This window comes from Nycticebus coucang, chromosome 1 (genome assembly GCF_027406575.1).
Source record: "Nycticebus coucang isolate mNycCou1 chromosome 1, mNycCou1.pri, whole genome shotgun sequence".
Classification (NCBI taxonomy): domain Eukaryota; kingdom Metazoa; phylum Chordata; class Mammalia; order Primates; family Lorisidae; genus Nycticebus; species Nycticebus coucang.
This window is the reverse complement of record NC_069780.1, coordinates 83,371,607-83,515,785: the sequence shown is the minus strand read 5'-3', so window position 1 is coordinate 83,515,785 and position 144,179 is coordinate 83,371,607. Positions and strand designations below refer to the sequence as shown.

The following is a 144,179-nucleotide window of genomic DNA, read 5'->3' as shown; positions in this document are numbered from 1 at the left end:
ATGGAGTCATTAGTTACATACACATTTTTATATGATCACCATAATCAAGCTGATTTACATATACATTACTTCACATAGTTAATAGTTTCCTTCTTTTCTTTCTTTTTTAGTGATGGGAATGCAAAAGATCTACACTTTAGCAAATTTCAAATTCTGGAAGTCTTGGTGACTGATGGAATTTTATTTATTTATTTATTTTTTTGTAGAGACAGAGTCTCACTTTATGGCCCTCGGTAGAGTGCCGTGGCCTTACACAGCTCACAGCAACCTCCAACTCCTGGGCTTAAGCGATTCTCTTGCCTCAGCCTCCTGAGCAGCTGGGACTACAGGTGCCCGCCACAACGCCCTGCTGTTTTTTTGTTGCAGTTTGGCTGGGGCTGAGTTTGAATTTTTAAATCATCATGAAACAGTGAAAGCTTTAAGGAAAATTGACAATTTTTTATATAGCCCATGGTTTAGGTTTCAAAAGTATCTAAGAAAATTTAAAATAATATAAGTTAAATACAATAAAACTTCTGACATTTTGTATTTTAATGAAGAATTCTGATTTACTCAAATGGTGAAATCAGTAATAATTATTTGTTTGATTTTCAAGGAGTTAATGGAAAAATAACTGACTTCATCTGATGTGATAAAGCTAAAATCGCTTCCTAATTCCAGAGCCGACCGTGTATAGAACTATTCATTTACTTATGTATTTTTTTTGATATGTAATAGCTGTATATAATATGGAGGTATGTGTGATTTTCTGATACCTGTATACAATGGCCATTGATCAAACCAGGGAAATTGGAATAGCCATCACTTCAAACATTTATCTTGTTTCTATTTTAGACCATTACAAATTTTCTAGCTATTTTCAAATATATAAAAATTATCATTAACTATCTTATTCCTTCTATCTAGCTGTTTTTTTTTCTTGTATGTATATGTATGTATGTGTGTTCTCCTTAACCAACCTCTCTTCATCCCTACAGACCCTTTTCCTTCCTGGCTTCTGGTAACCATCCTTCAACTCTCTACATCTATGAGGTCCATACTTTTATAACAGCTCCCACCTACGAGCGAGAACATGTGGTATTTGTCTTTTTGTGCCTGGCTTATTTCACTTAACACAATGAACTTTGGTTCCATCTAAGTTGCTGAAAATGATGGAATTTTGATCTTTTTTACTGCTTAATAACATTCCATTGTGTGTTTGTGAGTGTGCATATCTAGGTGTATATGTTGGTAACATTTTTCAAATCTATTTTGATAAACACTTAGGTTGATTCCATATCCTGGCTTTTGTAAATAGTGCTAAAATAAACATAGGAATGAAGATATTTCTCCCTTATATCATGATTTCCTTTTTTTTTTTTTGGATAAATACCTTGCAGAGGGATTGCTGAGTCATATGATAGTTCTATTTTTAGTTTCTATGAAGAACCTCCATACTGTTTTCTATAATAGCTGTTATTACTTTACATTCCCTCCAAAACTTTATTTTTTTTTAGAGCACATGGATTTCTTTCTGTCCAAATCAAATTTTTTTCCTGTATATTTTCCACTTTGTTATTAAGTTAAGAAGGCCTAAAATGTGGACTTTTCAGTCAATGATTCCTGCAACAAGTATTTCAAAATCTTTGAGAATTAAGGGGGTGAAATATTCATCCACTTTTCTCTACTTACATCTATTTTGAAAAGAAATCTACCTAGCTGATAAATATTTTAAAATACTCTGGATTTACCAGTTATCATTATTTGTAGCCTTTACTGAATTGGAAAACACGATAAACATAAGGTCTCTACAAATTATCAATTAATCTTCACTCACACACATGCACACACATAAAGACTGAAACTACATAATCTTTAGGGCAGCCACAATTTCTTTGATATTTACCCTAACAAAATATTGTTTAAATTTTTTAAAAATTCTGAATGCTTTCAAAGATAATTTTTATTCATTGTTCCAAATATCTTGAAAGAAGTACATCTTAAAATTAATACACTTGGAGTTTTACAAGCACGGGATTGTGAAACAAAGACATTTTAATCTTTACGTGCTCCCATAAATGTATCTTCAGACTTTTAAAGCTTTAAATGAATAAAGAACATTTTCCTGTAGCAAATTTTGGTCTGAAATCACTTAAACAACCACCCATGTTAAAATACTGACTCTCTTTTACAAATATTGTAACTGAAGCATTTCCTGGCTGACCATGGACTAGAGGTGAGCTTTTTATTGGGCTATTCAAGGTTCTTCCTCTAGGAAGATCCACCTGGCTGCCAGTTCTGTGTCTTTTCTGATTAGCAGCTCTGTCCTCACTTTGTCTTTTTCCTGTGTCCAAAACCCTCCCAAGCCTCCTTGTTTCCCTCATAAAACACTAAAGTTATACCCCCACATGAATATGAAAATTTAAGAAAACAAAATAACACTGAAGTTCTTACTTGTTTTAAATATATTTTCATAGCAAATTGGCCATTTGAAGAGTAATTTTTTGTTTTTCTTATATATCTATGTGTGTATCTATAGCCTATTAGTTTTACAGTGTGTTTTGAAACAGTATAGTCTGCTCTGTGGAGAAACAAGAATAGCCTGATCTTCTGAAACAGAGATTTTTCAACCTGTTGCAATTTCTAGATAATAAGCTGATAACCCCAATGTGTGAAGATATAAGATTTTTTTCCTATTTGTTAGATATTTTAAACCTTGGAGATTTTATAATTAGGTTTAGAGACATGGTAAATCAACATTTTGATATTTATATTTTTATATTAAGTTTAGTAGTCATTTTCATATTTAGGTATTATAAATGGTTATGATGCAAATTAGAGTGTCTTTCATCCATTTATGTAATTTAAAAATGAATTTAGATTTATGAGTTTACCACAACTAATCTTAAACATTTAAGAGAGCTTGAGAGCCACCAAATTGATTAATTCATTTATTTGATTCATAAAACTTCTTTTGTTTTTTTTTTGTTTGTTTTTTGCAGTTTTTGGCTGAGGCTGGGCTTGAACCCACCACCTCCAGCATATGGGCCCAGTGCCCTACTCCTTTGAGCCACAGGCGCCGCCCCATAACACTTCTTGACTGTGTGGAAGAGTGTTGATTCTGGTAGATAACTGCAAAATTTGAAATAAAATAAAATGTATTAATTTTATAAATGCATGTTGAAATAAGGCATCTAATTGATCAAAAGTTTAATATCTCTGTATAAAGCAATAACATTTACAAGTTGAACTTAAAACTTCCAGACAACATTCTTAAATTCTTTGTAAGTCAATAAATTAAATATTAATTTAAAACACAGAATAATTTTTGCCTATCTTTTCTACATTAAAAGAAAGCTAACCTCAAGAATATCATAAAAGCTCATATTGACCGTTTAAAGGGTAATGTGAATAGTTCAGCTAAGGGATTATGATAAATGTGATGACAGCAGGAATAGTAGAACGTTGTAGAATTATTTAAGGGACAATTTTCAGTGGCTTAAAAAGGGAACAATTTGATTCCCATTCACCCAACATTCTATGAATATTTATTCAATATTTAGTGGAACTGGGAAGAAACCAATTTTATATACAAAGAAATTATATTCATGAGCAGTTTAGCACACATTAGCAATCTACTTCCCCTGAAGAAGGCAGGATTGATATTTTATGTATACATACATATTTTCTGTCATAGTATTTTCGTGGGTTCACTTGTTTCATTTGTAAACTGGTTGGGTGGTGTTTTTGTATCTGTGCTCTTTAGAAAACTTTGGGGGAAGCATTTTAAAGGGTTTACAATTTCGAGTAAACATTTAAATCTAATTTCTTGCACACAAAAGAATGTTCCTGACTTGCAGAGTTTCGCCTTATTACTGCCAGTTGCACGTGCGTATTGTTAAAACACACCATGTTCATTTCCTCCCCATCTTGCTGGCTGCTCTGAACGAGCAAGACAAATTTACACTCTCAGTCACATCGAGGGTTACTTGTGGTAGTGTTCTTTAACTTCTTGACCATTTAAAATCATCACATTAGACATAGAAGATATAAGGGAGGAGTTGAAGATGTCCCACAATTTTCCTACCTAAGTGATGTGAGGAGTGACAAGATTCTGAAGGGAGACCAGCAATGCTAAGGAGTTGGAGAGATGATTATTAGTTTATTTGGAACATACTCAATTTGAAATTCCAACTAGTTACTGGTAGGAAATGTAGGACTAAAACACAGAACCCAAACTAGGATAAAACAGGAAGATTTAAATGTTAATTTTCTGGAGATAACATTGAAGCCTTGGGATTGCTAAGACAGAGGGCACAGAAAAGAGATCCCTGGCAACACTGGTTCAGGGGACTGTAGGCTGAAGGAAAGCTCGGAATGGCGATGTGTGCAAGGGACCTGGGGGCTAGATTGTGCTGATTAGAGTCATGGTTTTCACAGTGGGGTGTGTATGTTTGTGTATTGCATATGAACCTATGTTTAGTGAAGTGTGATTACAAATAAAAATCTAGATTTTCACATCATCCTGAAAAATTTCCTTTATGGCATCAATTTCTTAGCTCTGAGCAGGAGCTCCCTCGTTGGATTGGGCATGGATACTGTTTTCCTGCTTCCTTCCATCTACATCACTCAGACAATCTGTGTTTACACACGCTCACTCCCTAGCTCCGTGCCTGTCTCTACCCACCTTTATGATTCTGAGTTTGTGATCTATGACCCATTGAATCAAACTGAGAAAAGGTTCATGGTGCGAAATTTTAGGCTGTACTACTTAGAGTAGACTTTGTTTTTGTATTCATTTTCTTTGCTTTGGAAGGGTTAACTTGAATCACCCATAACACATGTTGAGTTACAGCCTCCAGTATCTCAGAGGTCAATTGGAAATAGGACCGTTGCAGCAGTAGTTAGTAAAGATGAGGTTATAATAGAATTGGGTAGGCCCCTTATCTCATAAAAAGGCATAAAAAGGGGGAAATTTGGGCACAGACATGCATCCAGGGAGAATTCTACATAAAGATGAAGGTGGAGGCTGACAAGCCAAGGATTGTCAAAGATTGCCAGCAAACTACCAGAGTGGTATGGTAGGAGATTGGTATGGGAGATTCTCCTTCTTGGCTCTCAGAAGAAATCAATATTTCTGACATATTGATCTTGGACTTTCAGCCTCCAGAGCTGTAAGATAATTTCTACTGTTTATGATACCAGCTTTGAGGAACATCATTTGGGAAAGAATATTATTCCCAAAGACATATTGTTTCCCTAATGATGTAGAGCTCAGGAAACCGTTTTTGTTTTCCCCAGTGACTATGAATTACCAAACGTGACAAAGAAAGCACAGCTAAGAATAACATTTGGCACATTTCGAAAAGAATAATCATCAGTTAACTACGTGAGCAAATCTCTGATCTCAGAGACAGAGATGTGTAGGTTTGTATGCTATTCCTCACGGGAGTGCTGTGGAATTGGGGGCGTATTTCTATTAGCTTTGGCTCATTTCTATGTATGAATGGCAACCGTATCCATCACATAGCAGGGTTTCAAAGACTAAGTGACAAAAGGCCTATAGAGGGACTGGAGTACTACTAAGAGAAGAAGCACTTAACAAACTACCGCTTATAGTATTGTTATCAGCTATGATCATTCTGACTGTTTCATTTTAAGAATCCAACATCAGGACATGAAAGGTGTGCATCCAAACTCTTAGGACTGTAAGAACTGTGACTTTGCTTTTGGAGGGTCACATTGTGTTCTTACGACCCGCTTCTAAAAAAGCTGGAGCTTGCTAGTGCACAAGTGTGAGTGTAAGGAAATATATAGACGAATCCAAGTATATAGATGAATCCATAATCTCAATAACTCTGAGGGTGTTATTGCCCCACTCAAGGGTCCTTGCTTTAAAACTAGTGTGGAGATTCAGTCTGCAGAATCTGTATGTGCTGTTTGCTCCTAGCACTTTACTGGTGTCTTAGGACATCCAACATCATAACTGGTTTATGAGTTAATTTCTACCCCTGAAATTAAACTCCTTGAAGGTACAAACTTTGTTTATCTTTTATTTCCTTCTATCCTCAACACACAGTGGCTTAACGAGTGCATGCTGAAAAATAGAGAGCGACTCTCAGACAACACAGGGAAGGGGCAATACCAATTAGAAGATGATGTTATTATAGCTCCCCAGTTAAATGGAAATAAAACTGTTCTACATAAAGTGAACTCTGATTTTGTTTCTCATTTTTAAATGAAAGTATTTATACTTCATTAAAATTAAAAGAACATTTTTGAATGGTATATGTCTGGGTTATTTTCCAAACTTTTCCCACAATTGCTGCAGTTACAATTTTGAAATGGTTGGCTACAGTTAACGCCTGGTTAAATCTATTACTCAGGCTCTAAAACCTGCAGTACACATTCATCCACGTCTTAAAGTTAAAAATTAACTTTTAACATACAATTTTTTCTCTCTTATTCACTTTACAAATCACATTTTTCTAATATTGTTTACAGGCAAGCTTTCCTGCAAAGAGGCATGTGCAAAACAAACAGAATGGACCAATCAATTGAAAATAAGGTATCTTAAAGACAGAATGTTGCTTTTTTGCTTAGATCAAACCAAATTCACTATTATTTTGTTTCACATGTTACTCTTTAAAGTACCAACCAGGAATTATAAAGCCCAACTAGAATATAAAGTCAAGAACCAGAAAATACGTTAGCCCAAACTTCACAGAAAAACATGTGCATTTTATAATCTGATAAATGTAAAAATGAATACCTGTATATACTATAGTAAAATAATTCAAAAGTTTATTTTTAGTTTGTAAAAGTATTTATAGAAAGATATAAATGGAGAAAAACCAGTATTTTGTTTGACGCTATGGCAGCTTACATCATTTTAATATGTTTTAAATTCATAATGTGAAAATTTGTAGCTATTGGTATTTTTGCTATCTGACCTGGAACGAAATTACCTTGATTCTGTCCTAAAGAACAGCTGACTACATTGCAAAAATGCTTAATACATGTAGCATTTCATTGATAAGCAAAGCAATGAAGAAGCATAAAAACTTGTCTTTACTTCTATCACTATAGTGTTTCTGTTGACCTAGGAACAGGTGGTATATGTGTGTGTGGGGTTATAATTTAAAGTTTCAAAATTGGTCTAAGACAGTGTAACACAAAGAGAGAGAGAGAGTGTGTGTGTGTATGTGTGAGAGAGAGAGAGAAAGAAAGAGAGGGAGAAAATAGATTTTCCTGGGATGAATAAAAATCAACTTTGATAAGAAAACCCTTTGAATCAAAAGCCAACCAAGCCCAGTTGGGAGAGGCAACCTTTCATGAACCTCGCGTGTCCTCGTACATACTTCCTGGGTATGGCAAGAATGCAAGACCACCCTTAACCCATACCATTTCTTAGGAGTGAGTGTGTCCCTCCGGCTTGCTTTGTGCTTACTAAAAATGCAGTGGCTTCCTTGAGCTCAGCCTTCCTCGGTTGTGAGGCAAACCCTCTGCAGGCTTGGCACTGTCTGGCCTCAGCATCCCCACTGTGGGCCTGGGTGGATGGCAGCACAGACTTGATGTTCGTGCTGCCTGCTGTGTGGCTTTCACCCAAGTGTCTTGAGTCTTCTGCCAGCCTCTGTGAAACACTGACAGATTATCTTACTAGCTACTACTTACTAGGGCAAAACCCCAGACCCAACAGTATCTCAGAACTCAAATTAGAAATGGCATGTAGAAAAAAGGCATCAACGAAGGAGCATAGAAAATGATTATATGGTACCCAGAACTTAGGAGGCCGAGGTGGGTGGATTACCTGAGCTCACAGGTTCGAGACCAGCCTGAGACAGAGCGAGACCTCATCTTTAAAAATAGCCGGGCATTGTAGTGGGTACCTGTAATCCCAGCTACTTGAGAAGCTGAAGCAAGAGGATCACTTGAACCCAAGAGTTTGAGGTTGCTGTGAGCTAAGACGCCACAGCACTCTATGGAGGGTGAGCAAGTGAGAGTCTGTCTCAAAAAAAAAAAAAAAAGATTTTATGTTAAGAATATTATTTCTAGCAATCTAAAATGCAGCCAAAACAAAGTTAGTTTTCTTTTTTTAATCCACCTTCTGTTTTGTTTTGGTATGTAAAACTTCAGTGGAACCAAAATTAGTGACAGACTATATTCAATATAATTAATTGTAACAAAAACAAATCCTGTATACTAAAGTTTTATTAAATGCTAGTCTCAGTTCAGAAACTACTTTAGAACTACCTCGATGGTAGTGCAAAAGAAAGAACACACTTGGAAAGTCCTTTAAATGAATTAAATAATAGCATATTTTGAGTTATCCAACATCAAAATGATGAAAAAATTTTATGATTTGTGGTACTGATTTGAGGTTCAGACTTTCTCCATATTGAATATGGTGTGGGATAAAAAAACACCTATAATAGAATTTTACCAATCCAGTCTTTTTTTTCTTTTTGAACATTTTTGGAGACAGCAAGCTTAGGTTACAGGTACTCAGCATGGAACCCAAAGTACCTTCAAGAACTGCAATTAAAATATGTTTATATTTGGAGATAGGAGACTCTGATTCCTTTAGGGCCTCTTAAATTAGGTGCAAAATGATACGTTCATGTTTGAGTTTTCAAAAACGTGCTATTAGAGCTGCTTAACATCTGGCAAAACAATCTTTTAGTTTAGAACAAAGCCCACTGTACATTGATTGCTATCCCCAAGATCGTGCCACCAAAACCCATGTTACTTCATGAATAGGGAAAGCAAATAGGCTTTACAAAAAGGAAAGTATAGCCCCTATATCTGTAAATAATACTTTAATAAACAAAACGAGAAGAATCATTCTTAATTTTACTTTTTGCATCTCTTTATTTGTGATATTTTTGGCTGAGAACTCTGATTTCATCATGGCATTCAGTAATAATGAGCCTCCTTCCCCTTATGTCTTTTCCTTCATTTTACTATGTGCATTAATGCATGCTGCTTATGGTTAAATTGACTTACTTTCTTTTCTTTTTTTTTTTTTTTTTGTTGTTCCTGTGGCTTTCTTAACCCATGTGTTTGCAAAAAATAAATTCAGGGGGCATCTTTATCCTACAGGTTGGGCAAAGAGAGGAGTAGGGACAAGAGAAGAAAATGCTTCTTTGTTAAAATGTGCAGATGATCAGCATCCTTGGGATGGAACAATTTGTCTTTTCTGAGGAAAAGAGCTTCAGATTGTGTATGCTCTTATGAAAGGCTTCTTGACATCTAGCTCATTAAGCAAACCCACATTGTTGAGACTGAATGATAGCACTTTAATTCTCAGTAGTCTGAATCCAGTTAGTCTAGCTTCATCTCTGTAGCTTTAATACTTTGAATATATTTTGAGTATTTAAAAAATTATTTTATTGGTTCTTAAGTTTGTAGAAAGGACCTTTTCATTAAAAACAAAGACATATACCTCTGTGGAATATTCAAAGTGCCGCCTCTGTTCTTCTGAGAGGACTATTGAGGTATTAGGGAGAACAGTGCCTGAGATAGTATCTGCCTCTGCTCCTGTTTGTTTCAGGCTAAAGGGGCTGTTTTCATGTGCAGGGCCTGCTCACTGCTCCTGGAGTGACCATTTTCTCTGGACTGCAGTCACCTTTCCGCTCACCTTTCTTGAGTCCTTGGTCTCAGCTCGGCCCTCCCCACCAGCCTCCCTGTTGGTCCTTTCTGTCGGCTCCTCACCGCATTCCACATCTGCTTGCTAATTTTCTGTCTCAGCCCTTAGCCAATGTGCCCTGTGAGGACAGTGGGTCAGTTTTTCTCTAGTCTGTCCCCCAGTGTCCTCATGGGTGCCTGGCACACCGTGCGAGCACTCAGAAAGTACTGTTTGAATGAATAATTCCATGTTACTCCATGATTTGAGGAAAAATGACAACCGCTGTAATTTTCTTCAAAGTACAAACTTGGATTCAGTAGACCACAACAGCGTGGTTTGTTTTTGCTTTTTAAAGCTTGAAGATGTGGTCCTACAGGAACAGGTTTTCTTTCACTTTTCTTTCTTTCTTTTTTTTTTTTAATTTCAATCTCAGGAACCCTTGTGTGCCCTCATTTCCTCAAAGGATTATGGAGTTGAGGCCCTTATTCCACAGCTGTGGAGGCTGCCAGAAGTATGAATGGGAAGGTCGTTGGGAGACCCTTGATTTCTGCCACTGAGGCTGCACCTCTGGAAGGGCCTCTTTCTTAGAATCAATCTTGCCCCAGAAAAATCAATAAAAATGCTTTTGCATCTGCTAAAATGTGTATTTCTTTGCATATATAAATTTTTTTGAAAGATAGAGTAGTTGGCTTCTGCCTTTTCTCACCATAGCATTGCTAAAAGTAAACACATATTTCTTCTTATCTTCCATTGCATAAATCTTTCCATGCATAAGTCCACTAACTTAAATATAGATAATAATCTTTTTCTTGTTAAAGAAAAATCACAAAACAGAAAGGCAGTGAACCAATCATTTAATTCACACATAAAGTAACATGAAGATGTATCATTTGAAGTCTACAGGAGGACAACTTGCCTACCAGGTCTTGCTCTGCCAAGTCTACCAAAGCAAATGGGATCACTTCCATCAAATTATGCAGAGAACTACCCTGGGGATGACAAAGAAACACTTAAATAGGATATGTGAAAGCATTTCTAATTATTTCTTTCAAATATAAAACCTGATAATGCACGTATTAAGGCTTATCACCTCTTGCAGGATAACAGGTAAGCCAATGACTCAAAGTTATGACTACAAAGTACGGCACTAAAAATGTCTTTTTCTGAAAATCTGTCATGGGCATTTTCCTGGTATTTTTGGGATGGTCTTAAGGAGAAATGTAAAATTAAAATATGTTTGTCAAAAAAAAAGTTTGTCAAAATTTCTGAAGTATGTTTGTGAATACCAACACTTTTTTAAAATGTCACTTACTGTTAAATTCAGTAGTATAGGAGGTTAAAAACAAAAGTAGCAAATTCCTTGTTCTATATAACGTCAGACTGATGTGCTTTTTATTTCTTATGAGCCTTAATATGCAGTTTCCCCAAGAGTGGAAGTGAATTAGTGTCTGTGTCCCCTAGAGCTTGTTGTATGTGACACCGTGATACTTGCCTTCATTAGCTTCACACTTGCTACACACACCTCCACGCACACGACTGCTAATGTCCACACTGCCGTATATTGTGGTGAACATCTACACTACCACCAGCTTTACCCTCGCTACCAGCTATAACCCTACAGTTAACATCTACACTATAGTTGTGACACACGTAACTTTTCTTCTAGGGGAAATATTGAAATTGGATGGAATTTTACACTTTCTAGCGTTAAAATTTGAAAACAATGAAACCTAATATGTTTCCCATTCTTTGCCATCTTGGTCAAAATCTCATAGCCAAATTTACTGCCTGAGTGTGGTAAACAACTCAAGGCAGATAGCTGTCTTAGAGCAGTTATTCCGATTTTCTTGAAGAGAATTTGTTGTACTTGTTTCTCAGTGATTTTTATCAGGCTGCACTTCAGTTTGTAGTGTGCCTCACAGTCCTTCAGAATGTCAGGTAATCAGATGTGAGCACTCCGAGTAAGTCTGAATTGCCGTTATGAATAATGGCAACGTGGTACTTACATCTAACTCCAGCAACAAGTAAAATGTCGATTACATTGGTTAGCATGGTAGAACAGTCTGAGTGTGTGTCTTGTGGAAATATATTTTTATTTCATTTATTCATTTATGTTTCTTGGTGGCTAAGTATTCAGAATGACTTTCCATCTCTGAGCTCCTCATTAAGGAGTTTTTGATATTCAGGGTCTGTTAGCCTAACATGTGAAGGACTTCATATGTTTCCACAGGACCCCTATCTTTTTTGTAAATAAACTTAGTAAAAATAACAATGGCACATAGGCAGCACAATCTGTTTGGCGATAGTCGAGCATAAACCTGCATCTTTGCTGGGTTTGCTAACACAGTCCTTGTTTCGCCATGTCAACCTCTAACTCTGGTTTGACATGTTATGAAATCATCAGCATGAAGTTTCATTTTTGTTCCTCGCCAAAATGGATTTCTTTGTCAACTCCAGGATTTTCCATGAATGCATGAATTTTGAAACTACTGAGCGCAGTCTACTCTAAGGATTAATGGGGAAATATTTGGGGTTTTCTAGCTCTGACCGAAGGCTGGGTGAAATCAATTATTTAAGAACTATAAAGCGAGGGCTTGGGTCTCAGACAGCACTTACAAAGCAGACTCACTTTAACACCCAGAACCACCATCTGGATCTTGTTGACTCCTTTACCATGGCAAAAGGGTGAATGAAATATAATTCCTGTCTGCTGATGCTATGGAGATTCCTTCAATCTAAGAGCAGCTGGAGCTCCCATTACACATACCCATACATGCATGCACAGGCACACACACATGCATGCTTCTCTTTAGCTGTACAGATGTTAGATATAAAGAATTGCTACAGCTTTTATTAAAGCAATAAGAAGAGCAATTGATTCTTTTTCTACTGTATCTGAAGTGGTCTTCTGGATCTCAGGCATATCAATTTGTACAAAGTAATGAATGTCAGTGCTTTAAAAAGGAAAATATTATGCTTACGGTGCTCTAGAAATAGTCAAATGCAATGGAAAAATGTATTGAAGACTTGATGTGGCTTTTATAGACGTCTGATTTTAAAATGTTTAGAAGAGATGAGCTTTCCAATGCCTGCATGCTTAGCAGTTGAAGTACGGAATGTTTCACATTTTTGCTTATGTGAATTGTTTCAAATTAATGGGCATTAGGCTGCTGAAAACCTCTGGAACAAAGAAAATCAGTGCATGCTTTTTAGAAGGTATTAGAGAGAATGAGAGGTGGGGGGTGGGAGGAAACCTTAGAGGAAAAGGGAAGTTTTCATAAACAATCCTGTTTAGATCTCTTACGTGGAAGATTAGGGCAAGCTTAGTGGCTTTGAAATCTAATAATCACATAAAGCCCCCCTCAAAGCAGTTGCAGCCTTTGGTGCCAGTTTTTCCTGTATAGATCAACCTGAAGTAATATATCAAGATCAAGGTACATTTCAAAGAGAAATTCTTTAAAAACAAATCTTGGTCACTGGTGATTAATCATTCAAAATCATAAATCTTGTGTGGTGAGTTAACAGTGAGCAGACATAGTCACTGAAGTGAAAATGTTTTTTTTTTCCCTCCTTGTACAGTAGGCAGTGATCAACATGAGGTTTTAAAATCAGCCTGGTCCCCATGGAGCGCCTTCTGATGTCTGTGGTTTAGACTACAGCACTGAACTTCAAGCTTTTATTCACTTACCCAAAGGAATTTGGGAAAACTATGGATTATTCACACATTTAGCCGATTGTTTTAAAGGTTCATCGTAAATTTAAGTGTTGCAACTTTTAAAAAATGTGAGCATATTATAAATGATCACAACTGCATTAGAACCTTTACTTGTCTTTTAAAGCCTATCTTATGGAATTTAAATGGTATAGTAACATGATCTGTATCATCATTTATTTAAAAAAATGTATTTATGTTTAAAGCTCTTCAGATCATCATATCATTCTTCTATGCAGCAAAAATCACATACTTACATATGTAAAATTGAAATGCAATACTTAAAAATTTCCCGTGAGTGCACATTTCTGATCAAAGTTCTTCTCTAAATTGAGTTTTCATTAAAGTTAAAATAGTACAATTTTGAAAAAACTATTTAAATATTTTAAAATTCTGACAAATAGGCAAATTTAAGGGTAAAAATGTTGCTAGGACAACTACTAATGAGAAGGATGAGTTTTGCAATGTCTATGTACTTGAATACGACTTATTGTGAGATGTACATGGTGTTGAAACAACACAATTCTAATTGCATTATTTTGTCTTTCCTTAGATATACATATTCAGAAACTTCGCAACATAAATAAGCAGACAGGAATAGAAGATGTTTTCTTATTAGCATTTGGCAGAATTCTTGAGGGCATTCTTAGTTACAGCGCCAAATTATATAGATTATGAAATAATAATTTCGTACTTGATCACTACCAGTTAGGTCTTTCAATTCTATTTAAAACAAAGACTTGAAAACTACCCAACTTACTAAAAAAGTTACCAATTATTGTTCTTTTTTTATTTTTCTCAACACCAATGTTAATATTTTTATATCTCTTTTTAGCTTCCCAGAAGTTTTCCACACTGGATTAATGCAGCATAGTAACTTTGTGATAGGTGTAGACCTATTTTGAAAGTAAGATGGAACAGAAGCCCTTGTATTTCAATCCAAAGTGTATTCCCCTGAGTATCAGTGTAAGATAGTGTGCGCATGTCAGTTTAAGAATATAAAATTTTGCTTGGCGCTCATAGTCCAGTGGTTACGGTGCCGGCCACATGCACTGAGGGTAGCAGGTTAGAACCCGCCCTGGGCCTGCTGAAACAACAATGACAACTGCAACAAAAAAACAGGCAGGCATTGTGGTGGGTGCCTATAGTCCCAGCTACTTGGGAGGCTGAGGCAAGAGAATTGCTTAAGCCCAAGAGTTGGAAGTTGCTGTGAGCTGTGACGCCACGCACTCTACTGAGGGCAACATAGTGAGACTCTGTCTCAAAAAAAAAAGAGAGAAAGAATATGAAAGTTGAAAATCTAAAAATTTGTCTTTGCCTAGACTAGGTGTATGCTTATGAAAATTTGAACACAGCTGATTCAGAGCATTTTAACTCATCATAAAGAATTTCTCTCTTTTTTTTTTTTTTTTTGTAGAGACAGAGTCTCACTTTGTCACCCTCAGTAGAGTGCCGTGGCGTCACACAGCTCACAGCAACCTCCAACTCCTGGGCTTAGGAGATTCTCCTGCCTCAGCCTCCCGAGCAGCTGGGTTTGAACCGGCCACCCTTGGTATATGGGGCCAGCGCCCTGCTCACTGAGTCACAGGCAATTTTAGTTGGGTAATTTTGGGTCAGAATCAGAGTTTGGGTGGTTTCTATTTCTGTCATCAGTATGCAGAATGCATACTGTTCTCAAGGAGGTAAGAGGAATCGGGGTGACATCAACGTCTCCTGTCAGGATATTGCAGTGTGGTTGGCTAAAGGAATAGGGCACTGGCCCTCTCCATATACCAGAGGTGGCAGGTTCGAACCCAGCCCCGGCCAAAAACTGCAAAAAAATAAAAAAAATTAGATCCTGATCAGGACATTGCAGTGCAATGTGAAAGTGACACATCTCCCTAAGCTCCCACAAAACATGTCTAAAATTTTTCACTGTCAGAAGAGCATTATGTAAGAAATCTAAAACAATGAATTAATTTGTAAAGGAAGGAAGATTTATTCAAAGATTTATGTGTTGTTCCAAGTATAAATAGAGGAGATACTAAAAAAAAAAAAATAACTTCAAATATGCCAGTTGAATAGTATAAATATCTGTGTGAAAAACACTAGTAAACGAAACCCACTTATTTTCCTATGCTCTTTATTTTGGCTATATCTCTGTTTAATATGCACATTTCTAAATTAAATAACATTTTTTAACCTTTATTTCCACTCAGAAATCTGTCTATGTCTTTGTATTTGGTTGCTAAACATTTTCCATCTCTTTGAAGTTCTGTTGTAACAAAACTCCTGAGTCTTTTCATAATGAGAAGCATGTTCTTTTTTACTATGATTGACTATTTCCATTTCCAATGAAAATGTACTTTCCGGTGATGTTTAATGTTTGTTTTTTTTTCCTTTTGCATTTCTTTTGGCTGCCATGACATATGGCAATACTTTCTTCTCGAAATTGTGACAATAGCTACTTTTTTTTTTTAACAGTGTTATAATCAAAATAAATGATCTTTCATCACTAAATTAATTACTGACATAATCATTCATATTACCTCTTTATACACATAATATTATATCAAATTCTCCTAATCTCTCCATCAAGAAAAACATTCTTCTATTTTAAGAGTGAGGAAACTGGAATGTAGAGAAGTCACATATTTTGTTCAAGATTATACTTCTAGATGATGGTAGAGGTAGGATTCAAATCTATTAAAAAAAAAAAAATGTCCAAGATGTCCTCTTGATGATAAAGCTGGAGTTTGAATTGTTACTATTACTGCCTTGGAACCATTCTTCAATATTTCTTAATTTGTATGTTCTGTCAGTAGCATGCAAGTTTATTGACAGACAGACTTACATAGTACGAACAAAATGTCCAGTATGTCTAAAGCCCTATCTTCACTAAAATAAAAATTGTATATTCATTACTTATATATTGTTATAGAATGGCAACTAAAGGGTGGCACCTGTGGCTCAGTGAGTAGGGCACTGGACCCATATTGCAGATTCGAACCTGACCCCGGCCAATCTGCAACAACAAAATAGCCGGGCATTATGGTGGGTGCCTGTTGTCCCAGCTACTCAGGAGGCTGAGGCAAGAGAATCACTTAAGTCCAAGAGTTGGAGGTTGGTGTGAGCTGTGACTCCACAACCCTCTAACGGGGGAGACAAAGTAAGACTCTGTCTGTCTCTCTTTTTTTTTTTTTTTATTGTTGGGGATTCATTGAGGGTACAATAAGCCAGGTGACACTGATTGCAATTGTTAGGTAAAGTCCCTCTTGCAATCATGTCTTGCCCCCATAAAGTGTGACACACACCAAGGCCCCACCCCCCTCCCTCCGTCCCTTTTTCTGCTTCCCCCCCATAACCTTAATTGTCATTAATTGTCCTCATATCAAAATTGAGTACATAGGATTCATGCTTCTCCATTCTTGTGATGCTTTACTAAGAATAATGTCTTCCACTTCCATCCAGGTTAATACGAAGGATGTAAAGTCTCCATTTTTTTTAATGGCTGAATAGTATTCCATGGTATACATATACCACAGCTTGTTAATCCATTCCTGGGTTGGTGGGCATTTAGGCTGTTTCCACATTTTGGCGATTGTAAATTGAGCTGCAATAAACAGTCTAGTACAAGTGTCCTTATGAAAAAAGGATTTTTTTCCTTCTGGGTAGATGCCCAGTAACGGGATTGCAGGATCAAATGGGAGGTCTAGCTTGAGTGCTTTGAGGTTTCTCCATACTTCCTTCCAGAAAGTTTTAACAAATGGAAGAACATACCATGCTCATGGACGGGAAGAATCAACATTATTAAAATGTCTATACTTCCCAAAGCAATCTACCTATTCAATGCCATTCCTATCAAAATGCCAAGATCGTACTTTCAAGATTTGGAAAAAATGATTCTGCGTTTTGTATGGAACCGGAAAAAAACCCGTATACCTAAGGCAGTTCTTAGTAAGAAAAATAAAGCTGGGGGCATCAGCATACCAGATTTTAGTCTGTACTACAAAGACACAGTGGTCAAGACAGCATGGTACTAGCACAAAAACAGAGACATAGACACTTGGAATCGAATTGAAAACCAAGAAATGAAACTAACATCTTACAACCACCTAATCTTCGATAAACCAAACAAGAACATACCTTGGGGGAAAGACTCCCTATTCAATAAATGGTGTTGGGAGAACTGGATGTCTACATGTAAAAGACTGAAACTGGACCCACACCTTTCCCCACTCACAAAAATTGATTCAAGATGGATAAAGGACTTAAATTTAAGGCATGAAACAATAAAAATCCTCAAAGAAAGCATAGGAAAAACACTGGAAGATATTGGCCTGGGGGAAGACTTCATGAAGAAGACTGCCATGGCAATTGCAACAACAACAAAAATAAACAAATAGGACTTCATTAAACTGAAAAGCTTCTGTACAGCTAAGGAGACAATAACCAAAGCAAAGAGACAACCTACACAATGGGAAAGGATATTTGCATATTTTCAATCAGACAAAAGCTTGATAACTAGGATCTATAGAGAACTCAAATTAATCCACATGAAAAAAGCCAACAATCCCATATATCAATGGGCAAGAGACATGAATAGAACTTTCTCTAAAGATGACAGATGAATGGCTAACAAACACATGAAAAAATGTTCATCATCTCTAAATATTAGAGAAATGCAAATCAAAACAACCCTGAGATATCATCTAACCCCAGTGAGAATGGCCCACATCACAAAATCTCAAAACTGCAGATGCTGGCATGGATGTGGAGAGAAGGGAACACTTTTACACTGCTGATGGGACTGTCTCTTAAAAAAAAAAAAATGGAAGAATTGTAACTGAAATCTTGTTTTATTTCCTTGCTCCTGGGTTCCTAACTTCATAGATGGTTCATAGGCAAATCTTAAGATTGTGAACTTCACTGTTCATTTTTTATTTCTCTCTTAGGACTCAAGTCTTACCCCTGAGGGCCTGATGAGTTAAAAAGCTCTTACAGTTTTTAGATGTTTGCTATTTTTACTTTCATTTAGCTAAACTGTACTTTCTCCCAGGTACTCTTTGCTTTCTGTCATGTACCAGTGTATCCATTTCCTCACTATTTCCTTACAGCAGCTTCCTGTGTGTTCTTGCATTTGCCTGTTCCTCTTGTCCATGTTCCCATTAAGTGCTCACAGATTTCTCAGTGCCTGCTTTACCCAATTATCATATATTATTTCTGTTTGTACTTAGTCAGATAGGTAATGTCTCAGAATTATGAAAAGAATAGGAAGCAAAATACATAAAGACATGCACAAAAGCTTTCAATTTAGAAACAGCAGAGTGTAGAGCTAGGTCTTCTGAAAGGGCCACATAAAAAGAACTCCAGAGACTACAAACACAAGTGGCATCTGGTTGACCATTAGATTAGATTGTCTATGCTTTTACCCTGAAATACTTCAGCAAAGAGAGTGTTGTGGTATCTTTTCCTTATTTAGAGTATGTTAGAGCTCAGTTACTGTACTCTGAATTCTAACAGAGAATTGAAACTCCAGCTGAGTTAACTAGATTTCCAACCAGAAAGCCCATGTTCCGGTTACAACTTAACTCTTGTCTCTATCTTCATCAACACCACACCAGGCTTCTCTCAAATGTCAGAAATGGTTTTCATTTTTGAGTTAGGTGTTTCCTGATTACTATAGTAAATGTTAAAAGGAGCTCTCTTTGGTGAAATAGAGGTATTTAAACTATGTGCGTGAGTTTGAGTGTTTCCAAAATACGCTCGCTCTTTTGAGAACAGCATGTTAGAATCCAGCAAGGTTTAGAGACATTATCCTTAGATAGGATGACCTGGCTTAGTGGTTGATGATCTTTACACTCAGAACCCATTTATGCTATACAAATTTATTAACCCCCCTAAAAGAACATATATTGTGAAATTGAAAGTAAGTTGTTAATGAAATATTTACTAGGTAATTCAAAAATAGTGAGAAGAAACTTATTAATAAATTTATGAAAGATAATTTCATTTTTAAATAAGGGGAAGAATGGCATTATTTCATATTTTTGAAAATCTCTCTAGTGATTTGGAGGCAATTGCTCTGTAGTGTCTTCCATCTTTAGTGTCTGGATTATTTGAAGACAGCGGTGCTTCTGCTTGACATCTTTTGAAATACGGTGTTTTGGGTGAAGCATATGAAGAAGATCCAAACTCATACCTCACCTGACTTACGCAGCTGGAGGTTGAAACACTGAAAGAAGGCAAATCTTAGTATTCTACACCTTAATGGTTTTGACCTTACAGATGGCCCCAAAGAGCCTGAGGGGTCACATTCTAAGAGATTTTATACTGGCTAAAATTCTTAGTTATTTATTTAAATTTTTTATTTCAGATTAACATGAGGGTACAACAATTAGGGTACATGGTTTGCATTTCTTAGGGGAAGTCCCTGCTGCAGTTATGCCCCTCAGCCAGGAGGTGTGCCACATACCCTGACATTGTGCCCGTTAGGCGGGAGCACATCAATCACCCTCTCTCCTCACTCCTCCTCCTCCTTCCCTCAACTTCAATTTAATTGAGTTTTTCTCGCCTGTGCACATCTGTTTTTTTATCTACTGCCTTCATGTTAGTATTGAGTATAGTATAGACTTTCTTTTCCATTCTTGTGATAGTTTACTAAGAACAGTGTTCTCCAACTCCATTCAGGTCAATACAAAAGATCTAATGTCTCCATCATTTTTATGACTGAACAGCATCCCATGGTATACATATACCACAGTTTATTAATCCATTCATGGGTTGATGGGCATTTGGGTTGATTCCACATTTTAGCGATTGTAAATTGAGCTGTGATAAACAATCTAGTGCACATGTCTTTATGATAAAATTATTTATTTCTTTTGGGTAGATGCCTATTAATGGGACGGTGGGATCAAATAGAAGATCTACCTATAGCTCTTTGATGATTCTCCATACTTCTTTCCAAAGAGGATATATTAGTTTGCAATCTCACCAACAATGCAAAAGTGTTCCCTTCTCTCCACACCCATGTGAGCATCTGCATCTAGCTAATTGTAAAACATCATTGTGTCTAACCAACAACAGAGAAAATTCAGGTTGTTCTTTGTTGGCATTAAGGTAAATACAATTTTGCTTTTGCAATCCTTCACTGGTTGAAGTGAAAGCTTTCTTGCCTAGTGGTGACTGAATCTCCAAGAAGATAGAAAATTGGACTTCACTGAGCTTTTAGAATTGTGAATGGCTTTTCATTTGCTAAAAATCATTGGTGACTGCCAATTCCTCCAAAAACAGCCTAAGAGTTCTGCCCGACAAATCTGGATAAGGTCAATTTATAACATTTGAGAAATGAGAAAAGGCACACGAAAAAGAAAGTGTTTGCCATCTGGATTCTTCCACTTGTATAGATCTCAGTTTCTCATTAACAACAGAACCTATTACCTAGGTTTTGTCAAGAAGAAGAAAAGAACTATTTCAGGTGGAAAGTGCTTATTTCAATGCTTGGCGTGTGCTGAGCTTTCCCTAGCACTGGGTGGCTACTACTATCATTATCACCCCTTAGTATTATCACTATTATTAGGTGTACTTGGAGGGAATTGGGATTGGTCAATGGTATTTTTTTGGATGGCATAAGTGCCACGTAAGAAAGGGCATATGAAGAGTTTGAGGAAGTGAAAATAATTCAGTTATGTGGAACCTAGACATGTCAAAAGGGAGAGTGATAAAAGGTAAAGATGGAGAAGTTGGCTAACGAGAACTTTGCAAGTCAAAAAAAGGCTTTAGAATCTAGTTTTGCAGATGCGAGCAATTGGGAAGCAGTAAAAGATTTTGATTGATAACGACTGGCTTCTGCTTTATTAGATGAATGTGGTAGCAAGATGCATCTTGGATTTCTCCGAGGTAACTGCAGATACAGCACCTGGACCAAGGAATGTACCTTGCCATTTTTACACAATTGTGTATCAGTTTTAAAAACATACAGTGAGTCAATGTTTTGAAACAGGAAGCCTCACATTAAGGAATGTTACCACTGAAAAATGAATAATGTGGTTGGAACTTCTTTGGGTCACAGTTTTGAGCCAAAAACAAGTGGAAGGAAAATGTTGCGAAATTGTTTCTTATATTTAGTGCCTACGTAAGCTTTTTTAAGTTCTATGTTATTATAATGAAAAAGCTGTAGTATTTGGTCACAAAATTATTTTTTAAGCTTAATAGACATAAAAGTAGGCAAGAAATTCCTTTTGTCTCCTGGTACCCATATAGTTTTCTGCTATCTCAAACAAAGAGGTAGACCGTAGAAAAGTAGAATGATAAATTTGCTTTTCTCCCCCTCCTATTCCTTACAGGAATTTAGTTTCTAGTTTCTAACCCCTTATTGTCTAGACCCCAAGAACATAGTAATAGTGAAATTTTAATGTATTGTTATGGAGATGTAGTAAAGTCATGATATAAAAATAGCCCTGTAGCCTTAGTCAATCTTAGTAGGTGAAAAAAGAAATCAAAACCAAAGAATAAACCCCAAACTCATTAATTCACTGCGGTGATCCCCAGAGTCTCCCTCTCTAGATAATGTCGCTCAGCGAGGAAGAGCAGGGGAGATGTTCACGTGGCACATTCATTTACTTCCTATCCATAGAGGAATAGACCACATAATTACATCTACCTGGTTTTCTTTCTCTAACATTTATATTTAAATATGAGTTTGTGCTCATGGTATGCAGCTGAAAGCACTGCTATCTTCCAGTTTAAATAGGGCTAACATGTGTAGTATAGGCATGAGTACTAAAAATGATTCAGTAATCAGTTTGGTTTTCTAATGTGGAAAAAGAATGTACTTCCCAGGGGGCCCTATGTGTTGGCACCACCCAGCTGTTTGAAGAATCTGCTTGATGAAAGCGAAAAACAGGGGAGAGTAAGGAAAAACAGGTGGTGTGTCAGCAGCAAAGTTTCGGTGTGACATCTGCAGTTTGCTTTGTGGGTCCGGGTTCAGACCAATTCATTCCACAAAAGCCCTCCTTAGGATGCAAAGTCTTCTAAAGCTAAATGAGAATGGAAAGAATGAAAAGAACCTTAAAAATAATAAAGAAGGAAAGAAGGAAATCATCCAAAAACTTTAGAAATGATTTGATACTGTCCACATACATGGGTTTTATACTTATCTATTAAATACACATATTTGCTACTCTTTTGGGGCATAATATTAAAATTTCAAAACACTGTATGTTTCATTATGTCCATAATAATAAAACTTCCAAACATCCGCTGCCCCGCCCAAAGAAAAATACCTTTGAGACTTTCTATTGTCTTTTATTGTCATCTCACACCAAACCAGTAGGGTGTGCTCATAACTCAACATTCTGCTTAAGACAGCCCACCCTGCCCTTGTGTCGTTTTTTACTAAAAGTAAACAAAAATACCATACATTTGTAAGAGACAAGATGCCCAGTTTGTACTCTGTTCTTGCAGTAGGTTTCATGGCTCATTAAGATGACATGTTATGATATACTTCACTTGCTTGGGTTCCTCTGCTGAAATGTTGATCAATGTCTTCTCCTGCTGAGTAATCCCTCAGTCTAGGTTCCAGTTACCAAAACTCTCTGTCTCGTCTCTTGAATCTCTCTTTTGGACAGGTGGAATTCTTCAGGATTGGATGCGGGAATCTTTCTGGTAAATAAGTAGTTACACAAAATGACGAGAAAGTAAATTATGCTGCTAAATCATGTCTACAGATACATCCCATAGTACCTAAATGAATAATGTGGAATTCATCTAGTAATTCACTTCATTGTCTTCAGCTTCTTAGCTGCAGAGCTCACTTCTCTTTCTGGAAAGTGAAAAAAAGACAGTTTGGCAAAAATTGTCTCAGAGAACTAAGAGACAAAAATTAAGTGTGAATACAAACAGTTCTTTCCAGGATAAAAATAGACAGCAGAACATGGCACTCGCTTTCCCTTTGACTTTCTTTGTAATTTGTGGAGGTAGAACACACTAAATGTCCTTTATTGGCTGTGCATGTGAAACTTGGCTGAAGGATGCAGACAAAATGGATAGTATGAGCTCATTTGTCTCCAAACAGTGTTTGGTTAATGACTATGTAGACTACAATTGTTTAATTGTACGTGGAACAGCTGAAAGTGACTAAGCTTAAAAATCTCAAAGCATATCCAAATTCAGATTGACCAAATAGTATATATTTAGTATCTACGTCGCTATCCAATGTCAAAATGTGTTATTTGACATTTAGGACATTTCTACACCTTTCCCTTCCTAGTAATTTGGAGTAACCTGCTGATAAGTACAACTCTCTTAATTTAGCAGTGGAAAGTGTCTGGTTACCGTTTTTTTTTTCAAAAAAAAAAAATAAAGAAAGATTTCAGGCAGATTAGAGCAATATTATATATGTATGTATATATATTTTGTTGTTGTTGAAAGTTCTTGGAAACTGATTAAAGTACAGTAAAAATATAGTCTTCCAGCTTTTTCTGGGTCTGATTTACAAATCTCATTGGATATTTTAGACACTAAAATGTGAGAAAGTCTTTGAGAGGAACAGATAATTTTGAATAACAGTACTACCTATGAACAAGCTATTTTCAAAATAAGATTTTAATTCTAAAAAAGGGAAACTGGAAGAAACATTTTTTCTTCATAGTTTCTATCAAATTTAGAAGGTCTTTTAGGATATTGCCCTGAAGAGCTTGAGTATAAAATTTTCAATTTTTAAAATTAAAGTTACTCTGAATGAGCTTTAAGTCCGACAGTAGTCTTATTTTCTTTGTAAACAGTCCATTAGTCATTCCTTATTTAATAATAAATTGGTATAATTAACATCGATGGTGAGATATTTAGACGAGGCTGGGTGGGGCTCTCCCTCTGATCTTGAGTGGGCCTGTGTGGGTCTGGTGCCTACCGGCTGCCAGTTAAGACAGTGGCCACAGCTGAACCACAGGTATCCCATCCTCCAGCAGGCTGGCCTGGATGTATTTTCATGGTGGTGTCTAAGAGAAAGAATGAGGACAAATCCAGGTGGGCAAGTGCTTTCCCAAAATTTGAGTGGCTAAAGCAAAGCACAAGGCTGTTCTCTGTGAAGGTAGAGAGGGAGGCTGGGAGGCTGCAGAACTCCTGACCGAGATAAATGAAGAACGGGGTCCTTCATGCAATCAACTGACTGCAGGGAGAAATAACAATATGCTATGGGAAGAGATGTCAATTAATCACTAATTAAGAATGATTAATACTTGATGCCAAAATGATATAGAAGTGAAAAAAAGAAGGAAAGAATCACGGACAGGGAGGAGAGAAGGATTTTTTCCCTTTTTTGTGTGGGGAGGGAGCAGGGATGAGAAAGAAACCTGTGAGGACCGTGGAATGAAAACCAAGGGCACTTCAATGGGCGTTTTTAAAGACTTTTATTTGCAGTCACTTTAATGTCATACAAGAGGTCATAGAAAGAAATTCCTTTTTCATCATTTTTGCCTTTGAACTGTAATTTGTATGCGTCATAGCGGCATTACTAAACTGCATTGATCTCTGGAGTCATAAGCATTTATTACAGGCATTGTAGCTTGTAAGCTAATGGTTAGATTATTCTTCTTTTGCATTTTTAGCAGATACTTATTTTTGTCCATAACTGCAATGTCATCTGGAAGACGAATGGCTCTTTGAGCATGTTCATTATTAAGTGTCATCTTTAAGCTTCACACACAGCCTTTTATACCTTTGTGAAACTGGGGCTGAAATTTTGCAAGCCATAGTTTCCTTTGGCACTTGAGTCCCTGCCAGGTTCTTCCGATGGGGGGCACTAAAGGGAGTCTGAAGGAGGAAGGGACGTGCACCTTTCTAATCGCTCGCTCTACTAGTGGCTCTTCCTCACAGCATTTGGTTTGAGTAACAGCGTTTGGCACCAGTTTCCAGGTTTTTCCATACTGCAAGAACAAGCCGGCTGATGATCCCTCCACGGAAGTCTGAGTCTCAGCTCCGTAGGGTCCTGTTCCTTTGTGCTCCTGGGGCGTTAGCACTGGCAGTGAACTTGCCTTTTATGTTTGAAGCACTGTCTGACCTAAAGCAATTTAATTAACCTCAAGAGGATTTTAAGAAATTCCAACGTTTCTGTCACTTCTAGTATTGTCACAATATATTTGTCTGTGCAATGCACCCAATTCCACTCACATAATTTACTGACCAGTGAAACAAATCCAGGAACTATTTCCTTTGTATGCATTATTCTAGACGACGCGGCGAATAGACTTCTTAAGATTAGCTCAATTATCAGGTTGCTAATATGAGAAACTCTTTAATAGGAGGTGAGTATAAAAGCAAGATAGCCAGTCGAAGTGGAACAAAGCACATTTGTTTGTATTAAAGAGAGCGTGCCTACGTGAGAATACATTGGAAAATTAAGAAGAACACTTGACGGCCACACATTTGATGAACACCAAAGCTGACTACGCCTCACAACTTTAAAGACTTTTCTGTTTCCGATTCAAACGTTTCCAAAAGTTTACTTTTAACTTTGTAAGGTTTTAGATTTGTATTTCCCTAGTTAACCATAAGTCTTCTTATTGTCTTCCTTTTTGTATAATCCCCTGAGAATGTGTACTTATAATTGCAAGTATTTACAGTAACGTATCTTGATGGCTTATGATCCTGATTAAAGTGGCTACGGCTAAATTTGGTATATGTATCAAACCATGAATTGTTTTCCTAGTTCTTATGCATAGGCTCTTTCCCTACAATTAACATAAAAGTCTGAGGAATAAAAGAACTTACAGAAATGGGAAAAGCAAAATGTATATTTGACGATCTTTCTAGAATGGCATGAGGATGTGGCGGGAAAGGAATGTGACTTTGCTTTTTCTTTGACTTTTTAATGATTTTGTGTTGTCTATGTGCCTGGAGACTTGAATAGCAGACACATTTTCATAAGCAAAATAGCATACTTTATATTGACAATGATATCATGCATCTCACGGGCTTTCTGCTGTATTTTTCATTACAGAGTTTCCGTAGAGATTTTGTTTAAAAATCAGGGATAGATTATCGTATCAGTTTTCAAATATGAAAAAATAAAACAATGTAATTATAAGAAAAATAATATTTTTAGGACAAGGATAACCTTGATAATTAAAGTAATTTTTGAAGTAATACATTGAATCTCAAGAAACAATATAAGGAAATATATAGAATTTGCTTCTGAGTTGTTAAATATAGCAATCTGTGCAATTTATATAAAATGTCTCACATGTAAAAAAAGAGAAGTTGAGTGATTAATAATCCTATATCACTTATAATCATCAACTTCAGGAAATGTAACGAAATCACTGAAACACTTAAATCACAAAGGACTTGGAAAAGTGTAATGAATGCATTGCTATGCTCTTGATTTGTTTCCCTTTCCCAGAAAATCTCCTGCCTTTCCACCCTTCTCTAAATCAGTCAATGTCTCCATCTATCACCTAATTTCTTTGATATTTATTGGCTGAAGGAAAAATTACTATAGTTATTGCCAAGTCATGATTATCTAGTTTCATAATTATTTCAATAATTATTATATGGGATTCTGCTTTAAGTGGAAACCTTCTTATCTCATCTACTTAAAAAAGTTAATTGATTGATTAATGAAATTTGGACACGAGAATTACTATTTTATTCAGTGGATTGTGCTCTATACCATCATTATTTTAATATAATCGCACAAGAGTATGGAGGAGAGGAATGCAGCTTGTCTTTCCTTTGACATATTAATGACATCAGTTGTTTATGTTCTTGTAAATACACTTAACTGCAGACACATTATTATAAGTAAAATAATTGACAAATTCATAAAAAATAGTGTAGAGAATAAAGAATTTCACAAGATGATTTGGGTTATAAGATTTCAATAGAAATTATGTAACTAAAAATTGCATTAACTGATATTAAGCTTTTAAGGAGTTTTTTTTTTTTTAATTATTTCAAGATACTTTATTCTTAAAACAGGTCACAACACTAAGGTTTTGGCCCATTCTGCCACTGTACAAGCTACAAATGCTTGCTGAGCAGCGGAGGGGCGCTTTTTCATAGCATGTCTGAAAAGTGAATAAAAATCCATATAAAACAAATATTTTGTAGCCAAAAATGTGAGGAGAACTAGATAATTAGGAGAAAGGTACATAGGGAATACTCAGAAGGAGTAGAATGAGTAGTTAAGAATTTAAAGACTGGGTTTTACCAAAACAAACAAACAAACGAACAAAAAGAGCCCCCCAAAACAGAGAGCTGAAGGAAAAACTAATGAACTGGAAGATACTTTAAAATAAAATGTATAAAATATATAAACTAAAGGACAAATAGGCAGAAGGAAAAATTCAGAAAATAGCATGTAAGACGTGGGACATGATGAAAAGTTTATGCATCTATATACCTGCATATGTGAGATCTGACAATTAAGTTCATAAACTTCCCACTATGAGCTTATGTTGGCAGCCCTGTATGAAAACTCAGTAAAGTTTCATAACCTTGTTGTATCAGTGTCTCACAGTTGTGTTCGTGTCAACATGTGGTGGTGTCTTGCTGAGTGGTGTTCTTTATTGTCACATGTTTTCGTGTGCTGTTGTGAGAATGTCGGAACTTGAATTAAAGAAACAAACAAACATTTGTAATTTTCTTATTAAACTTGGCAAGAGTGGAAGTGAAATCAGGGACATGTTAGTCCAAGTTTATGGGGATAAGGCCATGACGAAAAGAGCAGTGTGTGATGGATTAAATGTTTTTCTGAGGAGATGGAATCACTGATGAAGAGAGGTCAGGACAGCCAGTAATGAGCAGAATGGATGAAAACATCACAAAACTTGTCAAATTGTGCTTCAAAATCATCTGTTGATTGTGAGAAGCGCAGCAGACCAAGTAAGCATTGATACAGAAACAGGGAAATCATAACTGAAAATCTTGGCCAACAACTCATGGTTCTTGCATCACAACAAGGCTTAAACTCACACTGGACTGTCTGTGAGGGAATGTTTAATGTAGTAAACAATCATGTGATCTGGCCCCAATGACATTTTTCTTTATTTAAAGATAAAAGAAATATTGAAAGGGAGACATTTTATTTTGATGACATTTAGTGTATCAGGATGACAACCTCTGATGGCCATTCCAGAAAAATTATTCCAAAATTTTGTTTTGAAAGTTGGAGCATGTCTGGCATTGGTGCATAGCTTCCTAAGGGAAGTACTTCAAAGGTTACTGTAGTGATATTCAGCAATGAGATATGTAACACTATTTCTAGGAGTTTGCCAAGTTAATTGTCAGATGTTCATACTCATGTATGCATATATACATATAGATAGATAGATTTCCATCTCTATCTCTCTAGCTCCATGAAACTGAAATATAAGAAAGTGGTAAGGGATACAAGTAGCATCTAAAGAAACATTGGTCAAGAAATTTTCAACTTTGAGAGAAAACATATTCAAGCTGCACTTCAAAATCTAAGCTAAGTAAATACAGAAAAAAAATCAGACTAAGGCCTAGTCAAACTGATGAAATCCAAAAGACAAATAGAAAATTTTAAAAGTATACAGAGAAAAAAGACATTAATTTTACTGCAAAGAAGTAACAATAAAATTGGCAGCTTACTTTTCCACAAAGTAATAAAATCTAGAAGACAAATGATATACACACATTTAATTTGCTTAAATGAGGGGAAAATGGCCTCTACAATTTTCTCATCAGTGGTAAAATTATTAAAAATGAAAGGCAACTTTTAATTCATACCATATATCCAATAGAATAATATTCAGCCATAGAAAGAACACAATCCTGCCATTTGCAAGAAGGGATAGAACTGGAGAACATTATGTTAAATGGAGTAAGTCAGGCACAACAAGAATAATATCACGTGTTCCCACTAATATGTTAGCCAATAAAAAAAAATGAACTAATTAAAATGGAGAGCACAATGGTGCTTACCTGTCTGGAGAGGACAATAGTGGGGGAGGATAAAATGGGAATGGCTCAGGGGTACAAAAATGGAGTTAGATGGAGGAATAAGATGTATTGTTCAGTAGCACAATAGGGTGATTGTAGTTAATAATGATTTATTGTATACTTCAATGTTCTTAACAAATTAATATGGTAAATGCTTAAGGCAATGGGTGCCACAATTGCTCTAAATACACATTATATGCTTGTATCATAATTTCTCATAACTCCATAAATTTGTACAACTATTATACATAAATGATTATTAAAAATAAAATATTAAGAAAAGAAATTTAATGAATCAATTATGCTACATTTTGAACAACAATAATAACTTTGAACAACAATAATAACTGTTCTTATTGCTTGTGTTAACCACCTATCCTCTACAAAAGGTAAGATTAATGTATTTTTAGTGACCCCACACTTTTTTGCTAGCATGTATTCATTAAAAGAATTCTAAAGGGATTTTTAAGGCAACATAAAAATAAGGCAGATGAAAAGCTTGGATGAATTGTAAGAAAGAATAAAGAAAAGGATAAATACACAGAAATAAGTTGAAATCATCTATTAACAATAAATACTAGTGTCACATGGCGATCACGACATGTGGGAGTAAAACATATGAAAAATTAGCACAAATTAGAGAAGGGATAATTGCAGATAAAATCTTAAATAGTCTGTTATGTATTATATTGTGGCCTCTCTCTCTCTCTCCTTGCAAATTGATATCCTGAATGCTCTAAACCCCAGTGTAACTGAATTTGGAAATAAAATCTTGAAGGGGGGATGGAGAAAGATGGCAGACCAGAAATATTTTCAGCTGAGCTCTCCTAGATCAGGAAAAGGGAGAACCCAGCCATACCTGGTGCAGGGACAATACCCAGACTCACAGCTCAGGAAGCACAGCAAGGAGTTGGTGAGCTAGATGCAGTGTATGATCTGGAGTGGTGGAAATCTGATGTGTGCACCCTAGGTGTGGACACACCACTCACCTTCCCTCCGCCCTTCCTCCCACTCCCTTCCCCTCCCTTGCCTCCTTCCCCATATTTTTGTACTGAGATTGGGTTGTAGCCTTCGTATGAAAGCTATAAATTAGTTTCATAGTAGGGCTGAGCACATTGGACGCTTTTTCTTCCATTATTTGGATACCTTGCTAAGAAGAATATTTTCCAGCTCCATTCATGTAAACATGAAGGAGGTATAGTCTCCATCTTTCTTTATGGCTGCATACCACAATTTATTAATCCATTCATGAATCGATGGGCACTTGGGTTTTTTCCATGACTTAGCAATTATGAATTGGGCTGCAATAAACATTCTGGTACAAATATCTTTGTGATAGTGTGATTTTTGGTTTTCTGCATATATACCTAGTAGAGGAATTATAGGATTGAATGGATCTATTTTTAGATCTCTAAGTATTCTCCAAACATCTTTCCAAAAGGACCGTATTAGTTTGCATTCCAAGCAGCAGTGCAGAAGTGTTCCCTTTACTCCACATCCACACCAACATCTCTGGTTTTGGGATTTTGTGATTTGGGCTAATCTTACTGGAGTTAGACGATATCTCAAAGTAGTTTTGATTTGCATTTCTCTGATGGTTAAGAATAATGAGCATTTTTTCATGTGTCTGTAGGATGTGTGCCTGTCTTCTTCAGAGAAGTTTCTCTTCAAGTCCCTTGCCCAGCCTGAGATAGGATCACTTGTTCTTTTCTTGCTAATATGTTTGAGTTCACTGTAGATTCTGGTTATTTAACCTTTGTCGGAGAAATATCCTGCAAATATCTTCCCCCATTCTGAGGGCTGTCTGCTTGCTCTACTTACTGTGTTCTTGGCTGTGCAGAAACTTTTTAGTTTCATCAGGTCCCAGTAGTGTATTTTTAATGCAGCTTCAATTGCCCAGGGGGTCCTTCTCAAAAAAATATTTGCCCAGGCCAATTCCTTCAAGAGTTTTCCCTGTGCTTTCTTCTAGTATTTTTATAGTTTCATGTTTTAAGTTTAAATCTTTAATCCAGTGAGAGTCTATCTTAGTTAAAGGTGAAAGGTGTGGGTCTAGTTTCAGTCTTCTATAGGTCACCAGCCAGTTTACCCAGCACCATTTGTTAAATAGAGACTTCTTTCCCCATTGAATGTTTTTAATTGGCTTGTCAAATATCAAATAACAGTAAGTAGTTTGGTTCATTTCTTGGTTCTCTATTCTGTTCCATATATCTACCTCTCTGTTTTTGTGCCAGTACCATGCTGTTTTGATCAATATTGTTTTATAGTATAGTCTGAGGTCTGGTAGCTCGTAATTCCTTCTGTTGTGTTTTAATTTCGGAGTAATGTCTTGGCTATTCGAGGTTTTTTTCTGATTCCATATAAAACAATGTATTTTTTTCCAAGATCTTTAAAGTATGACAATGGAGCCTTAATAGGGATTGCATTAAAATTGTATATTGCTTTGGGTAGTATAGACATTTTGACAATGTTGATTCTTTCCAGCCATGAGCATGGTATGTTTTTCCGTTTGTTAACATCTTCAGCTATTTCTTTTCTTAGAGTTTCATAGTTCCCTTTATAGAGATCTTTCATGTTCTTTGTCAGATAAATTCCCAAATATTTCATCTTCTTTGGCGCTACTGTAAATGGAATAGCATCCTTGAGTGTTTTTTCAGCTTGGCTATTGTTGGTATATATAAAGGCTACAGATTTATGGATGTTGATTTTTGTATCCTGAGACATTGCTGTATTCCTTGATCACTTCTTAGAGTTTTGTAGTAGAATCCCTGGTGTTTTCCAGGTATAAAATCATACCATCTGCGAAGAGTGAAAGTTTGATCTCTTCTAACCCCATATGGATACCTTTAATTGCCTTTTCTTCCCTAATTCTTCCCACCTCATTCTGGCTATATCTTGGGAGGTGGCGTGCTTCCAAGCATTCAGTGATATTCTTCAGGTTTTTGTGTTTCTGAGAATAAATTTTCTTGTAATATTCATTAAGGACATTTTTAATTTCTGAGGAGTCTGTTGTTATTTCGTCTTTACCATTTCTGACTGATGAAATTAGAGATTTTACTCTTTTTTTCCTGGTTAGGTTAGCTAAAGGTTTATCTACTTTATTGACCTTTTCAAAAAACCAACCTTTTGATTTATTGATCTGTTGTATAATTCTTTTGTTTTCAATTTCATTTAATTATGCTCTAATTTTGGTTATTTCTTTTCTTCTGCTGGGTTTTGGATTGGATTGTTCTTCCTTTTCCAATTGCTTGAGATGTCCCATTAAGTTGTTAACTTCCTCTCTTTCCTTCTCTTGAGGAAGACTTGCAGTGCTATAAATTTCTGTCTTAGGACTGCCTTTGTGGTATCCCAGAGGTTCTGATAATTCGTGTCTTCATTGTCATTTTGTTCCAAAAATTTGTTTATTTCCTTCTTAATCTCATCTATGAGTCAGCTATTATTCAGCATGTGGTTATTCAGTTTCCATGTTTTTGTATGAGTATGCAGGTTCTTGTTGCTACTGAGTTCCACTTTTATTCCATGATAAAAGAATATTTCTATTCTATCTATTCTTCCATGATAAAAGAATATTCCATGATAAAAGATTATTTCTAATCTTTTAAAATATCTGAGGTTAGATTTGTGACCTAAGATGTTATCAATTTTGGAGTATGTTGCATGAGCTGATAAGAATGTGTATCAGTTTTGTTAGGATATAATGTTCTGTAAATATCTGTTAAATCCAGTTGTTGGATGGTTAAGTTTAAATCTAAAATTTCTTTGCTTAGCTTCTTTTTGGAGGATCTATCCAACACTGCTAAAGGGGTGTTAAAATCTCTGACTACTATGGACCTGGAGGAAATCAAGTTGCTCATGTCTGTTAGAGTTTCTCTTATAAATTGAGGTGCATTTTGGTTGGGTGCATAAAAATTAATAATTGAAATCTCATCATATTGAGTCTTGCCCTTAACAGATATGTAGTGACCCTCCTTATCTTTCCTTACTTTTGTTGGTTTAAAGCCTATTGTATTTGCAAATAAAATTGCAACACCTGCTTGTTTCTGTGTTCCATTTGCCTGGAATATAGATGAACATCCCTTCACCCTGTGTCTATATTTATATTTTAAGGTAAGATGAGATTCTTGTATGCAGCAAATATCTGGCCTGAGTTTTTGTATCCAGTCAGCCAGTCTGTGCCTCTTTAGAGGACAATTTAATCCATTCACATTAATTGAGAATATTGATAGGCCTGGTATAATTTTGGGTATCGAGATTTTTGAAAGACCCATGGATATTTTAAATCCTTTCGCCACTGTGGAATTTAAGTTTCAGAGTGAGTTTACTTTTGTGGTGGAGAGTTGCACTGGTCATTATGGAGAATAGGTCTGAGGATATCCTGGAGAGCTGTTTTAGTTATGGCAAATTTCTTCAACATATGAATGGCATTAAAGTATTTAATTTCTCCATCATGACTGAAACTCAGTTTAGCTGGATACAGGATCTGGGGTTGAAAGTTATTTTGTTTTAGGAGATTAAACGTTGATGACCGCCCTCTTCTGGCTTGAAAGGTTTCAGCAGAAAGATGAGCAGTCATTCTAATATTCTTCCCCTCGTAGGTTATGGTTTTTTTACGTCTGGCTGCTTTCAGGATTTTCTCCTTCATATTAAGTTTAGTAAAGTTAATTATGATTTGCCTGGGGGACATTTTATTCAGGTTGAGTCATGCTGGCGTTCTGAAACTATCTGCTATCTGGATTTCAGGATCTCTTGGCATGTCTGGAAAGTTCTCTTTCATAATCTCATGAAGAAGGGCCTCTGTGCCTTGTGAAGCTACTTCATCACCTTCAGGAATCCCTATAAGGTGAATATTATTTTTCTTCGAGTTATCCCAGAGCTCTCTGAGAGAATGATCTGTTTTTGCTCTCCATTTCTCTACCTCTTTAAACGTTTGGGATCTTTCAAAAGCTTTGTCTTTGAAGTCGGAAATCCCTTCTGCCTGTTCCATTCTGTTACTGGGGGATTCTATTGTATTTCTCATATCATGTAAGGCTGCAACTTCTTTTCTCAAAGTGTCTAAATCTTTGGTGATTTTGTCTTTGAATTCATTGAATTCTTGAGACATCTTCTGAATTAATCCCACAATTTATACCTCCATCTTTACTTCCATTCTGTTGATCTTGTTTTCAATCCAAATTCTAAATTCGATTTCAGACATCTCAGCTATCTGTTTGTAAATGGGATCCTTTGTATTGGCTGTTTCTTCATTCCTTGGGGGAGTTGAACTGTTCTGTTTATTCATGTTGCCAGAGTTTTTCCGCTGATTCTGCCCCATGATTGTTTTTCAGTGTGTAGCTATATGAGCAGGTAAGGTGAAATTGGACTGGAAACTTCTACGGTTGTGGTTGACAAGCCCTTCACCTAGGAACTGGAACTGGTGACTGTAGCCTTTCCTGTACAATTTTGCAAAGGACCAGTGCAGTACTACAGTCTGTGACTCTAGATGCCTGCTTGGTGTAGTGGGGATAGGTGGCTCTGCATTGTATTCAGCTGATCTTTGTCCAATCCTGGTGAATCAGTAACTCTAGGTTGCAGTCTCAGCTTTGGTGTAATACAAGCAACTAGGACATCCCTTCCCCCACTGGTAATTTCTGGAAGAGGACAATCAAACCTTCCCACTAGAGTAAAACCAGGGTCCCACCTTGGAGGGTCCTCGGGTAATTTGTCCAGTTCAAGAGTTCCAGAGCAATTGTCCCAGAAAGCCCCCACTCTCTAGCTGGAGAGTTCAAGAGCACTCCAACAACTAGATTTGAGGGGTCTATAGGCAGCTCAAGTGTGATTTGAATGCCTCTGGTGCTCTGAGAGGTTAGAGAGATCGTCCAGTAGGAGGTTTAGAGCCAGGGGGTTGATGCCTCTTTCCCCACCTTGGTCGTCCTTCATCACCAGACTTTGGTCACCCCAGTCTCTAGTATTCCCACCAGCAGTCTCTGTTAACCTAGTCTCTGTGGCCCTGTTCTGTCCAATAAGGAAATGTGCCAGGGCTATGTGCCTGCCAGAGTCAAAGTGAGGTCGTTGCCTCCTCCTCGTGGTTACCACAATTTATCACCATCCAGCAGGGGAAGTTGAGGTCTAACTGCCTCAGGTGCTTGGTGTGTGTCACACTTTATGGGGGCAAGACATGATTGCAAGAGGGACTTTGCCTAACAATTGCAATCAGTGTAACCTGGCTTATTGTACCCTCAATGAATCCCCAACAATAAAAAAAAGAAAAGAAAGAAAGAAAGAAAGTTTCACCTGAGCTCAGTCCAAGCCTGAGGATATCCAGACAGCAAAAGAATTTCTCCCTCAGCCACTGCACCTTTGTTGCCCCCGTTCTGGAGCTCTGAAATCCCTATAGGGTGAGGTCTGGTTCCCTCTGGCAGGCCATAGAGTTGGGGAGATGACTGTCCAGAGTTAGACCCCAGCAAGATCACTCTACTAATGCTGAAGTTGGGTGGGAGGTGCCTCCTCTTGGGTTCATGCACCTCAACAGTTTCCGAGCCTCCACCTACAGTGGAAGTACCCAAGCCTCCATCTACTGCTAAGATACTCTTTTTTTGGGCCATGTCAGTCAACTTTCCCTCTGTGTTTTTCTGTGCAGTTATTGGATTCACAGGTACAGCACAGCTGTACTGCCACTGTCTATGCAATGACTGATCCTAGCCAAGAAATGCAGACATTCTGGATTCTGGAGGAGTTGGACTTCTAGACTGCTAGGCTGGGGGTGGTGGTGGTGGGTAGACTGAAAGATCAAGGTGGCAAGGGAATTTCTGGACTCAGCGCAGGGGCTCTCTTGAGAAGGAGTCCCAACTTCCAGCAATTCCCTTCAGTGAGGTGAGGAAGGAGAGCCTCAGTTTATTTCTCATCAGTAGAGATCCCACAGTAAGCAAGCAACTCTTTTAGGGAAGGGGACGGCCACACAACCTCTTTGGGATGAGATCTGTACCTGAAAATAGTTTATTTGGAGTCCAAGCTTGCCTCAGCAGGGAAGACAAGCAATTATCTATCGCATCTCTCAGCTCAGCTGCCCTCCTTCAGCTTTGTTAGGTTCTTTCTAGTTGTTATCTCTCCCTCCAGACTGGAGCTTCTATTGAGAGCTGGCTCCAATCAGCTGTCATCCCCCATTCACCCTTGTTCTTGTTGAATGTGAAAATTGGAGTTAGGGAAAATAGCCAACCCGAGGATTTAGCAAAACACCAAACACATTGAGACCAAATGAGCAAATAAACAGATAAAAAGGATACCAGATACACAAGCCCACAGATGCATGAGCAATCAGAAACACAAAGACATACAGACAATAAAAAAAAACTGTAATAAAAGTAATGATATTTGTAAAAATTGAAAAAAAGGTAAAAAACAAACAAAACAAACAAACAAAAAAACCTCCAAAAATCTGATGTAAGCACTCTCAGAAACCATAAGGAGGGAAGAAGAGGAAGTGAGAAGGGAAAAAAAAGTGGTGTTCATAAAAAAGTTAAAAAAGAAGAAAGAAAAAATTCAAAATAGAAAAAAATAAAAATTAAAGAATAAAAAATTAACAATAGCTCCTCCAGAAAATGATGAGAAAAAAAGAGAGAAAAAAAGGCACCAACCACAAAAATATTATTCTTGTATATATATAGAAATATACATCTATATGTATGATGTAGGGATAAACTTTTGTAGGAATATATTTATAATGCAATATACTTTCTGAACACCAGGTGGCACTGTGGGTGGTTCCCAGGCTTATACAGGATTCACAGTTTACATTGTTACCACGGTAACCACCGTACCTGGCTGATCACCATTTTGAAGTTTCTATAAAAGTTTATATCCTAATTGTTGTCCAACCTCAGCTGCTCTATTCCAGACAGCACTCCTATCTGACCTCCCAACTCAGTGCAGGAGTGCACGCTTCACAAATCTTTCCACTCTGTTCCCATGTTCTCCCGCTAACTGGCAACTGCAATTGGCTGTGGGGGAGGGGCTGGCTGCCACTGCTGCTGTCTCCCACTGCTGTGGCGCACGGAGACCTCAGTTTTTGTGGCTCAGAGTCTCACTTTTGAATCTGGACTTTTGAGTCCAGCCACCCACCAGTTTGCTGCACAGCCTGAACTGCCAGCCCACACCTATATTCCCCACCAGGAATGGTCCGGTCTATTTAATCAATCATGTTGTTCTGTGGGAAGGTGTCTGCCATTTTGGATAATTCAAAATTTCTGTTTCCTGGCTGGGATCCCTTCCCTTTAATTTTCCATTGGGCTGCTTAGCCCCTTCTGGCTCTGAGCGGCCCTCCTTTCTGGTTGCCAAACTCAGCTCAGGAATAAATTTTCATCAATTGGGTTTTGCCAGGAATTGCGAACTGCTGTCCTCCATGAGGGAGGGGCTGGCTGCCAGCCAGTGTGGCCAGCAGGGAAAATTTCTACAACAGAGTCCATGGTTTTAAATTATACCTCATATACAGCAATTTTCCAGTTTGCTGCGTGTCTCCAGCTGTCTGTCCACACCAATAATCCATGCAGGAAAAAGATCCAGATATCCCTCCCTCTCACCTGATGACTTGGGAGAGGTGGGCTACACGTCTGTCCTGTCCGCCATCATGCTCCATCTCAAGATATTTCAATTTTAAATATTTATACACTCAACTGAAATGCTCCTGGATTTATGAAACAGACCTTGATAGGTCTCAGTAATATGATACCCCATAACAGCATTATAGCTGAGGACTTTAACAGCCCTCTGACAGAACTGGACAGCTCCTCTAAAGAGAAACTAAAGGAAGATTCAAAGGACTTAAATGTGACACTGGAACAAATTGGATTAATAAGCATACACAAAACACACCATCCCAAAGTTAAGGAATATACATTTTTCTTGTCAGCCCATGGGATGTACTCCAAAATCGACCACATCCTAGTATACAAATCAAACCTCAGCAAAATTAAAAGAATAGAAATTATACCTTGTATCTTCTCAGACCACAGGGAAATAAAGGTGGAACTCAACTCCAACAAAAACATTCATCCTCACACAAAGACTTGAAAAATTAAACAACTTTATGCTGAATGATAGTTGGTTTCAGGAAGAGATAAATGTGCAAATTGTTAAATTCCTCAAACATAACAACAATGAAGACGTGAGTTACCAAATCCTGTGGAACATAGCAAAAGCAATCTTAAGAGGGAAATTTATTGCATTAGATGCCTAAATTTGATAAGACATCTATCCAGAAGAAAAAAATCCTTTTATCATAAGAACATTTGCACTAGACTGTTTATTGCAGCTCAATTGACATCACCAAAATGTGGCAACAGCCTAAATGCCCATCAACCCAGGAATGGATTAACAAGCTTTGGTATATGTATACCATGGAATGCTATTCAGCCACTAAAAAAGGTGGAGACTTTACATCTTTTTAAACCTGGATGGAAGTGAAACACATTCTTCTTAGTAGAGCATCACAAGAATGGAGAAGCAAGAATCCAATGTACCCTATTCTAATGTGAAGGCAGTAGATGAACCAATACAAAGGATGAGGGTAGGGGAATGAGTGAGCGGGGAGAGAGAAGGTGGGAGGGGTGGGGTCAAAATATATGGTACACCTCTTGGGGGTGGGAAACAATTATAAGAGACTTTAATAAATGCAGTCAGTGTAACCTAATTCTTTGTACCCTCAATGAATTCCAAACAATAAAAAAGAAAGAAAGAAAGATAGGAAGGAAGGAAGGAAGGAAGGAAGGAAGGAAGGAAGGAAGGAAGAAAGAAAGAAAGAAAGAAAAAAAGCCCTTGAAGGATGAAGACTTTAAGTGAAGTTATAGCCATGAAGCCCTAATACCAGAGGACTGGTGTGCTTATAAGAAGAGGGAGAGATACCAGAGCTTTCACTCTGTAGCCACAGAGGAAATGGCATGTGAGGACATTCCATGAAAGTGGCCATCCACAATAGAAGGAAAGGGATGCCGACAGACACCAATCCTGCTGGCATCTTGGTCTTGACTTCCAGTCTTTAGGACTATAAGAAAATGTATTTCCACTATGTTTGCCACCCCATCCTTGGCAGTCTTAGGTAGCAGCCTGAGCAGACAACAGAGCCCTGGTGTTATATGGGAATGGATACAAGTACCAATCAAAATAGTCATTAATTGATTAATGCTACATGTTAGACTATATAGCCTAACAACTAGAGTGAATAAATAAACATGAAAACAAAAAATACATAAATAAGAATGTAATTATAACAGTATAGAATAAAAGTTTTGAATACTTTCAAAGAAGACAAGCAAGTGAAAAAATGAACAAAAGAACAGATAGAACAATTTGAAGATACTGAGATAATCATTTAGTCTCAAATATGTCAATACTTAACAGTTAAAATAAACAATTTGAATATGTTGATTAGAAAAATTATTGGATTATTTTTTTTTAAGTTACCTATTTTAGCTATAAGAACATAGAAAAGTTGAAACTCAAGTGATAGAACAAGATGCCTCATAGAAATACCAAGCAGTAGATAGAAAACTTTTTGGCCAGATTGCAAATATTTTCAGCTGTGGGGAACATGGGGTCTTGTTGCACACTATTCCTTTGTTGTTGATGTTGGATCCCTTTAAAAATATAAAATCCATTCTGGGCGGCGCCTGTGGCTCAGTCAGTAAGGCACCGGCCCCATATACTGAGGGTGGCGGGTTCAAACCCGGCCCCGGCTGAACTGCAACCAAAAAATGGCCGGGCATTGTGGTGGGCACCTGTAGTCTCAGCTACTCGGGAGGCTGAGGCAAGAGAATCACTTAAGCCCAGGAGTTGGAGGTTGCTGTGAGCTGTGTGAGGCCACATCACTCTACCGAGGGCCATAAAATGAGACCCTGTCCCTACAAAATATATATATATATCTATATAAAATCCATTCTAGAATCACAGGCTGTACAGAACCAAGTTGTACATCATAACAGGTGTCATGGATTGAATATCTATGTCACCCTCAAATTCATAGGTTGAAATCCACTTCTCAATGTGGTGGAATCTGGAGGTAGGGCCTTTGGAAGGTAATTAGGTTATGAAGATGGAGTCCTCACAAATGGAACTGGTGATCTTACAAGAAGAAGCCAGAGAGGTAGCCCACTGTCTTTCCACTAAGTGAGAATGCAGCAAGAATTGGGCAGTCTGCAATCTAGACGAAGGCTCTCACCAGCCCCTGACCATGCTGGCATCCTGATCTCCCACTACTCAGCCTTCAGAAGTGTGAGAAAAAAAGGTCTATTGTTTATAAATCACCAAGTTTTTGGTGTGTTGTTACAGCAGCCTGGACTAAGACATAGTCCTTTGCCATTCCTGAGCTATAAGAAATTCAATGCAGCTATGCTAGTATAAAAGCAATACAAAATATTACTAGGTAACATTTTATAACAAATATTGGGTTAATTTAGTAGAAGATATAGCAGTATTAACACTGTATATGTCTATTATACCTTTTATGATTCCTTTTATACTTTGCCCTGTTTTACCTCATAATGACATTTTGCAAAACTATAGTATTACGTCACAACTAAAATATTCAAATTTATACAATTTACTGATCTTATTTAGATTTCTCTAGTTTTTGTACTCAGTTGCGTGTATTTTGTTCTGCCCTATTTATTCATAAGTGTGGCTTTGTGTACTTTCCCCTAGAGTCAAGATTCCTAATGTCCTTTTGTAATCACATTCACTTCCTCTCTCCTGTCCCTAATCCCTGTAATTACATTATCTTACCTCTATTTCTATAGTTTTACTTTTCAAAAATGTTATATAAATGGAACCATATGGTATATAACCTTTTGGAAGGTTATTAGATTTTTTTTTTTCATTCAAAATACTTCCTTAGAGATTTTCTGAATTGTTGCCTATATCAATAGTTCTGGGTATATGTGTGTGTATACTTTTTAAATTTATTTGTTTATTTTTGGGATTCAAAACACACTACATGAAGTACACCTTCTTGGAAAATTTTTAATTATATTGTACATACTGTTACCTATAGGCATCTTGTTGTCCAGCAGCTCCCTGGACGTTTTTTGTCTTGTATGACTGAAACTCTATACACATCAAACAACTCCCCATTTCCTCCTAAATCCTGAAAACCAACACTTTACTTTCTTCTTCTATGAGTTTGACTATTATAGATACCTCATTTAATTAAAATCATGAAGTATTTGTCCTTCTGTGCCTGGCTAATCTCACTCAGCATAATATCCACATTGCCACAATATGGCAGAATTTCCTACTTTGTTATTGCTGAATAATATCCCATTCATTTATGTACTATATTTACCTTATCCATTCTTCAGGGAATGGGTATTTGGGTTGTTTTTACCTCTAGGCTATGGTAAATAGTGTTGCAATTAACAAGGACATGAAACAGCAGAATGCCAAACACATGGACCTCAAGTCCTCTGGGACAGTTGCAAGCTAATCAGCTCTCCTGGGTTTTCAGTGCTCTCCAGGAACCCAGAGCAAGCTGCTTCCCAGCAGTGCTCTGAGACAGGAGAGGTGGAAACTAGCTTCCCAGGGAGAAGCAGGAAAAATCTGAAATTTGGACGGATGTTTCACTCTTATCTCTCCCTCCCAGGAAGAAGCAAGGAACTAAGCATTTTCTCCTGACTGGGCCACACTGAGCCAGGGGAAGATGCTATAGCAAGTGAACGCTGTGTGTTTTCCTACTGCCTTTTAATGTGGGTGGTTTCTTGCTCTTCTGGGGTACCAGCACCTCTTAACTGTTTTTCAATTTCTCAGAAAGAAAGTTGGCTCAAATATTGTTGTTGAGTCAGTGCCTCCATGGCAGGAAGATGGGTCTGGGGCTTTCTTTCTGAAAGTTTTCTGACATTAACACCAATTTTACTCTATGTTTATCCTAAAAATTTAGTTTGCTATTATTTAATAGATACTGCCAGAAGACCTGAAACTCCTGAAGCAGAGGTAATGAACTTTATTACCCACATTAAAGCAAGCTGCACAGACATCAGTTCTGCAAGCAGCAATTCCAATAAGATGCTTAAAGAGGGCCAGGTAATATGAGCACATGCAGTGAGCTATGTTACAGAAGAAAAATATGACTTACAACACTTTATGGTAAGGATACTTGCCTGCTCCTCTAGAAGGAGACCAACTTTTAGAAGCAGGTTTGTAAGAAAACCTGCTTTTTGTTCATGAGGGAGACACTGTCTCTATTTTATTTTCCAAGGCTGTTTGCTCCACAAACATACTTGAAAATACAGTCCATCATAACAAGAGTCAATGCCCATGCTAACAAGATATGAATAAACACAAGAGGCCTAGGGAGAATTGTCTCCTAATGATATAAGCCAAAATAGACCATGTACTATAGCAAAAAGCAAATCATGATACAATAAAAATGTGTGAAAATGTTCAGATGTTCTCTGGCCACAAAAGAAAAAACATAGAAGTCAGTGACAAAAGTACAAATAGATAATTTTCAAAATGTTTGAAAATTAAAATGTACTCTCCTAAATTATACATAAGTCAAAGAGAAAGTCACAATAATGGTTAGAAACATCTTATTTTCATGTAGTCAAAAATATTAAAAAAAAAAAAACTTGAAGAATGCAACCAAAGAATTGGTTAGTGACGAATTTCAGCATTAAATATATATTAATAATAAGAACAGCTAAACACAATTGCATAAACTTTATTCTGTAGGTCCAACCAAAACTATGATAAATTAAGCCAAAAATCATCAGAGAAAAGAGATGATAAAGAAAAGAATCCAATAAAAAAGGAAACAAATGAATAGCTAAAACAAACAAACAAATAGACAAACAAAAACCCCAAATTTTATTATTTGAAAAAACAAAGAAAACTTAAAAACTCCCTGGTGATGCAAATCACAAAAAATGTAGGAGAAGAACCCACAAATTACAAACATAAGGAATGCAAAGGTGATGTCACTTTATATTTACATTTTGAAAATATAATAAACAAATATCATTATATTTACATGAACAAATTGAAAAACACAGCTTTCAAAAATAGATAAAAAAGTAGAATATCTCAATATTCCTGTATCTATTAAATCTATTAAATATTAACTAGAAGCAAAAGAAAAAGAACACTAATAAGCCAAATCAGAAATGAAAAAGGGGAAATCACAGGTGATATCTCAGAAATACAAAATATCACCTATAAATCCTCTATGTACAAAAACTCAAAAATGTGAAGGAAATGGACAAATTCCTAAAAACACGCAGCCACCTGAGCCTCAAACAGGAAGAAATAGAATCCCTGAACAGACCAATATCAAGTACCAAAATTAACACATCAATAAATATATTTACCAAGATAAAAAGGTCCAAACAGATGGTTTCATGCCCTAATCTTACCAGACCTAGAAAGAAGAACTGATACCTATCCTGAAGAAATTATTGTATAACATTGAGAAGGAAGGAGTACTCTCAACATATTTTATGAAGCCAATATCACCTTTATACAAAAGTCCCTGAAAGACTCAACAACAACAACAACAACAACAACAAAACTATAGACCAATATCCCTGATAAGTATAGATACAAAATTCTCAATAAAATTCTAGCAAACCAAATTCAGCTTCACATTAAAAAAAAAAAAGTCACAACCAAGTGAGTTTCATCCCAGAGAGGCAAGGATTATTCAACATATCCAAATCTATAAAATGTAAGTCTAGGTGATCCTCTCAATAGATTCAGAAAAAGTATATGGACAAAGTCAGCACCCCTTTATGATAAGACTGCTTAACAAAATAGGCATAGATGGGACTTACCTTTAAATTATAAAAGGTCATATATGATAAACCCAAGCCAACATCAGACTGAATGGGGAAAAATGCAAGCATTCCTGTTTAGAACTGGAACTATACAAGGCTTCCTGTTATTGCCACTACAATTCAACATAGTGCTGGAAGTCCTAGCCAGAGCAATCAAACAAGAGAAGGAAATTAAGGGTATCTAAATGGGGAAAGAAAAGGTAAACTATCATTTTTTGGCTGATGATATAATATTATATCTAGAAAACACTGAAGATTCTGCTTTGAAACTCTTGGAATTGATAAATAAATCCAGCAAAGTCTGAGGTTAATAAATCAATGTATAGTAACCAGCAGCATTTAAATATGCTTATAATAGTCGAGCTGAGAACCAAATCAAAGACTCAAAACACTTCACAGTAACAGCAACTGAAATAAAATACCTGGGGATATATTTAACTAAGGAGGTGAAAGATTTCTTCTGGGACAACTATGAAACACTGAAGAAATAAACAGCAGAAGATGTAATAAACAGATAGAAAAACATACTATGATCATGGATTGGCAGAATCAACATTGTTAAAATATCTATAATACCCAAAGTGAGTTACAGATTCAATGCAATCCTCATTTAAATACCAGTGTCATTTTTTTTTTTTTTGCAATTCTAGGAAAAATAATTCTGTGCTTCCTTTTGAAAAGACTCCCAGTATAACCAAAGACCCTTAAGCAAAAAAATAACAATTTGGGAGGCATCAATTTACCAGCGTTTAAGCCAAAGTACAAATCTATAGTAACCATAACAGATGGTACTAACACAAAAACAGAAGCATAGACCATTAGATCAGAGCAGAGAACCCAGGTATAAAACCCTTCTCATACCAACATCTTATAGTTTAAAAGTCAGACAAAAAACAAAACATACATGGATGTAAGGAACACTTATTCAATAAATGGTTCTGGGCAAATTAGGTAGCCACACGTAGAAGACTGAAACAGTGTACACACCTCTCACTATTCACAAAAACTAACTCACAATGGATAACAGACCTAAGCCTAAGGCATGAAACTGTAAGAATTCTAGAAGAAAAAGTTGGAAAATCTATTATAGACATCAGCCTACGCAATGAATTTATGAAGAAGACCCCTAAAGCAATCCAACACCGACAAAAATAAGTAAATGAAACTTGATCTGCATAGCCAATGAAACAATCATTAGAGTAAATAGACGACCTACAGAATGAGAGAAAGTACTTGCTTGATATACATCTAATAAAGGGCTGATCACCAGAATCTACAAATAACTTAGCAAATCAACCTTAAAAATTTAACCCAATTTAAACATGGGCAAGACATGAACAGAAACTTTTCAAAGGAAGATAGACTAATGGCCCACAAACATGAAAAAAGTTTCAACATTTCTATTTATCAGGGAAATGTCAATCAAAACCACTATAAGGTATTACTTAACCCCAATGAGAATATTTTTTTATCAAAAAGTCTCAAAACAACAAATGCTAGTGTGGATACAGAGAGATAACAATACTCATACACTGTTGGTGGGAATGAAAACTAGTATGATCTCTATGGACAGTAGGACTGAGATACCTCAGAGGACTAAAAGTAGACCTACCATTCAATCCAGCAATCCCACTTGGTATTTAACAAAGGAGAAAATAAAAGGCATTTTATAAAAAAGATACCTGTACTTGAATGGTAATAGCAGCACAATGCACAATTGCAAAGGTGTGAAAACAACCCAAGTGCCCATCTATACATTAATACATGAGTGGACTAATAAAATGCGGTATATGTATACCATGGAGTACTACTCAGATATAAAAATAAAATGGTGCACTCATAACTCTTGCATTAACCTGGATAAAACTGTAGACCATTCTTCAAGGTGAGACATCATAAGAATAGAAAGTTAAACAACACATATACTCAATATTAAATTGGAATTAATCAATACTACATACACATATGGAAATAACATTCATCAAAAATCAAGTATGTGAGAGGAGAAACAAGGGATGGGCAAACTCACACCCAGTGGGTACAATGACACTATCAGGGTGATAGGAACATTTATAACTTTGACCCACATGGTACAAAAACAATTATGTAACCCAAACATTTGTACCCCAATAATATTTTGAAATAAAATTTAAAAAAGAACAATAAAAAAGAAATTGAATCCATACTTAAGACCACTCATGTAATGCAATATGATACAGCAATAAAAGAGAATGAACTAGCTCTGACACAATAATATGGACACACCTCACTGACACAATGACGTGTAATGAAAAGCTAAATACACAAGAGTAAAAAAATACATGGCACCATTCACCTAAGTTCAAAAACAGACAAAACTAATCTATGGCGACAAATGTAAATAGGATGGTTACTTTGGTGCCCATGGTATACAGGAGGGTATAGGGAAGGCTTCTGTGGAGCTGGTAATGTTCCCTATTTTAGTCTCAATCTTGGGTCTATGTCTGATAACCTTGTAAAAATTCATTAAATTATAACTTTATGATTTACATTGTCTGCTGTGTATATACTATATTTCAATAAACATTACAGTCAAAATAAGAACTATAAACAATTGTAGAGAGAAAAAAACCTAATTGTTTGATGTTAATGTCTGAAGGTGCCAAAACATTGCTCTGCTTCCTCCCTTTGTACTGTACACTGCACTCGTCTTTTGGGGAAGATTGTAAAGTAGATAATCGTTATTAATTCTAGGTACAAGATTGGATTACATCAGCAAGGAATTAAAATCTAAGTATATTTTTAGTATTTAGGCCATCTGAATTTACCTAACTGACATCACAAGAAAAAATACTATCAGGGTTTATGGGGAGTCTCAGCAGGAAGCGTTTCTATTAGACACTCAGCGTTGTAGGATGCTGTGAGTTGGAAAACATAGGATGATCCAATTAAAAGAATCTGCACTATGGAAATTGAACCGTATTAGGCTTTTGGATGGCTGTATGTGTGAATGTGAGAACATACTCTTAAGAAATATTACTGTTTCATACCATATAACTTCATGAGAATTTTTCTATAGCCTAGGGATTTGCATTAAAAATAGAAATATGTTGGCTTCCCTCATTTGTGGAATTTTCTAATAAAATTCCTTGGGAATCACAATTTAAAGGACTAATACTGGTTTTTCTTCTCTGATTTTGAAGGATGAGTAACAACATATCTGCCCATATGGGGCAAAGGAACATGTTCTTTCACCATCCCTGTCCCTGTTCTGATGTTTTGACCCCACCACACAATCCAGTGACCAAACATTCCTCAAAAATGTTTGAATGTTTGAAATATTTTCATTCATCAAATCTGATGAAATGTCTGGCCCCTCACTTGACTTTTCTCAATAATCCATTGGGTTTGAAAAAAGACTCATTCATAATGGCAGACTGTAGATTAACTCTAAAATGTGCGTTTTTCCAGAGAAAGTATAGTCTACCCATAAGCGCCAGTGTCAAAATTTAACCAAAGTTCTCTTCAGATTTGTGGAATTTGGATGAGAAACCTTATTTCCAGCCAGTTATCTTGATATTTCTGACTTTATTCTTTTTATGCAATGTTTAGAAACAATGATTCTTAAATTGGTATTTGTAGATCTCTAGGGAATCAAATTCCAAAATGATTACACAAGCTAGTGCTATGGGAACCTCAAAAACTGTGTGGTGGCCTGGCCCTCAGGTCTATTATCAAACCCTCCTACCATTACATTTGGTAGATTTTTTCTTTTGGCTAACATGTGCAATGATTTTTGCTAATGCATGACTTTGATTGAAGCATAACACTCTCTCATTTTTTTGTTTTATATATCTCTACCTTTTCAAAAGGTTATCAATCAGGAAATCAAGGACTCTGTGTGTGTGTGTGTGTGTGTATATAAGTGTATAAATGTATACATACATATATACACATGCATGTGTGCATGTTTATATTTCTTCTAACTTTTGCTTTATGAATGAATTGAGAATAAAATGAGGGCAAAAGCAAATTAAAAAAAAAATTAAGAAAAGTTGGAAAAAACAGATTTTGTAGTATATAAACTCAAAGAACCGTTTTTTTTTTTTTTCCGGAGCTGTCATCCTTAGTAAATGCACCTTATGAAAATTCAAAATGTCAGGGCTTATGCAACTGAATAAAACCTTGATTATTATTTCTAGATAAACTGTCATATTTAGAGGAAAGACTCCTATGGAAATTCAGTGTGCATTCAGCAGTCATATCTTCTTTTGTTCTCATGTAAATCTGCAGAAAAGAACCTGTATTTAAATTACACATAAAAATAAAACAAAAATTATGAATCAGGCATTTAAAACAATTATAAAATGAAATAATTTCTAGAGGGTAGTTTTTGAAGTTGAATGTAGAGATCAGGTTTCCTAAGCATTTACTTTGTTTGAGAGAGGCTAATTTTTCCAGCAGAAAGTAGTTTAAATTTTATTTTGCAGAACCACTAGTGATTTCTGGAGTGGGCATAATAGGGTGAGTGATTAAACAAGAGAAGAAGAAAAATGTGGTGGAGATATGCATCTTTTTAGTTTTTGTTTCTGAAAAAATGTCAGGATTTCTGTACACTTAACTGAAACACACACACATTTTCAAAGTAATATTGTTTCAGAGTCTTTGTGATTTAAGTATCCAAAGAGGAAAGTTGTATTTTGCAAGGAATCCCACCTCCCACAAAAACAAACAAACAAACAAAACAACAAATTCTGTCAGTTAATCTTTCTCTTGTCTGTTATTTATTTTAAAACAGGGCTTTGAGCCAATTAAAAGTGTAAAGAGCTATCAAATCTGCTATATCCCAAACACCTCAGATTCAACCAGAAAGTATTTTCTTCTTAGAGAGAAAAATAGTAGGAAAAATATTTCATAAGCTACTGCATGGTTTTCATGGGTTTAACGTGTAAATTTCCTTAGACTTTTTGGAACAAAAAGTTAGTATTTTTTTTTTTAAAGCATGAGGCCTTTGTTTGCCAGGTGAATATTTCAGAGCTTTCTCAGCTTTGATTGAAAATAGCTTTTGATTTAGATAGGTGCAGTGTGTGTGAAAAGTTATGATGCAATCTGAGAGAGGCTTTCTGTGGCAGCATTAATTTGCACGTAACATTAGGGATGATTATCCAATCTGTTGTTAACAATTGATTCTGCAATTCTCAACTCAGCAATTGTTAAGGAAGAGGGATGATGACTTGATAAGTCTTCCAATTGTGAATAGTAAATATTTCTGAATAATACTAGCAAAGGAATTTCTATCTTAACAAATGCCATTTACAAGAAAAAAAAGAATTTTAATAATCCTTAATCCCTCTGAGGATCTCATATCAAATCTTTTTTTTTTTGACACAGAGTCTCACTTTATCGCCCTCAGTAGAGTGCTGTGGCATCACAGCTCACAGCAACCTCCAGCTCTTGGGCTTAGCCGATTCTCTTGCCTCAGCCTCCCAAGTAGTTGGGACTACAGGCACTTGCAACAAGTGCTCTTTTTGTTGTTGTTGTTGTTGCAGTTTGGTCAGGGCCAGGTTTGAACCCATCACCCTTGGTATATGGGGTTGGCTCCCTACTCACTGAGCCACAGGTGCTGCCCATGTCAAATCTTACCATCCAGGCTCACCCTGATTACCTTACAGATACAACTCACCACCCAACCACCCAACCACCCAGCCACCCACTCTGAGGCATTCTTATTGTCCTTTACTATTTTTTTCTTTTTCTTTGAGCTATTCACATTCTAATACTCTCCATAGTTAATTTCTTATATTCATTGTTTGCTGTCTTCCTCCATTAGGAGAGGGCAGAGATCTTTGTCTGCTGTGTTCCTTGTGGATGGTTGGCATCTATAATGCAAATGACACTTAGTAAATAGGAGAGTGAAAAATAACAGGTAACATTATTATGGAACCAATCCTGGGTGCTACATAGTATATGCTTTAACCAGGTATATGTGAAATCTCTTCATTAGGCCCATTTTCTCATTTAATCCTCACAAATCACCTCATGAAGGAGGCATTGAATTAAAGATGGGGAGACGGAGGCTCAGTGAGTTTAAATCAAGATCAGATGTTCAATGTGAAGCAGAATCAGGCATTAAATTCACACTGGCCCAGCCCCAAAGCTTCTGTTCTTACCTACAGAAAGTATTTCTTCGGGTCAGATTTCATTCTTTTCAATGCTTGAATTTAAACATGTCCATGTCAATTCTATTTTTTTATTATTATTAAATCATACCTGTGTACATTAATGCGACCATGGGGTGCCATAAACTGGTTTTATAGACCATTGACACATTTTCATCACACTGGTTAAGATAGACTTCCTGGCATTTTCTTAGTTATTATGTTAAGACATTTATATTCTACATTTACTAAGTTTCACACGTACCCTTGTATGATGCACCGCAGGTGTAATCCCACCAATCACCCTCCCTCCGCCCATCCTCCCCCCTCCCTCCTCTCCTTCACCCCCTTCCCCCTATTATTAGGTTATAACTGGATTATAGCTTTCATGTGAAAGCCATAAATTAGTTTCATAGTAGGGCTGAGTACATTGGATACTTTTTCTTCCATTCTTGAGATACTTTACTAAGAAGAATATGTTCCAGCTCCATCCATGTAAACATGAAAGAGGTAAAGTCTCCATCTTTCTTTAAGGCTGCATAATATTCCATGGTGTACATGTACCACAATTTGCTAGTCCATTCGTGGGTCAATGGGCGCTTGGGCTTTCTCCATGACTTAGCAATTATGAATTGGGCTGCAATAAACATTCTGGTACAAATATCTTTGTTATGATGTGATTTTTGGTCTTCTGGGTATATACCTAGTAGAAGAATGATAGGATTGAATGGCAGATCTATTTTTAGATCTCTAAGTGTTTTCCAAACATCTTTCCAAAAGGAATGTATTAATTTGCATTCCCACCAGCAGTGTAGAAGTGTTCACTTTTCTCCACATCGACACCAACATCTCTGGTCTTGGAATTTTGTGATATGGGCTAATCTTACTGGACTTAGACGATATCTCAAAGTAGTTTTGATTTGCATTTCTCTGATGATTAAAAATGATGAGCATTTTTTCATATGTCTGTAGGCCATGCACCTGTCTTCTTCAGAGAAGTTTCTCTTCAAGTCCCTTGCCCAGCCTGCGATGGGATCACTTGTTCTTTTCTCGCTTATACATTTGAGTTCTCTGTGGATTCTGGTTATTAAAACTTTGTCGGAGACATAACCTGCAAATATCTTCTCCCATTCTGAGGGCTGTTTGTTTCCTTTACTTACTGTGCTCTTAGCTGTGCAGAAGTTTTTTAGTTTGATCAGGTCCCAGTAGTGTATTTTTGAGCTGCTTCAATTGCCCGGGTGGGTCCTCCTCATAAAATACTCAGACTGATTTCTTCAAGGGTATTCCCTGCACTCTCTTCTAGTATTTTTATATTTTCATGTCTTAAGTTTAAATCTTTAATCCAATGAGAGTCTATCTTAGCTAATGGTGAAAGGTGTGGGTCCAGTTTCAGTCTTCTACAGGTTGCCAGCAAGTTCACCCAGCACCATTTGTTAAATAGGGAATATATTCCCCACTGAATATTTTTAATTACATGTCAAAGATCAAATAACAGTAAGTAGCTGGATTCCTTTCTTGGTTCTCTATTCTATTTCAGACATCTACTTCTCTGTTTTGTGCCAGTACCATGCTGTTTTGATCACTATCAATTTGTAGTATAGTCTGAGGTCTGGTAGGGTGATTCTTCCTGCTATGTTTTTATTTCTGAGTAATGTCTTGGCTATTCAAGGTTTTTTCTGATTCCATATGAAACGAAGTATTATTTTTCAAGATCTTTAAAGTATGACAGTGGAGCTTTAATAGGGATTTCACTAAAATTGTATGTTGCTTTGGGTTGTATGGACATTTTAACAATGTTGATTCTTCCCAGCCATGAGCATGGTATGTTTTTCCATTTGTTAACATTTTCAGCTATTTCTTTTCTTAGAGTTTTATAGTTCTCTTTATAGAGATCTTTCACGTTTTTTGTTAGATAAACTCCCAAATATTTCATCTTCTTTGGCCCTACTGTGAATGGAATAGAGTCCTTAACTGTTTTTTCAGCTTGAATATTGTTGGAATGTATAAAGGCTACCAATTTACGAATGTTGATTTTGTAACCTGAGACACTGCTGTATTCCTTGATCACTTCTAAGAGTTTTGTAGTAGAATCCCTATTGTTTTCCAGATATACAATCATATCATCTGCAAAGAGCGAAAATTTGATCTCTTCTGACCCTATATGGATACCCTTGATTGCCTTTTCTTCCCTAATTGCGATGGCTAAAACTTCCATTATAATGTTAAAGCGCAGTGGAGACAATGGGCAGCCTTGTCTGATTTCTGATCTGAGTGGAAATGATTTCAATTTAACTCCATTCAATACGATATTGGCTGTGGGTTTGCTGTAGATGGCCTCTATCAGTTTGAGAAATGTCTCTTCTATACCAATTTTCTTAAGTATTCTGAACATGAAGGGATGCTGGATATTATCAAAATCTTTTTCTGCATCAATTGAGAGAATCATATGGTCTTTGTTTTTTAATTTGTCTATGTGCTAAATTGTACTTATAGATTTACGGATATTGACAGTTTTGAGACCCTGGGATAAAACCAACTTGGTCATGATGTATAGTTTGCTTGGTATGTTGCTGGATTCTGTTTGTTAGGATCTTGTTGAATATTTTTGCATCTATATTCATTAGTGATATTGGTCTATAATTTTCTTTTCTTGTTGGGTCTTTTCTTGGTTTGCGGATTAGGGTGATGTTTGCTTCATAGAACGTGTTGGGTAGTCTTCCTTATTCTTCTACCTTTTGGAACAGATTGAGTGATATAGGTACTAGTTCCTCATTAAAGGTTTGATAGAATTCTGACGTGAAGCCATCTCATCCCAGCGTTTTCTTTTTAGGGAGATTTCGTATGGTTGATCTATTTCAGAACTTGATATAGGCCCGTTCAACATTTCCACTTGATTCTGGCTAAGTCTTGGAAGGTGACGTGCTTCCAAGTATTGGTCAATTTCCTTCATATTTTCATATTTCTGACAATAAAGTTTCTTGTAATATTCATTAAGGATTTTTTGAATTCCTGAGGAGTCTGTTGTTATTTTGTTTTTGTCATTTCTGATTGATGAGATTAGAGATTTTACTCTTTTCTTCCTGATTAGGTTGGCTGAAGGTTTATCTATTTTATTGACCTTTTCAAAAAACCAACTTTTTGATTTATTGATCTGTGGTATAATCCTTTTGTTTTCAATTTCATTTAATTCTGCTCTAATTTTGGTTATTTCTTTTCTTCTACTAGGTTTAGGGTTGGAATTTTCTTCCTTTTCTAGTTGCTTGGGATGTCCCATTAAGTTGTTAACTTCCTCTCTTTTTATTGTCTTGAGGAAGCCTTGCAGAGGTATAAATTTCCCTTTTAGGACTGCCTTTGTGGTATCTCAGAGCGTTTGATAATTTGTGTGTTCATTGTCATTTTGTTCCAAAATTTTGGCAATTTCCTTCTTAATTTCATCTCTGACCCAGCTATCATTCAGCATAAGGTTATTTAACTTCCATGTTTTGTAGGAGTATGCAGATTCCTGTTGTTATTGAGCTCATCTTTCATTCCATGGTGGTCCAAGAAGATGCATTTAATAATTTCTATTCCTTTAAATTTAGTGAGGTTAGACTTGTGACCTAAGATGTGATCAATTTTGGAGTATGTTCCGTGGGCTGATGAGAAGTATGTGTATACAGTTTTGTTGGGATGAAATGTCCTGTAGATGTCTGCTAAATCCAAATGTTGGATGGTTAGGTTTAAATCTAAAATTTCTTTGCTCAGGTTCTTATTGGAAGATCTATCCAGCACCGTCAAAGGAGTGTTGAAGTCTCCGACTATTATGGACCTGGAGGAAATCAAGTTGCTCATGTCTGTTAGAGTTTCTCTTATAAATTGAGGCACATTCTGGTTGGGTGCATAAATATTAATAATTGAAATCTCATCATATTGAGTATTACCCTTATCACGTATGCAGTGAGCATTCTTATCTTTCTTTACTTTTGTTGATTTAAAGCCTATTGTGTCAGCAAATAGAATTGTAACACCTGCTTTTTTCTGATTACCATTTTCCTGAAATATGGATGACTATCTTTTCACTCTGAGTCCATATTTATCTTTTAAGGTAAGTTGTGACTCTTGTATGCAGCAAATTTCTAGCCTTAGTTTTTGTATGCAGTCAGCTAACCTGTGCCTCTTTAGCGGACAGTTTAAGCCGTTCACATTAATGGAGAATATTGGTAGGTCTGGTAAAATTTGGGGTATCGAGTTTTTCGAAAGTCCAGTGGACAATTTTAATGTTTTCACCACTGTGGAAGTTGGAGTTTGATCAAAAGTTTCTTTTTGAGTTTATTTTTGTGGTAGAGGATTGGGGTGGTCATTATGGACCATAGGTCTGAGAATATCCTGGAGAACTGGTTAGGTTATGGCAAATTTTTTCAACATATAAATGTCTTTAAAGTATTTAATTTCTCCATCATAAATTAAACTCAGTTTAGCTTGATACAAGATCCAGGGTTGAAAGTTATTTTCCTTTATGAGATTAAAGTTCAATGACCACCCTCTTCTGGCTTGAAAGTTTTCAGCAGGGAGATCTGCAGTCATTCTAATATTCCCTTTGTAGGTAATAGATTTCTTGCATTTCAGCAGGGAGATCTGCAGTGATTCTAATATACCCTTTGTAGGTAATAGATTTCTTGCATCTAGCTGCTTTCAGAAGTTTCTCCTTCATATTGATGCTAGTGAAGTTAATTATGATATGCCTGGGGGATCTCTTATTCATATTGAGTCATGCTGGGGTTCTGAAACTGTCTGCTAACTGGATTTCAGAACCTCTTGACATATCTGGAAATTTTTTTTTTCATAATTTCATGGAGAAGGCCTCTGTGCCTTTCAAGGCCACTTCATCTGTTTCTGGGATTCCAATGAGGCGGATATTAGCCTTCTTCAAATTATCCCAGAGGTCTCTGAGTGAATGATCTGTGTTTGCTGTCCATTTCTCTTCTTCTTTGAGAGTTTGGGTGCGTTCAAACGCCTTGTCTTCAATATCAGAAATCCTTTCTTCTGCTTGCTCCACTCTGTTACTGAGGGATTCTACTGTGTTTTTCAGATCTTTTAGGGCTGCAAATTGCTTCAGTGCATCAAAATCTTTGGTGGTTTTGTCTTTCAATTCATTAAATTCTTGAGACAATTTTTGAATTTCCCCTCGAATTTCTAATTCTGACTTTGAAATTGCCCTTTCGATTTCTAATTCCAAATTTTCCTCCATTCTGTTAATCTTGTTTGCAATCCAAATTCTGAATTTGGTTTCTGACATCTCGGCCAGCTGTTTATGAATGGGATCTTCAGTTACATCTGCCACATCTTTCTTTGGGGGGGGGTTGATCTATCTGGTTATTCATGTTACCAGAGTTTTTCTGCTGATTGTGTCCCTTGATTACATTACACCGTTTGATTTTTCCCCAGGAGACTTCTCGATGACCCGTTCAGTGGTACGTCCTGAGATGTTGGCGACCTATTTGATGTGGCAGGGCTAAGTGGTTCTGTCTTGTTTTCAGCTGGTCTCTGTTCGACCCTAGTGAAACAGTTACTCTAGGTTGAAGTCTCAGCTATGGAGAAATACCAGCAATTAAGTCACCCTGCCCCCCCACAGGCAACAAATGAAAAAGGAAAATCAAACCTTCCTACAACCGCACATCCAGGGCACCACTTGAATAGTCCTCAGGCGATTGGCTTAGTTCAAAAGGTCCAAATCTGGCAACTGGAATGCTGGGGTCTGGTGACAACTCAAATATAACTTGCTCCAGTGCTCCGTGAATGCCAGAGGAACCACCCAGCAAATAGATTAGTCTGGGACGATTGATGCCTCCTTCCCCACCTTGCACCTCTGTCACACCCAGTCACTGCTAGCCCCGCAGGGCTGTGACCCAGTCAGTTGCCTCCAGTGTGCAGACACTCAAGTGTTTTGCACTTGCCTATATCAGAAGGAAGTCTGTATCTGCTCAGCCAGGCTGCTGCTCTCTGCCTCTATCCAGCAGGGGGCGGTGAGGCCTGTCAACTTTGAGTGCTTGATGGAGGCTGGGGGGTGTTCACTCAGTTCCAGCCCTGCCCTTGATTGATGTTACTGGCAGAACAGAACAACCCTGTGGGAGTTTGTTTCTGTCCCTGCTAAATTCCTCTGCAGAAAAGGAGCTAAGTGAATGATCTGTGTTTGCTCTCCATTTCTCTTCTTCTTTGAGAGTTTGGGAGTTCAAACTCAAACACTTCTTTGAGAGTTTGAGTTCCCAGAACCTGTGCCTCAGGCCCTGCTTTACTCTTGCAGGTTTGTATTCGCAGCACGGTTAGCTGTCAGCTCTAGCCTCCTGTCCTCCTTTGTCTATAGGCTGATGATCCCCTGATGGCTGGGTGCATCTTAGGCTCAGTAAGGTGGTCCTCTGGTTCAGCCCCACCCTGGGAGTTTCCCAGCGCTGTGCGTGTGTTTTCTAGTTCCCGCATTCCACCCTGGCCAGTACCGCCTCAGGCAAATCCTTTACTCACAAGCCTGTGTTTCAGTTCCAGATCTGTTTCATGATGGTTGCCATCTGAGAAGATGCCCGGCTTCCTCTGATTGCCCAGGGAGGAGTGGTTTTGGAATATCCGAGGGTGGGCCTTGTTATTGCTAAAGACGGCTGTTGGTCTGCACCTCAGGGCACTGCTGCTCCAGTGTGATTCCCTCTCAGCCGAGCGTTGTCTTCTTACTTCCATGCTGCAGAATCAGCACTGTCCAGCTGCAGTCCAGGTCCTGTCTACACCTCTTGAGAAATCACCCAAGAATATGGACTCCTGGGGGACAGGCCTCCAGACCTCAGAGTGAGAGTGGAGGGGAGTGCTGGGAGCTAAGAATTGCATGTTGTAACACCAAGCTCATTGAGACCAAATGAGCAAATAAACATATACAAAGGCTACCAGACACACAAGCCCATAGATACACAAACAGACGGAGACACATAGACATACAGACAATACCCATGACAACAAAAAAACAACTACAATAAAAATAGTGATAATTGTGAATAATTGAAAAAAAAAGAAAAAGTGGTGTTCCTAAAAAAGTTAAAAAAGAAGAAAGAGAAATTCAAAATGGGAAAAATAGAAATAAAAAATATACCTATTAAAAAAAATAAAAAATGAACAATAGCTCCTCCAAGAAAATTGTGAGGAAAAAACAGAAGAAAAAAAAAAGGCAGCAACCACAAAAATATTATTCTTGTATATATGTAGAAATATATATCTATATGTATGATGTAGGGATAAACTTTCTTAAGAATATATTTATCATGCAATATACTTTGTGGACACCAAGTGGCGCTGTGAGTGCTTCCCAGGCTTATACCTGATTCACAGTTTATACTGTTACCACGGTAACCACCCTACTTTGCCGATCACCATTTTGGAGTTTCTGTAAAATTTTGTCACCTAACTATTGTGCAACCTCAGCTGCTCTGTTCTAGGTGGCACTCTTATCCAACCTCCCCACTCAGTGCAGGAGTCCACGCTTCACAAATCTTTCCACTCTGCTCCCACGTTCTTCTGCAGACTGGTGACTGCAATCGGCTGTCGGGGAGGGTGCTGCTGGCAGCTCCCAGGGTTCCTGGCGGGTCCCACGGCTACATTTCCACGGCTGGAGCATTAGGGGACCTTATTCTCAGTTTGGTGGTTCAGAGTTTCCCTTTTGAATTGGGACCCGCCAGATTGCCGTGCAGCCTGAACTGCCAGCCCCCTCCAACATTCCCCACCAGGAATGCTACAGTCTATTTAATCACTCCTGTTGTTCTGGGTGAGGGCATCCGCCATTTTGGATAGTTCAAAATTTCTGTTCCCCGGGCGGGATCCTTCCCTTCAATTTTGCATTGGGTGGCCCATCTCCCATGATTTTGAGTGGCTCTCCTTTCGGGTGCCACCCTCAGCTCAGGAATAAACTTTTGTCAGTTGGGTTTTGCCAGTATTTGCAAGCTGCTGTCCTCTGTAAGGGAGGGGCCTGCTGGCCAGCATGGCCAAGCAAGGAAAAATCTCTACAACAGAGTCTGTGGTTTTTAATTTTAATCCACCAATTTGTTGAGCATCTCCAGCTGTCCATCAACACAAATAATCCACACACGGGAAAGGACCAGACCCCACTTCCTCGCACCTGATGACTTGGGAGAGGTGGGCTACAAGTCTGTCCCATCCACCATCATGCTTCGCCTCTGCAATAGCTATTCTAAGAGAAGATAAATCTCACAAAGAAAGAATGTGACCGAAGAAGTTTAAAATGCTCTCCTCAAATTTCTTATTTCAACTTTTGAATTGCTCCTCAAATTTCTAATTCCAAATTTCCCTCCATTCTATTAATCTTGTTTGCAATCCAAATTCTGAATTCAATTTCTGACATCTCGGCCAGCTGTTTATGAAGGAGATCTTCAGTTATATCTGCCATATCTTTTCTTGGGGGAGTTGATCTATTCTGGTTATTCATGTTACCAGAGTTTTTCCACGGATTCCACCCCATGATTATTTTACACCATTTAATTTTTCCCCTGGAGCTTTGTTGAGGACCTATACAGTACTATGGCTTGAGAATCTGGGGACCTGTTTGGTGTGGTGGGGTTAAGTGGTTCTGTCTTGTTTCCAGCTGGTCTCTGTTCGACCCTAGTGAAACAGTTACTCTGGGTTGAAGTCTCAGCTGTGGAGAAATACCAGCAATTAAGTCACCCTACCCCCCACAGGTAACAATTGGAAAAGGAAAATCAAACCTTCCTACAACCACACACCTAGGGCACCACTTGGATAGTCCTTGGGCGATTTGCTCAGTTCAAAAGGTCCAAATCAAATGTCTCAGTCAGCACCTGTCTCAGGTGGTATTGTTGAAAAGGTCTCTGGCAACTGGATCACAGGGGTCTGGTGACAACTCACATATGACTTGCTCTGGTGCTCTGTGAAGTCTGGCGGAGACACCCAGCAAATAGATTAGTCTGGGAAGGTTGATGCCTCCTTCTCCACCTTGCACCTCTGTCACACCCAGTCACTGAAAGCCCCGCAGGGCTGTGACCCAGTTGCCTCTAGTGAACAGATACTCCAGGGGTTTGCACCTGCCTGAATCACAAGGAAATCTATATCTGCTCAGCCAGGCTGCTGCACTCTGCCTCTATCCAGCAGGGGGAGGTGAGGCCTGACAACTTTGGGTGCTTGATGGAGGCTGGGGTGTGTTCACTCAGTTCCAGCCACACCCCTGATTGATGTTACTGACAGAACAGAATAGAACAGAACAAAACAACTTTTTGGGAATTTTTTTCTGTCCCTGCTAAATTCCCCTGCAGAAGAGAAGCTGTTTTTAGTTCCCAGAGCCTGTGCCTTAGGCCCTGTCTTTGCTCCTGCAGGTTTGTATTCAGTTAGCTGTCAGTTCTAGCCCCCTGCCTTCCTTTGTTTATAGGCTGACGATCCCCTGAGGGCCAGGTGTATCTTAGGCTCAGTAAAGGGGTCCTCTGGGTCAGCCCTACCCTGGGAACTTCCCGGCTCTGTGCATCCGTTTTCTCGTCCCCGCACTCCACCTAGGCTGGTACCACCTCAGGCAAACCCTTTACTCACAGGGCCTGCGTTTCCATCCCAGATCTGTTCCATGGTGGTTGCCACCTGAGAGGATGCCCAGCTTCCTCTGGTTGCCCAGGGAGACTGGGGGTGTGGCTTTGGAATATCTGGGAGTGAGCCCTATTGTTGTAAAAAAATGGCTGCCACTCCGGTGTGATTCCCTTTCAGCTGACTATCCTCTCCTCACTACCCTGCTGCAGAATCAGCACTGAACAGTTGCAGTCCAGGCCCTGTCCACACCCCTCGAGAAATCATCCAAGAATCTGGACTCCTGGGGGACAGGCCTCTAGACCTCACAGTGAGAGTGGAGGGGAGTGGTGGGAGCTCATAATTGCAAGTAGCAAATATATACAGTTTTATACAGTTTTATGCCTGGCAGGAGAACACCATGGCACCCTAGTAGGGGAGGTAGGTCCAGTTTTTGGAGGATCTCTCCCATGGAGTGTAGTGGGAGGATCTTTGGACTCTGCTCGTTTGTCTGTGGGGCACTCTGGGCCATTCTCATGGGGGAGGGGACTCCCGTCTGCTTGGTGATGGATTTTGTACCTTTTGTTTGTATCCTTGGGGTTGTAGCTCGCCTCAGTGGGGTTGATGTGCGTTCTTTAACTTTCTCTCTTGGTGCAGCTCTAATCCACCACGTTGCTTGCTAAATTTCTGTCCTGTAACTCTCTTTCTTGATGGGAGCCTCTGTGGAAAGCTGGCTTCAGTCAGCCATCTTGTCTCCTGAAAGGGCTCCATGTCAATTATAATTGGACTTCAAGGACTTCCAAATCGTAACAAACAATTCTAGCAGCAACTGACAAATTTGTCTTTGGAAAATCGGCATTCCATGATAATTGAATTGTACCATTGGCTTTTGTTTGCTAGTTTTCAGAGTGTGGAATTTTGGCAATTCTATTTGGTGAGCACACACAGAGCCAAGAGGTTGTCACCAACTGTTTTGTTTTGGCCAGAACTAACTCTTCCAAAGACAAAGCTCCAGATAATTGCAGACCTATAATTGGTACTAGAGTCACAGTTCTTTTCCTAGGACAAAATGTTTAGTCTGTTTGTGTGGATGACATTAAATTCTCTCCACTAATTGGCGGAGTGATCTTCTTTTCACTTTCACAGTTATGTTGAGTAGGTAATAAAGAAAGGCAAAGATTAATGATTCAGACTTGCTTGGAATCTAGGAAAAGCTCTGAGTGCCAATATTTGTTCATTTAATGTGACAGGCAGGGTGGCATTAAGGGAAAATAAAAACTGGGGGAAAAAAACATCAGTTTCATTATGGATTCAACCATCAAATGTCGTTGTGTCTAGATTTTGCCTATCTTTATATTAAAAAATGAGACATATATTTGTGAATAACTTATCAATTTGATCAGTGCCCAAATCATAAACCAAGTAATTAAAACACCAGTTATTATAAAACAAGCAGATTCCAGGTAGAATTCTGAATCAACTGGTTTTAAATCTTTATCGAAAGTAACTCAAAGACACTGACTTTCATTTCTATCATGCACTCTGCTTTTTATTTTAACAATTTGATTTATTTAATGGATAATAATATGTCTATTAAACTTATTGCTGAAATTTCTTTCTGTGCTGAGACCTTGGTCTCAGGGTTGGCAGAATGGAACGAGAAACTTGAATAAAAGACAGGATAAATTCTTTTGCATGATAAGCAAAATAAAGGGAGCAGAACCTCTGGCAGCAGAGTGGGGAGAACCCATGTGAGAAGCCCACCTGAGTCTTCAGTCTAGGGAGTTTAAATACTAGGGTGGCGCCTGTGGCTCAAAGAAGTAGGGCGCTGGCCCCATATACCAGAGGTGGCGAGTTCTAACCCAGTCCAGGCCAAAAACTGAAAACAAAGAAAGAAAAATCCTATCCTACAAGGGGGCCTTGGGGAAGTATGCCACAGTTTGCTAGAGGTCTGCAGGCAGAAAATAATCCAAAAATTAGTACAGCAAGTCAGTCCTTGCAGTCCTTGACTCAGGCAAGGAATTAGGATGTATGTTCCCTGTTCATGGAGGAACTGCCCAGAGAAGGCCTGTTTGTGCCTGGGGGGGGGGGGGGTCTGTGTGATGAGGCTGATTTCTGGGCTCACCTAGGCCTCAAAAATGGGGGGATTCCTATTCAGCCCTGAGCAGGGTAACCCTGTATTATGCTGATGTGTTTGAATGCTGATTGATGTGTAATTGTAAAAATATTACGTGCATGGTAATATGGCATGATTTGGCACCATAACATTGGGGGATGAAACATACAAGAGAATGTTTTGCCCTTTGTGAAGAAAAGATAATCATATGTTTATAATATCAATGGTAATATGTCAAATTAAATTGGCAGACCATTGGCCTGAGGCTGCCTCAGTACGTTCAGTTCCTACATAACCACCACCTAATTTAGTATGCGAACAAATCGAAACCTAAGTAGGACTATTTTTTTTTTTATAACACATAGAAGGTTTCAGTCAATCACAGTTCAACTTCTCACAATCACAGACAACGGACTGATCAAACCACACCTGCCCGATTTAGACAAAGGCCTAGCTGGTGCCCAATCAGATAACTTATTTCCTTTGCTTTCCTTTTCTGCCTATCAGAGATTTCTGCTCACACCCATGGGTGCAGCTTTCTGCACCACTTCTACTTCTGAGAGCTGTCCAATTGTTCTTTACTCAATTAACTCTGCTAAAATTAGTTTACCTCAAGTTTTTCTGTTAACAAACATAACAGCTATTTTTCACAGGAAGATTTTTGTAAATACCATAGAGTAATTATGAATGACTAATAAGTGTCTTCCTTTATTAAATGGAGATTTAAAAAATTCTTTTTTTCATTATTTCAGATTAATATGAGAGTACATATAAAAAAAATTCTTAATGACCTGGCTAACAATTAAGACATTTGCCCCTGCCTGTGGAAGAGATGCATCTATGGTTGATCTTTAAATAATTTTAAAGATTTTATAAGATAATTTATTTTCACTTTTTAATTATTGACAATAAAATACTAAACGTTTTCTAGAACAGTATCAATCAATCTCATTTATGTTTACATTTACTTTTTGGAGTAGGAAAACGTATGTTTTAGGGAGAACATAGGAAATGGCCTAAAATCCTTAGAATGCTCAGGGGATTTGTCACTACTCATGAAAGTTAAATAATGATCAGAATCCTGGTGTAAACTGCTCACAGTGTAACTGTTCTCTTTGTGACTTTCCTCTTGGCTCTCTGACTCAAACACATCCAAGTTTGTTCCAGAACATACAATGAGATGCTGTAAAGTGTTATCTGCCCCACCTAAACTAAAACACATCCAGAGTTTAATACATTGGTGGTGTGTTTAAGGCAGTAGAAGTGGGGAGGGCTGTGGATGCGGTCAGACCTGGGTTTCTTTTTTTTACCTACTTACTGGCAATGTGACTGTGAGCAAGTAACCTCTCCAAGCCTCAGTTTCCTCTTGTGTAAGAATGAGGATTATAGCACTTACTGCCTCATGCCGTAGAGGTTGAATGAAATAGTGTCTTCATTTATTTTATGCAGTGCAATTTACTGAGGGCCTGCCTCGTGCCTAATGATGTTCTAGGTTCTTGTGATGACTGTAACTTGCTCTCGTGGAGATTCGGGTTTAATTTATTACATAACCTATTACTGTAGCTCATAGGTTACCATTATAAGTTAGACATGGTTAGTACTTTGTGTCCTTAGAGGAATAGTGTTTGCATATCTGAGTGCTCAGTGCTGTAATTTGTCTGCTTCTCTGAGAATGCAAACAAAATTAAGCTTCAATAGATACTTAGGAGAATAAAATCACTCACCTGTTTAGCGGGATTAAAAATAAAACAACAAAAAGCCCACCTGATTTGAACTTGGTGTTCTGCATTTGACACGGATAGTATATAAGTTACATACTATGTGATATCACTAATTGTTAAGAAATAGGAGAAATTAGAAGGGCAAGAAGTGCACAGTAGTTAAATGCAAGCAGTAGATTACCTAGTGACCCTCTTTCCTCTCCCTCCAAGCTCCCTGTCCCACAAAGTCTTCACTGACAAGAGTTATACTGTTTGTGGTGGTTTCGTCGTGGCTATTATGGTAGCCTTAAATTAGTTGAAATAATCATTTTGAAACAAATCTGATGAACATCTTTACTTATAAGATCAATTACCGTCAAATCATAACCAGATGGTATTTTAAAATTTGACCAACTTGATACATTGGCAGCAGGAGTGCAGTGAAATATATCTGAGTGCTGGAGCCATCACAAAAGATTTAGGGTGTCACTCTGACTAAAAACGAGAGATGCCAAATGATACGAAACTCCAAGGAGAAATTTCAGAGAAAGGGTGAGATAGGGAGGTGTTGGAAGTAAAGGCATGCAGAGGCTCACCTTGGCCATTTCCCACAAAACAACACCAAAAAAGAAGCCACAAACCAATGTATGAGTTCAAGGCAGATGTAGGTGTTGGAAACCGCCCCCCCCAGGAATTTGAGAAGAAAAAACCAGAGATGATTTCTTGTTACTTGGGAAAAGAAACATATTTCCAAGAAACAGGAAGAAAAGAAAGAATTCCAGGACAAGCCAATGAAGGAATAAAACATTAAACTACATTCTTTGGCTTGTATTTCTTTCTTTAGTGTTTGAACTAATAGAGACTGATTTTAAGTGAAGGCACAAATGCAGGAAAAGTAAGTAGGGTAGATTTAAAGTATAATTATTATATTGGATATTGCTCTTTGCGGTTTTGCTTGCCATTATATTTTACTATCATTCTACGCACAGTCATGCTTCTATGTAGATTAGCATGTAGAAGAATCGGGAAATTTTGATGCTAAAAGAACCACAGCCATCATCAATTTCACAGCTCTCATTTCATGGTGGAGAAGGGATGTTCAGTGAAGTGAGTTTATTTGTTCCAAGGTCACCCAGCAGAAAGTGGCAGGTCGGGAGTGTGAATTTCTTGACACGTACTCTTGGGTTCTGTTGGCAAAATTATTTTGCTTCACGTTGTTTATCCTGTGGTTCAACTGCCGGAAACGTCAAACATCTAGAAATTTATATTTTCTTAGAAAAACATGTTCCATTAAGAATTTCAAAGGAGGCTGTAATTCTAGCACTCTGGGAGGCTGAGGCAGGTGGATTGCTTGAGCTCAAGAGTTCGAGGCCAGCCTGAGCAAGCGTGAAAGCCCCATCTCTACTAAAAACAGAAAAACTAGTGGGGTGGGGAGCATGGTGGCACAGACCTGTAGTTCCAGCTAGGATTGCTCCAGCCCAAGGGTTTGAGGTTACTGTGAGCTATGAGGTCACCACACTTTACCCAGGGCAACAGAGTGAGACTCAATCTGAAAAAAAAAAAAAAAAAGAATTTCAAAGGAATTAAAAGAGAACTGCACATCTCAGCGTTTTAAGTACATCTATTGCGAATGAAGCCATTTTACTTTTTGCGTATATTTTCCGTACTTTCTTTTGATTTATTTGGTTCTTGGATTTTTAAATCAGCTTTCATAATTTATTTTAACAACCTCAACTTTCTTTTCACTTTCTCCATCTTTACCACTTTATTTTGTATAATCTAGTGCTCTTTCTTAATTTAAATATTTAATTTTTAAAAAATCTTTTGTGGGAGGTTAGATTGAGAAAGCAGTTAAGGGTATACAATTGCCACTACGATGTTGGCCACATCCCCCATATATTTTAATAAGTATATCTTCATTGTTACTTTCTAAATAATCTATATTGGAAATTTTGGTTACCTCCAACTCAGTCATTCCACAAGGTAAGAATCAAAGAGAAACAAAAGCAGTTAATGGTTAGAAATGTAGGTATAACTTAATTCTTTAAACAATTTTTTAAGATACTCTTTTTTTTTTTTTTTTTAGAGACAGAGTCTCACTTTATCACCCTTGGTAGAGTGCTATGACATCGCAGCTCACAGCAACTCCAACTCCTGGGTTTAGGCGATTCTCTTGCCTCAGCCTCCCCAGTAGCTGGGACTACAGGCACCTGTCACAACGCCCGGCTATTTTTTTTTGTTGCAGTTTGGCTGGGGCTGGCTTTGAACCCACCACCATTGGTATATGGGGCCGGCGCCCTGCTCACTGAGCCACAGGCGCCGCCCTTTTTTAAGATATTCTTTATGGACTAGTGTTTAGTCAGACATTGGTATCTGTACAGACATTTTAAAAAGTTAAACTTACTCACAAAATGTGTATCTTTATAAATTTTTCCTTTTATTGATATTTACTTTATATTTACAATCTTATGATTTTCTATATTTAAAGATCATATTTCAGAATGAAATGAACATGTTTTGCTCAATTTGCTACATTTTTACCTTGTAGCTTTACTTAGTTTTATAATAATTTTGCCCTCTCCTGTTTTCTTTTTAGTAGTATTTATGTAATAATTCACTACCATTTTATTTTTAACACTTTAGAGTCTTTTTGAATTTTGCAAACAACAGACATCTGCATAGCAAGATATTCCTATCCACCAATGCTTGGTTTGCTTTGTCTTAACTAATAACTTAAAAGTTGAAAATGTTGCTACTATATTTTTACTTTAAATACTTATAATCCATATATTTCTAATTTTTAAAATTTTTTTCTAATTTTCTAATACAATCTTTTGAGCGGCCATTTTATCCCCCCAAATATAAAGCCTTTCTACCCACCGTACAAAGAATGTCTTTGTAATTCTAAAACTGAAAAGTCTATCTGAAAAGATAAATTTGTTTTGAGTGTCGTGGTTAAAACCTGGTTAGCAATGGCTCAAATCACAAACATTTGTTTTATTTGGCACCCTCCAGTACATTTTGTAATGGTTAGATTGCCTGTGCAAATTTAAAAATTACAATGCTATAAATTAACATATGGATTTCTGGCTTCTCTTGAAATTTGTTGATTGCTCCCATATAAGTGTGGGGGGCCGATAGCTTTTGCTCTTTGGATGGTATACCCGCTCATGTGTTATGTAATTACAGGCACGCATTTGGAAAAATTCGTCACTAGGCAACTCTGCCATTGTGCAGACGTCACAGAGTGCACTTTCTATGCAAACCTACATGTTATAACCTACTGCACACCTATGCTGTGTGATACAGTCTATTGCTCCTCAAACCAGTGCAGCATGTTACTGTGCTGAATAGTGTAGGCAATCATAACATGATGATGAGCATTTACGTATCCATTCATGATTACATATAGACAAGCTACAGAAAAAAATAAATACAGTATTAGAGTCTTATGGGACAATTGCTGTATTGATGACCAAAACAACCTTAAGTGTCTTTGCTATTAATCAAGGCAGGTCCTGTTCACCCAGCCGCCTCATTCCTCATGCTCTGTGGTCACTTGAAATTGTATCTATTAATCCAGAGACTTCCGCATAAATTATCATTAAATTAATATTTTTATTAAATTAAGTTCAAATAATTATTTTATTAAATTAAATAATTAAAAAGATTATTTTTTCCACGTATGTTGTTTAAAGAAAAAGCTTAAGCATTTACCTTAAATTTACGCGTGTATTATTGAACTCTACTTAAGATTTACTATCAGTCTTTTTACATAGCAACCTGTCTATCTTAAAATTATGTTTGATTCATCTCTACCTGTTGAAATACTATTTTCTATTAAGTTGTTCAAGCTCCATATGTTAGCACTACATGTCCTGAGCTCTTGCACATAACTTTCCTGAGAACATCTTTCTTTTTTGTGGTTGGTAGACATAAGCACAACTTGGGAACATGTGTAATTTGGGGGATTTTTGGGTTTTGCCTCAAACATAAGAAGTTTATCTTTTGTTGTCATTTACCATTCCATTTGACATAAGTAAGGGCTCCTGTTTCTATTAAAGCATTAACTTGAGAAATGCCTACGTGTTTTAGCGTATTTCCTTTTTTATCATTGTAACTCTATTTTTTTATGGACATACCGAGATAAGAATCTGCATGATTTTTATGCTGAAAGATTACAGCGCCTCTATAGGTTGGAGATTAGTGTAGCACACAAACATTTTTTATTCCTCTAAACGCAGGGTGGCCATAAAGTCCATGTGCAGTCGCGAGCCTGTATTTCAATTTTGCTTCTGTTTTAGACCTTGTGATTTCTAGTATTATATGCTTATATTCCTGTTCTATGCTTTTTAAAATTATAAACTCTTATGTTTTCCTTTCCTTATGCCATTGTCCTCTGAATTATTGGAAAATTAATCTATCTTATTCTCCAAATTAGGATTTCTTTTACATTTTCTGTCAATTTTACTTTTTATTACCTTTAATAGGTATTTTATTATTGCTGTCTGAGCTTTCCTCATGTAATCCATCTCATTTTTTCCTCTAGATTTACTGAGGTGTAATTGGTACACAAAAAACTGCACCTGATTAATGTTTAAAATTTGGTGAATTTGGACATACGTGTATACTTCTGAAACTATCAGCACAATCAAAATAATAAAGATATCCATCCACTTTGGAAGTTTCCTCCTATTGCGTTTTTGTGCTAAAAACGCTTAACATGAGATCCACCTTCCTAACAAAATTTTAAGCAGTCAATGCCCTATTGTTAATGATGGGTACTATGTTGTACAGCAGATCTCTGAAACTCATTCACCTTGTAGATCTATAACATTATGTGTTCTTACTCCCATTGCCCATCCCCTGGGTAATCATTATTCTATTCTCCATTTGTATATACTTGACTACTTTAGATGTAGCATATAAGAAGAATTAGGCAGTATATGTCCTATTACTATTCACTTATGTCTTACAGGTCCAACCATGTTGTCAAAAATGGCAGGATTTCCTTTTTTTTCAAGGCTGATAATATTCCATTTTATGCATATAGTACATTTTCTTCATCTCATTTTGTTAATAGGCATTTGTGTTGTTTTCATACCTTGGCTATTCTGAATAATGCTGCACTAAATATCAGTGTGTAGATTATTTCAAGATTCTGATTTCCATTTGTTTTGGATATAGACCCCAAAGTGAAATTACTGGATCATATTATAATTCCATTTTTAACTTTTTGCTGTGCCCCATTATGTTTTCTACAGTGATGGCACCATTTTACGTTTCCAACAACAGTTTACAAGGGTTCCTCTTTCTCCTCATCCTTACCAATTCTTGTTCTGTTTTTTTTTTTTTTTTTTTGTTAAGACAGAGTCTCACTTTGTTGCCTTTGGTAGAGTGTGTGGCGTCACAGCTCATAGCAACTTCCAACTCCTGGGCTTAGGTGATTCTCTTGCCTCAGCCTCCCAAGTAGCTGGGACTACAGGCACCCGCCACAACGCCTTACCAATTCTTGTTAACTCTGTGTGTGTGTTTGTGTAATCATTATCCTAACAGGTATAAGGTACTTATCTAATGTGGTTTTGATTTTCATTTCTCTGATGATTAGCAATGCTGAGTATCATTTCATATTTTTAGCCATTTATATGTCTTATTAATAACATTAGAGAAATAATTCTTTAAGTGCTTTTCCATTTTTTATTAAGGTGAATTTGATTTTTTTGCTAATGAGTTGTAGGAGTTCCTCATATATTTGGGATATTAATTCCTTATAGGATATGTAGTTTCTGAATACTTTCTCCTATTTTGCAAGCTTTCTTTTCACATTGGTCTGTCTGTCAGTTTGCATGCTAGTACCATTCTGTTTTGAGTACAGTAGCTTTGTAATATGTTTTTTAATCAGTGATGCTTCCAGCTAAACTATCTCACTATTCATAGTTTTGGATCTTTTAAAACATAGTATCTTTAAAAACATCAGCCTCTAAAAGGCTTTTATGCCTATTTCATATGGACCTCTATGTATTTTTTTTGTGTTTTCTGAGAATGCCAAACTTTTCTGAGCAATGGTCTTGGCTACTCAGTGACGTGCTCAGGTACTTACTTTTTAGTGTGAGATTTTATTTCTCTTGCTCTGTAATATTTGCAAGACTCTGGCTTCCTTTTCCTAATTGCTGTTGGAAAGAGTCAAGGTCTCTCCAGACCTGGTGATTTCTACAGGAAGCTGTGCTGACTACTCCTGTCCTTATTTCACTGATGTCATATTTATTTTTTTCTAGTGCTGGTCATTTGCCTGTGCAGAATTACTGTGAACAGCTCCTAGCCAAATTCTCGGAGTTTGAAAATCTTATCTGAACTATAAATATTAGAGTGCAAGGCAAAGAAATATATATTAATATCATAACTATTTTTTGATGTATTAAAACTTTTTTCTGCCATCTATAAATCTATAGAGTGATAGATTTTCCAAAATGTTGTAAACCACTCTGATTTCTTTTTCCAACCCATTTTACTCTATTCCTGCCTACTTGTTTTCTTTAAGTTTTAATTTCTACAAGGATGAAGAAGTATTTATGAATGTATGTGTGTGCATACATGAGTGTGTGTATGTGTGTTGAGGTATTGGGGTGGACAGAAGGGTTGGAGTTAGTTTCAGCAAGAAAGGTACACTGGATCAACCACATGTGCCCCCTATTTAATAGTGGGGCACCTGCTTTGTTTTCTTGTTGGACTGTACATTGTGTAGCTCATCCAGTGGGCAGAGCTTAAAAGGAAGCTAGCAGTTCTTCCACCTCCCCTTAAGTGGGGATGCTCTTCACCCTGGGACCATCAGTTGAATTTTTCAGTTTAACATAATCTGTCATGTGGCAGATGGAATATTTTCTAAATAAACTGTCCTAATTTTTGTTGTGAATTTTATATTTTTCTTGGCTTTCATAAAAGGTATGTTGGGAAGTTGGATGAAGCTGCCTTAGGGATGACTAGTCTGGTATTCTTTTTTTTTTTATTTGAGTATTTTTATTCTTAAAATGACACTTTGAACTAGCTTAATAACCTTATTAGTCATCTCAGACAGTAATAGGAAGGGTAAATGGAAGGAGGTAGGGAGTATGACCAAAAGTAGGCCCAGTAATAGTAGTGAAAATGTTGGTGTTACAGTGACATAAATAATTCTGTGTGCTGATAGAAAATTCAAAAGTACATTAAAAACTATTTCTAGGTATCTATGGATTTTAAAACCAATTTGTCAGTAAGAATATTTTAAAATATTAAAAAAATTCTTTTAAATGTGAGGAGATAATAATATGTTAGTCATAAAAAGGTGAACTTATTTAAAAAATTCCTTATGCTTGATGGGACTTAATAGTATTATCTAAAATATTCACAAAAGTAGAATATCAGTCCCTCAATATTTATTAGAGATCTTATATACATTTATATACCTGCATTATGTATTCATGCACACATCTACACATATTTGCTGTTGACTGTTTTTTTCTTGCACCTTGGCTTAGAAATAAATAGAAGCTGTAATTAAGATCCATGCATATAGTTAAAAATATGACACCATCAACCCATGATAAAATGGGAGAACGCATAATACACTCTTTATTTAGCATTTCCCCCTACCATCTGAAAAGTATACTTAAGCTTTTCCTTTTAGGACTTCCAGACAGCCTGAAATCTGCTCAAAATGCTCAAAATGATTAACAAGTTCCTTAAAGCTACATACAGATGTCCTGGCAGTTGCTGTGGTTTCCAACCACCCATTTTTAGGCCTCTTTGTTTGAATCTATGTCCCAACGACTTTTTAAAAGTTATAATCTGCCTCATTTCTACTTGCTTTGTAATAGCTGCCAGGGCATCTTGCTTCATACCGTGCATATGGTCAAAATTTTTTATGGATAATCCTGGGCTGAACACTGCCATGGCATTCTTGTACCGAGGCACTTTGACAACTATGTAGAGAATGAATACAAAAGGGTGACAGAATTTTGGAAAGCTTCACAAAGAGTTTTGAACCAAAGTAATATCAAGATCCAGGCCTAATTCAAGGCACTCAAGGAATTGTGTCTTAAGTCCTGTGTGGTGTCAAGAGATTTTCAACTGAATACAATGGAAATTCATTAGAGGAAGAACACATTTTTTTTTGCATTTGCACACATGCACATGTGTGTGTGTGTGTGTGTGTGTGTGTTATATGCATATATGTGAGGGTGTGAAGTGAGAGAGGGAGAGAGAGAGAGAAATAGAGAAACCCTGAAAGAGGGATGTTTCTGGATGAATTGGGATGTTTCAACACTACTCTGAGAAAAAGATTATTTTTTGAAATAATAAATGGATAATTTAGCCCTGGGTAAAATTTGAAAAATGTTGAGAACTTTTAGAATTTGATATTAATTCAAGTTACAAATGCAATATTCTATTCTGTTGAGATGTTATAACCGTGTCACCACAGAGAAGCTATTAATACTAGATTCCAGTGCCATGTAATGGAAGCACATCATTCCCAGCCTCACTCTGATATTCCAGCTTTAAATTATCCTAGCTACCCACAATAGTCTTAACCTGGCTCAACATCTGTGCTTAACGTACAAATTTATTGTTGAGGTAGTATTTACTTTTTAAAAATTTCTCAGATTCTGCACAGTTCTATACCCCATTTCATAGTTGTTCAGGAAAACACTGGGCAAGATTTTACCTGATGTCGAATGTCTGAAAGCTAAGATCCCTTGTCAGGAATTCATTATCTTTAGCAAAGAGGTAAATTTCCAAATAAATAAAAACAACATAAATTATATCAAGTTCAAAGAGTCCTTGAGGGTAGTTTTGTGTGAGGTCATTCCAAGATTCTGTCTAATTTATAACAAAGTAAGTAAAGATAGTCTTTCATCAAAGTAGGAGAGTTGAGGTTGAAGAATCTCATCTTTGGAAAAAATCTGTAGCCTCTATATTTCTTTTTCTTTTTGCTTGACTTACTTCCATAACAATGAGATTCTACATCTACTGAGAAGGATTCTGTTTATAGCAATGTTATAGAAAGGAACTGGAGACCAGTTTCTCTGTAAATTTGTATGAATTGCATTGGAGATTAGAGATATGTTTGTGTTTGGTTCTTTGTTGATTTACTTCTCAAGTGTCTTTTGGAAAGGGGTAAATGCACATATATTTTCAGAGAGCAGCAAACCATGGGAATTAGATCTTCTTAGAGATAAAATAAAAAGTAAGAAGAAAGATGAGCTATCCTCAAGGGGGTTCTGGAAAGCACCTTTAATAAAATAATTTTTTTCAATATCCCAGCCTAATTACAGTGATCCCACCATTAGAAAGAATTTTAGTATCAAGCATTCTTAAGGAATGGAAACATGTCCAATATGTCATTCAATCCACAGGTGGTCATAGTAAAATGCTCTTCTTTTCTTTCCTTTCCTGTTATCCAAACCACAGGTTACCGATCACAGCTCTTGCTTCCCTGCCACAGGAGTTCAGAACCGGTCTTTGCTGACTAATCACTTGCCCCATCTCCCTGGACTTCGCCATTGTCCTGCTTGGCCAATCTAATACAGCTGATCAAGTCCCTTTCCAGGGCAGGAGGAAGGCACGGAGGACACCGAGAGAGAAATGATCTCTCTGGCTCTGAGAGTGCAGTTACTAAATACCGTATGAAGCTACGGCATTCCAGAATTCATTTATGTTGTTCATGAGCAAAACCTGACTAAAAGTAAATGATACAAATGAAAAACAGAGGGACTTTTGCTTTCCCAGAATTTCAAATGTCATTATCATTTGAAATGATAATGCTGGCTCAGATCTAAAGGAGTATTGATAATTGGAAAGATGAGAAGAGTTGGAGGGAGAGGTTATTTTGGAGGATGCCTTATTGACAGGCAGGGTATTTCTGAGAGGTGACTGAATTGAAGTCGTTGAGGAAACCAGGGTGGAACATAATGACACTCATTGGATTGGGGGTTCCAGAAGGTAGCAGACACATGTAGAAGGAGGGAATCAAACAGCTACTATGGAAACGTTGCTAGTAGGAGTCCTGGAAAAATGGTGAGTGTTCTGTTCTCACTACCTTTTAGATGCTTATCAAATAGTAAATAAGGAGCCCTTAGGGTTAGTGCATTTAGAGTTCTATACTTTGAATTTTGGAAATAAAAAACTAGGAAGGAAAAGTACCTAACTACAGAATTTTTGTTGTTTTAACTTCTCTTTTAAACAATCTTTAGAAAGTAATTGGGTAAATTGTTGGTTTTATTTATTTATTGTTTTTAATATCAGACTGATATGAGGGTATAAATGATTAGGTTAAAAGGAGAGGAATTGGCGTGCTCTCACCTAAGGTGCACAGTATAAGGGTACACAGCACAGCCCCCGGCTGAAGGGCTCAACTATAGTTTGAACTTTGCCTAAGAAAAAACAATGTAACATTCTATTGGCTTTCTTGTTTAATAAAATAGAAGCTTTAAAATTCCAGTCAAGCCTTTCTGATAGTTTTCTTACATCAGAAGATATATTTCAACTGATACAGACCTTCTGCACAGTTCAGGTCTGACCTAATCACAGCAATAAAGGAATTTAATATTGCCCTCATATAAATTGTCAGCTTTATCATATATTGTAAGTATTCTGAAGCCAATTTTCAATTGGCGGTGTCTGCTAAGGAAAAAAACTACTTGTAAATTTCTTTCTCCCAAAGTAATTTGGTGAAATTCGTTAATTTGTCTATAGAATGGTGCAGCCATGCAAATTTCTCCTCTGTTCCTCTGCCCTATAGAGTGGTGCCTCTCATTGGTTAGGGGTGGAGCAGGATACATTACTTCCTAAAGCTCTGACAAATGGTCAGACTGAAGCAAGGGGTGAGAGTTCATTGAGAATATTAACATTTGTGGGAAAACTAATTGCGAGGGAGGGGAAGATAATTAAACCAGGGCTAACAGCAACAGATTTGAATTTCACAGGGCCACCTGAATATCCTGCTCTCAGTCACTCTCTCTCATTTCATTTTCCTCATTGGAACAGGTCAATAGTCACTAAAATTTTTCATCCACGCCAAGTCACTGTGTTCATTTACTTGTAGGTTTTAAACATTCACATATTTTATTTGTAGTGTGCAAAACATTTAGTTTTCCCCATTTTTTCTTTTCTTTGCTTGATTTTTTTTTTTTAAGTTGAAATAGTCTGGGAATCATTAAGTGCCAAATGCTTTCATCAGGCCCATAAACAATGGAGGATTCCATAGTAAATGCAGTTACTTCTTGGGAAATTTCAACAAAACACATTTGCACTCATTTAAGGCAAGGGGGAATAAATCTTGAGGTCTTTTAAGAAAGCACACTTTAGGCCCTAGGAAACTGACACAGTACTAGATTTCACAGAAGAAAATCACAAAAGCTATCCTCCAGGCTCAGTAAATTCTGGAGGTTCTCGGAAGATTTGGCAGGCATCTCAGAATTTGAGCCATTACTCTTTGTCTCACTATTTATCTCTTGACCTAGCAACTTGGATAAAATATAAAAACAGAGAGAACAGAGAATAAGCTTTCAAGAAATTACCTAGTTTGAATCAAAGAGAAAAAGAGGTTAGGTTATTATCTAAGAGAAAGGCCAAATTATTATATCATTTTTTTTGACATTGTCTTGTGACTTTAGACTTATTTTTCTTCCTAGCAAATATACTTCTACCACATATTTATGTTGATTCCTCATTCTATAATGTGATAATTCTTTGTGCTTTAACGTGCAAGCGAACGCTTTTTAAAAAGTGTACCTGATAGTTATAACTCAATTATTTGCCTGATTAAGCAGAAATTGCAAAATTATTAAGCAAGTATCATTAACAAGGTATAGTATAGATGCTGATATGACTGGTAGCAGAGAAACAAGCCTTACAAATGGGTTTTCCTTGATGTTCCTTTCTGGTTACTTGAGAAAGAAAACTCTACTGAATCTCTGCTGGCAAGCTCTATGGAGTCACAGGAATAATAAAGTGAAACTAATAGAAACATAATGGCCTGTGTCATAGATGGAAGGCCAGTCATTTTCTCAGTATTATAGTGCAAAGACAACCCATCTCAAAATAACATGGGAGCACTTGTTAAAAATTTAGATCTCTTGCCATCATTTCAAATGTCTTTGATAGTGGGTGCAAAGCATCTGCTTTGACAAGTTGCCCTATGTCATTCTGATTATCTTTAAAGTTTAAAAGTTACTAGTACGAGTTGGGATAGAGTTGTCAAGTTTGGTTGGGACTTTTCATTCTTTAAGCTGAGGAAGGAGTGGATCAGAGAGCAGCTGATCTTATAGCTCCATGACTTAATCAAATGTGTCTTGCCTAGTGGCCCTGGAGCCACTTTGTGGTAGCAAGGTGAACCCATGAAGTACCATGCCCATCGTCACCTCTCAGAAGTGTTCTTGACTTCTCTTTCCTCCCAGGAAGAAGCTGGAGAAAGGCATAATACAGGTTGATCTATGATCAGCAAGCCCAGATTACAGAGATACTAAGAGTTTTAGAAAAATGGTTGCTTATAATTATTCCTCAAGGAGTTCTACCAGAAGATAAAGACATCATACGTCCATATAATCAAGATTAATGATACCCTCCAAATTTTCAGAGGTTGGTTGATAACAAAAATAAATTTATCATTTACTACTTCACTAGCAGACCAGACCATTGAAACTAGAAGTCCTCAAGGAAGTCATAGGGCATTGAACTAATGCTTAAATTTAATTCAGCCTGTAACGATTTGTAAAAAAAGGTTTACTTTCTCTCAGGCAAAAAACATATGTGTTGAGGGCAATGAAGTGAAAGTCAGTTAATTAAAAATGCAGGAGAAGAAATTTCACCCAATGTAAATGAGAATGTGTGTGGGGCGGGCAGGGGATGGGGAGGGAATAGAAGGTCAAGGTGTCAGGAAAACTCATGTGTGTGGAGGGGAAGAGGTGGGAAAAAAAGGGGAAAAAAGGGTCCCTAACTTGTGAGATAAGTTCCTTCCAAGAATTTGCTAGAAATTGAAACTCTATACCTTCATACTTGAGAATCCATTGAAGTTAATCTGGTTATTGCTTGATTTTTATTTTTTTTTAATGATATATATCTACTTCACTGGTTGCTGATTCCATTCTTGGCTATAAGGTTTTGGTTCTGCTTTTCTAATGTGTTGACCAAAGGCAGAATGCTTGCCAAATATTTAATAATGGGTTATAAAGTCATTTGTATTGACGAGTATTACTATCACAACCTAGGAAATGGAAATTCAGTGAAATACAAATCACTTTATTGCCCTAATGCCATGTCAGACTGAATGAAAGAATTTATGAACAAGAAAGTGACCCTATCAAAAAGCACTATTAGCTGGAAATACTACCACACAGTAGCTGACATATGCTTTGCAATATCAGTAAGAAGAATTTTTTCCATTAAATGAAATTTGTAACTGAATCTGCCTCTCCAGTTTTTTATTTTATGAAAAGAAAGTTCTCCCTCCCTCTTTCCTTCTTTCCTCCCTCTCTCCTTCCCACCCACTGAGAGTCTGGATGGCTGTTGCCCCTGCCCAGTCTGGATGACTGTTACCCTTCCTCCCTCCCTCCTTCCCTCCCTTCCTTTCTTCTCTCCTCTTCCCCTCTGTTTCTTTCCCCCTCCCTCCCTCTCCACTTATTCCCTTCCTTCTCTCCTTACCTCCCTCCCTTCTTTCCCTCCCTCCCTCCTTCCCTCCTTCCTTCCTTCCTTCCTTCCTTTTCCCCTTTCCTCCCTCCCTCCCTGCTGCCCACTGAGAGTCTGGATGGCGGTTGTCCTGGCCCAGTCTGGATGGCTATTATCCCTCCCTCTTCCCTCCTTTCCTTCCTTCCCTCCCTCCCTTCCTCCCTCCCTCCTTCCTCCATTTTTTTCCTTCCCTCCCTCCCTCTGTCTCTTTCCTCCTTCCTTCTTTCCTTCTTCCTTCCTTCTTTCCTTCCTTCCTTCCATCTTTTTCCTTTTCTCCCTTCCTTTCTTTCTTCCTGAATCCTAGTGTTCTTGTATCTGACTCTTGTATGTTTCTAAATGTGGTGAGTGTTATGAAGCACTAAAATCAGAGTCAGTGACGTGAATCTCCCCTGCTAAAAATCACCTCTATGACTGTAGTCTAATAATCTAATCTCTTCAGGTTTGAGTTGACTTACTCATAAGAGGAGGAAAATTTGAATGACTCTGTTTCATGAAATTAAATAAGAGCTTGCTGAGTAGAAGGCTGCTAAACTGAAAAGGCAGAGAACTTCCTTCAGGGAAGCTTAATCTGTTAGAAGAGATAAATGTGAAAATAGATGGAGCCCACATGACTCTTGACATCACCCTATCTTTTGGAAATAAATGAATTCAAGTGCCTTGTATCCTATCCCACGAGAAGCCTATTGCCTCTCATATTTCTGAAAATTCCTAGGCAATATATGTTAATGTGGTCAGTCCTGGCTTTAAATTAGGGTTCTTAGTTTCTATTCCTACTGAACACTTGATTTAACTAAATCTAATCTCCCGTGTCTAAGGTCTTTTGTCTGCTCTGGGGCCAGATATAGAATTCGACTCCTTCCCTCTGACAGAGGCAGCAGAGCGCACATGTGGTATGGTGACAGTCTTTATTCACGACTGAATTCTGGCTCTGACCTACCCACAGAAGTTGGGCAAGTAGTTTAACCTTAGTTTTCGCACTTGTAAAATGAGATAAAAATTGTTTTAATTTATAGCATTTTGTTAAAAGGAAATAGGATTATTTAGCTAAATACTTACCCTAAAGTGAGGTATATTGCAAACATTCAATGTACTGTTTGCTATCATTTTTAAGTCGCTTGGGCTGGCACTTGGGTGTATTACACATACTCTGGAGGCCTGAGAGTGTTGCGAAGAGTTTAGTACAGTGAAGGAACGTAAACTACTGACTATTAGATATTCTTGTTTGCTAAAAGCATAGCTGTTGAAATTTTTTTCTACTACATTATTGAAATAAATTGTAATACATGGCAACGGATACACTATTACAAGGCTAGTCCCCCCCCACCCAGGGGTTTTGTGATTCACTCTGACTTGGAAAAGGGGGAAATGGGAGGTGATATCTGGTGGGTAAACAGGATGTATCAAGTCAAAAAGTTACAGAGAGCATTACAAGTAGAAGAAAAGAAATGCAAAAACACTCAAATGTTGCATTCACTGAATCATTTCATAGAGCACTGTTAAGGTATCCAGTCCCTCAAAAGTACTCCTTTAAGAGGCAGGGACGCAGAAGAAGGAAAAACTGGTATAAAGACAAACACGGATTTGTTTGCAAGGATAGGCATCAGATCCCCAGGAGCGGGCCCCAACGCAGTATGAAGTGGGGTTCCCTTGCTGACGCTCAGGTGCTACTTTTAAAACCCCCGGAATCCTGCCTCATCTTGTCACTACCACTACCAGCACCCTGCTCCAAGAGACCATTGTCTGTCATGCAGGCCACTGCAAGCCACCTAACCACTCTCTCTCCTCTTCTCTTCTCTCTTGCACTCTACACAGCTGCCTGGAGGGATTCTGGGGAATCCTAGACTCCGTCGCAACATTTCATAGTTCAAAACTCTATGACTGACTCCTTTTTGCTCAGTGAGGCAGTCTGTGATGTCCTTCACGGCCCTGCATGAACCATCCAGTCCTGTTACCTCTCAGACAAGCCCTACCTGACCCTCCCTCCCTTGGCCCTGGGCTCCGGCCATGCCCTCATCTTGCTCATTCTTAAATATGGCAAGGGTGCTGCCCACTGAGAGTCTGGATGGCTGTTGTCCCAGCCCAGGATGCTCTTCCCCCAGATATACTATGACTCACCCCCTCATTTCCTTCAGACGCTTCTAATGCCATTTTCAGCAAGTTCATCTGTAACAAGAGCACTCTCCACCATCTCAGAAGCCCATCTCCCCTCACTCTGAATCACTGTTGCCCACAGGGCTTGTTACACCTGCCATCCTTCATGTTGTCTGTTGACTTATTCATCACCTCTTCCCCTTTCCTAGAACGTGAGCTCTCTGAGCTCACAAATGATGCAATGTCTGTGGCTAGAGCAGTGCCAGGTACAGAGCAGGTTCGTCATAAGTGGTTGATAAGAGAATGACTATGCGTGGTGAGGAGGCCTGAGACAGGTGAGAGGAGGGCTGGCTGGGACAGGCTTCTAGTGGAGGGAACAGCAAATTCATTGCCTCTGACCCAGAATAGTGACACACTGATTTGGCAGAAATAAAAAAAGATTCAATGTGGACAGAGTGTACAAAGCAGAGGAAACCAGAGCTAGATGGCTTTTTTCCTCTCTACAGTTCTTTTGTTGTAAGTCAAATAAGATTCCTTCATTGTGTTTTCGAATTTATGATGGGAAGTGGAAGATGCTCAGGATTATAAAATGATGAGATTATCACTATTCAATAGAGTATTATGTCTGTACAGAATTTCTGGCTTATTATTCTGAAGGGGTAGACTTGATTAGCTTTTCTTGAAGTATTTGATGTTCTTAGTTGATGGAGAAAACTCTTTAGGGGATGAATCGGTTTGGCTGCTCAAAAGAAAATATGGATTTCTTAATTTTCTTTCTGTCCAGTTTTGGAAACAATTCTTTCTTATTTTGTGTTATAATAAATGTTTGCAAGACATTTTTGAAATATTTGAAATTATTGTACTTTCTTTCTTGGCTGTTATATTCTTTCCTTGGCTGTTTTTTGCTTTAAGCAACCTGAGTGCTCTAGCTGGGAGTGCTCTAGCTGGAGTGCTCAACCTGAGGAGTGCATGTCATCTGGTTTGGGGACCAGTATGCAGAGCCCTGTCTGGGATTCACGGAACGTGGGCTGGTGACCAAGTTCCCTTTTGAAAATTACATTTTCTGAAAGAAAAATGTCTTTTTCATTAAACAAAGGAATAAAAAATAAAAGAGAATAATATTTAAGGTGAGGCTACCAATTTAATCTTTACAAATTACATGAATGTATTCAATTAGCACACATACCCTAAAACTACGTACATCTATTATATATCAATTACAAATGTATTTCCCTAAGTGAAAATTCTAATAAAATGTTTTAATTCGAAGAAAAATAAATGTATAAATTTGCTTACGAAGCTAGGGACTATTGCTAGAAGTATGTTGACAACGTTTGAGTTCCATTATATTTGCTTAAATCATTTCTACATGAAGCAACAAATTCACTTTGACTGGGAATTACTTATAGTCTAAGCCAAGAAGAATTGGCGGGAAGAAAAACATGGAACATTAAGTCCTAATTTGTGTAAGCTCATTCCTGAGGCCTGCTGGGGTCTTTGTCATGTGGCTGCAGACGCTGCTGTTGAGAAGCTGTTAGTGATAGAGAATGTGGTTGGAGGGAATAGGCTCGGGGGAGAGTCCTGCACTCAAGCATGTGGCAAACCTGATCGTCCCTCCTGACAGGTGTGCTATGATAAAAGATCAAGAATTGCATATGGGACGCAGTAACAGGATACGCCAGAGAACTAATACGTGGACTGTTAGGTAGAGTTTGCAGGTATGAAATTCATATACCCACTGAATGAAGCTTGTTGACAATACTGAGAGCATCATTCTGGAGAAGTTTACCAGGGTTTGGGATGAGCTATAGGACTGGCAGGGACTAGCTTTATAAAGCAGGAAAACCCATCAGGCCCTGGGCATGGGAGGGGGAGGATTCATGTAAATTACAACATTGTGAGAGTAGGGAAAAGCTAATCTTTTTGAGAAAATGGACAGTCATCTAATGTAAACATCATGATCAGATCTTTGTTTTGTTTATTTTTCTTTCACAAGCAATTCAAGTACAGGTAACTGGGACAGAAGAGGAAAGTATAGAATGAAAAACAAATGTCTCATAAACTCGTTCCACTTTTTAGAAGTAATAACGCCGTATTTCTCTTCTTATATAACAAGGGTTTAAGAAATACCTTCTAAAGCTGCTTAATACATACAGACTTAAGTGTTGTATATAAAGTTTAAAAATAGCTAAGAGAAAAATCACCAAGTAATAATATTAGTAACAAGGAGAATTTGCCTGGAGCACGAAAGTGTCTGATTGTTACCTTTCATAGCAATAAGTTAGTAGATAAAATGTGGAGTTCAGAGACTAAGATTTAGAGGTAAAATTTAACTATAAGGCTAGATAGAAACCACAAGCTGAAAAACAATAAGTAAAAATGCTCGCAAATAGTTACAGTTTTATTTAGAAGTCAGGGTAGAGAATGGATTGGTTGAAAGAGGGAATGAGACAAGTTTGTTTTGAGGTAGGTTGAAAATGAAGAGATCTGGGCCTAGGGAAGAGTAACCCTAACCCCAACCCTAAACATTACCCTAACATCCAGGAGTAGACAAGAAAACCCACTTGGGCAATTTCATGTAACCCCCTGGACTCTTCTAAAGTGGATGCCCTGCCATTTTGCCTGGGCCTGGGGGGTGGGGGGGGCTGCATTCATTCATTTGTTAATGTGCTCATTAATGTTGAAAAATGTCTTTCCTCTACCAAGACCTGGCCAACTGTAATTTTTCAGATCTTATTATAACCCTAGACAAAGGACCCATGTGGAGACTTCCCACTGAGTCCCTCTGCCAGAAGCTCTGGTGCTTTTTACTCCTTCTGTATTCCTTGCTATCCAATAAATCCTATCCTATCACTGATCTGTGGTCTGTGGGTTCATTTTTCGAAGGAGACCAAGGACCCACTAAAGAAAGAAATTCCAGTAACAGAACTTCCATAGTTGACGGCCTCCCTACACTGACCACCTCCATAAATCAACCTAATTTTCATAGACTGGACATGCACCACATGTACATATCAGTATAGGAGGCCTAGTTCCTTATGGTGACCACCTCTGCATGTTGGCCAGTTGTTACAGTCCCTTGGGTGGTCAACTTACAGAGATTCGTGTGTGTGTGTGTGTGTGTGTGTGTGTGTGTGTATGTGTATGGAGCGGGTAGAGAGAGAGATAGAATATGCTGGTAGGCACTGTAACTATCGCAAGATATAAGTTCTACAACATTCGAACAGGTAGACTAGCCTGTATTCCTAGATATGCTCCAACCATTTTTCTCTAAATTCTATAAATTAACCAATACAAATTACTAAGAAGATTTTCATTAAGTTCAGCTACATTCTCCATCCTCAATGGGATTCTAATCTTTCAAAGTCTCTGGTTTATAGCTTCAACACTGTTTGATTTAGATGAGCAAAAATAAAAGTCTTAACAGTATTTCTTATAACTGGAGAAGCTTATTTCTTCTATTTTCACATAACTCACAAATAGCTAGACAGATCTTGCTTAAGCCTTCAAAAGAAATTCCATTTTGGACGAGACCATAATGTGGAAAATTTGAGGCCAAATGATTTAACTTTTGTAAAGCCTTACAATTAGGAGAGAGAGAAGGAGGAGGGAGAGACAGAGGGGAAGACGGAGAGAGGAGAGGCAGGACTGGGAGAACAGGCAGAGGGGGACAGAGAGGAGCAGAGTAACACAAATTAATTGGACTATTTCTCTGCATCATTCCTCTTAAGTTTATATCTATATACGTATATTTTAAGATTTGCTTCATTTACTTTCAAGTTCTACATAGAGCTTACTGTTAATTTGCATAATACATGTTTTACGTCCTGGTTGAATAATTATTTTTGTTTCTGAAAAGCATGAGGGTTAATATATTCTCTGGATTGTACAACTTGGATGCAGCATTTTATAATGTCTTGAAGAAAAGCAGAAGATGCAACATGAATCCTCATATACGTTAGTTCAACACTAAACATTTACAAAATGTGGGAGGAAAGCAAAAAAAGCAAAGACCTGATTCATCAGACACAATTTCTTCTGCACAGAGAACTCCCATAGACTTCAAAGGCTTAGCTACACACAAACCAGACTCACAGTGTGGGCGCGGAACGAAAATCTGCCAACAATTGCCAGTTGCAGAGTCTCAGCCAATTTTTACAAACTTAGAAGTTGTCCTTTTCGATTTTTATCAGTGAAAAATGTCTGGAATGATGGGAGTCACTTATAAAGTTTTTCATTTCTTTGTATTTGTGCAAGCTAAAATAAGTTGAAACATCTTTGGATTTTTAATAAGTAAGTCATAATTATATGAGTACAGCCATCGAGTATTGATGTTTTTTTTCAGAGATAACTAAAATTTTTATACCTATGTAGTTTTTAGAATCATAATGTTGGAGGCTTGGAAAGACATTGGCAATTATAGTGTAGAGTAAATTTCTTTTATGGGGAAAGTATGTTTTGTGATACATTTTTAATTGAGTTTCAAGCTTTGTGTCTTCATCTGTTTAAGGTGGGAACCATTTCCTGACTTTTGCCTTCTTGCCATGGGTGAAATAGGAAAGTCTTTGAATATTCTTACCAGCTGCTTTTCTTGATTTTTCAACCAGTTACTTGACCACATTAGGAAAAGAAAGAGTTTGGGGTTCAGGCCATAGAGAACAATTGGTAAGAACTATCACCAAAGAAGTACAGCTCAGCCAAGCACGTATTCTGTTCTGTTCTTTTGAATATAAACACTTATAAAGGGACTAAAGAAACTTCAATGATGAACTCAAGCAATCTTAGGCAGCAGCAATACACATCATCATTGCCAAATGATTGTCTTATCATTGATCATCAGATTTGCTGATGAAACTTGCGCGAGGAACATTCTTTTTCAGAGTATCCATAACACAGTTAAATATAAATGCGTCTTGCTGTCTTCTACCATAAAGCATTGCTGCATGGATGAGTGCAGGTGTGTTTGTGTGGAAGGTCAAGGAAAACTTACAGGTGGATCTGTGTTGATGGCTTTACAGAAAGCAGTTTCTTTCTCCTTGCTGGGAACCTAGAACCTAGTATTGTGCAAAACCAGTTAGCAGACCTGGGGAGCAGATGTATGACTCTATTTTTGGTGATGGGAAAGCAATTCTTTGGAGCATGACAATGCACTTTTCATCAGTTTAGTCCACATGCTGCAAAACACCAGATCTTTCATTTTTGTCCCTGAAAGAATTTAGTATTTCTTTTTCTAATCTGTGCAGATTGCAAAATATTTTTAGTTTCTTGTAGACAAGAATTTGGTGGAATTTTGCTGCCCCTTCTGTTACAGCCTGACAGCTGCAGTCAGTACACACATCTGCCACACTGATGTCAAGTGATACACATCCATCCATGTAACAGCTGTTGTTGGGAGATTGTTTCAATTATCTGGGGGACAGATGGAATATAAATGATCATTGCATAAAGTATACAAAGCTGGGTTTATTGGTTTTGAAACTGATTTGTTATCTAGATATCCTGTAGATTTTTTTTTTTTTTTTTTTTTTGCTAATACATCTGTGAGGCTCAATATGTAGTTAAAAAGTGAAAAATAATATGTGTTATCTAATTATCCAAATATTCAAGAATACTGAAATTTTCTGGTGGGACAAATCAGTGCAAGAAGAAAAAGTCTTGTTCAAAAGGAACAGTTTTGTGCATGTACTATATTGCAATCTAAACTTAAATATATATATAAATATAATATATAATATGTTACAAATTATATATAATACAATATATGACAAATATAAAATAAAATGTAGAGAGCATTAGTTAAAATCTAGGCCTAATATTGCTTTAATGTTACTTATAGACATCTCTCTGTCTCTGTATCTGTACCTTTATCTTAACTCTATCTAAATTTATCTCTGTATCGCTATGTGCCAGACCAGATATAACTTCTCCTGAAGATCTATGTGAAATTTTAGGCATTCTGTGTGCTGCATATATTAGCTTTATTTCTACAAAAACAATGCTTTTGGACAAAGTAAAAATAAAATGTGAGCCTTTCATACAAACACCTACATACACACACCTGCAGAATTTGTAAGCAGATGTGTCCAATCTGATTAGAATAAAGAAGGTGTTTTAAGTGAAAGGCAATTATTGGATCTGTGGAAGAATTACAAAGATGAAGAGATGTTTGGGGACAGTTACCAATAAGGAGCTAATTACATGGTTTGACACTGCACAATTCTTCCCTGATTTACCATTCTTTATTTGTCTGACATCATCACAATCTACCCCTTAATTTGTGAAAAAAACTTCCATGCATAGAAATCCCTAACATGCAGAATGTTTCAAAACCTAGATTACTGATACATCTAGGGAGGAGAGAACTTTTATGTCAAGATGATGCCAGGTTTGATGTGCTCTGTGCTAATTATAAAAGCACAGATCATTTTAATCTACATGAAAGTCATATATGTAGAGTTCTGGCTTGGGAACACACATTAATAAAAGCTGCACTGTTCAAAGTTATCATTTCCTTCTGCTGCTTACCATCACTCCTTTCAGTGATCTTATCCTATTCCCTGGCCTAAAGTGCTATCTATATGCTGATGACTCAAATGTAGGTCTTCAGCCCAGACTTCGCCTTAAACTCCAGATTCCTCATCCAGCTGCCAGGAGACATTTTCCCTTGGCCATCCAAATGTAGATAAGCAAGCTATCACTTTCTCCACTTATCCCACTCTTCCCACAGTCTTCCCTATCTCCAGCATAAATAAATAAATGAATAATAAATAAATAAATAAAATGTTTTGTTATTTTCTAGCATTCGAATAGGCCTCCTATTGCTTTAAAGTTATTTGTAAAGTCTCAATGAAGACTAAATTTATTGAAGAGATTATTATTAGAATGAGAAGAAACGAATAGCTTTTCCATCTTCTCTTTCACAGAACACTCGTAGAATTTTTCTTTTTTTCTGGTGACAATTGTGGTCTTAATTAACGCTGTAGTTATTGGTGAATAAAAGCTTACTGTAGAGATGGAATAGGCAACATGACCACAAAGTTTACCCTGTTCTTCTGTAGGACAATAAGGAAATGTAGAAAAAATCCACATTTTTCAGGATGTGCAAATGAATGAAAATCCTCAATGGGTGACTGAGGCAAAGTGTTCTAAATTGCCCTGAAGAGTCAACATATTTCTGCATGTTCTTGGGTTAGTTTTCTACCCATATAAGGTAATTGATTATATTATCCAATGCATTATTTTAAATTAGAATTATAAAGAAATACCTTCATATAAAGAATGAGGAAAAGGAATAAACATATCTGAATATTGTAAGGTCCAAGATCTCAATATTTTAAAACTAACAAAGCATGGAAGTTTTTCTTTTCCAATTTCTTTGCCATGGGCAATTTCTGAGGAAAAATCCAGAAATAAAAGAACATTGAGGGGTGAGGTCACAATAACCTGATTTAGTGCTGGAGGTAAGCAGTCCAACAGACTTTTTTTTTTTTTTACAAATACAAATTCTGTCTTTCACAAAAAAACAAACAAACAAACAAAAAAAAAAACAAAAACATTTTTCTTTGCAGACACTTCCATAGGTATTCTGTGGGATGCTTTGGATTTTGTTGAAAACTGATAGACCATAGTCGGGCAAGTTACCCGTGACTTCATTCCCTGCAGAAATGACAGTGAGGAGATTTAGTATGCATGTGTAATGATTTACCACATATGCATAGAATTAAATGTCCCAGGCTTCTCTAATGTTTAATGTAGAATAGGTTGTTTTTCTTGGCATTTGATTGTAAAAGGTTAAGCGATGACTTCCAGTGTGTGAAGACATAATTCAAGAAGTGATTGATAAATATGTGAATGAGCACTGTCCAGTACATCCAGATGGCATGCCTGGGTGGCCTCCCTCTGAGCCTGAGATGGCTCATTTTCAAAAGGAGGAGAATAATTATTGTCTTGCTAATGTGCAGGTTGTTGTGAAAATTATAAAACATAATAAACCACGTGGTACAATGCCAAGGAGAGTTTATACATGTTTACATGGTTAGAATGTGTGTTCATCCCGGACTATATGGGAACAGGTCGAGGAAAAAAATCCAGACTCTAAGTGAAATCATAAAGTCAGCATATAACTGATAAAATTAGACTTGTGAAAAAGACAACATAAACACAGAATATTTCTATTGGTGGAATTAAGACGAGCTTAGCCAATTTTGCGTATTTAAAACTGGTTAAGCACAGTTAGTTTCACAATATTTAGTAAAAGAATGTGCTCTGCTGAGTCGAGATGAGGTCTTAGGGTGGGTTCCTCCAAAAAGCAGACCCTGAAGTGAGTCTTCATGTGCAGTTGACCTATCAGAAAGAGCTCCTGAGCAATGTACTGTGAGTGAGGAAGTCAGATGCTAGGAAAGAGGTCAAGGAAAGGGGCGGTATCAAGACCCACACAGGGTAAATCTGGCTCAGCAGCAGGGGTGAGCTTGAGATCCTGCACTTCACAGCTGAAACTTAGGGAGGAAGCCGTGTTAGAGAGCAAAGTCATCCATGTGTAGTAAGGATCCAGGATGGGGTGACACACTGACAAACCAATTGGATAAATTCAGCTCTATCTGTAGCATGCTGACAGAGATGAATGGATGCTTCTGAATATTCACCCCTGTAGTCAGCCAAATACTCCATGGAATATGTGTGGACACCTACTAAGTGCCACATTCTGAGGGTGGCAATGTACCCTCAAGGAGATGCAAAGGGGAAGTTACAATAAACAAGGGCCCGTGTTAGGGTCCCCTCCCCCCAGGGCTTTATCCAGTTCCTCTCACATATTGGTAAAAAGGCAGGAAGGGAGAAGATACTCTCTAAGTTCTCTTCTAGTTTAGAGCTGGCTCTGTCACTTACCTCTGTGTGACACTGGGCAAGTTACCCGGCATGGTGCCTCAGTGTTCTTTCTATGTCATGGAGATAACCCTACCTCACTGATAATTGGTGTTTGTGGAGACTAAATGAGATAATGCATTACAAAGCAACTCAGAAGATGGCTATAGGAAGCTTCCATCTATTTCTATTGACTAATTTGTACACATAATTTCATTTTCTGATTCTTCTTTTGCCTAAGACCTTGAATATAATTTGGTTTTCATTTATATCTGCATAGAAGAGGAAAAGTAGTGGTGAAAGAGCCAATGCGTGCACGCGTAGTCCCACGACACGTGTATTTCACACTGCAAATGGAACTCAGCTCTCTACAGACATATTATAAAATAATAGTAAAATGATGTTTAACATCCTCACTGGAATTCAAGGCAGGGTGAATTCTGGTGGCCAGAGGAACAATTTCTTGTTGTTCTTACAGAATCTGCTTCACCTGAAAGGCTTTTTCTATTCTTGAAGTGTTACACTAGTGTTTTTCAACCTTTTCTAAAATCTCATAGCACACTTGAACTTACAGTTAAAATTCCATGACACATTTGAATTATGTGGATCAAAAAAGGGATAAAAAGAAATATATATATATATATACTTACTATGCTTTGAACTTCTTTTTGAAAATAATTTAATTAATGAGCTTTAAAAATTTTTGCAGCCCATTTAAGATCCCCTCACAGCACACCAGTGTGCCATGGCACACTGTTTGAAAATCACTGTGGTATACGAATGGGATGGTCATTTGGGAATCAGAAAGAGCAGAGGTCTGATGTGCTTAGGAAATGATAGTGGCTGGACTCCGTGAGGCAGAGGACTGGAGGAAGGGTGCCCTGATCACCTTCTACATTCCTGTCTTGCAGTTATGGGGAAAGCTCTATAAACAATGCTTAGATGAGTTCGACAGCCATTTATTAGTCATAGACACGTGTAGTTTGGGAGACATAGCACTGGAAGGCAGGGCCACATGGGGTGCACTCAAGAATGGAGTGAACAACCAAAAGTCGTGGGATGCAGGCTGCTTTGCAGTATGGTGGTACAGAGAGGTTGGGGCACCCTTGGCTCCTGTGGGAGGGTATGATTAGCTCGCTTGGATCATTTTACTGGGGAACTGGAGCCTGCTACTCAGGGATGAATGGGAACTGCTCCTGGTCCTTCTGTTAAGGAGGGCTATGTGGCTGGGAGACCCTGATCCTGATCCGGGGGATGGGGGTGGGGTGGAGAACCTGTGGGTAGGCTTTTCAAAATCCACTGGGTTTCAGCAGCTGGCAGGCAGCAGACAGCAGGCAGCAGAGCCCGCACACTACAGATGGCAAGAGGGGAGGAGTCAGAGGGAAGAGAAGCTTCCTTGGCCAGTTGTGGTAAAGAGAGGTTTACGGGGCAATTGAATGTTTGCTGGAAATGTTTTGTACAAATTTATTGTACAAAACAATAGATGTGCAAAGTAAAATCTTTTCCACTTGTCCTCTAAAATATTTAATAACATCTACTTCAATATTCAAATATTGGTACGAGCAGATCCTTAGGGTGAAGGCAAAGAAATATCAAATCTATTCCTAAATTTGGCATGGGATTAAAACAAAGACTGCCTTTGGGGACATAGCCATGAGTCATGTTAATCAGCATTTTATGAGCTTGACTTCCTGAGTCTGTCACCTGCTTCCCAGTTTTGTCAGCTCTCTGAAGCTCAGGTCCTGGCCTGCAGTCATTTGCCACGGTAAATGCCATCTAATCTATCAGCCCTTTTAGCTGATCCCTTCTTCAGTATCTGAAATATGATCATTCTATGTTAAATTTGTTAAGATTAAAGTGGACTCACTACCTATCTTCTTGGGCACTTTTTTCAGAATCAGAATTTTCTTTTTTTTTTTTCTTTCTGTGACTTCTTTACAGAAACAAACCTTTGAAAAATGAATGACCTGACTTTTCCCTTAAATATTTTCACAGAATTTACTTTGAATGAAATTTTATCCTTGAATAGATCTTTTATCTTTTAAATGTGTCTTTAACCTTGTGTAGGAAAATTCACCAAAAAGGACGTGATTAACATTTCCAAGAAATGCATTTGTGTTGCATTTAACTAAACAAAAAAAGAAAATGAAGGATAGAATATGATTTTTATTCTTATTTTCTTTAAAAAACATTCAGAAACAGATGAGAGAGAGGGTATAGGTCTAAAATCAGACTAATGACTTAATGCATATTTACATAATTACTATAAAATCCCTCTTGAAAATCCAGAGGTTGATTCTAGGCTATAGATAGTGCCTTCAAAATATACTGAATAATACGTGGAGGGGTATGAAGAGACAGAAAAAGGAAATCATAGAATTCTAAAGCATGGATGTTAGAGGAAGTTCAAGGCAGTGTCTTAGAAATATGTGCATTTCCTGGTTGTTGCTTTTTATTCTCTTTACCCTTTTTGGTCAAATTATCAAAGAAGATTTTTCAAGTCAATTTGACTCATCAACACTGTTTTTAGCTTCTCACAGACTTGATATGTGGCAAACTGTATGACAAATAGCAAACTCGTAGTATAAATTAAAAACCCATTTATCTTAATCTTGACCCACTTTGACATTTTCTCTAATTCTCATCTGAGGATGTGGTTGGCAATTGTTGTTTTGAGATTCCAGGCTCTTATCCCTCCATCTTTTATGGCAATAGTACCTCATTTACTTTGAATTAATGATCCATCACCATTTTCATCCAAAATGCTGTACCCTCCCCTGTGCTCCAGGAATGGAATGTGTCACATGGGAACGGCTGGAATATCCTATTCTACTGGCCAGTTACTGGTTCAGTAACTGGTTGACACCCTTGTAGTCAATTAACTCATAGATCTAGTTATGAACCGTTGATTTGGGTTAGTTGGAAAGGGAAGCCTTTCTTTCTGCTAGACTGAGTCTTCTGGTCTGGCTGGAAACATTCAGCTTCTGGGGGCTGCCATGTTGACTCTGAAAATGGAGCAAACTCAAGGGAAAGAGAGCAGAAAAATGGGCCTTGATATATTGTCTGAAATCTTTAAGTAATATGAGCCAGTGAATAACATTTTTTGCTTAATTTATTTTGCTTGAGCATGTCATAGTTTTAACTTTGAAATGAAGACTTCTAATCATGTTGCAAGTTATTTACAATTATATAATTGCCATGAATTTTTGTTTAATGTGCATTACGCTAGTTTATAAATTACGCCCAGGGGGTAAACTAACACAATTTCTTTCCAATAGTGCATTTAAAATGACTTGGAGGAAATCATTAAAGTGAATGGTCTGAGATCCTCTCACTCCCTTGAACCAATGGTGGGAACTCTACCAGGATAAAAAAAGAAGGTAGATGATTTCTCCAAATATCCTTTTCTACTTAACCTCTGAATAGTAACTAAAGTTATTTGCTAATAAGAAACACCTTAACTCCTTACTGACTTTAGTAGGATATCCCCAGTGAAGGATTGTCTAGAAAAATAGAACCCAGAATCCATCAGACTTGGCTTCCTGGTTAACATTGGAGCTGGTAAGCTCAGCCAGGCCTTGGTGTTCTGGGATGAGGAGCTATATAAACCTCATGTGGAGAGCTCAGTATTCTAAACCAGAGTCTGGATGCTGCCAGTGATGGCTCACATAGGTCTTTTCTTTGTCTGAGTCTTTTTCTTGACTGCATTTTTGAAATTATTTAGCAAAGTTTGAGTTCAGTAAAATCTCTGATTCCTTTAAGTCAGACTTGACAATCAGGTCCTGTGAATTAGCTCAGTGACATAAGTGGTTACCGAGGTTTTTGTGTATCACTAGACTGTAGCCCAGCATGGCCTACGGGGCAGTGAGGGCCGCTCACCATGAGTCATGGATGTGTATTCGCGCAGTTTCACAAGTATCTGGCTGACTAATATGCATGGCTTCTGCTTCTACCTTTTGAACATATAATGTCATAGACACATTTGTTAAAATGGAATTCTTGTTGCTTCCCTGTTGGATAAGGGCTAAAGATTAACAACAAAACTATTATGGCAAGAGTAACCACATTCCAATATGATACCCTGGATCATCAATGCAAGACTTGAAAAAGAGGTGAAGAAAACTGAATCTCTGACATTTCACTGATTTTTTGAGTTCACCAGCTAGGGTTGAAAGGGACAAGGAGGGCGGCACCTGTGGCTCAAAGGAGTAGGGTGCCGACCCCATATACTGGAGGTGGCAGGTTCAAACCTGGCCCTGGCTAAAAACTGCAAAAAAAGAAAAAAAAAATAGGGACAAGAATGTGGGTGAATATGTCTTTCCTTGTTTTATGACTTTTAGGGGTGTTTGAATTTTCTTTTTTTTTTTTTTGTCTTTGATTTCCTTTTTTTTTTTATTAAATCATAACTGTATACATTGATATGATCATGGGGCATCATACACTCGCTTCATAAACCATTTGACACATTTTTATCACAGTAGTTAACATAGCCTTTCTGGAGTTATCTCAGTTACTGTGCCAAAACATTTACATTCTACATTTACCAACTTTCGCAAATACCCCTGTAAGATGCACCACAGGTGTGATCCCACCGATCCCCCTCCATCTACCCACTACCTCCCTTCCCACTTCCCACTATTGTTAAGTTGTAGCTGGGTTATAGCTTTCATGTGAGAGTCCCAAATTGGTTTCATAGTAGGGCTGTGTACATTGGGTACTTTTTCTTCCATTCTTGGGATACTTTACTAAGAAGAATATGTTCCAGCTCCATCCATGTAAACATGAAAGAGGTAAAGTCTCCATCTTTCTTTAAGGCTGCATAGTATTCCATGGTATACATATACCACAATTTATTAATCCATTCGTGGATTGATGGGCACTTGGGCTTTTTCCATGACTTAGCTATTATGAATTGGGCTGCAATAAACATTCTGGTACAAATATCTTTGTTATGTTGTGATTTTTGGTCTTCTGGGTATATGCCCAGCAGAGGAATTACAGGATTGAACAGCAGATCTATTTTTAGATCTCTGAGTGTTCTCCATATATCTTTCCAAAAGGAATGTATTAATTTGCATTCCCACCAGCAGAGCAAAAGTGTTCCCTTTTCTCCACATCCACGCCAACATCTCTGGTCTTGAGATTTTGTGATATAGGCTAGTCTCATTGGAGTTAGATGATATCTCAAAGTAGTTTTGATTTGCATTTCTCTGATGATTAAAGATGATGAGCATTTTTTCATATGTCTGAAGGCCTTGCGCCTGTCTTCTTCAGAGAAGTTTCTCTTCAAATCCCTTGCCCAGCCTGCGATGGGATCCCTTGTTTTTTTCTTGCTGATGCGTTTGAGTTCTCTGTGGATTCTGGTTATTAAACCTTTGTCAGAGATATACCCTGCAAATATCTTCTCCCATTCTGAGGGCTGTCTGCTTGCTCCGCTTACTGTGTTCTTAGCTGTGCAGAAGCTTTTTAGTTTGATCAAGTCCCAGTAGTGTATTTTTGAAGCTGCTTCAATTGCCCGGGGGGTTCTCCTCATGAAATACTCACCCAGACCAATTTCTTCAAGGGTTTTCCCTGCATTCTCCTCTAGTATTTTTATAGTTTCATGTTTTAAGTTTAAATCTTTAATCCAATGAGAGTCTATCTTAGTTAATGGTGAAAGGTGTGGGTCCAATTTCAGTCTTCTGCAGGTTGCCAGCCAGTTCAGCCAGCACCATTTGTTAAATAGGGAATCTTTTCCCCACTGAATGTTTTTAATTGGCTTGTCAAAAATCAAATAGTGGTAAGTAGCTGGATTCGTCTCTTGGTTCTCTATTCTGTTCCAGATATCTACTTCTCTGTTTTTGTGCCAATACCATGCTGTTTTAATCACTATCGATTTGTAGTAAAGTCTGAGGTCTGGTAGTGTGATTCCTCCTGTTTTGTTTTTATTTCTGAGTAATGTCTTGGCTATTCGAGGTTTTTTCTGATTCCATATAAAACGAAGTAATTTTTTTTCAAGATCTTTAAAATATGACAGTGGAGCTTTAATAGGGAGTGCATTGAAATTATATATTGCTTTGGGTAGTATGGACATTTTGATAATGTTGATTTTTCCCAGCCATGAGCATGGTATGTTTTTCCATTTGTTAACATTTTCGGCTATTTCTTTTCTTAGAGTTTCATAGTTCTCTTTATAGAGATCTTTCACGTCTTTTGTTAGGTAAATTCCCAAATATTTCATCTTCTTTGGCACTACTGTGAATGGGATAGAGTCCTTAACTGCTTTTTCAATTTGACTGTTGTTGGTGTATATAAAGGCTACCGATTTATGAATGTTGATTTTGTAACCTGAGACGCTGCTGTATTCCTTGATCACTTCTAGGAGTTTTGTAGTAGAGTCCCTAGTGTTTTCCAGATACACAATCATATCATCTGTGAAGAGCGAGAGTTTGATCTCTTCTGACCCTATATGGATACCCTTGATCGCCTTTTCTTCCCTAATTGCGGTGGCTAAAACTTCCATTACAATGTTGAAAAGCAATGGAGACAATGGGCAGCCTTGTCTGGTTCCTGATCTGAGTGGAAATGATTCCAATTTAACTCCATTCAATATGATATTGGCTGTGGGTTTGCTGTAGATAGCCTCTATCAGTTTAAGAAAAGTCCCTACTAGACCAATTTTCTTGAGTGTTCTGATCATGAAGGGATTCTGGATATTATCAAAAGCTTTTTCTGCATCGATTGAGAGAATCATATGGTCTTTGTTTTTTAATTTGTTTATGTGCTGAATTACATTTATAGATTTACGTATATTGAACCAGCCTTGAGACCCTGGGATAAAACCAACTTGGTCACGATGTATAATTTGTTTCATGTGTTGCTGGATTCTGTTTGTTAGGATCTTGTTGAATATTTTTGCCTCTATATTCATTAGTGATATTGGTCTATAATTTTCTTTTCTTGTTGGGTCTTTTCCTGGTTTGGGGATCAGGGTGATGTTTGCTTCATAGAACGTGTTGGGTAGTCTTCCTTCTTTTTCTACATTTTGGAACAGGTTGAGTAATATAGGTACTAAATCCTCTTTAAAGGTTTGGTAGAATTCTGACGTGAAACCATCTGGTCCCGGGCTTTTCTTTTTAGGGAGGTTTTGTACAGTTGATGCTATTTCTGAACTTGATATGGGTCTATTCAACATTTCCACTTGATTCTGGTTAAGTCTTGGAAGGTGGCGTGCTTCCAAGTATCGGTCTATTTCCTTCAGATTTTCATATTTCTGAGAATAAAGTTTCTTGTAATATTCATTAAGGATTTTTTGGATTTCTGATGAGTCTGTGGTTATTTCGTCTTTGTTGTTTCTGATTGATGATATTAGAGATTTTACTCTTTTTTTCCTGATTAGGTTGGCCAGAGGTTTATCTATTTTATTGACCTTTTCAAAAAAACAGCTTTTTGATTTATTGATCTGTTGTATTATTCTTTTGTTTTCAATTTCATTTAATTCTGTTCTAATTTTGGTTATTTCTTTTCTTCTACTGGGTTTGGGGTTGGAATGTTCTTCCTTTCCCATTAAGTTGTTAACTTCCTCTCTTTCCACTCTCTTGAGGAAGGCTTGCAGTGCTATAAATTTCCCTCTTAGAACTGCCTTTGCAGTGTCCCAGAGGTTCTGATAGTTTGTGTCTTCATTGTTGTTTTGTTCCAAAAAATTGGCGATTTCTGTCTTAATCTCATCTCTGACCCAGCTATGATTCAGCATAAGGTTATTTAACTTCCATGTTGTTGTATGGGTATGCAGATTCCTGTTGTTACTCAATTCAAGTTTTATTCCATGATGGTCCGAGAAGATGCATGGAATAATTTCTATTCCTTTAAATTTACTGAGGTTAGATTCGTGACCTAAAATGTGGTCAATTTTGGAGTAAGTTCCGTGGGCTGATGAGAAGTATGTGTATTCAGTTTTGTTGGGATGAAATGTTCTGTAGATGTCTGCTAAATCTAAATATTGGATGGTTAGGTTTAAATCTAAGATTTCTTTGCTCAGCTTCTTTCTGGAGGATCGATCCAACACTGCCAAGGGAGTGTTGAAATCTCCGATGATTATGGAGCTGGAGGAAATCAAATTGCTCATGTCTGTTAGAGTTTCTCTTATAAATTGAGGTGCATTCTGGTTGGGTGCATAGATATTAATAATTGAGATCTCATATATTGAATATTACCCTTAACAAATATGAAGTGACCATTCTTGTCCTTCCTTAATTTTGATGGTTTAAAGCCTACTGTATCTGCAAATAAAATTGCAACACCTGCTTTTTTCTGATTACCATTTGCCTGAAATATGGATGACCATCCTTTCACCCTGAGTCTGTATTTGTCTTTTAAGTTGAGATGTGACTCTTGTATGCAACAAATATCTGGCTTGAGTTTTTGTATCCAGTCAGCTAACCTACGTCTCTTTAGAGGACTGTTTAAGCCATTCACATTGATGGAGAGTATTGATAAGTCTGGTAGAATTTTGGGTATCGAGTTTTTCAAAGGTCCAGTGGACATTTTTAATCCTTTCGCCAGTGTGGAAGTTGGAGTTTGATCCGAAGTTTCTGAGTGAGTTTACTTTTGTGGTATAGGATTGGGTTGGTCATTGTGGAGGATAGGTCTGAGAACATCCTGAAGAGCTGGTTTACTTATGGCAAATTTTTTCAACATATGAATGTCATTGAAGTATTTAATTTCTCCATCATAGATGAAACTCAGTTTAGCTGGATACAAGATCCTGGGCTGAAAGTTTTTTTGCTTTAGGAGATTAAAAGTTGATGACCAGCCTCTTCTTGCTTGAAAAGTTTCAGCAGAGAGATCTGCAGTTATTCTAATATTCTTACCTTTGTACGTTATAGTTTTCTTTCGCCGGGCTGCTTTGAGAATCTTCTCTTTCATGTTAACTTTAGTGAAGCTAATTATGATATGTCTGGGAGATGGCTTATTGGGGTTGAATCGTGCTGGGGTTCTGAAGCTGTCTGCTATCTGAATTTCAGATTCTCTAGGCATGTCTGGAAAATTTTCTTTCATAATTTCATGTAGAAGGGCCTCTGTGCCCTTGGAGGCGACTTCATCATTGTCAGAAATTCCTATAATCCTTATGTTGCTTTTTTTCGAATTATCTGAGAGTTCTCTGAGTGAGTGATCCATTTTTGCTCTCCATTTCTCTTCCTCTTTGAGAGATTGGGAGCGTTTGAAGACTTTATGTTCAATGTCAGAAATCCTTTCTTCTGCTTGCTCCATTCTGTTACTGAGGGATTCTACTGTATTTTTCATATCTTTGAGGGCTGTAAGTTCTTGCTTCAGTGTGTCTAAGTCTTTGGTGGTTTTGTGTTTACATTCGTTAAATTCTTGAGACAATTTTTGAATTTCTCCTCGAATTCCTAATTCCATTTTATTAATCTTGTCTGCAATCCAAATTCTGAATTCGATTTCTGACATTTCAGCCAGTTGTTTATGAATGGGATCTTCAATCATATCTGCCGTATCTTTTCTTGGGGGGGTTGATCTATTCTGGTTATTCATGTTACCAGAATTTTTCCGCTGATTCTGCCCCATGGTTATTTTACTCCCTTTGGTTTTTCCCCTGGGGTTTTATCAAGGGCCCATACAGTGTTGTGGCCTGAGAAACTGGGGCCCTGTCTGGTGTGGTGGAGCAAAGTGGTTCTGTCTTGCTTTCAGCTGGTTTCTGTTCGATCCTATTGCAACTTCTACTCTGGCTTGAAGTCTCAGCTGTGTGGAAAAATCAGCAATTAAGTCATGCCGCCTGCCCACCTCTGGCCCCAGTTGGAAAAGGAGAATCAAACCTTCCTACAATCGCACACCCAGGGCACCGCCTGAAAGGTCCTCAGTCTATTAGCCCAGTTCAAAAGGTCCAAATCCGCTGTCTCAATCGGCACTTGTCTAGGGTGGGAGAGTTCAAGAGGTCTCTGGGAACTGGATCACAGGGGCCTGGTGACTCCTCTGACATGGCTCACCCCAGTGCAGCGTGGAGTCAGGAGGAGCCACCCAGCAAACAGAGCAGTCTAGGAAGGTTGACGTCTCCTTCCCCACTTTGCCCCTCCGTCGGACCCAGTCACTGGTATCTCTGCAGATGGCTAAGCCAGTTGCCTGCAGTGAACAGACACTCCAGGGGTTTGCACCTGCCTGAATCGCAAGGAAGTCTGCCAGGCCCCCGCAGACTGCCGCTATCTAGCAGGAGGAGATGGGGCCTGACATCTTTGAGTGTTTGATGCAGGCGATGGGAAGGAGGTGTTCTCTAAGGCTTAGCCCCGTCCCTGATGGATGCTGCTAACAGAACAGAACAGACAACTTTGCAGGGTTCTGTCTCTGTTCCTGTCGAAATCGCCTACAGAAGACGGGCTGTTTTGAGTTCAAACATCTTTGCTGCTGGAGATTTGCGTTCGAACACCTCTCTGGGTCGCCCCGCCCTGGAAGTTTCCCGGGTTTGTGAGCCGTGTCAGGAAATCCCCTGCTCACGCTCACGGGTGGCCTCCTCTGGTTGCCCAGGGAGACAGGGGGTGTGGCCTCAGAATATCCAGAAGTGAGCGTTCTGCTGTTAAAGAAAAAACGGCTGTTCATCTACCTCCAGGGAACTGCTGCTCTGGTGTGGGCACTCAGGCGACCCTTTTCTCCTCTGTCCCGCGCCCCAGAGTCAGCACTGAGCGGCCGCAGTTTGTGCTGGGTCCACACCCCTCAAGAGATCCCCCAAGAATCAGAACTCTTGGGGGATGGGCCTCCAGACCCCGATTGGGAGTGTGGGGGGGGGAAGCTAGAGTTTCGTTCAGTTTTACGCAACACTACGGCCCGGGGAGGGCTCCTGCACTGCACCGCAGGGAAGTGCCGCCAAGGCTTGATTTCCCCTCAGCCGAGTGCCCTCTCCTCGCTCACGTGTCCCAGAGTCAGCGCTGACCTGACGCAGCTCAGGCACTGTGCACTCCCCTTGAGAAATCACCCAAGGATCCGAACTCCGGGGGGATAGGCCCTCAGACCCCAAGTGAGAGTAGGGGCTCTCACCTCTCAGCGGGGAAGCTAGAGTCTTATTCAGTCTTGTGCCCCGTAATGTTGCCCGGGGAGGGTTGGTGCACTGCACCGCAGGGAAGCGCCACCAAGGCGTGACTCCCCTTCAGCCCGGTGCCCTCTCCTCACTTGCGCCCTCAGAGTCAATGCTGACCAGTCGCAACTCGGGGACTGTCCACTCCCCTTGAGAAATCACCCACGGATCCGAATTCCTGGGGGACAGGCCTCCAGACCTCAGTGGGCGGCAGGGGAGCGCCGGGGATTCAGGCTTGCCGGCAAAGGATTCCCAAAGTTTTATTCAGCCCTATGTCCGGCAGGAGAACGCCACGGCACCCCAGTAGGGGAGGTAGGTCCAGTTTTTAGAAGGTCTCTCCCTGGAGTGTAGTGGGAGGGCCTTTAATTTCTGCCCGCTTGTTCAATTGTGGGCAGAATCTTGAGCCGGTCTCATGGAGGAGGGGGACTCCCATCCGCCTGGTGGTGGATTTTGTACCTTTTGTTTGGGTCCTTGTGATCACAGCTTGCCTCAGCGGTGTTGATGTACGTTCTTCAATCTTCTCTCTTGGTGAGGCTCAAGTCCACCAGGACACCTACTAAATTCCTGTCCCTTAACTCTCCTTCTGGATGGGAGCCTCTATTGAAAGCTGGCTTCAGTCCGCCATCTTGTCTCCCTCTGGGTGTTTGAATTTTCATGGGAAAGGCAGAATGTTTTCTTTACCTCAAGCTTCATGAGAATAGCTTCACAAAGACCAGTGAGAGTCTGAAAATCAATTGAAAAGGTCTGTTCTACCTGCTAACCAAACTGCTTCCCAATTCATTCCCTTCCCCATCCCTCTCAACAATAAGAGACATCAGAAGCCACAAACATCGTGGGGAGGTGCGAGTGAGGCAGAGAAGTAAGCTGAATGGAAAAAAAGGTGTTCACCAACTAGGTAGTTAATGAGAAAGAGATAAAACTCTGAAAAGGGGAGAGTTTCAACCCTGAATTATCATAATTTCTATTTTTTAATTGCATAGATCTTAATATATTGTTTATTGAAAGGAAATTGATCTGTAACAATGACCATAAATGACCAGGAAGAGTGGACAGTAGATTGCTCATGTTTTCATCTATGGATCAAGGAAGAGACAGCACTCCGAGGGGACTTGAATGATCATTGATTGTGGTGGGGTGGGAAGTTAGGGAGTGGACACCATCGGAAGGTAGTTTTCCGAACTTAGTAAGGTTTTTTTTCTAAACATAACTCATCAAGAAAGACTTGATATAATATTTCTCTTCTATAATTTTTGGTGGTATAGTTGTGATAGAAGACAAAATGTAAAATAGCTGTATAAATTGGAGAGAGGGAGATAGGCATACTTGAATAATTGCTTCTGGTGTAGGGGCCCAAGATCTTAGGAGAATCTTAGCTCTCCCCAAACAGAGAACCACCCCCTCTCCCAAGGTGACTGATAGGCATGGGCTGTAAACACCGGGGAGAAGAATTCGGGAGGGTCATCTCAGCCTTTGCATTCCACATAGGGTTGGCTGAGGCTTATGTTGAGACCAGGTTATAGCCACCACCTTCCTCTGTACATGCCTCCTCCTTTATTTTCCTGTTTCCTTTATTGGCTTTGATTTTGAGGGCATCCCTTTATAAATATTCAGCACACCAAACCCAACCCAGAGTTGGCCTGGGAAATCCAGGCTGCCACAGGAAACACTGTGATTTCTGGATCATGTTCAAGAAATTTGCGAATTTGAGTCATAGGTGGATAATCACTTGGGATGACTGACTATTAAGGAATACATCTATTTACTTAAGTGTATACAAATACAATTCCTTTAAGTTCCTGTAAGAAACACATTTTATTACATTGGCATAAACTTTTTGATGTAGAGGAAATTTAATACTGCACGATGTGAAATAAAATCATTTTTACCTTCATTGCTTTCAAAGAGATACAATAAAATAAAAATCTAATTAAAACATTGTAATAGTTTATAGTTTATTAGTTTACCAAGTAACAATTTATGCTCATTTAAACTACTTAAATTCATTTTTCATTTAGGAGTAAATGTTTTCTTGTGATGATAATACTTAAATATCTTTCAAAAAGGGTACACAATTAATATCCATCATCCTTGCATGCTTTCAAAATAAAACAAGACATTTCACGTCTATGGATTTTTTTTTAGTTAAATATATTTCTATTAATTTAAACAATTTGATTTAAGTTTTTATGACAGTGACAGAAAATTTCAAACTGATGGCATTTTAAATAAATATTTATCATTTTTCAGATATGTTTGAAAGGTTTTCAAAGTAAAATCAAGGTAATCTTTTTGCATTTTCTAGACATGTGGCAAAGAGATGAGCAGAGAGTGAGAAAATTGGAGGAAAATAAATAAGTACTGGCTTAATTCTGATAAAGGACATTAAAAAATTCTTCTTTATATGTCCAGACCTCATAATATAGAAAAAGGTAATTATTTTTTTCTTTTTCTTTTTTTTTTTTTTTTGTAGAGACAGAGTCTTACTTTATCGCCCTCGGTAGAGTGCCGTGGCGTCACACGGCTCACAGCAACCTCCAACTCCTGGGCTTAGGCGATTCTTTTGCCTCAGCCTCCCGAGTAACTGGGACTACAGGTGCCTGCCACAACACCAGTGTTTTTTTTTGTTGTTGTTGTAGTAGTTCGGCTGTGGCTGGGTTTGAACCCGCCACCCTTGGTATATGGGGCTGGCACCCTACCCACTGAGCCACAGGTGCTGCCCGGAAAAAGATACATTTTTTTAAGAGTAAGTTATGATGCCTCTAGCCTTTTCTTTTCAAACCAATAACATCAGTTACATGATTACCTGGTAGCCAGTAAAAATCAGATAAGTATAAGAAACAAAGATAGGTTCATTGAATTAAAAACACACACACACATATATACCTAAAAAAAAAAAAAAAAAACCCAACAGTAAATAAGAGTTTCCCTAACAAAAGCAGAAGGAATAGTCTTTGTGTTGAGTTTTATTGATGTCTGGAACAGTAGCTCCCCCTGAACAGAGAACCATAACAGAATTAAGGAAAGATATTTCCAAACCAAAGACCAGACATTTGGAGGCCAGCCATTGTTTGAGTATAAAACCTGAGCCTGGCCAAGAATTTTTTTTCTTATTAGATTTTTGACAATTTCTGACTTTCATCATTTAGTGAGTCATGACTGACAATGCTGTGTTCCTCTGCAGTATTGATTCTGAGAGAAATTTCTCCAAGGATCCCTGCAGTTTTCTTTTGAACATCCCCAGCAGGAACATTCTTTCAGTCCCAGAAGCTGCTGAACAGAGACAGAGAAGCCCTGACTGTAGGGCTTGGATTTCACCCCACACATCTAAGGGCACAAATTGGTTCCAGGTCAGGATAATAAGAGGAAAGTATGAATTGGGTATCTTTGATCATTCCAGAATTGCGTTGGAATGCCCACTTATGTTTCCGAGGAGCAAGAATGAGAAATAGAATAGAATTAATCAAAAGACTCAGGACTTGAACTTAGCCATTGCAGGTTCCATGGAGTCCCTGGCTGTCTGTGATACTGGGCAGGTCACTTAAATTCCCCAGGCAAATGACAGATAGAATATAAATTTGTACAGCCACGCCAATGGGAATTTCAAGGACAGCTTGATTTTCATGTGAATTTATCAAAGTTTAAATGCCCTATTAAATTTTGTTATTTTAATGGTATAAGCTTAATAAAAGGCATTAGACAGGACTTCTTTGGAACACACCAGGTACTATTCCATTCTTTCTTCTCTAGCCTTCCTTGGTTAACTTCTCAAAGCAAGTTGTTTGCTTTCGACCCCTCCTTTCCTGTATATCTCAGTTCTCATGTTAGATGCTTCAATCTGGCTTCTGGTCCATTGTCTCTTAATAAAACCCTCAGAGTTTCATGGCACTACTGATAATGGGTCTTTCTCTGTCCTTATCTTAGCTGGTCTCTAAGTTGCATTTGAAAATCTCAAGTGATACCTGGTTGGAAATCATCATTTTCTTTGGCTTCATTCACACAGGATCCTGGTTCCTTCTGATCTCTTTCTTGGCTACTCCTTTTCAAAATCCTCTCAGAAAGATTTCTTCCTGCTCCCTCTGTCCTCTAAGTACAGTAGAACCTCCACAGTTGACCACCTCCCTATATTGACTGCCTCCTTAAGTCGACCTGATATTCACAGTCCAGACATGCACCACGTGTGTGGGGCAGTATGGCAGGCCTAGTTCCTTATGCTGACCACCTCCGTATGTTAACCAGCTTGTTACAGTCCTCCATCTGGTCAGCTCACAGAGGGTCTACTGTGTAATACGTGTTTAGCCATTTTTTTTGTTCATTCTATATTCTATATCCATAGGTAAATCTTATTGATGCCAATCCCCTTTACATAGCAAACAATCTCAAATATTTCCCTCTCTTCCAAATCTTCTGGTGGACTAATGAAATCAACTGTTTTCAAAACATGTCAGTCTGAGGCAATTCAAACTCAACATGCCTAACACTCAACTCTTTCTATTGTACTGCTGTTGGTTTAAGTTCTCTTTCATCCCACACTAGCTACTTTTGCTAGCTTTTGGTTCCTATTTGGGTGGGACATTTTTTTTACTCCTTTATCTAAGAGAATTTTTTCAAGTTACTATATTTTACTGTTTAAAGTATGATGCCATTTATAATGTGCACCGACAGTTTTGGTCCAAACTTTCAGGAAGACGCCTGCTCTCAGCCAAGAGTGACACATCTGGGGAGGGTTAATGTTCTCTGGTAAATGTGTCAATCACACCATCCTCCTGCAGCTGCCCATTCTGTGAAGGCTGTTGCTTGCTGCTGTCTTGGGAGCCCTTCCCTCTTTGCCACATTGGGGGGGGTGCAGCTGAGAAAGCCACACATGTGACTGGTGGGGTGGAAGCTTCTGAGGCCACTTGGCCCTTAGGAAGCCAGGTGGATCCCTGGGGCCTGCACAAGGCTCCTGTTCCCCTCCATGTGGCTAGAGCTTGGGCCTCAGCTCTCACCTGGATGGCCATAGGCCTGCCTCTCAGGCTCTTCCACTTCCTTCTCCCCTGATCATGGCACACGGTAGACATACTCTGGTCTGCTCCCACTGGTTCCTGGATCCTTCCAGACTGGAATTCCATGTGCCCAGCAGACCCAGGTGGGAAGGCTTAGCAGCCCCCGGAGGTCCACTGGGCTTCCCCACTCCTAACTGTACTACCCACATATAATGTGCATATTTAATTTGGAGCAAAAAAATGTGCCCTGTACATGGTGAAATAAGTAAATGGGTACATTGGATTGTGCATTTTTATCCATTCCACCGATCTATATCTTTTAAGTGGAGCATTTAGAGCATTTACATTGAATTTAATATTGATATGTGAGATACAAATCCAGTCACCTTATTGATTATTACCTACTTGCTTTGTATTCTCCATTGTGTTGCTGTTTTATAAGCCTGAGAGTTTCATAGTTTGGAGTGCTTTTGTACTGGTGAGTGTTGACCTTTCATTTCAATGTTTAGAATTACTTTGAATATTTTTTGTGGGGCTGGACTAGTGGTAACGAATTTCCTCAGTCTTGCGTTGTCTGGGAAAGACTATTTAAAAGACTTTATAAAACTTAGTTTTGCAAGATATAATTTTTTTTGCTGGAAGGTAGGCATCAGTAGACTGTCATGTCCAGTCCTAAAAATTAGTGAACGCACAATTATGTGCCAAAGATTAAAGAGATTTGGAAAAATGTGAAAAGAAAGGAAGATAATAGCATAAAGGTAGAATCTCGAGACTCAGATCTCTCCTGAATAAAGGTTTGAGTTACCTCGATGACTAATGAGCCTCAACCAACTGAGCAGGTAGATAAAGGTAAAAGGTTTGGGTGAAGGGGGAGAAATGTTATAAATTCAAAGTGCTCCTTGTAGTATTTGTCCATGTTTTCTTCTTTCATGTGCCCTGTACACATTTGCTTTTTCTAATAAATCTCTCCCACTTTGTTCTTTTAATGATGGGAATTTTTTTTTTTTTTCAATTTGAGACAGAGTCTCACTATGTTGCCCTCAGTAGAGGGCTGTGGTATCACAGCTCACAGCAACCTCCAACTCTTGGGCTTAAGTGATTCTCTTGCCTCAGCCTCACAAGTAGCTGGGACTTACAGGTGCCTGCCATAACGCCTGGCTACTTTTTTTTATTTTTGGTTGTAGTTGTCATTGTTGTTTGACAGGCCCCGGGCTGGGTTCGAACCTGCCACATCCGGTGTATGTGGCTGGAGCCCTAACCGCTGAGCTACAGGCGCCGAGCTGATGATGGGAAATGTTAATAATGGGAAACTTTGAATCCCGAACAAGTAAGGCTCATGATAGAACTGGAAGAATCATGATCTCGGTGACAGTAATGAGCATGGAGTAACGATCAATCAGAAATCTTGGACTTGGAGCTATTTGCTGTACTGGTGAACACTGCAATGTCTCTGCCTGAAGTGAGTGTACTGAGGTTTTCAGTAGTGGCACAATGGTTGCGTTATATTAGGAGAATATAGTTGTTTGTTGTTTGCATGTTTAAGTAGAAAGGAAAGGTGCAAATATGGAAGAGTAGGCTTTCATGAACATTTATAAATTATCTTTTGCTATGTAGCACCTTGAAATATTCTTTGTATCTTTAAAAAATTTCAACCTTTATAAATGCAGTCTTTCATAAGATTAAAGCCACAAATTCACTGCATACCTGCTCCATCACTGGAGGAGAAACTTTAATCTGGAAACTAGTGATGTGACCAAAGAGGTACCATGTGGGATCTATTATGATGAGAAGAACAGCAGTGACACAGTGCATCCAAAAGTTACAAGGGTTCTAGTGCTCAGTGTCCAAAGTGAGAGAGGAAATTAGGTGTAGTGGGATCCTGTGGTGGATGCAGCGTTGTATCCAGGGAAAGATTTCTGGGGGTGATCTGGACTTTGTTTCCGGCTACGGTGAACTCTACCTGTAGTCATCTGGCCCTCCTGCAGAGTCTAGGAGCTGTTCGATATCATTGTATTTAAAGATATCTCATTAAACCAGCAAAAGTCAGTAATGCCTTCTTTGTTTTCCTGCATTCAAGAACCCCAATGGATACACTCTTCTAGAACATCATAACTATCTGTTAGCTTTTTTAGTGTAACCAATTAAACCCAGAATTTTGTGTCTTCAGTAATCAGTAGTTTGTAAACTATTCTGTGAATCAGAATTTTTTTGCCCATTTTACCTGGGCTCAATAGTAGGAACGCAGTTACCTGGCTGATCGCCCAGAGCTGGTTTGTCTCCCCTGGCCTTGCTCTCGTGGGGGGAGGCGTTGCCTGGATGCCAGCATGAAGGTGATGACTCAGGGGTGTGCTTCCAGCAGACGCTCGGCTTGTTCTCTCCTGACAGGAGATGTACTTTTAAAATCCCTGCTTGCGTCACATTTGATAATGCCTCTTTGAACAAAACAAGTGATATGGCTGAGCTCCCATAAGTAAACAAACAGAGAATCTACCTTTTGCAAAGTCACGTGGCAAATGAGTCTGCAAAAAGTGCTGGGAAAATTTGTGTCCTGTTTGCAGTCTCCTTCCCAACACTTCAATTTTTTTTTTTTTTTGCTTGTTTCATTTGACTCAGATGTTCTTTTTTTCTTTTTTTTTTGTTTTTGGCCGGGGCTAGGTTTGAACCCACCACCTCTGGCATATTGGGACTGGCACCCTACTCCTTGAGCCACAGGTGCCGCCCAGCTCAGATGTTCTTAAATATACTTTCTTTGAAGTTTCTCTACCTTTAAACATGTTATTTTCTTTTGTAGATAACTACCAGTGTAGCATCTGTAATCGAAAAATCCGAAATCTCAAACTCTTTGAACATTGACATGAGGCCACAGGTAGAAAATTCTGCACCTGATCTCTTGATGAGTTGTCATCAAAATGGAGTCAAAACTTGGCCTTATGCACAAAAGTGTTACATATATATATTTGCATGTAAGTAATGCAGTATCTTGGGGATGGGAACAAAATCTAAACATGAAATCCATTTATGCTTCATATACATTTTATACACATAGCCTGGAGGTAATCTTAAATTATTCTTCATATGAAAAAAATACTATATTACCTGGGCATGGTGGCATATACCTGTATTCCCAGCTACTTGGGAGATTAAGACAGGAGAGAGTTTTGGGTCACAATGAATGAGCTATGATGACACCACTGCAGTCCAGTGGGTGACAGAACAAGACCTTGTCTCCAAAACAAACAAACAAACAAAAAAAAGATTACCTCTCAGCTATGTATATAATGTATATATGAAGCATAAATAAATTTCATGTATAGATTTTGGTCTTATCTATCCTCAAGTCACTTCGTTATTTATATGCAAATATTTCAAAATGAATAATTATCTGAAATCCAAAACACTTCTAGTCCCAAGCATTTTGCATTTCAAATAAGGGATACTCAACTTACATTTCTTCTTAGCCTTCCTGTGTAAATCCCTTTGAAACCTTTTCTCATAGCTCAAGACTCCATTTCTTCCAGAAATTGTGAGTGGCAAATTGTTTCTATCTCAATTGCTGCAACATGTTGCGGATCTAGGATCTATCGCTCATGGTAATTTTTATATTGTTCTTCATTATTAAAGGGCCATTGGATAAAAGTTTCCCAGAGCATAGGGAGTTCCCAGGGCATAGCAATGGTATTTGCTGGATATCTGCTATTGACCAAAGTTTACATACACATTGTTGTGCTTTCTTCTGGAGCTCATGAGCAACGATCTGTGTCCTGACAAAATCTCACTGTAGGGCTGAGGGATATTTGGGTTTCTGAGAATTCTTTATACATAAAGGGTATTATAGCTATGTGAGGTCAGCACCTTTATTGTGCTACTTACAATGTTTGTCCAGGGCAGAAGCTGAACGCATGTACTAGAGCTTTTGACTGTAGACTATTTCTGTAGAATTTTCTGAACACCATCATCCCTGTTTCTATTTCTTTCTAATAAACCAAAAGGGCAATCCTGTTGGCACACACTAGTATTAATTATTTAGGTAGTTTTGGCTTAAATGTAACCTCTTTGTTTTTTTTTTTAGCCTAGATGGATTTCAATGGTTTGTATGTTCCTCTTAATGTTAGAAAAGTGGGACGTAAATCATCCGTTTCATCTAATTCATTTCTTCTAATAAGGCAGGATAGCATGTTCATAAGCCATAGATTTACTCTTTAACCTTTCAATGAACTTGTTGAGGTTGGTGAAATACAATTCTTTCCAAAGAATGAGACTAAAAATAAGATTGCATATATTCTGGCAGCTCTGTTAACCCCAAACAAAGATGAGAAAACTTTTAGAACTCAGCGAGCTATTTGGGGACTTTCCCATTATCCTCGAGCAGCCAAAATATTTTGTTCTTTTCCCTTTCCTCTTCCCCCAACTTTCCTCCAAATCTGAGCCAAATCAGATAGTCACGGAGAGGGCAGATCTCCTTCCCTCACCCTCTTTGTGGTAGGATAATGGAAAATGCTCTGTTGGTCAGATTCGGGCTCCTGGCAGCTGCTGTGTTGGCAACAATTAGGGAAGATTTTGAACTAAACGTCTGCTGCTGAAAGTTTTTGGATTTGGGGTTTGATGTTATCGAAAAAATTCATCTGGTCTGATGCAGAAACATATTGTTTAATCTAGCAGGAATGTGAGCAGGTTGTTCTTCACAGCGCATTTAGAGCGCTCTGTCTTTTTTTGTGGTGAAGTCTACAGCAGTTGCTCTGTGTAATCTGAAACGGGTCCGTCTGGGGCTGGAGTATGCCACCACATTTTAGTTTAGTCTGTTTCAACCCTTGGGCAGAGTCTGAAGAGATTTCTAAAATGAATGAAACAGTGGTTAAATTTCCTGGTTGCTTCTGCAAAGTTTGAGTTGTTATACAGATCTTAAGCTAATTCTCTCCTCAAGTTCAGATTTCAACTATTTAGGTCAAGAATCATTTTCTCTTTCAAGCATACGCGTGGACTCACACAAGAATCTGAATATGAGGATCTGTTTATTTTACTCAGGCAAAGTACTTTCATGGTGTGAAAAAACATTATTTCTAATAATAAAGCACTTTTGTCCTAAATGGACCAATCTCTTTATGTCTTTTCTGTTATTTGTGTCATATTAATTGTTAATAAAGATACAATACAGAAATCCATTTAATACATAGTCTTTAATTTTTTTAATATAAAGATTGTACTAAGTGGGTTGCACAAATATTGCTTCTGAAGCACAGAAACACCGTTTAATTTAGAATCATTGTGAGGGAAGGAAACATTGGTAACCTTACCAATATTTTGTACATGTTTTAGTTCAAGCTGCTATAACAGAATATGCTATAGACTGGATGGCTTAAACAACAAGTATTTATTTCTCACAGTTCTGGAGGCTGAGCAGTCCAGGTGCTAGCAGATCTGGTGTCCAGTGAGAGCCTACTGCCTGCTCCATAGATAGTGGTGTCCTCAGATGGTGGAAGAAGCGATTGAGCTGTTAGTGTCTCTTTTATGAAGACACTAATCCCATTTGAGGAGGCCTCTGCCCTCGTGGCTGAATCACCGCCCAAATGCTCCACCTCCTAATACCATCACACTGGGGGATGTCATCCAATGAACTGTGGGGAACTTCAAAATCCATTCATAAGACTTGTCTTTGAATATGGGACGTGACTAGAAGCACCATCCGACAACTGGCTATAATGTGAAAGAATGTCTATAAGAGAGGGATATATTTCTTTCTTTATTTTCTAAACATAGGCCGTGTATGTATTCTGATAACTATTTTACTTTATTCACCATTAATGTCATAATATCACTGGGGCAATTGCTTCTTAAAAATTGTATGAGCAAGTTATTTTGTTGGATAGCACAGTCTTCATGGTTTCTTCTGGAAGTTAGGGCGCAGACTAGATCATAACTTGAAGCCTTCTGAGGCCATTTAAACATGGCTCCAGGATTAGCCCAATTAAAAAAAAATTACAAGAAAACTTTTTCCTAGTTACCTTTAACTCTGCATTATTTTCTCTAATTATTATTATAATAATCTTCTATTTAATAGTTTTATTTGGTTTATCCCTTAAACAACCCGAGGTGATCTACCTCTATTTAACTTGCTGTTTTGATTCATATTATAAAAATAGTAAGATCACAGACACCTGACAATTTTTGTTGAACTCTGTAGTAACTTTTATATAACCAAAGATGCTTTTAGATTTATTATTGCTCTGTCTTTATATCAGTAACCAAATGGAACATTGCGGGGTGACTCGAGAATTCATTTCACTTGTGACGGTAATTTCTATGTAACCAAAGAATTAAAATACAGTCAGCCCAATGCTATTCTTTGGTCTCTCTAGTGGTGTCATAGTAGTGTGCAACAAGGCTAAAATCATAAGCCAGTGGTTTTTCAAAATATTTAGAACTATCAAATGTCTGCAAGCTTTCCAGAACTTCAAAGTCTGAAACGGCAGGCCGTGTGTCTTTTTACATCTTACGTTATTCCAGAAAACCGGAGTTTATGAGTGGAAAAGTGACTTCAGGAATGCTTGATTGAGGATCTTCATTGAGGCTTTATTGCGCAACTTAACATGTGAATTGGAAAGTGCCTTTTTTCCACTTTAAATCCAACTTTTCCTCTTAAATTTTTTACTGCTACCATAAACTATAAATTTTTCCAGATTAAAATCTCAGAGTGGACTTTGATTCCTCATGTTATTCTGTGCCTTATATCGGATATAACACCAGTTCTTGGTAATTCTGTTTTAAATGTATATTTTAGATGCTTACCTCTATCTGTACCGTCACCGACTCTTACCAAGCCGTGCCTAGCATTTTTCTGTAAATTCATTTTGCTGTATTTATTCTTAGCCTCTTGATAATCATTCCGCACCTTTTATCAAGTTTAATCTTTCTAATACTTTTTTATTAGACCACTCTGCCAGAATGTTGAAGTAATTTTAGTTTTTTATTTAAATCGTCTTACCTTCCTGATGAATTCAGATAGTCGGTAAGCTCTACCAAATGTAATTTATTTGTGAGCATCTTTTGCCACATCATCCGATTTCTTTTTCATAGGATCCAGCACTGTCAAATTGGTCCTTTCAACCACCATTGTGATAAGATTTTCCAGCTAGCAAGCATTCAGTGGAGCCCATGCTCTGATGCAGCGGTTCTCAGCCTGAGGGTCGCGACCCGTTTGTAACAATGAAAATACATCCTGCGTATTAGATATTTACATTACAATTCATAACAGTAGCAAAATTACAGTTATGAAGTAGCAGCAAAAATAATTTTATGATTGGGGGTCACCGCAACATGAGGAACTGTATTAAAGGGTCATGGCATTGGGAGGCATTAGGAAGGTTGAGAACCACTGTAAAGGTTATGCCAAGGAGATGGAGCGTTTTTAACCCAGCTGTTTCACCTCAGTTCTTTTGCTGGTCTTTTTTGTTTCCACCTGGAATGAGCTTCCTTCTAATCCCAGCCTCACTTTATTTTTTAATGTCTATAAAATGCCATCCTTCCCAAAGACTCTCCCTATTGTCTTTAAAGGTCTTTCTTTCTGAAGTTCCATAAGCTTTATTTTGACAATAATCACATTTTATTTTCTATTATCAACATTTATTATAATGTTTTATCTTCCCCATAAACTCCTAGTTCTTAAGGCTTCTGTATATTTTAATAGGCCCTTTTTCTATAATGTTTATCAGCATACCTTAAACTTATAAGATATACCTAAATTTTTAGAATTATATTTTCATAGTGCCTCTGCAACGTCAGTAAAGTCATTTCATTATTTGTAATCTTGTCTCAAGTCACCTCTCCAAATTTTCTTTGTACTCTTCTCCAAAAGAGATGATTTGCTGCAATTCACAAATTCTACCTGTTGGCTCTGCTCTCCACTCTCACTCCTCCTGGCAGCTCCGCACCTGCTAAGCTGGCATCCTGGGTTCTTGCTGGAAGCATTTGATAGGTGGTGGTTAAGAGCAGGATTTCTGGAATCAAAGTACCTCATTTCAATCTTAGATATGTTGCTTGGGAAGTGGGTAGCAATCACATACACTTCCCCACATCTTATTATCTTATTTGTTAAAAGGGGAAATGAAGAGTATCTGCATCACGAGATTGGTGTGGTGGCTCACGCCTATAATCCTAGGACTCTGGGAAGTCAATGCAGGTAGATTCCTTGAGCTCAGGAGTTTGAGACCAGCCTTAGCAAGTGTAAGACCCTGTCTCTACTAAAAATAGAAAAACTAGCCAGGTATCATGGGGGGTACCTGTAGTCCCAGCTACTTGGGAGACAGAGGCAGGAGGATTGCTTGAACCCAGGAGTTTGATTTTGCTGTGGGCTATGATGTCATGGCACACTACCCGGGGGGAGGGGTGGGGTTGACAGAGTGAGATTCTGTCTCAAAAAAAAACAAACAAAACCCAAACAAAACAAAGAGTGTCCGCATTATGAAGGAAAACCATTCGGTGCAGTGGTTCTTCTTTCTTGGTTCTTCTTTCTTTTTTGATTGATTAGTACTACGTCCCAAGCACAATTTTTATCACTACGTCTACAAACAACAAACAGAAATAGTTTCTGCTCTCATTCCCACCCTCCAGTTTTTAAAAGTTTTATACTGTTTGTAATTGACTCGTAAGAATTATACATGCGTATGGGGAAACAGTGTGATGTTTCAATACATAATAGCATTGCATAACGACTAAATCAGGATAATTAGCACGCGTGTTGCCTCAAATATTTATGATTTTTTTGTGTCCAAAGCATTCAAAATTCTCTCTTTTAGCTATTTTGAAAAATACAATGTGTTTTTTGTTAAACGTAGTCACCTTACTGTGCAATAGAACACCAGAACTTAGTCCTCTTATCTAACTGTAATTTTGTACTTGTTGACTGACTTTTCCCTAACCTCCACAGCCTCTGTTAACTATCTTTTTTTTTTTTTTTCCTCACTCTGTGGCCCAGGCTAAAGTTAGCTCACAGCAACCTCAAACTCCTAGGTTTAAGAGATTCTTTTGCCTCAGCCTCTCAAGTAGCTGGGATTATAGGTGCTTGCCATGATGTCCCACTAATTTTTTTTTTTTTTTTTTTTTTTTTAGTAGAGACGGGGTCTTGCTCTTGCTCAGGCTGGCTTCAAACTCCTGAGTGCAAGAGATTGTTCCACCTCAGCCTCCCAAAGTGCTGGGATTACAAGCATGAGCCACTGTACCAGATAACTATTTTTTTTTAATTCTCTACTTCTATGAGATTAACTTTAAAAAATTTCACATATATGTGAGATCATGTGGTATTTGCCCTGCTGTACTTGTTGATTTTGCTTAAAATAGTGTCTTGTAGGTTCATCTATGCTGTTGAAAATGAAAGCATTTAATTCATTTTTATGATTGAATAACATTCCACTGTGTATGTTTACCATGTCTTCTCAATCATCCATCCATCGCCTCCCCTGATTGGCTGCTGTGAACGATACTGCAATAAACTTGAGAGTACAGACATCTCTTCCACATACCATTTCTATTCCCTTGGGTTTATATCCAGGAGTACAATTGTTGGATTGTGTGGTAGTTCTGTTTTTTAAGAGTTTACAGCCTCAGCAACAGACAGGCACCCATCCAATTTGTAAAGAATGGGTGTGCATGTAAAGATGTGGATAGTTGGGGATTCGTGTTTCTGTGTGTGAAATCTAGGAAATTGAGAGAGCTCCTATTTTCTTTGTGTTCTAGGATACTGAAAACATTTTTGTATGAGCTGAAAGTCGTACATTCTACATGTACTGACTTTTCATAGAAACACTAAAAAAAGTAAAGGTGCGTTGGAATAGTGTCTTACAAAGTGAGCATGATGTGACTAAGTAACTAGGAAAGGATCACAGGTCAAGGTTGAGGCTGCAGAGGAGCTGGAGATTACTACCCCAAACCACATACGGAACATTGCTGGAAGGTGTAGAAAGAGTCTGGATAATGTGCCTTAAAACATGAGCAATAAGTAAAAAACTACTAGAATGGCGTTCTGAACAATTCTGGAGGCTGACTACAGACCCAGTGGAAAGACTGGAGTGTCAGACAGGGAAGAACAGGGTTAATTCAGTAAATACGACTTGAGTCATCACGATGTTCTGGACACTGTGCATAAGTACAGTGTGACACATGCTATAATTGTGTGGCTGTGGCACATCAGAGGAGGAACATCTTAGTGCAATCTGAGGGTCCAGGGAAGCCATCCCGGACGAGATGAGTTTTGAGCTAAGCATTAAACAGGGCACTAGTGATGCTGAAGGATTTGATGCTTTGGTGCCAGAGCAAAGCTGACAATGGTGACCTCCCAGGCCCAGAGTTTGAGCAGGTCCATTAATTGGAGTGGACATTGCTGCAGTAAGGGAGAACCTCATGGCAGTGGGTGACACACTGACCTCATGGGTGTTACAGGTTTTTGGTTGTGATGAAATTCGTGTTGTAAATCAGGTGATTAAATCCCTGTAGGGAAAGAACTTAGAATTTGAGAAGAAATAACAATGAATTATAAAGTACTAGCTAATTGTGTTTGAATATGCATTGAGTCTGGTGCTTGGCTTGACCATCCCTCCTCTTAGGGTAGCTAGGAATTGATTCCTCCCTCCTCTCAGGCTCAATGCTCCTGGTAGACTTGTTCCAGGTCAGATTCTGCAGGTGGACATGTGACTCAGGTCCAGCTAGTCTTGTCAGGTTCAGTTTTTGCTGATGGTTCTTCTTTTCAAAATTGTTACCGTCACCAGACTTTTTTGGCACTTCATTATACTGAACCTTTTACTGCTCAGGCAAATCTTGTCCCCCTCCATAATCCCTGCATGTTAAAAGAGTGCTTGCAACAAAGCAAGCAAGTGGTAAGTTTGGATGGATGAAACGAAGGGAACTGAGGGGTAGAGAAAACGGAATTAACTGGAAATCGGGGTGTGGGAGGGGGTGGAATAAAAGCCAGTGTTTAAATTCTAGGAGGGATGTAAAGAATTGCAAATGGGAGAGAAGCACAGATAGATTCTTTTGGCAAAGTTATCAGTTCTAACATTAATTTTAGGTCTTGTGCAGTTTACGGAGGTGAAATATGATTTTTTTTTGTGAGAATGTTGTCAGAACTATTTGAATCTGAAATCTGCTAATGGAGAGTTGTAAAACAACCTGGTGTAGAGATAGGAATAGAATTTTAATAGAGAACCATCAAGGTTAATTGAATCTTCTTATCCAGGACAAGACAGTGAAATTTAACCTAGATGTTCCCTTGAGTCCACCAGAAGTTGGGGGATTTTTTTTTTTAGTGGATAAATAAATGAAAAAAGTGTTTCTAATTCATATTCCTGTCTCTATGTTATCCAAAGAATATTTGCCACCGTCCTTTTATTTTTTCTAAGGTATGCCCATTAGACAATTGCATGAGTTATATAGATGACCTCTCCTTTTAAAATGGTATCAGGTTGTTCTCTAGAATATACCTGCCCTCATAATTCCTTCTGGAAGGATAAACTAATCCACCTCACTCCTTTAGCCACTAAAATGCTCCTGATTGCCTTGTAATGACCAACACATGCACTTTACTTCTCAAAGCATACCTTTGATTCATTTTTCTTTCCTACTTGAACTTCCTGGACACCTAGTTTATATAATCCTGTCTCACTAGTGAAAAGGAGTTTATTTTAACCTGAGTTCAGTAGTTATGAATCACTCTAAGCAGGTTGGGAAGAACATGAGATAGTCACTTTATTTTTATTTATTTATTTATTTATTTATTTTGAGATGGAGTTGTATTCTGTCACTCTGGGTAAAGTGCTGTGGCATCCTAGCTCACAGCAACCTCAAACTCTTGGGCTTGAGTGATCTTGTTGCCTCAGCCTCCTGAGTAGCTGGGGCTATAGGTTCTGGCCACTATTTCTGGCCAGTTTTTCTGTTTTTAGGTCTTGTGTAGTAGGATATTCAATTATTGAGGTGAAATATATTTTCTTTTTTCTGAGAATTTTGTCAGAACTATTTGAATCTGAAATCTGCTAATAGAGAATTATAAAATGACCTTGTATGGAGACAGGAATGGGGTTTTACTAGAGAACCATCAGATTTAATTGGATAATTCTTATTCAGGACAAGACAGTGAAAAATAATGTGGATGTTCTCTTGAGTCCGCAGGAAGTTGTGGGATTTTATTGTGGATAAATAAATGAAAACGGCTAACAAACAGCAGTTTGCTTCATTAGAGCAAGCAAACAAGAACAGACCAAGTGAGGGAGTCCAAGTGAGATACTCACTTTTCCCCCAATGCAAACTTAATTCCAAGTGATGAAAATGATGTATAGTTAGTAAAGGTTTCATTGGGGAGAAAAAAGGCTGATGATTCACACTTCCCAGTAAAATATTCTTCCTTCAAATCATATTTATGCGTTTCTACCTTTCCCCAAGTTTCTGTTCCCAGTGGGAGGCACCTCATTGCAGGGACTCCTTAGCCCTTAAGTTTTTTTCTACTATTTCAGCCATAACACTCCATGCCAGTGTTCAAATCTCAAATTGACTGCATCATTTAATAAAGGAAAAGCCAAACAGGCAGAGTGCAGGGGCTCATGCCTATAATCCTAGCACTCTGGGAGGCAGAGGCTGGTGGATTGCTTGAGCTCATGGGTTTGAGACCAGCCTGAGTAAGAGGGAGATTCCCATCTCTACTAAAAAGAGAAAAACTAGCCAAGCCAGCATCTAAAGTCCCAGCTACCTGAGAGGCTGAGGCAAGAGGATCACTCAAGTCCAAGAGTTTGAGATTGCTGTGGGCTAAGATGCCAAGGCACTCTACCAAGAGTGACAGACTAAGACTCTATCTCAAAAAAAAAAAGAAAGAAAGAAAAGAAAAGAAAAAGAAAGAAAGGCCAAACAAAGGTTTCTCATTTTTCCTTAAGTGCGCTACTGAAGGCCTTCATTAATTCCAAAAATTTTCTCAAAAGATAATTCTTTCATTTAGTATTATCTGATAGTCATCTATTACTACAAAACAAATTACACCAAAACTTAGAGTCTTAAACCAACATCAATTAGCTCCCAGTGTCTGGTGGATCAGGAATCTGGGGGTTGGGCTTAACTAGCGTTCAGAGTTCCTCAGGTGGCGAAACAAATGTGTTGATAGGGGCTGTCCCATCTCAAGGCTCCACTGGGAAGCATCCAACTCTGAGCTTGCTGGAGTGGTTATAGGCAGTCTTCCTGAGCTGTTGGACTGAGGGTCTCAGCTCCTCCCCAAACTATTGGACAGTATTTCCCTTAGTCCTTTGCTAAGTGAGCTCACTACAGGGTAACTTACAAATGGCAGTTTGCTTCATCAGAGCAAGCAAACAAGAGGAGACAGGAAGAGCACAACTAAGACCGAGTCATAGACTTTTATAACCTAATCTCAGAAGTAATAGTTCATCACTTTCCCTGTATTTTATTTCATAGAAGCACGCCATGAGGTCCAGCCCACACACAAATGGAAGGAATTACAGATGGGTGTGTTGACTAAGAGGTGGGATGATTGGGGCTAGTTTGGAACACTCTAACCTCAGATGTCATCCCTTAGATATGGTGGTAACATGTGGTTCTTTATAGTTAGTTTACAGCCTTCATGTTCCTAGCAATGCTTGTTTAATTGCCATCATTCCTTAGTCATTATGTCTCCTGCTGTAACATCCAAGAGAGAATAATTATGGCTGTTAGCTCACTTTGTACAACTTTTATCAAAAATTTGTCAATTTTATTAAAAAAGGAAGACAATGCTTTCTTCTCTTGTCACTATGAATACAAGCATCAAAAAACATAACTGAAAAGGACAGATACTTACATACTGAATCCAATCAAATTCAAGTTCAGCTAAGGTGGAACAGAAATCCCAAGGGATAGTGCATGTTGGTTAACGTCCTTTGTTTCAAAAGCCTAATCCATTCTGAAAAATCTAAGCAGAGAAAAATGGTTTATTAGAGATAATTTCCCAATAACTAGAGAGTCAGATTTCAAACATACCCAGACAGGTTCAATACTCAAGCACAGTCTAGAAACTTCTCTAATGCCAGCATCATTGCTACATCTATGAGAATCTTGTTTGGACACCAGAGCTCTGCTTCCGCAGACCTTGAAGAACCGTGTATCTCCAGAAACACTTGTTGGAAGATCAATATCCTTATCTACTGTTTCAGTCTTGAATCCATGTTATCGCCTGGGTAAATCTGGCTGGTAGAATCTAAGTTGTATGCCAAAAGCAGCCTGAGGATATACATTTTCTGTTTTATTTCTTGGGAAGGCAAGACTCATAACATGCAAAATATCCAATATAGGAGGATATAATATTTCAAAGATGTTGGACAGCCCCAAATGAGGAATGTAATTCCTATCAACTGAAATAGAAAGTGGCAAAACTGCTTCAGATTTGCCTGTCACGTTAACACATGTGCATGTGTCAACATCATTACCTTGGCCTTCTAAAATCTCCGTGAGGGCCATCTTCTTCCCTGACTGCTAGGGCTAAATCCTCTCAGTCTAAGGTAACTTTATATGATACAAACGTTCCTCTATTTCCTTTATTCTTTAATGGGAGCTGTATTTGTTTCTGCATTTTTGGTTTAAAATTCTATGAGATTTCTTTAGGAACCAGTTCTGCTAAAATGAAATAAACCCAGAAGCGGAAGTGATATTGTTCTCTAAGTAGCCTCAATATATAAATGATATTTTAAGTAGCCAAAGTGCTCCCAGAAATCACATCAATAAGAGAACATACGTGCGGAGTGTGGCGCAACATTTCTACCCTGGCTATGAAAAAAAGATCATTCAAAATCCAGTTGCTTCCAGTTGGATTGGGAGTCCGTTTCTTGGTGTTTGCATTAGCTGACTGACCCAGAAGCACCAGACCACAAAGGCACCATCTCTCATGGCTCGACTACTAGAGATGAAGGAGCAGTGGACCTATTTGTGGGACTTTTAAGCATTGCGTCACAGATCAAATGCACACTCCCTTCCTCATTTTTTTCTTTTCCTTTTTTGTTGAAGAGGTAGGTGAGGGCCTGTTAAACATCATTCAGTATGTCGTGAGCTTTACAGAATTTCCAGTGGGATGTTAAATTCTTCATCCAAGCACATTTTTTTCATTGTTTCCCCCCTCCTTCACTTTCATGATGAGCTAGGGAAAAGCCTGCTAATCATCTCTCACAGCCCTTAAATTTTCCAAAGTAGTATATCAAATATATCATTTTCTAAGCAGACATTTTTCTAAGAAAGGAATGATTTAACCATAGAATAATTGTATTACATGAAAGATTTTACTATGTTCTTAATAGAAGAAAAATGGCTCTGTCATGACTACAGAGTCCAAATATGGATAGGAATGCTTGGAAGAGAAACAGTAATTCACTGAGATATCACATTATCAGGTGTTCTCTTTCCAGGAGACTTTTTCAAGGTGGACTTAGCTCAATCTACTATGACTCATAAAAGAGCAATAGAAGCAATTACAGTTGAGGGCACACAGTTCAGGAACAGAGATGGAAAAGGAAAAAGATAAACTGTAGAGAGAATTTAAGGAGCTGAAGAAATTATTTATTATTGTAGGCAGACTTTGCCTATAACATTAACTGTAGCGCCTGTAACAAATCTCGCTGCTCCCTCTCTGTCTGTGCCCTTTCAACTCCCTCAGTATTTGTTTCTTTGAGTTCTTGAAAAAGCTGATCTCTGAAAGTTCTGGATCTCTCCTGGAAGGAAAATAGATATGATCTTCTTTTGGGGTGACTCAGTTAAAGTTTCTGGAGTCCTGGGAGGATTACCAAAAAAACATATGGAAGGAAATGGTTCAGAAGTGGTGGCATTTTAAATACTGTAGCCAATGGGTGGCTCAGTCATCTAGCTACATGACTCTTTCCTGACACATGCTCTAAATCACACCTCATGGAATGGCATGTTCTAGCAGACAGATACCGTTAGCACTATTTCTGTGTGATAGATGTATTATCAATCAGAATAATGTTGTCATGAATTATTTAGTTAGGGAGCCAGAAGAAAATGCTTGATTCTAAGACACTTAGTCACTAGATGGAATGTTGTTGATGGTGATAACGGTGGACGAGTTGTTTCCTACTGACTAGCTTGATCGACTGATACTTTGACAGTGAAGTATAAGATATGATCACATATCTTTTGTTACATAATTTTTTTCAGTTCCAGTTTAATATAGTTATGTCTTAATAGGAAGAGAAAGCTTTCTGGGTTGAAAAAACAATTTCATTTTTTTTTTTTTTTGTCTCTTTGAGCAGTATGAATACATGAATTTAATTATTCTGTTCTTTTAAAAATCCATTGTTTTTTGTTTGTTTCTTTGGGGTTTTTGTTTGTTTGTTTGAGGACATTGAACAATCAAGAGTGAAGCTGTTTGGCTAAACTAGGATTAATGTTTACACTTTAGTATTGCTGTTATACTCCTTTATCTCCTGAGTGTTGGTCTACTGTGTTTCAGTTTTATTGCAATGCTTTGTCATTTAGACTGGTTGGAGGGCCCTGACTCAGAAGATGAGTGAGCAAACTTGAGAAATGCCTTTATCTTTCTGGAAGGAAGTTCTTTTGAATATTTTCAAGTGATGACAGGATTAGGAAAAGTAAAATGACAAACATTTAAATATGTGAAAGTCTAAAAGAAAATTATATGTTGGTGAAAAATTTTTCCTATGTTAAATGCTGATAGTATAAATGAATTTGATTTAAATCTACTCTGTGCTAATTTAAAGTTAGTTAAGTGAAGATGCTATAGATAAATGAAGATGATTAAATAATTAAATCAGGCTGTATGTAGTAGTTGAAGGATAGATTTATTATCTAAAGTCAATGAGCTTTCAAATGACCCTGTTTTATGTGGACCATCATCAACATTTGGGAGTGGAGTGGGGCCATCTAGTAAATTATTTTGGTTATACTGTTAGTAACAATTAAAATTAACTTGCCGTCATAGGGTTCGCCAGCCCTACTTTTTAAATATTGAATTTTTTCTTTTTCTTTTCTTTTCTTTCTTTTTTTTTTTTTTTTTGTTAAATGTTACTTATGATCAAACTTCAAAGGAGGTGACTGTTTTGTATGTAACAGTTGATCACATCTGTGTTTTCCAGTTGGGAGAGCTTATGAAGTTGCTAACATCTTCTGATTTCTGGTTGGCTTATTAAACTATAGACCAGAAGCAACCTGCTGAGAGTTGCTTCTCTTGTCACAAGTGGAGACAGAAGTGCTGGGGCCCATGGAAAACTGGAGAAAAACACAACACAATAAGCAAAATGATGCCTGATTTTTTAATAATTTGCAAGTATTTAGTTTGTGTCAAGTTTTGCTTATTGATAGACAATTTATGGGGACCCAACTTTCTTAAATATATTTCCCTGAACATAAGAACAAAATTCATTAGCCACAAGTCTCTTTAAGTTATAATTTTATTAATATTAGATCAATCAAAAACATCAGTGATAGATGCATAATTTTTATATGAATTTTGGCTGAAAATTCAGGATAATAGTCTAAATGTGAACAATTTATTTCTAAAAATAATCAGCTTAAAAATAATGGCAAGTAATGATAATAGCACTTAAAGATTTTGGCATGTAGCTTTTTATAATCTTTCATACTAAGCCCATATGTTTCTTATTTTGTTTTGTTGTGTTTTAACCTGGCATTATATTTCAGATATTCAGAAGAAAAAGATCCACATATTTCTTCCACTTGATCACTTTTGCCCAGTGTTCTTAATTGAACTGATCTCTTACTTCATTCTCAGAGGACAGTTCTTGGACCGTGTATTTATTATAAGATTAATTATAATTAATCTGAACAGAGAAATGGGAAATCATAACTACAGTTGCAACCAGAGGTTTCAGTGGATAGTTTGTTTCATATTCATATATATTTTCATTTCTTAAGTATTGGGTCATTTCTTAAGTATAATGTGAATAACTCAGATGAATTTCCTATTCTCTTTAGGAATAAAAGTTTTCCCTTTGAAGTTTTACTATAGCTTTTCTGATCTGAAAAAATGATCTGCCTATATCTAAGACTTAAACTTTTCATAGCCAGGTTAACTTTGAAACACTGGACAAACCAATATGACAGAGCCACTTGAAGCAAGGAATAAATTTTGTGCTGAAAAATGGTTCTAAGCAGACTCCTAAGTGGAGTCAGAGAGGGACAGAGAGGTCAGGGGAAGCCCAAGTGCTACTTGAAACAAGGAGTGACCCTTTGAGTGTGGCTTGGGCAGTTGTTGAGATTGCAGACATACTGCAATCAGAAAACCAACATTAGCCCAAACAGGATATATGAGTCAAGGATATCTAAGGAGATGGAAATGTGGCATCCGGGCATTTGCAACTTTCCAATTGCCGGGCTCCACTTGCGGTCTCAGCTGCTGGTTGGGGGCATCCTGGAAAGGAAACACAAACAGTTTAAATTGTGAACCAGGGCTAGCAACTCTCATGTGACTTTCCAAACAGATGAATGATGAAACTATCAGGACCATTGGAAGTCTTAAATCTGCTGGGTCAGGGGACAGGAGAGGAATTCTTGGCACAAGTGAACACAGAGCACAGGGCCTCTGCCATATATGGATCTTTCAAACCAAGTTCCTATGATCTGAAAACTTGTGCAACTCAGACAGCTGTATCGAATTCCATTCAACACCAAAGCAGTACCTTAAGCCAGTTTATCTGGCTTGGCTTTGAAGTGGCAATAAAATCCAAGAAGCCTCCTGACCTGGGTCATTTCTAAAAAGAGTTGTTTTCTTTTAGCTTTTGCCATTTTAAGAGCATTTACAGGTATGCATGTGAAAGTGTCTGGTAAAGAGGACATTGGGTAACCTGGGAAATGGGAAAGAAGTCCAGGAATCATCTGGATGTTTTGTAAGTTTGGGGTTTAAGCAATTACAGTATGAAGATTGGACATGATAGTATCAAGCAAACACGAGTTGCAATCAGAGGTGACATTCCAACATGTTTAGGGGTCTTCACTGGTTTTATTCTTTAGTGACCTGCTTTGTCCAAATGACATCTGGTGACACAGACGTCATTCATTGGGAAGGAGAGTGAACAGGGTATTCAGTGTCTCATTTTGCGGGCAGCGATCTTTCAACAATTTGACAAGTAGTTTTCCTATTTAGTTCCTATTCTAACTAATCTTGTAGGGAAACCTAAAATATCATGCTTACCAATTGTTGACGTTCAGAAATGCACCATTTCTGAAATCGCCCAAATTGACCTTGGCAAGAGTTATTTAACTGTAGTAGTTTTTGGAAAATGTCATAACCATATTTGCCTTTATAAGAAACAATGTTCCACTTCATTATATTTTATGGAGTTATTTGTTTTTCCACATCATTTTTTTTAATGCTAAAGGCATGTAGGCCAGTCCATTTACTTATTCTAAATAATGGGAAAAAGAATGAGTGATGTTAAAATCACGTTAGTTTCTAAGTTTATTCCCTCTGCTTTATGAAAAAGAAAATCATAGTGTGAGAGATTAAATCAACTAATTAAAATAAGTTCTTTTTATTTGACTGAGAAATCTAATCCCCAATGATTTCCAGCCCATTCTTGGATAAAGAAGTTGGACCTGTGTTATCATTAATCTCATTTTTTCAGGAATCTTGCTGTTTAAAATCAAATTCTTTTTTTTTTTAAATGGGAATCTTAGAATGCTTTAATGAAGGCGAGATTAGACTTGGAGCATTTCTGGTGCCCTGCCCAATTGGTGGAGGCGCTCTATAAGGGGCTTCGACTTACTGGACAAAGTTCATCCTGTTCTTGAAGAGAAGAGCTTATTGTTTTAAGCTATTTGCTTTTTTAATCATAAACAATTGAAAATCGGTTGTAATTTGTTGCATTAAATTTTGCATTAATCTCACAGCAATTTGCTAAAGTTCCCTTTCCCCTACTTCTTCCTAATTCTCGTATTAGTAGATGAAATAATGTCAGCAATTCTCTACCACATTCCTTTCAGTATTTCCCCTAACACTCTTATTTCTCATAAATAAAATCACACCAAAAAGACATGAAAATAATCAGAACAGTATATTAAATTTCTTTTAGATGACTATCTGATTTTCATTAGGCTGGTTCTTACTTCTTTTAGGTTCTGGGGATGAGAGCCATTTACTATCTCTGTGGCTTTAAGCATCGCTTTGCCTAATGACAGACAGATGCTGGAGCTTGGATGCTGCCTTTCTTTGTATATCTGCAGAGAATCTCTACTGACCCAGAAAGAAGGTCCTTGTTGCCTATAGAATCTGTAAGGGATTCCTGCAGAAAGCATCCAATAGGAAAGTTGAAAAAATAGAGTATCGTCTACTTAGAAGCTGTTTGCTACAATAGGAATCAAATTGCCAAAGATTTTATCTTCTAAGCTATTCATTTTTTTCTTTTCTTTCCTTCTTTGAAATGTTATAGGAAAGGCAAGTGGCAGCTGCAGGCTTTGTGCCGATTTGAGCTGTGGAATTGTCCCCCAATTGCTCTCCATGCAGATGGAGATCCCGTGGCCACAGGCAGCCACGGCTTGTGGAAGAACGCTGTAGGCTATTCATTTTTTAAAAATCATTTGGATTGTGCCCCTCAGTGTCATTGAGCAGATACGGTTTCTTTCCATGTAGATACTAGGTTTATTTTTTGAAGCAAATTAGAATTCACTGCAGAAGGGAGTACTGTGGGAGATTGGAGTGTAAGATGTTGGCAAAGAGTGCATGAGAAACTTTCTCCATGGGTATTTCTGGTCCCACTGGAGAGGAATACCAAGAATGCCGTGTCTCAGTCTGTTCTCACAAGACTCTAGGCTTGACATTCACACACCCACGAGGTTTAGATAAGAGTCCACCAAGAGTCAGTCCTTCCAGATGTTTTGCCAAGTCCTAAGAAGCACTTCCACCTTTTGCTGGTTCTCCATCTTCTGATGCCTGTGCAGTAAAACTCGTGTTTGCTCATTAAGAAGAGGAAACAATGAAAATGATGGGGAAAGTCAATGAAAAGCGCCTCAGCTTTGCACATTTTACAAAAAAAAAAAAAAAGGTAAAAGTGTAGGTGTATAACAGCAAGTGTATTGACCTAATTCTTCTCTGTCCTTTTTTGTGTGCCTAAAGAGGGTTACCGCATGGAGACTTTAAAGTGTGTTTTCTTCTGAGTGTTTTCTTATGAATTTTCTCTCTCTTTTGTTCATTGATTTATGGAAAGGGCTCTCTGATCTCTTTCTTTATTAGCTAACACTTTAAAAAAACAGCCATGTGCTCAGATTGTCTAGATAATACAATTAAGGTTTAAATTGATATTACCTGACTTTTCTCTTTTTTAATCTCAGATTAATAGGAGAGCACAAATGATAAGGTTACAGTGTTTGCATTAGTTAGGTAAAGTCCCACTTGTAGTTGAGCACCTCACCCAGGAGGTGTGCCGTATACTTCAGCTCTGTGCACATTAGGTGAGAGCTTACCAAGCCCGCCCCATCCTGCCCTCTGCCCTCCACCCTCACTTGAACATACTTGTGTTTTTCTTTTGTGTGGATGTGTGGTTGTTCATCTACTCATTTAATAGTAGTACTGAGGACCTTGGATACTTGCTTTTTTGTCCTTGCAATACTTTACCAGGGAGAATGTTCTTCGCCTCCTTCCAGGTTAATACAAAAGATATAAAGTCTCCATCATTTTTATGGCTGAATAGTATTCCACAGTATCCATAAACCACAGTTTATTAATCCATTTGTGGATTGATGGGCATTTGTGTTTATTCCATATCTTGGTGATTGCAAATTGAGCTGTGATTGACTTTTAACTTAAAAACTATTCAATTCAGAATTTTACTCCAGATATAATGAGTTCAGATGATGGGATATATTTTAGCTCCAGAACTACTTACTTCTTAGAATTCAATTGTATTAGGTTGATCAAACACAGAGGTGGAAGAGACATATTTACTGAGCAATAGTTATGTGTCAGGCACAACGTGAGCTGCCAAAACGAGATTGGCTTACATTTTTATTGCAATTATTGTGTATGTGTATAAAGTCATGTTCTAACAACACTGACTTCACTACAAATCAGATAAAAAAGGAAGGGCTATATTTAAACCCAGAATCATTATTCCAAAATTTATGTTCTTAGCTACTATACTGTTTGTGTGTATATGTGCATGTGTATTTTGCAAATGGTTTTATGAGTCAATATTTAAAGGAGGGTATTTGTGTTTTGTGTCCCTTTTAGGTTATTTTCTGTTATTGACTGTATACGTTATTTTTTAGTGTGTAAAAAATTATACCAAATCTTACTGGTTTCAGAAAAAAAGAACAATTACCATCTGATAGCTTTTGTGAGTTAGGAATTGGAGCACATCCAGTTGGGTTTTCTGCTTCAGAGTTTCTTACAATGTTGCAATTAAAGTGTTGGCAAGGGCTTTAGTCTTATCTGAAGGCATAACTGGGGGAGGAGCCTCTTTACAGCTCACTGGAACCATGGTTGGCAGGCTTCACCTCCTCACAGGCTATGGTACTGAGCCGCTCAGTTCCTCGCTGGCTATGGGCCAGTGTCCTCTTTCTGGTGATTGCCCTGTGCGTCTCTCCAGAGGTAACTTACAACACAGCAGCTGGCACCAAGTATAATTTATTATAGTGCACTTGAAATGTTTGTTGCACGATGGACCCATTTTACTAAAATAGGTTCTTAATTCTCTGGCTTTTACGCCTTTGAACACAATCTGTGTATTTTAAAGGCCTATGCCATCAGCTACTTGGTAAATATGTTCAAAGGTGGGCTTTTGTGGTGACATACATGTTAAGAAGTCTTTTCTTTGAGTAGTGTGGACTACACAACAGGTGTGAAAACAGCACTTGTTAACAGAATTGAATTTCCAAATCTAGTCCGTCTAAACCAGTATATTTCAGAGAGTAAGTGAATTATAATCTGTAAGAATAAAGATTGTTTGCTTATTTGTTTATGTATGTGTGTAGGGTGAATACAAAATGAAACATTTAAAGTTCTGGCTCTTTTATTATTATTCAGAGTAATAAAGATGACATCAAAGATCCAAGCTTTAGGGCTTATGCTGGAGGATTGCTCATGTCTTTATTTTTCTAGCTTTATTTGAGGTTTAGTTGACACACAAAAACTGTGTATGTTTAAGGAGTACAAGGTAATGACTTGATGTACGTATTTATTGTGACATGATTACCACAATCAAACTAATTAACATATCCATCACCTTACATACCTACCATTTTGTGTGTGTGTGCGTGTGTATGGTAAGAACGCTTAAGATTTACTCTAAGAAAATTTCAAGGGTTCAATATGGTATTATTAAGTATGGTCACAGTTATATGTTAATCCCCAGAACTTACTCATCTTCTAACTACATGTTGAACTTTTTGACTAACATCTTCACATTTCCAACTCCACTAACACCTCCCTGTCTCTGTCTCCAGCCCCTGTCAACCACCATTCACTCTCTGCTTCTGAGTTCAACATTTTTAGATTCCACACGTAAGTCAGATAACATAATATTTGTCTTTCTATATCTGACTTACTTCACTTTGCATGATGTCTTCCAGGTTCATCATCTTGTCAGAAATGGCAGGCAGGATTCTCTTCTTTTTGTGGATGAGCAATATTGTATTGCATAATTACATACATGTATATAGGTATACCATGTGGCTATTTCTATTTATTTCTATTCTCCTTATCTATTCATCCAGTGGTGGACACTTTGATTGTTTTCACATCTTGGCTATTGTGAATAATGCTACAATGAACATGAGAGTGCAGCTATCTCTTTGAGATACTGATTTAATTTCTTTTTATAAATACAGAAGTAGGATTTCAGGATCATAAGATAGTTTTATTTTGGGGTTTTTTTAAGAATCCTCATATGGTGAAGGGAGTTGTGCCCCTCACCATAGTTTCAAAGAAAATGAAATACCTAGGAATATACCTAACGAAGGAGGTGAAGGACCTCTATAAAGAAAATTATGAAATCCTCAGAAAGGAAATAGCAGAGGATATTAACAAATGGAAGAACATACCATGCTCATGGATGGGAAGAATCAACATTGTTAAAATGTCTATCCTTCCCAAAGCAATCTACCTATTCAATGCCATTCCTTTCAAAATACTAACATCATACTTTCAAGATTTGGAGAAAATGATTCTGCGTTTTGTATGGAACCGGAAAAAAACCCGTATAGCTAAGGCACTTCTTAGTAATAAAAATAAAGCTGGGGGCATCAGCATACCAGATTTTAGGCTGTACTACAAAGCCATAGTGGTCAAGACAGCATGGTACTGGCACAAAAACAGAGACATAGACACTTGGAATCAAATTGAAAACCAAGAAATGAAACTAACATCTTACAACCACCTAATCTTCGATAAACCAAACAAGAACATACCTTGGGGGAAAGACTCCCTATTCAATAAATGGTGTTGGGAGAACTGGATGTCTAGATGTAAAAGACTGAAACTGGACCCACACCTTTCACCACTCACAAAAATTGATTCAAAAATTGATTCAAATTGATAAAGGACTTAAACTTAAGGCATGAAACAATAAAAATCCTCCAAGAAAGCATAGGAAAAACACTGGAAGATACTGGCCTGGGGAAAGACTTCGTGAGGAAGACTGCCATGGCAATTGCAACAACAACAAAAATAAACAAATGGGACTTCATTAAACTGAAAAGCTTCTGTGCAGCTAAGGAGACAATAACCAAAGCAAAGAGACAACCTACACAATGGGAAAGGATATTTGCATATTTTCAATCAGACAAAAGCTTGATAACTAGGATCTATAGAGAACTCAAATTAATCCACATGAAAAAAGCCAACAATCCTATATATCAATGGGCAAGAGACATGAATAGAACCTTCTCTAAAGATGACAGACGAATGGCTAACAAACACATGAAAAAATGTTCATCATCTCTAAATATTAGAGAAATGCAAATCAAAACAACCCTGAGATATCATCTAACCCTAGTGAGAATGGCCCACATCACGAAATCTCAAAACTGCAGATGCTGGCGTGGATGTGGAGAGAAGGGAACACTTTTACACTGCTGGTGGGACTGCAAACTAGTACAACCTTTCTGGAAGGAAGTATGGAGAAACCTCAAAGCACTCAAGCTAGACCTCCCATTTGATCCTTCAATCCCATTACTGGGCATCTACTGAGAAGGAAAAAGATCCTTTTATCATAAGGACACTTGTACTAGACTGTTTATTGCAGCTCAATTTACAATCACCAAAATGTGGAAACAGCCTAAATGTCCACCAACCCAGGAATGGATTAAAAAGCTGTGGTATATGCACACCATGGAATACTATTCAACTATTAAAAAAAAAAATGGAGACTTTACATCCTTCGTATTAACCTGGATGGAAGTGGAAGACATTATTCTTAGTAAAGCATCACAAGAATGGAGAAGCATGAATCCTATGTACTCAATTTTGATATGAGGACAATTAATGACAATTAAGGTTATGGGGGGGAGGAAAAGCAGAAAGAGGGATGGAGGGAGGGGGGTGGGGCCTTGGTGTGTGTCACACTTTATGGGGGCAAGACATGGTTGCAAGAGGGACTTTACCTAACAATTGCAATCAGTGTAACCTGGCTTATTATACCCTCAATGAATCCCCAACAATAAAAAAAAAAAAAGAATCCTCATGTGGCTTTCCATAACGGTTGTGCCAATTTATTTTTCCACTGATAGTGTCCAAATCTTCTCCTTCTATATCCTCATTAAAACTTATCTTTTTTCATTCTTTCCGAAAATAGCCATACTAACTATCTCATTGTGGTTTTAATTTGTATTTTCCTGCTCATCAGTGACAACAAAAATTTTTTCACATATCATTTGTACATTTTCCTTTGAAAAATATCTGTTTAGAATCTCTGCTCATTTTTAATTGGGTAGCTTTTTGATGTCGAGTTTTAGGAATTTTAAAATTTATTTTGGATATTAACCTCTTACCAGATACATGGATTGCAAATATTTCCTCCTATTTCATAGGCTTGAATTTGGTTAATTGTTTTCTTTGCTGTGCATAAGCTTTTTAGCATGATGTAGTCCTATTAGTTTGTTTTTGCTTTGGTTGTAATATCCAGCATATCATTTCTATGCCCAATGACTAAGTGCATTTTTGTGGTATTTTCTTCTAGGAGTTTTATTGTTTCAGATCTTGCATTCTGTACTTTATTGGTGAGGTATTCTGCTTATTAATTCTTAATTTTAAAGGTGAATCTGGGCAGTGCCTGTGGCTCAAAGGGTAGGGCGCTGGCCCCATATGCTGGAGGTGGTGGGTTCAAACCCAGCCCCAGCCAAAACCTGCAAAAAAAAACAAAAAAAAAAACAAAACAAACAAATAAATAAAGGTGAATCTTTAAATCTTTAAACTTCCTTTAGATAATGGGGTGAGAGATCTAGAAAGCTTTAAATTGGTTACCCTGAACGTGTAAGCAATATCATAATTTGACAATTATATCCTGCCGACTACATTTTGGTTTATGTATTGTTCATGTCAATGAACTGAAGATATGATGTTGGCCATTAATGGGACAATGTATAAAAAGTGGAGACATATTTTGACTAAGAGTACTGTTGATTGGTTTATTGCAATCACTATAACATAATCTTTTTTTAAATTATTTTATTATTTTTTTTATTAAATCCTAGCTATGTACATTAATGCAATCATAGGGCACCATACACTGGTTTTATCGACTGTTTGACACATTTTCATCATACTGGTTCTAAGAAAATAAGTATAGGTGAAGCAGTTAGTACCAAGACTGACAGATAGTAAACTCTCAACACATTAAATACAGTGGAAACTGCAAATTCACTACCCAAGGGACTGTGCCAAACTTGTCAACATAAGGAGGTTGTCAATATAAAGAATTAGGCCTACTCTACTGATATGTATACATGGTGCATGTCCAGTCCATGAAAATTAGGTCAGCTTAAAGAGGTGGTCAATTGTGGAGGGTTTTTTTTTTTTTTTTTTTAACCACATAGGTTTTGAGTTAATTTCTCTAGACAATAGAGTTATAAATATTTGAAGTCATTTAACATTGTTCCTGTTTTTCCTTAATAACCTGATTGAGTTGATTAATTGTATTAGCAATTACTATTACAAAAAGTCCTAGACTACTAGTCAGGATGGCTTTCTGAAAAAAAAAAAAAAAAAACAAGAGTTTTTAGTAAAATTTGAATAATTCAATAAAGGATTAATAAGTAGTAATAATAGACACAATTGTAAGAGGGACTTTATCTAACAAATGCAATCAGTGTAACCTGGTTTCTTGTACCCTCAATGAATCCCCAACAATAAAAAAAAGAAAGAAAATAATTAGGAAAAGGAAGCTTTATTCAAAAGGAAAGTGCAGAAAATCTGTGGCAGAAATGGGCATATTTAGTCAGAGTGACTGGAGAAATACACAGTGGCAGGCACTCTTTTGACTGTACTAATGATTTCTAATTTTAGAATAAGAAGAATGGGAAGCATCAAATAACACGATATATTACAGGAACAGAATCTAGAACAAAAGCCATCTGATCACTTAATAGATGTTAGAAAAGGCTTCAGTGAAATTCAATACCTTTTTATGTTAAAAACTCTTTTAACAGTTGGGTATAAAAGGAATGTTCCTCAACACATGGCAAGGTTTTAAGCCAAGGAGCAAAAGATCATTATATATACGTGTGTGTGTGTGTGTGTGTGTGTGTGTGTGTGTGTGTGTGTGTGTTGGGGGGGTTTCAAATGATATTTTATTGAAAAATTTTCACCCAGGCATGGTGACTCACACCTGTAATCCCAGAACTCTGAGAAGCCGAAACAGGTGAATCATGTGAGCTCAGGAGTTAGAGCTCACTTCTACTAAAAATGGAAAAACTAGCCAGGTGTGGCAGTGGCTGTAGTCTCAGCTACTTGGCAGGCTGAAGTGAGAGGGTTGCTTGAGGCCCAGAGTTTGAGGTTGCTGTGAGCTATGATGCCATAGAACTCTACCCAAGGGACAGAGTGAGATTCTGTCTCAAAAAAAAAAAATATATATATATATTTTCCTTTGTACTTTTTAACTAGCTGGGCATTCCACAGCACCACTCTTTTTTTTTTTTTTTTTTTGTAGAGACAGAGTCTCACTTTATGGCCCTTGGTAGAGTGCCATGGCCTCACACAGCTCACAGCAACCTCCAGCTCCTGGGCTTAAGCGATTCTCTTGTCTCAGCCTCCCGAGTAGCTGGGACTACAGGTGCCCACCACAGCACCCGGCTATTTTTTTTTTTGTTGCAGTTTGGCCGGGGCTGGGTTTGAACCCGCCACCCTCGGCATATGGGGCCGGCGCCCTACTCACTGAGCCACAGGCGCCGCCCCACAGCACCACTCTTGATGTCATCTATGATGTCACGAGAGTGGTGGCCATCAACATTGCAGCCCACAGTTTCATGTCTTAAGTTTAAATCTTTAATCCAGTGAGAGTCTATCTTAATTAATGGTGAAAGGTGTGGGTTGAGTTTTAGTCTTCTACAGGTTGCCAGCCAGTTCACCCAGCACCATTTGTTAAATAGGGAATCTTTTCCCCACTGAATGTTTTTAATTGGCTTGTCAAAGATCAAATAATGGTAAGTAGCTAGATTCATCTCTTGGCTCTCTACTCTGTTCCAGACATCTACTTCTCTGTTTTTGTGCCAGTACCATGCTGTTTTGATCACTATTGATTTATAGTATAGTCTGAGGTCTGGTAGCATGATTCCTCCTGCTTTGTTTTTATATCTGAGTAATGTCTTGGCTATTTGAGTTTTTTTCTGATTCCATATAAAATGAAGTATTATTTTTTCAAGATCTTTAAAGTATGACAGTGGAGCTTTAATAGGGATTGCATCAAAATTGTATATTGCTGTGGGTAGTATGGACATTTTAACAGTGTTGATTCTTCCCAACCATGAGCATGGTATGTTTTTCCATTTGTTAACATTTTCAGCTATTTCTTTTCTTGGAGTTTCATAGTTCTCTTTATAGAGCTCTTTCACGTCCTTTGTTAAATAAACTCCCAAATATTTCATCTTCTTTGGCACTACTGTGAATGGAATAGAGTCCTTAACTGTTTTTTTAACTTGACTATTGTTGAGATATATATAAAGGCTACCGATTTATGAATGTTGATTTTGTAACCTTGATCACTTTTAAGAGTTTTGTAGTAGAATCCCTGGTATTTTCCAGATATACAATCATATCAGAGAGTGCAGAGAAAACCTTTGAAGAAATCGGTCTGGGTGAGTATTTTATGAGGAGGACCCCAGGGCAATTGAAGCAGCTTCAAAAATACACTACTGGGAACTGATCAAATTAAAAAGCTTCTGCACAGCCAAGAACACAGTAAGTAAAGCAAGCAAACAGCCCTCAGAATGAGAGAAGATATTTGCAGGTTATGTCTCCGACAAAGGTTTAATAACCAGAATCCACAGAAAACTCAAACGTATAAGCAAGGAAAGAACAAGTGATCCCATCACAGGCTGGGCCAGGTACTTGAAAAGAAACTTCTCTGAAGAAGACAGGAGCACGGCCTACAGACATATGAAAAAATGCTCATCATCTTTAATCATCAGAGAAATGCCAATCAAAACAACTTTGAGATATCATCTAACTCCAGTAAGATTAGCCTATAACACAAAATCCCAAGACCAGAGATGTTGGTGTGGATGTGGAGAAAAGGGAACACTTCTACATTGCTGGTGGGAATGCAAATTAATACATTCCTTTTGGAAAGATGTTTGGAGAACACTTAGAGATCTAAAAATAGATCTGCCATTCAATCCTATAATTCCTCTACTAGTTATATGCCCAGAAGACCAAAAATCACATTATAACAAAGATATTTGTACCAGAATGTTTATTGCAGCCCAATTCATAATTGCTAGGTCATGGAAAAAGCCCAAGTGCCCATCAATCCACGAATAGATTAATAAATTGTGGTATATGTACACCATGGAATATTATGCCGCCTTAAAGAAAGATGGAGACTTTACCTCTTTCCTGTTTACATGGATGGAGCTGGAACATATTCTTCTTATTAACATATTCTATCTCACGAATGGAAGAAAAAGTATCTAATGTACTTAGCCCTACTATGAAACTAATTTATGGCTTTCACATGAAAGCTATAACCCGGTTATAACCTAAGAATATGGGGAAAGGGGAGAGGGAGGCAAGGGAGGGAGTAGGGTGGGCAGAGGGAGGGTGATTGGTGAGATTACACCTGCAGTGCATCTTACAAGGATACATGTGAAACTTAGTAAATGTAGAATATAAATGTCTTAACACAATAACTAAGAAAATGCCAGGAAGGCTATGTTAATCAGTGTGATGAAAATGTGTCAAATGGTCTATAAAACCACTGTATGGTGCCCCATGATCACATTAATGTACACAGCTATGATTTAATAATAAAATAAATAAATAAATAAATAAAAACATTGCAGTCCACAGACAGACAGTCCCCAGGATCTCTTTAATGGGTCCAAGGAGTTCTCCAGCTAAAGATCAGTGTCACATCTGTCTGGTAATGTTGACAATCTTATCAAAAGTGGTATTTCCATTGATTTTAATTTTTTTTTTTTCTGTCTCTTGGTGTTCCCTTGAAAGCTTTGATGATCAGGGCAGAGGCAGAAGGTACCACTTCAGTCTGGGCCTGTCTTTCTGGATAGTCAGTTTCACCATAACCCTGAGACTCTTCCAGCTACTGGTTTCCTGGGCAAGTCATCAACAATCTTTCTTGGAGACAAACCCAGGGGACTAATCTTGGGGGCCAGGCCAGATGTGGAACTGACTTCACCACTGCTGCACCTCAGGTACATGACTTTGATTTTATATTTTAAAAATCTTCTGGTCAAATGCTGGAGAAAGTTTTGGAGAGAAACAAGAATACAACAGCAACCATTTAGAAGGCAAGAGTTTAAGGTAATTTGTTATGAAGTGATTAAGACACTTTGAATGAGATTTTGTAATCAGCCCTGTTATTCGTCTTGTGTGACCTTGAGGTAATCCTCTATCTTCTTTCATCCTGTTTCCCAGTCTGTATATTAGAGGCAGCCCTGACAGCCACCTGACAGTGTTGGGAAAGCATTCAGAAAGATGACGTATATAAAGCATATACACAGTGCCAGCCAGCGTTGGGGAATCATCATGATTGTGAGGTCTATGGAGATAGAGAAGGTGGGCTGCCTACACGCAGAATCAAGAGGACTTAGTGACTGACTGGTTTTACAGCAGGGAAAAGGGGTGGGGTGAAGGGTGACTCCTAGGTTTCAGATTTGCTAAACTTGTGACAGAGGGGACAGAAAAGGGCCAGAATTGAGGGGAAATATACTAAATTCACTTTTGGATATTTTAAGTTTGAGATGCCTTTGTGTCCTCCGTGTGGCAAGGTCCACTATTAGGTAGAGTATGAACTCATCTCTAAGAGCCTTGGTTAGGGATTAAAAACTTAAGAATAGAGTGTGGAGTGAGAAGAGAGGAATGATTGCTGTTCCTTCTCCAGCCCTTCATTCTGGGTACTTTCATGTGATTCATTACGCTGTTAGAACACTACAAAATACTTTGATTAACAACAGAATTTGATTTTACATCTACTCTAAAAATATTATTATTAGGTAACATTGATGCTTTTCTTGGTCAGCATATATGCCTCAAATTTTCTCAAGAGATTCTCCCCACACACACACATAATTAGGTAATGTTCTGGAAGGAATTTTTTTTAAAAATTCAAGAATTGCCTCAAAAAATGCCAGACCAGAGTTTCTTCTCCTTTTGAATAAATAAATAGTTCAGTTTTTTACAGACACTCGTGGGAGTATAAGTTGTATGCCTACTTTGGAAAACACTTTGGTATCTTGCAAAACTGAAAATGCATGCACTCAGGGGTCCAGCAGCTCCACTCAGAAGAATATCTAAAGAGAAACTCTTATAGGCCTGAAGTAACATACAAGAATTTTTTAAAACAGTATTGTTTATAAAAGGCCTAAACTGAAAACAACTTTAGTATCTATCAACAAGAGGTTGGAAATTACTATTATTATCACTATATCATTATATCAGCACAAGTAAATCTCAAGGACAAAGCAAAGTGAATAAAGCAAGCTACAGAGGTGTAGATTTGATATAATACCAATTACATAAATTTTCCATGTGCGTTGAACTTGACATTATACTGTTTAATAATACATATATTTAGTAAGAAAATAACAAAAGGCAAAGACTCAGAAATAAACCAACAAAATAGTAGTAATTCTTGAGGGGCATAAAAAGGTTTCATTAGGAGTTTGAAATGTTCCCGGGTTGGTGTCCCAAGGTGTTTGTTTTATTATTAAACACTCCATGTAAATTATAAAGTAGGTTCTTAATTTATCGATTTGAATCCTATGAATATTGCCTCAAACTATCATATGTTTTCATTTTTCTTCTGAGGAACATGCTTTGAGAAGGTAAGTTAGGTTCAGGGTATATCATTAAGTGACAAGGTGTTATCATTTCAAAGATCATAATATATAGACAGTGCTTTTTTCCCTTCTAAATTTAGAATGTAGAGATGCAAATATTTAGGATTGTGCAAATTAAAATAATTGAAAAGTGAAGACAATTTCAAACAAATTTACAAAGAGGTTTAGGACTAAAATGGGGTTCAGAAGTCAGTTGGTCCTTGGAAGACCAAAGGAAGTTATGTATCTTTCTCAAGGACAAATAGCCAAGAACATATAGATCCCTAGTGGCAAAAAAGGAACTAACACAACATCTCTGAACTCCCAGCCCAGGACTCATTAGTATACAATAATAGCACTCGTGTGTTCTTATAATATTCTCTTCATTTTTCCCCTTCTATTTCATGGCTTTGTCTGCCTAAAGGTTGTAAAGAGAGGAATTCAAAAAATATAAAGGGCCTTGCACATTTTTTTCTTCAGAGATTTCTAAAACAAAGTGAAATTTATAGATTAACTTGATCACACTAACAGGCCTTAAATATCCTGTTTATCCTAGGTTTTAATACAATGGGTCTTTCATAATTTTTAAGAGGTATGTGGAAATGGTAAAGAGTTATGCCAGCCTGTTACAGAGGAATGTTTTTTCTTAGACAGATAAGGATCAGGTTAGTATTCGCAGTACCAGAAATGAGATAAAATTTCACTTCAGAACTTGAGCTGTGTTGATCTACTTATTCTCATTTCACATTGCCATTTATAGCAGTTGGGGTCAGCAAACTGATCTGCTGCAATTATTTTTCTGCCATTTTAAAAATGTGATCATTCCTAAGTGGTGCACGTGACCTTCAGCAACTCCTGCAGATGAACTGGTCACACTAACAGCAGCACAGATGAACCTGCTCGGCACAATGCTGGATATTTTTCAAAGGAAACAAGGCCATTATACGGCTTCTTTTATAAAGTCAGGTAGTTTTGGCAAATGGTATTTGACCTAAGGTGAAAGCCCTCTATTTAATTGGAGTATGGAAACTCTTATTTTTTTCCCTTTGCCATACTTGTAAATACTTTTCATAGAGCTCATGGTAGAAATCTTGTATTCCAAATAGCAGAATGACACTTTCCTCTTGACCTCCTGATTTTCTCACGGTTAACCTTAATTATAACTATTCCAAGTTATGAAAAATACCATGGTTAGTGCTTGGCCAGCACTGACATTTATTTCGGAAAAAAAATTATTTTAGTTCAGTTTATGTATATGCATTAGTGTCCATTTAGTTAGACTTTTTCAAAGAAGATTTTTTTTCTTCGGATAAAACTTCTTACCAACATCTCTCAAATTATCTATATTCAAGTTTTCCCAATTCAAAAAGTAAAACTGAATTTTCAGATAAAGGCTTTCATACTAAGTCAGTATTCTGCCTGTGTAATAAGATAGAAGTTCTTGGATTGCATGCTATTCAACAATCTCACCGAACAGACCCGCAACCCAAAGCCGAGGGCAGGTATGAACTTCTGGAGGACTTTGGCAAAGAGAAACCACACCTGTTCCAGCTTCTAGTAAAATAAATCACAGTTGTAGAAAGAACCAACCATTAACAGTAAGACTATCCCTCAGTGCACTTTGTACTGTTCAAAGTGAAAATCAAAACACCTGCTCCCTGTGGTGTGTCTTCACTCATATGCAAGTTTTTCTTTGTTTTTAAGAATGCCATTTCTCAGATAAGACTCATAATTATACTCACCCTACGTCTGTTATTGCTGTACCAGTATCAACTGAACCATTTACACTATATCAGTCATATTCAAAGTGTTTAGATATCCTAAGACTAAATGCCCTGCAAATGTATAGTATAATTTGGGACTAAGGTTTGATGGATAGAAATCCCTCACACAGATTTTTAGTGTGCATGATGACAAATTAAAGAATGAAATGACAGAAGGAGAAATTGACAAGCTTTTCTTAAAATGTTTGTATTGCCACCTATTGTATTTCCTAGTCATTGTTTAGTGGTGTTATATAACTTGTTTTCTCTTTGACATTTCTTTATGAAAAGTGATGGTAGAGGCAAGAAATAATTCATGAACCGTAGAACAGTTAATTTCACTCAGACCTGTCTTAGGTTATAACACTAAACAGGATCACTCTCAAAGTAAAGCACATTTTCCATTCCAAGGAGCAAATTTATATATTAAAAAAAAAAATCATTAGCATAAAACAGTCTATCATAGTAACCATTCAGGAGCTGTCTCAAATACGTAAATGTTAATAAAGGTATATTATACAATGATGTGTCAAAACAAAAATTGTGGCCTTTTCATTATATTCATAATTGAACATTTATATAATTGTTATATAAATCACTATTTTTATTTCAAATGTCTATTATTATATAACTAGTTAATTCAATATATATATAAATACCTAGGTACTTAGACACACAAAAATGAATGTCAAATGCTAACACTATCAATAAGAAAAATCTAGAAGATGATTATTGTGCTCAATTATGGATATCCCAATTATCCAGTTTTGATCATGACATAATGTCTAGAAGTATCAAAATACTACATGAACCCAAAAATATGTACAGCTATATATATCAGTAACAAAATAAATTAAATTGAAAATGGCAAAAAAAAAAAAGGAAGTCACCAGTACCTACACACAGCAACTGATAGGTACAATTGAAAGAAAATGTGTGGATGAGGTAGGCTAATTTTTTGAATGGTTTCTCATCATACAATTTGCTTCCCCCCTTACTAGCCCTCACTGTATTAGGTAGGCTGTCATAGTTCACTATGTGGGAAAGACAATAGTCAACAATATCTGAGTCCAGGAGAACCTCTGTAAATTGACCACCCAAGGGACTATCACAAACTGATCAACATATGTGTGGTCAACATAAGGAATTAGGCCTGCTGTACTGATGTCTCCATGTGGTGCACGTCTGGCTATAAAAATTAGGTCAACATAAGGCGTTGGTCAGTGTAGAGAGGTGGTCGACTATGGAGGTTCTACTATATTTTCCTTTTTTGTAATTTCTTATATCTTAGTTATAGTAAATGATTATGAAATTTATCATGAGGATTAAAAACATTTTAGTTATTTTAGCTTTATAGTTTCTCTGCTAAAGAGAAATGGTGACTATGATAGATTGGTTTATACACACAGAAAAATTTCTTTCATTTCTTTGCCTTAGATAATGTCCATGCCCTGTTGATGTCTCCCTATAATTCTTACCCCAAGTGCTCAGTTGCAAGAGTTGTATTGTTGGCATAATTTTCTTCTTTTAAAACTAACTGGCTCATTCCCAAATCTGTAGCTTTTTATATTGTAGGTACAAAAGGTCGAATGAGTCAGAACGCCAACGTATTTATTGGCAAGATAACAACAGCCTATTACCTCGGCTGTAGCGCTTTCATTTTTTGTGTGAAGTTCAGTTGATTTTTGTTTGTTTTTGAAATTTGTTTTAGAAGATCCATTCAAAGAATAAATTAATTGTGTGTAATTTAAAATTCTCAAAGTTCCCCAAGAGTATTGGACCTTTATATATTTTGCATCAGCCATAAGTACAATTATTGATTTATTCCTAGGAGTTATTCTACTGAGTAACTCAGATTATTGGCTCTATTTAAACCACAGGCACTTCTTTTTTTTTTTTTATATTGTTAAATCATAGCTGTGTACATTAGTGCAATCGCCTGTACCCATTCTAAGATGCACCATAGATGTGGCCCCACCAATTACCCTCCCTCCACTAAAACCTCCCCCCTCCCTTCCCCATCCTTGGCCCTTTCCCCATAGTCTTGTGCTATAGTTGGGTTATAGTCTTCATGTGAAAGCTATAATTTAGCTTCATACTAGGGCTGAGTACATTGGATACTTTTTCTTCCATTCTTGAGATACTTTACTAAGAAGAATATGTTCCAGCTCCATCCATGTAAACATGAAAGAGGTAAAGTCTCCATCTTTCTTTAAGGCTGCATAATATTCCATGGTATACATGTACCACAATTTGCTAGTCCATTCGTGGGTCGATGGGCACTTGGGCTTCTTCCATGACTTAGCAATTATGAACTGGGCTGCAATAAACCTTCTGGTACAGATGTCTTTGTTACATTGTGACTTTTGGTCTTCTGGGTATAAACCTAGTAAAGGAAATATAGGATCGAATGGCAGGTCTATTTTTAGGTCTCTAAGTGTTCTCCAAACATCCTTCCAGAAGGAACATATTAGTGGGCATTCCCACCAGCAGTGTAGAAGTGTGCCCTTTCCTCCACGTCCACGCCAACATATCTGGTTTTGGAATTTTGTTATGTGGGCTACTCTTACTGGGGTTAGGTGATATCTCAGAGTAGTTTTGATTTGCATTTCTCTGATGATTAAGGATGATGAGCTTTTTTTCATGTGTTTGTAGATCTTGCATTGGTCTTCTTTTTTTTTTTTTTTTTATTGTTGGGGATTCATTGAGGGTACAATAAGCCAGTTACACTGATTGCAATTGTTAGGTAAAGTCCCTCTTGCGATCATGTCTTGCCCCGATACAGTGTGACACACACTAAAGCCCCACCCCTCTCCCTCCATCCCTCTTTCTGCTTCCCCCCCATAAACTTAATTGTCATTAATTGTCCTCATATCAAGATTGAGTACATAGGATTCATGCTTCTCCATTCTTGTGATGCTTTACTAAGAATAATGTCTTCCACTTCCATCCAGGTTAATACGAAGGATGTAAAGTCTCCATTTTTTTTAATGGCTGAATAGTATTCCATGGTATACATATACCACAGCTTGTTAATCCATTCCTGGGTTGGTGGGCATTTAGGCTGTTTCCACATTTTGGCGATTGTAAATTGAGCTGCAATAAACAGTCTAGTACAAGTGTCCTTATGATAAAAGGATTTTTTTCCTTCTGGGTAGATGCCCAGTAATGGGATTGCAGGATCAAATGGGAGGTCTAGCTTGAGTGCTTTGAGGTTTCTCTATACTTCCTTCCAGAAAGGTTGTACTAGTCTGCAGTCCCACCAGCAGTGTAAAAGTGTTCCCTTCTCTCCACATCCACGCCAGCATCTGCAGTTTTGAGATTTTGTGATGTGGGCCATTCTCACTGGGGTTAGATGATATCTCAGAGTTGTTTTGATTTGCATTTCTCTAATATATAGAGATGATGAACATTTTTTCATGTGTTTGTTAGCCATTCGTCTGTCATCTTTAGAGAAAGTTCTATTCATGTCTCTTGCCCATTGATATAAGGGATTGTTGGCTTTTTTCATGTGGATTAATTTGAGTTCTCTATAGATCCTGGTTATCAAGCTTTTGTCTGATTGAAAATATGCAAATATCCTTTCCCATTGTGTAGGTTGTCTCTTTGCTTTGATTATTGTCTCCTTAGCTGTACAGAAGCTTTTCAGTTTAATGAAGTCCCATTTGTTTATTTTTGTTGTTGTTGCAATTGCCATGGCAGTCTTCTTCATGAAGTCTTCCCCCAGGCCAATATCTTCCAGTGTTTTTCCTATGCTTTCTTTGAGGATTTTTATTGTTTCATGCCTTAAATTTAAGTCCTTTATCCATCTTGAATCAATTTTTGTGAGTAGGGAAAGGTGTGGGTCCAGTTTCAGTCTTTTACATGTAGACATCCAGTTCTCCCAACACCATTGATTGAATAGGGAGTCTTTCCCCCAAAGTAAGTTCTTGTTTGGTTTATCAAAGATTAGGTGGTTGTAAGATGTTAGTTTCATTTCTTGGTGTTCAATTTGATTCCAAGTGTCTATGTCTCTGTTTTTGTGCCAGTACCATGCTGTCTTGACCACTATGGCTTTATAGTACAGACTAAAATCTGGTATGCTGATGCCCCCAGCTTTATTTTTGTTACAGAGAACTGCCTTAGGTATACGGGTTTTTTTCCGGTTCCATACAAAACACAGAATCATTTTTTCCAAATCTTGAAAGTACGATGTAGATACTTTGATAGGAATGGCGTTGAATAGGTAGACTGCTTTGGGAAGTATAGACATTTTAAAAATGTTGATTCTTCCCATCCATGAGCATGGTATGTTCTTCCATTTGTTAATATCTTCTGCTATTTCCTTTCTGAGGAGTTCATAGTTTTCTTTTTTTTTTATTTTTTTTATTTTCTTTTTATTAAATCATAACTGTATACAATGATATGATTATGGGGCATCATACACTGACTTCATAACCCATTTGACACATTTTTATCACAGTGGTTAGCATAGCCTTTCCGGCGTTATCTCAGTTACTGTGCCAAAACATTTACATTCTACATTTACCAAGTTTCGCAAATACCCCTGTAATATGCACCACAGGTGTGATCCCACCGATTCCCCTCCCTCTACCCACCCCCCCTTTCCCACTACCCCCTATTGTTAAATTGTAGCTGGGTTATAGCTTTCATGTGAGAGTCCCAAATTAGTTTCATAGTAGGGCTGTGTACATTGGGTATTTTTTCTTCCATTCTTGGGATACTTTACTAAGAAGAATATGTTCCAGCTCCATCCATGTAAACATGAAAGAGGTAAAGTCTCCATCTTTCTTTAAGGCTGCATAGTATTCCATGGTATACATATACCACAATTTATTAATCCATTCGTGGATCGATGGGCACTTGGGCTTTTTCCATGACTTAGCTATTATGAATTGGGCTGCAATAAACATTCTGGTACATATATCTTTGTTATGTTGTAATTTTTGGTCTTCTGGGTATATGCCCAGCAGAGGAATTACAGGATTGAATGGCAGATCTATTTTTAGATCTCTGAGTGTTCTCCATATATCTTTCCAAAAGGAATGTATTAATTTGCATTCCCACCAGCAGTGCAGAAGTGTTCCCTTTTCTCCGCATCCACGCCAACATCTCTGGTCTTGAGATTTTGTGATATAGGCTAGTCTCATTGGAGTTAGATGATATCTCAAGGTAGTTTTGATTTGCATTTCTCTGATGATTAAAGATGATGAGCATTTTTTCATATGTCTGAAGGCCGTGTGCCTGCCTTCTTCAGAGAAGTTTCTCTTCAAATCCCTTGCCCAGCCTGTGATGGGATCCCTTGTTTTTTTCTTGCTGATGCGTTTGAGTTCTCTGTGGATTCTGGTTATTAAACCTTTGTCAGAGATATACCCTGCAAATATCTTCTCCCATTCTGAGGGCTGTCTGCTTGCTCTGCTTACTGTGTTCTTAGCTGTGCAGAAGCCTTTTAGTTTGATCAAGTCCCAGTAGTGTATTTTTGAAGCTGCTTCAATTGCCCGGGGGGTTCTCCTCATGAAATACTCACCCAGACCAATTTCTTCAAGGGTTTTCCCTGCATTCTCCTCTAGTATTTTTATAGTTTCATGTCTTAAGTTTAAATCTTTAATCCAATGAGAGTCTATCTTAGTTAATGGTGAAAGGTGTGGGTCCAATTTCAGTCTTCTGCAGGTTGCCAGCCAGTTCAGCCAGCACCATTTGTTAAATAGG

The 144,179-nt window shown here is 37.8% G+C and overlaps 1 non-coding gene across 1 annotated transcript; it reads right to left on the bottom strand.

Moving 5' to 3' along the window:
* Nucleotides 1–124,644: 124,644 nt before the first annotated feature.
* LOC128593220 (small nucleolar RNA SNORA44) lies at nt 124,645–124,774 on the bottom strand. Its single transcript, XR_008382290.1, has one exon. It is a non-coding gene; the product is annotated as a small nucleolar RNA SNORA44 (small nucleolar RNA).
* Between the last annotated feature and the right edge of the window lie 19,405 nt (nt 124,775–144,179).